Source organism: Jaculus jaculus, chromosome 13 (genome assembly GCF_020740685.1).
Source record: "Jaculus jaculus isolate mJacJac1 chromosome 13, mJacJac1.mat.Y.cur, whole genome shotgun sequence".
Taxonomy (NCBI): domain Eukaryota; kingdom Metazoa; phylum Chordata; class Mammalia; order Rodentia; family Dipodidae; genus Jaculus; species Jaculus jaculus.
This window is the reverse complement of record NC_059114.1, coordinates 66,729,119-66,858,824: the sequence shown is the minus strand read 5'-3', so window position 1 is coordinate 66,858,824 and position 129,706 is coordinate 66,729,119. Positions and strand designations below refer to the sequence as shown.

The 129,706-nt window shown below is 40.8% G+C and overlaps 1 protein-coding gene across 2 annotated transcripts; it reads left to right on the top strand.

Moving 5' to 3' along the window:
- The first annotated feature begins 19,897 nt into the window (after positions 1-19,897).
- On the top strand, positions 19,898-111,394 carry C7 (complement C7). Of its 2 annotated transcripts, none has more exons than XM_045132640.1 (18): positions 19,898-20,122; positions 36,206-36,261; positions 38,848-38,923; positions 44,980-45,121; positions 48,444-48,591; positions 49,862-50,000; positions 59,279-59,449; positions 67,254-67,497; positions 72,746-72,862; positions 75,229-75,395; positions 80,826-81,054; positions 81,861-82,032; positions 85,185-85,272; positions 86,125-86,257; positions 97,008-97,199; positions 100,797-100,887; positions 103,799-103,887; positions 110,281-111,394. In XM_045132640.1, the coding sequence occupies exons 1-18, from the start codon at positions 20,117-20,119 to the stop codon at positions 110,514-110,516; spliced, it is 2,496 nt and encodes an 831-aa protein (XP_044988575.1). In that variant the 5' UTR covers positions 19,898-20,116; the 3' UTR covers positions 110,517-111,394. The 2 variants fall into 2 exon arrangements, with proteins under 2 accessions (XP_044988575.1, XP_044988574.1); XM_045132639.1 differs by having other exon boundaries at positions 19,900-20,122; positions 103,799-103,983.
- The last annotated feature ends 18,312 nt before the right edge of the window (positions 111,395-129,706 follow it).

Here is a 129,706-nt window from a genome sequence, read left to right as displayed (position 1 = left end):
AAATGCCCTGGCTCCCGAAGGCTAAGATGGCTACATTCCCTTGGGTCTTTCCATTAGAGAGCTCTAGTAAAGACAGTCTGGGAGACAGGAGATGCAGCTTGGTTGTACGGCACATGCTTAGCATGTGTCAGGCCTGGGTTCAAATCCCAGCACCAAACAAACAAAAGAGATGAACATCCAGGTCAACTTAAGAGGACAGAGAAATACAAGCTTGATTTCATCTTGTAATTGTAGAGATAATACAGTAGAGTGAAGATGGAATGAACTCACATTCCATTTCACAATGAAAAAGAAAAGCACACATATAAGGAACCTGGAAAAAACAAGCAATACTCAAATGCTAATTAACACAAGAGAGCAAAGGTAGAACTGGAACCACAAAAAATATAGCAAACATAAATACACACCTTTCAATAATATCATTTATATCAATGGCCTCAATGCCCCAACCAAAAGAAATAGGTTTGCAGACAGGGTTAAAAAGCAGGATCCTACAATTTGTTGTCTCCAAGAAACTCACCTTTCTACAAAGGATAGACATTATCTTAGGGTGAAAGGTTGGAAAACGGTGTTTCAAGAAAATGGGCCTAGAAAACAAGCAGGGGTTGCTATCCTAATATCTGACAAGGTAGACTTCAGTCCAATGTTAGTCAAGAAAGGCAAGGAAGGTCACTTTATATTGATTAAGGGCACACTCCAACAGGAGGACATTACAATCCTAAACATATATGCGCCTAACATGGGGGCACCCAAATTCATCAAAAAACCCCTATTAGAACTAAGGTCACAGATAACACCAAAAACAGTGGTGGTAGGTGACTTCAACACCCTACTCTCATCAATTGACAGGTCATCCTGGGAAAAAATAAACAGAGAGGCATCTGGAATAAATGAGGTCATAGAAGGAATGGACCTAACAGATATATACAGGACATTTCATCCAAATGCTGCAGAATATTATGCATTCTTTTTAGCAGCACATGGAACATTCTCTAAAATAGACCATATATTAGGACACAAAGCAAATCTTAACAAATACAGGAAAAGTGAAATAATTCCTAGCATTCTCTCTAACTACAATGGAGTCAAACTACAAATCAATAGCAAGAAAGGCTATAGAGCATACACAAAATCATGGAAACTAAACAATACACTAGTAAATGAAGAATGGGTCAATGAAGAAATCAAGAAGGAAATCAAAAAATTTATAGAGTCAAATGATAATGAGAACACAACATACCAAAATCTCTGGGACACAATGAAGGCAGTTCTAAGAGGCAAATTTATAGCTTTAAGTGCCTATATTAAGAAATTAGAAAGGTCACAAGTAAATGACCTAATGCTTCACCTTAAAGCCTTGGAAAAAGAAGAACAACTCAAACCAAAAATCAGTAGATGGGAAGAAATAATAAAGATTAGGGCAGAAATTAATGAAATAGAAACAAAAAAAACCAACCCAAAGAATTAATGAAACAAAGAGTTGGTTCTTTGAAAGGATAAACAAGATTGATAAACCCTTGGCAAATCTGACCAAAAGAAAGAGAGAAGAGACACAAATTAATAAAATTAGAGATGAAAAAGGTAACATCACAACAGGTGCCAGAGAAATTTAAAAAATTATAGGGACATAATATAAAAGCGTATATTCCACAAAGTATGAAAATCTGAAAGAAATGAATGATTTCCTTGACTTATATGACCTACATACATTAAATCAAGATGAGATTAATCACTTAAATAGACCTATAACAAGCATGGAGATTCGAACAGTTAGCAAAAATCTCCCAACTAAAAATAGCCCAGGCCCAGATGGATACACTGCTGAATTTTATGAGACTTTCAAGGAAGAGCTAACACCATTGCTTCTTAAGGTTTTCCAGGAAATAGAAAAAGAAGGAATTCTACCGAATTCCTTCTATGAAGCCAGTATCACCCTAATACTAAAACCAGACAAAGATAGAGCAAAAAAAGAAAATTATAGACCAATCTCCCTCATGAACATAGATGCAAAAATTATCAGCAAAATATTGGCAAACAGAATACAAGAATATATCAGAAAGATCATTCACCCTGACCAAGTAGGCTTTATCCCAGAGATGCAGGGATGGTTCAATATATGCAAATCTATAAATGTAATACATCATATAAATGGATTGAAGGACAAAAATCACATGATCATCTCATTGGACGCAGAGAAAGCGTTTGACAAAATCCAATGTTCCTTCATGATGAAAGTCCTACAGAGACTGGGAATAGAAGGAACATATCTCAATATAATAAAGGCTATTTATGACAAGCCTACAGCCAACATATTACTAAATGGAAAAAAACTGGAAGCTTTTCAACTAAAATCAGAAACAAGACAAGGATGTCCACTGTCCCCACTTTTATTTAATATAGTTCTGGAAGTCTTAGCCATAGCAATACAGCAAGAGACACACATAAAAGGGACACAAATTGGAAAAGAAGAGATCAAGTTATCATTATTTGCAGATGACATGATTCTATATATAAAGGACCTTAAAGGCACTACCAGCAAACTGTTAGAGCTGATAAAAACTTACAACCACTTAGCAGGATACATAATAAATACACAGAAATCAGTAGCTTTCATATATGCTAACAACAAACACACAGAGGATGAAATCAGAGACTCACTCCCATTCACAATTGCATCAAAAAAAATAAAGTACCTTGGAATAAACCTAATGAAGGAAATAAAGAATCTCTACAATGAGAACTTTAAAACACTCAAGGGAGAAGTGGCAGAAGACACTAGGAAGTGGGAAAACATATCCATTGTTCCTGGATTGGAAGAATCAATATTGTGAAAATGGCAATCTTACCAAAAGCAATCTACATTTAATGCAATCCCCATTAAAATTCCAAAGGCATTCTTCATGGAAATAGAAAAAACAATCCAAAAATTCATTTGGAATCACAAAAAAACCTCGAATATCTAAAATAATACTGAGCAACAAAAATAAGTTGGGAGGTATCACCATACCTGATTTTAACCTATACTACAAAGCCATAGTAACAAAAACAGTGTGGTCCTGGCACAAAAGCAGATATGTAGATCAATGGAACAGAATAGAGGACCCAGATATAAGTCCAGGTAGCTACAGCTACCTGATATTCGATAAAAATGCCAAAAATACTCATTGGGAAAAGACAGCCTCTTCAGCAAATAGTGTTGGGAAAACTGGATATGTATCTGTAGAAGGATGAAAATAGATCCTTCTATTTCTCCATGAACAAGAATTAAGTCCAAACGGATTAAAGACCTTAACATCAGACCAGAAACTCTAAAACTGCTAGAGGAAAAAGTAGGGGAAACCCTTCAACATGTTGGTCTTGGTAAAGACTTTCTGAATACATCCCCAATTGTTCAGGCAATAAAACCACAGGTAAATCACTGGCACCTCATGAAATTACAAAGATTTTGCACTGCAAAGGACACTGTGAGTAAAGCAAAGAGGCAACCTACAGAATGGGAAAAAATCTTCACCAGCTATACATCTGATAGAGGATTAATATCTAGGACATACAAAGAACTCAAAAAGTTAAATAATAAGGAATCAAGCATGCCAATCAAAAAATGGGCCTTGGGCCGGGCGTAGTGGCGCACACCTTTAATCCCAGCACTCGGGAGGCAGAGGTAGGAGGATCGCCGAGAGTTCGAGGCCATCCTGAGACTACATAGTGAATTCCAGGTCAGCCTGAGCCAGAGTGAGACCCTACCTCGAAAAACCAAAAAAAAAAAAAAAAAAAAAAAAAAGGGCCTTGGAGCTAAATAGAGAGTTCTCAAAGGAAGAAATACGAATGGCATATAAGCATCTAAAAAATGTTCTACATCACTAGTTATCAGGGAAATGCAGATTAAAACTACATTAAGATTCCATCTCACTCCTGTCAGATTGGCTACCATCATGAAAACAAATGATCATAAATGTTGGTGGGGATGTGGAAAAAGAGTGACCCTTCTACACTGTTGGTGGGAATGCAATCTGGTCCAGTCATTGTGGAAATCAGTGTGGAAGTTCCTAAAACAGCTAAAGATTGATGTTTCATATGACCCAGCTATAGCACTAATAGGCATATATCCGAAGGACTCATCTCATTACCTTAGAAGTAGGTGCTCAATCATGTTTATTGCCGCTCAATTTATAATAGCTGGGAAATGGACCCAGCCTAGATGTCCCTCAACAGATGAGTGGATAATGAAGATATGGCACATTTATACAATGGAGTTCTACTCAGTGGTAAAGAAAAATGAAGTTATGAAATTTGCAGAAAAATGGATGGCTCTGGAAAGGATAATACTAAGTGAGGTAATCCAGGCCCAGAATGCCAAGTGCCAAATGCTCTACTTCATATGTGGATCCTAGCTGCAGATGATTGGGCTTCTGTGTGAGAAGGAAAAAACTCAGTAGCAGAGGCCAGTAAGTTAAAAAGGAGATATAAAGGGAAGAAAAAGGAAGGGAGGAGGGTATTTAATAGGTTGGTATTGTATATATGTAACTAGACTGATTGATTGAGAAGTTATTTATAAACATTTTCCATGATTATAAAAAATATCCCATGGTAATACCCTCCCTCCCCCCCCCACTTTCCCCTTTGAAACTCCATTCTCCATCATCTGCCCTCCCCTTCTCAATCAGTCTCTCTTTTATTTTGATGTCATGATCTATTCCTCCTCTTATGATGGTCTTGTGTAGATATTGTTGGGCACTGTGAGGTCATGGATATCCAGGCCATTTTGTGCCTGGGGGAGCACGTTGTAAGGAGTCCTTCCCTTCCTTTGTCTCTTACATTTTTTCTGCCACCTCTTCTTCATTAGACCTTGAGCCTTGGAAATTGTGATAGAGATATTACAGTACTAAGCACTCCAGTCACTTCTTTTCAGCACCATGATGCCTTCTGAGCCATCCCAAGGCCACTGCCATCTGAAAAGAGAAGATTCTCTACCAAAAGTGAGAGTAGCATTAATATAAGGGTATGAACATTAAGAGAAGTGTTTACTGGGCACTTTGATAAGCATAGTATATACATTTAGCCAGATTGCAGCAGACGTTACACCCCTAGGGGTCATGACTACCCCTGTTTTAAATTTTCAGTATCAGGGATGTATTCCCTCCCATGGAGCGGGCCTCCAGTCCAATTAGAGGGCAGCTGGTTTCCACCATAGCAGATGTGCCACTATTGCACCTGTGGCTCTTATGGCCTCGCTGTCCAAATATAAGGCTTGCAGTGTCCACTGTTGAGTATCTTCACTGGTGATTTCTCTTTCTCCCATTGAACTGCATACAGAATGGCTTCTTCTAGCTTTCTGTCAGCTATTCTACATGGAGGAGGTTATCATCTCAGTTCCAACAGGATTTCTCAGTGTCCTTGCAGCCCAAGTATGTGGAGTCTTCAGCAATAGGGTCTTAACATCTACTCATGGTGGGAAACCAAGGGCCTCAGCAATGACTTATAATGTTTTGGGGGCATCAGGGACCTCCCTGGCCAAAAACTCACTGGAAGGTATCCCATCCCTGGCACTGAAAATTTTCTAGCAACAATATATGGCTCCTGAGTGTTCCATTCTCCAAAAACATAGGATTCCATATGATTTATTTATATCCTCTTAGATCTTGATTAGCCCTCCCTCTACCTTTCCTTTACTCAATCTCTTCCCCTGACCTCACTTTGGGCCTTTTAATCCCCATTAATCTATTCTTCTGCTTACATATATACAATACCATCCTATTAAGTACTCCCCTCCCTTCTTTTCTCTTCCCTTTATATCTCTTTTCTAGTTTACTGGCCTTTGCTACTGTGTTTTCTTCCCACTGGCACGGAAGTCCAATTATCTGTAGCTAGGATCCACATATGAGAGATAACATGTGATGCTTGGCTTTCTGGGCCTGGGTTCTCTCACTTAGTACAATCATTTCCAGAGCCATCCATTTTTCTGCAAATTTCATAACTTCATTTTTCTTTACTGCTGAGTAGAACTCCATTGTATAAATGTGCCATATCTTCATTATCCACTCATCAGTTGAGGGACATCTAGGCTGGGTCCATTTCCCAGCTATTGTGAATTGAGTGGCAATAAGCATGGTTGAGCAAGTATTTCTAAGGCAATGAGATGAGTCCTTAGGATATATGCCTAGGAGTGCTATAGCTGGGTCATATGGTAGATCAATTTTTAGCTGTCTTAGGAACCTCCACATTGATTTCCACAATAGCTGGACCAGATTGCATTCCCACCAACAGTGTAGAAGGGTCACTGTTTTTCCACATCCTTGCCAGCATTTATGATCATTTGTTTTCATGATGGTAGCCAATCTGACAGGAGTGAGATAGAATCTCAACATAGTTTGAATTTGCATTTTCCTGATTACTAGGGATGAGGAACATTTTTTCAGATGCTTATATGCCATCCATATTTCTTCTTTTGAGAACTCTCTATAAAGTTCTGTAGTCCTTTTTTAAAAATTGGTTTGTTTGATTTCTTATTATTTAATTTTTTGAGTTCTTTGTATATCCTAGATATTAATCCTCTATCAGATGTATAGCTGGCAAAGATTTTTTCCCGTTCTGTAGGTTGCCTCTTTGCTTTATTCACAGTGTCCTTTGCTGTACAAAATCTTTGTAATTTCATGAGGTCACAGCAGTTAATCTGTGGTTTTATTGCCTGAGCAATTGTGGTTTTATTCAGAAAGTCTTTGCCAAGACAAATATGTTGAGGGGTTTCCTGTAGCAGTTTCAGAGTTTCAGGTCTGATATTAAGGTATTTAATCCATTTGGACTTTATTCTTGTGCATGGAGAAGAATCTATTTTCATCCTTCTACAGATACATATCCAGTTTTCCCAGCACCATTTGCTGAAGAGGCTGTCTTTCCTCCAAGAAATATTTTTGGCATTTTTATCAAGTATTGGGTGGCTATAGCTAACTGGACTTACATCTAAAATTATTTTTATTTTCATTTACTTATTTATTATTAGATGTGGATATATTTTGTATGTAAGCATCGATGTTGGTACCACCCTTCCCCTCCTCCCTGCCCTTTTTCTTTTTTTTCTTTTCTTTTCTTTTCTTTTTTTTTTTTGGTTTTTCGAGGTAGGGTCTCACTCTGGTCCAAGCTGACCTGGAATTAACTCTGTCATCTCAGGGTGGTCTTGAACTCACGGCAATCCTCCTACCTCTGCCTCCCAAGTGCTGGGATTAAAGGCGTGTGCCACCATGCCTGGCTCTGCCCTTTTTCTTAAGAGGCCTTTCTCACTGGGGATGCAGGTGTTAACTCCACGGGTATTGTGGGTCATGCATTATTGTGCAGGAACCAGTTATGGGGGAGAGGCAGTGTCTCTGTGCAAAATGTCCAAACTTGTGGCTCTAACAACCTTTCTGCCCCCTTCCTCAATTAGACTATTTTTATTTATTTTTAAATTTTTTAAATTTATTTAAGAGAGAGAGATAGAAAGAGGCAGAGAGAGGAGAGGATGGGCATATCAGGGCCTCTACCCACTACAAACTCCAGAAGCATGTGCCACCTTGTGCATTAGGCTTATGTGGGTCCCAAGGAATCAAACCTGTTTCCTTTGGCTTTGTAGGCAAGTGCTTCAACTGCTCAGCCATCCCTCCAGCCCACAATTTTTTAATTAAAAAATTTTTTATGTATTAAGTTGAGAAGGAGAGAAAGAAGGAGGGAGGGAGAGAGAGAGAGAGAGAGAGAGAGAGAGAGAGAGAGAGAGAGAGAGAGGCAGGGAGATTGTAAGCCATCTCTCCAGTTCTTCCCGTTTTGAGGGGAAGTGTTCATCATGGTAGGGAAAGCATGGTTGGAGCAGATAGCTGGGTGTCACATCTCCACAGCAGCAGGGAGAAAGCAAAGAGGGAGAAAGCTCTGTGCAGCAAGAAGGCTGGGCTCTAACACCCCAAGGCCTGCCCCCAGTGACACACCTCCTCCAGCAAGGCTCCACTTCCTAAATGGTCCACCCACTTCCCAAGCAGCACCACTGACTAGGCATTAAGTATGCAAACATTTGAGTCTATGGGGGACATTTTACATTGAAACCACCACAGCTGGCTTACTCTTTAAGTTGCATTACTATATAGTAAGGGGTAAACTGAGTATCAGGATACAAAAATCAGTCTCTGACACAATTACTATTAATTTAGAACAGCGTCAATTATTTTATATATAGCTTATTCTTTCAAGTCTGAGTGCTCTAAAGCTTGCTGGTGTTTTTACTAACTTACTAGTTACATGTTCCACAGCTCCACAAGTAGGCCAGGAGGTAAAGCTTCATGGGAAAGAAAAAGAAGCAAAAAAAATTTTTTTTCTGGCAATGTGTCAGGCATGTTTCCCCCACTTTGTACACCTGGTTTTTCATGGATTCTGGGGAACCAAACCTGGGCCAGCAGGCTTTGCATGCAGGTGCTTTTAACCATTGAAACATCTCCTCAGTCTCCTATAGTCAATAATATTTTCAGGTGAAATACTTTTTAAGTTTCTCAACTTGGAGGTGAATCATTTGAGGAAAAGAATACTTGTTCAGGCTTTAATTTCAGGCCTCATGAGAGAAACAGTTGAATGAGGAGTATCTGGAAAATATACCTGAAAGGGCATGGAATATGAAGTTTTTTTTTTTTTTTTTGAAAGTAACAGTTAGAAAAGCTCCTTTCAATGAAATAGTGTTGTCACTAACTCTGAGAAACAGCTTAATGTATCCTGAGACAGTCCGGTTCAGTAGCACCTTTCAGTGCCTGGCAGCGTAATTCATCTGTGTTGTTCCTCCCATATTTCCTTGAAGGCTTCTCTCTGATGGACTGTAAAATGCTTTAGAAACCCAGTTATAGCTATGGACAGCATCATAGTTTTATATTCATGCCAAAGGGACTTTGAGTGAATATAGGGTCAGTTTTAATGCTTTGTATTAGAAGGGCACCAGACAGTTTCTTATCAAAGGACACTGATGACCACCACTGGTGAAAAAAGCCCTGCATAAGGTACAGGGGGACAACTGGATTAGAAAGTGTAATAAGCTTTTTTTCTTGGATGGTCCTCATTGGTATGCTTCATAGTTCTTTACTTGGGCACTCATCAATGATACCTTGAATTGAGGAAAAGATATTTCTGCATGAAACTGGCTTGGATTAAAGGTGTGCACCACCACGCCCCGAACCACAAGTTTTAAGTATAGATGAAGCAAATGACCTTGTGCTTTGAAGTCACTATTCCCTTGCAGGACTTTCTGTAGTGTCCTTACACAGGCACTGACTGGTCTTTGCATGTTATATCTTCCTCCTCAGAGCTGCTTCACTTAGTTCAAGTTTAAAGCAAATAAAATGTATCCTGGACTTGCAGGCTATTGCCACACTGTACATTGCAGATAACCAAAAGAAAAAAAAAACACAAAACCAAACACAAAAAACCTGGTGACAAAACAAAACAAAACAAAAACAAATCCAAGCACCCAAGCTTTCTCCTCAATGTAGCAAGTGCTGGTCACTATGGGATACCATCAGGACGAAATGTCTTACTGCCTCCTGATTGTAATTTGATCTCAGCTGTAGACAGCCATCGGGGAAACCAGGGCCACAACCTGTCTATTGTGGTCAAGGGCATGGCTTCTGTCCTAAAGAGAAGTGTGAGTCCCTGTAAATATTTCTTAAAATATTTAAACTTCAGCTGGGCGTGGTGGCTCGCAGGAGGCAGAGGTAGGAAAATCACCTTGAGTTCAAAGCCACTCTGAGACTACATAGTGAAAAAAAAAAAACAAACTTCATACAATAGTCTTTTAAAAATATAGCTTAAAAATTAATTTGGAGTGAAAGACGAGGGTGAGGTGAGGGGAGAGAATGGGGAGAGAATGGGCGTAGTTGGGCCTCTTACCCCTACAAGTGAACTCCAGATAAATGCACCACTTTGTGCATCTGGATTTACATGAGTACTGGAGAATCAAATTCAGGCTGTCAAGCTTTCAAGTCAGCACCTTTAACCCTTGAGCCATCTCTCCAGTCCTCCTAAACAGTATTTTTTTTGGTTTTTGGAGGTAGGGTCTTGCTGTAATCCAGGCTGACCTGGAATTGATCCTGCTACTTTGGCTTCCTGAGTGCTGGGATTAAATGCGTGCATGCCAGGCCTCTCAAGCAGTATTCTTATGAAAAACAAGATGCTAAGAGTTCACCTCCATGACCTCACTTAATGCACACATCACCCATGTAGCGCTGCCAGCAAAAATGAGCAACATCTTATTAGCTATGAAGAGGAAACATTTAACAACCATCAGCTTGCTGGAACCTTTCTTTGGCTAAAGCTTGCTTGGAAGCCATTTTTAATTCTCAAACGACCTGGAGTATTTACTAGATTAACATGCTTATGCCTCAGAGCTCAAAATTCACTGGTTTAACTCGATTTAGTTCTTTTATTTCTGGCCATTAGAGGGTGCTATTGCTTCTTTGCTCCAATTCTTGGCAAATTCAGGTCTGACCTGTCCCCATGCAAAATAAAGTTTCACCCTTCTCAATTGACTTTGTTCCTCTTTAACTCTGAGATTCAGCTGAATATGTTTTAACTAAATTCTTCCAAATTGGCTCTGAACTGAAAAGAGAAAATGACTATTAAATGAAATAGTCATATCAAAATCTTCAAATAGAATCTATATACCTACCTCTTATCTCTCTCTAGCATCTATCATCTATTTATCTATCATCTACCTCGCTACCTATCATCCATCTATTTCCTCTCTCACTCATTCTCATTCTCTCGAATGTATGGAGAATTTTTTTTTTTTTTTTTGAGGTAGGGTCTCACTGTAGCCCATGCTGACCTGGAACTCACTCTGTAGTACCAGGCTGGCCTCAAACTCACAGTTATCCTCCTACCTCTGCTTTCTGAGTGCTGGGATTAAAAGTGTGCCATGATCCAGCATGCCCAGCTGGAGACATTTTTTCATAGTTTTTAAAAAATATTTAGTTATTTAAGAGAGAGCAGATATATAGAGAGAATGGGTGTACCAGTGCCTCTAGCCACTGCAAAAAAACTCCAGATGCATGTGCCAACTTTGTGCATCTGGCTTTATGTGGGTACTGGGGAATTGAACCTGGGTTCTTTGGCTTTGCAGGCAAGCACTTTAACTGCTAAGCCATCTCTCCAGAGACTTTTTAAAAAAACATTTATTTTTATTAGCTATGGACATACTTAGTATGTAAACAACACATGTTGGTACAATCCTTTCCCTCCTCCCTGTCCCTTTCCTGAAAAGGCCTTCATCGTTGGGGATGCAGGTCAACCCCATGGGGATTGTGGGGGTAGCAGTCAGTTATTGGGGTGAGGCAATGTCTCTGTGCGTAATGTCCCAACTTGTGGCTCTAACAATCTTTCCGCCCCCTCTTCTGTCAAATTCCCTGAGACTTGTTGGGTACATTTTAAGTCTACTTTAGTGATGATGGGCACTTAGGAGCCTCTGGATCTCTGCTTTGGTAGTAGTTGTGTGTCCTCAGTGTCTGTCTCCTTCACCCTTGTACTGATATCAAGTTCACTAAGAAAGCAGCACTCTTGCTCATTTCCCCAATTCTCCTGTGGTTTCAGCTGGGCCTGGGGTGGAGTGCGCTGGGTCATTTATCTCCTCAGGTCCAGCTCCCATCTGAAAAAGAGAAGCAGATTCTCCAGCAGAGAGTGAAGTCAGCACTGGTTAAATGGGAAAACCATTATTAATTTACAGAGAATTTAAAGGGTGTAGACCCTCTTATAGCCCAAGATTAGTGGGAGCTTGACATTGGAAAGCAAAATTATTATCTGGATGTGATTCTGACTTATTTCCCAGTTCCAGATATGGTTTCCTTTCTACTGAGCAGATATGTTATCCAGTCCAAGAGCAGTTGGCTACCCACCATGGCTGTGTGCGACTGTTGCACTTGTGTGAGCATCACGTCAGGTCGTTTGCTTCTGAGTCGCTTAGACTTTGAGTTGCTTAGATGTTGGCCACTTTCCCCTGGTAGCTCATGTAGCACCTTCCAGCAGCACTAGATGGGCTGTCTGGGGACTGCTGTCTTCTAGATTCCAATCAGATCTCTCCATGGTCTGTGCCGAAAGCACATGGTATCCTCAGCAGTAGGGTAGAAGAGACAACTTTTTTTTTTTTTTTTTTTTTGGTTTTCTAAGGTAGGGTCTTATTCTAGCTCAGGCTGACCTGGAATTCATTATGTAGTCTCAGGGTGTGCTCAAACTCATGGTGATTCTCCTACCTCTGCCTCCCGAGTGCTGGGATTAAAGGCATGTGCCACTACACCAGGTCAGTTTTTTTTTTTTAAGTGAAAACTTTTTATGAAAAAAGACACTTTGGGGCTGGAGAGATGGCTTAGCGATTAAACGCTTGCCTGTGAAGCCTAAGGACCCCGGTTCGAGGCTCGGTTCCCCACGTTAGCCAGATGCACAAGGGGGCGCACGCGTCTGGAGTTCGTTTGCAGAGGCTGGAAGCCCTGGCGCGCCCATTCTCTCTCTCTCTCCTCTATCTGTCCTTCTCTCTGTGTCTGTCACTCTCAAATAAATAAATAAAAAATTAAAAAAAAAAAAGACACTTTGTATGGGCACACCATGTGTTGGTGTTGGGAGCTATGAACCAAACCTCGACCATGTTAATAGAAACTGCCATATAGCAAGTTAAGTTTCTACCCCCTCACCTAATATTCAACTACCAGAAACAAAGACTGCCATGTAACAAGTTAAGTTTCTGCTTCCTCACCTAATATTCAACTACCAGAAACAAAGGGATCGTACGCTTGGCTGATTACTCCCCTGCTGCTGGTAGCTGATGAGGAAACAAAGGCATTGCGACTTAACCAGTAACTCTGTGATCTTTGGCCTGATTACGTCCCCTTCCCCCTACAACCTTATATAAGCCTACATATAAGAATAAAATCTTGAGGCCTTGACAAACACCTAGCATGGTCTCCTTCTTGTGTCCGTTTGCCTTTTCCCACTCAGGTTAACTTCTCCTCAGGTCCTTGTTCAACTCCCTGCTGGCCGGGGAATGTTGGTACCATCATTTCTCATTCTCTGCCCCCATTCTGTGGAGGGCCCTCCTCAGTGGGATTTCTGGTACTTCCCCTGGGTTGGAGGGTTATGAGATGTGAGAGCAACGGTCAGTCATTGTAAAGTGAGGGCACAATGTCTCTGGACATCTTGCCAATTTCCTTGATCTTGCTACCTTCTGAAAAAGCAAAACAGATTCCCCACTGGAGAATGAGCTCAGCATAGGTTCAATGGAAAAAGCAGTATTAATTAAGAGAGATCCCTCCCCCCTTTTTGGATTAGGTTGAAAGTTTTGGGCTGGAGAGATGGCTTAGTGGTTAAGGTGCTTGCCTGTGAAGGCTATGGACTCAGATTCAATTCCCGGTACTCACATAAGCCAGCGCATCTGGAGTTCATTTTCAGTGGCTACAGGCCCTGGTGTGCCCATTCTCTCTCTTTCTTTCTCAAATAAATAAAAATAAAAAGAAAGTTGTATGGACATATCGTATGTTAGTACCATCATTTCCCTCCTCCCTGCCCCATTCTTCTAGGCACCCTCCTCGGTGGGATTGCTGGTCTTCCCCCTTGATTTGTGAGTTATGAGATGTGAGACCAGCAGTCATTGTGTGAATGTGTGTGTGGGGGAGCAATCCCTGTGGACCTTCCATTCCACTCTGTGACTCTTACATTCTTTCTACCCTCTCTTCCACAGAATTCCCTAAGCTGTGGTGGGTGTGTTTTAAGTCTACCTTAGCGTTGACTCTCAGCAGCTTCTGGATTTCTGCTCTGGTGCATTTTGAGTGTCCTCTGTGTCTGTCTCCATCACCCTGGCACTGGTTAGCAGGCTCGCTATTGAGGCAGCATTCTTGCCCATTTCACCAACTCCTCTGTGGTTTCACCTGGGCCCTGGCAGACGTGTGAGGAGTGGTTTATCTCCTTAGTTCTTGCTGCCTTCTGAAAAAGAAAAACAGATTCTCCAAAGGAGATTGAGGCCAGCATAGGTTCAATGGGATAAGCATTATAATTCAGAGGTGGGTGTAGCCTCTGTTTTGGCTAAAGGCTAGTGGGAGCTTCTTGTTGGAGTCCATGATTTTGGTCTCCATAGGATTCTGACTTTCTGCATCTATTATGAAGGATATTTTCACTGGCTACAGTAGTCTGTGTTGGAAGCCATAGATTTTTAGGCTTTGAAGTACTCCATCCCCAGCTTTCATGGTTTTCACTGAAAAGTCTGAGGTAACTATGATGGGGTTGCCTTTGTATGTGATGAATTGTTTCTCTCTTGCTGCTTTTAGCACTCTCTCATTTTTTCCATTGTCTTGTTTTAACTACTATGTGCCTTGGAGAGTTTCTTCTTTGGTCCTTATGAGTGTTCTGTGGGCTTCTTATATCTGGATGGGCTTTTCTTTTGGGAGGGTGGGAAAGTTTTCTAATTTTGTTGCATATGTTCTCTATGCCTTTGGACTGGATTTCTTCCCCTTCTGGTACACCCATGATCTGGATGTTTTATTGTTTTACAGTATTCCGTAATTCTCTCACATTCTGTTCACATGATGTTCACATGACCGTATCAAAGTTTTTAGACTTCTGATCAGTTTCTTCTGTCTTGTCTTCCAGCTCAGAGGTTCTGTTCTCCACTTGACTGACTTTGTTAGTGAGGGTTTCTAGAGAAGCTTTTGAAAGCTCTATTTGATGGGTTGGAGAGATGGCTTTGTGGTTAAAGCGCTTGCCTGTAAAGCCAAAGGACCCAGGTTCAATTCCCCAGGACCCATGTAAGCCAGATGCACAAGGTGGTACATGCATCTGAATTCGTTTGAAGTGGCTAGGGGCTCTGATACACACATTTTTTCTCTCTCTCTCAAAAAAAAATTTTTTTTAAAGTCCTGTTAGATTTCTGTTTTCCACTGTTTTTCTGCATGTGTCTATCTCTTTTATGAGGTCCAATTTTGGGTCAAGGTTTGTTTTTCTAATGCTTTCTGGAATTTACTTTTGCACTAGATTGTGCCTTCATTCACTTTAATCAGCTTTGGAGACACTTTTGATTGCCACTATGGGGGAATGAATTACTGACATCTAGTGGGTAGAGGGCAAGGTTGTTGCCAAGTGTCTTATTGTGTAGAATGGCCTCTCTTCCTCAGACAATAATCACAAGTCCAAAAGTTCAGTATCTGGAGAAGTTGACAAACTCTGCTTTTATTATCTAGTCACAAATTTATTTTTCTTTAAATGTCATGTAATATTAGAATCCTGTGGTAAAAAGTTGGAAAATGCTATTCTAAATTTATCAACAATGGTTCAATTGTTGAGTGGTTTGGTCTTTCCTTAAGTAGTTTGGCCTTCCCTTAGCACTCATTCATTCTCTTTGACCTCCATCCATCTTTGGCAACTGGCTTCTTGAACTTCTCCTGAGTTGACTTCAGACTGCTTCCTTCAGTTTTCCTTTCATGGTGATCTGTTTCTTTTTTGCTGTTTCTATACTTGCTCTCAGAATGGGGTGTTTCTTGTGGTTTCATGCTTCATCATGTCAGTGTCTAGAAGACTCTTCCACTTCTATGATTTCATTGTGTGCCTCTGTGTGTGAGTCCACCTGCATACTCTGGAAGGACCTCTGTCTTTCTAATGGTGTCCACATTTGCAATACTATGTTGGACGCTTTCCCTAAAGTAAAAATGTCCTCTCTCTAAAACTCGCTTCCTCTTCCTCTTTCTATTTCTCTTCTCTTTCAGTTTGTTCTAAATTATCCTGCTTCTCTTGATCCATCAGACTTGAAATACTGTTTAATCAAAGTCTTTAGTAGCCTTCTGACCTTCCTGTCTAGTCTTAAATGAAGCCTTGGTTACCCCTATTCTGAATTGCTGAAAAATTCCAAGGTGTGCTTCCTTCATCCCTTTTCTGCATGTACTTACTCTACTATGTCAGTTATCTTTTTGCTCATGTAGCCTCATTGGCCTCAAACTTGCTATCTAGCACAGGATGACCTTGAACTCTTAGTGCTCCTGCCTCTACCTCCTCAGTCCTGGGATTACAAGCATGTATCACCCACCATGCCTGCCTTTCATTCATCTTTTTGATATTTCTTAAAAACTTTCAGGGACTGGAGATATGGCTTAGTGGTTAACATTCTTGCCTGTGAAGCCTAAGGACCCAGGTTCGATTCTGCAGAACCCATGTAAGCCAGATGTACATGTGATATATGCATCTGGAATTTGTTTGCAATGGATGGAGGCCCTGGTGTGCCCATTCTCTCTCTCTTTCTCTCTAATAAATAAAATAAAAAAATTTTAATAAGTAAGTTTCCATGGACCTTTGAGTAAAATCCACACAGCTTTGCTGGCAGTTAAACTTCCCATTGTGTGCACCCCAGCTATACTTAAAACCTTTGTTGAAATGGCTTCTCTGCTGGAATTCAGGCTGAGGAAATGTGACATCAGGGGCATGGAGATGGAGAAGTGGGAGAGGAGTGGAGGGTTGTAAGCCTTTCAGAGCGGATATCTCTGAGCCATCAGAACTGATCAAATGAAGTTTTAAATTATCATGGATATGCCAAGTTATTCTCTAGGTTAAGGGTAATCTATAAATGGGCTAATATGAGCTTTTACACTTTTAAGCATGAAAGGAAGGACATAGCTCAATACTCCTGCCTGTCAGAGCTCTTAGCCTATTGAACATCTTCAGTAAATATTTGCTGAATGTGGCATAGTTCAATTTGTGTGCATGAACGAAGAACTGCGGAGGCAGAGCTTTTGATGCAAATATTCTCGTCGGCGCTCCTACATGACCACGGCACACGCTGCAAGCTGGCAACTCTTTACTTTTTTTTTTTTTTTTTTTTTGGCTACAAGTGCATGCTCACCCCTCAGCCCTCAAGCCTGGGCAAATCGGAAATGCCAGAGAATTGGAGAGTTTGGAAGTCACATCATATGTAGCAGATAGACTATTGGACTAATGGCCCTTGATTGGACTAGCCCTGTGGCGCACTCTGCATTGTGTCCAGGGCTCCTCACTGGGACTGAGCGCTGACTGAGTGTAGTAGTCTCTTGCCTGATGAGGTTCCTTTTGTTGACTTCCCACTCCCCACTCCTAGCAGTGCTTTCCAAGGGCCCCTCTCAAAACAGAACATAAAAACGACTTGAGGGCTGGAAAGATGGTTAGTGGCTAAGGTGCTTGCCTGCAAAACAAAATGACCCAGGTTCGATTCCCCAGGACCCATGTAAGGCTAGATGCACACAAGATGGCACAAGTGTCTGGAGTTTGTTTGTAGTGGCTAGAGGTCCTGGTGCACCCATTCATATTCATATTCTCTCTCTTTCTCTGCATACAAGTAAATAAAAATATTAAAAAAAAACCTACTTGAAAGCTATGCACAGTGGCTCACATCTATAAGCCTGACACTTGGGAGGCTGATGTAAAAGGATTGCTATGGGTTCAAGACCAGGCTAGGCTTCAGCGACTTTCAGATCAGCCTGGGCTTGATTGAGACCCTGCCTCAAAAAACCAAACCTCTGCTCCGCTGGCACTCCTTACATCCAGCTGTCCTGACAGAATTTGACCTCGATATCCAAGACCTTACAGTGCCTAGCAATGCCCACACAAGACCCTCATAATAGGAGAAAAAGATGATGACATCAAATTAAAAGAGAGACTAATGGACAGAGGGAGGGGATATGACGGAAAGCAGAGCTATGAAGGAGAAAGTGGGGGAGGGGAGGGGAGGAAAATACCATGGTTTGTTGTCTGTAAGTATAGAAGTTGTCAATAAAGATATATTTAAAACAAAAAACAAACCAAACCAACTAACTAAATAATAACAAAAATACTTGGAATTGAATTTATTTCTCTGAATCTACCTCTGAGGGTATCTGAACTAAGAATTGTGAATGTTGAATTGCAAGTTAAGTACCTAAGAAGTTGCTATGGAATTTGGAATTGATAGTTGAACATAAAATTGGAGTTGATTCCATGTAGGCCAGATGCACAAAGGTGAGGCAAACATAAGGTCGCATATGCCCACTAGGTGGCGCAAGCGCCTGGAGTTTGATTTCAGTGATTGAAACCCTGGCTGTCAATTCTGTCTCCCTTGCTTTTTTCTAAAAAATAATTAAAAAAAATTCAAATGGCAAAAACTACCTTCTCTGTAGTAAATTTCCTCTCCACAAATCATTGATCATTTGAAACTAAAATATATAAAAATTTTGTCTCCAGACTCCCCCTCTTAATAATAGTAAGCAGGCTTGCTTCTTTATTTATTTATTTTTTTATTACGTAAGTGCTTCATGAAGAAACAGTCATTATAATTGAAAAGCATTTGCTGATGGGATATTTACCTACAAAAATATTCTTCACTTAAATTTCCTTTCTCACTTAACAGTTGCCCATCTTAGACACAGGCCCTGTTAGTCTGCATATATGACCATGCACATTTGGCCAAACAATGCAAATAAAATGTAGCTGAATTTCAATAAGAAAACTGAGATACCGCAAAAAGGACAGCATTTCACAAAATCTATGGAAGTTCTGTTGGAGAACTGTAAGATTCATGTGAAGCTATGGACACGTGAAGATCTGCTGGAAGACCAGGTGACAAATGACGCTGAAAAGATAGGCGCAGATGATGATGGCCTCGATGCCTTTCCAAGAGAGGCATCCAAAGGGTTGAGGGATGTTCTCAAGAAAACTAGTGATGCCCTCAAGTAGGTTTGCAGACTATGATGCTCTAAGTTGTGCCTGGTGGCACATGCTTAGAACCGCATCACTTGAGTGAGGAAGGCAGGAGTATCAGGAGTTCAAGGCTAGCTTCCTCTACATAGTGAGTTCAAGTCCAACCCGGTCTATGTGAAACCCTGTCTAAGACCCACCTGCCCAAATTGTATCTATGACTCATTGTGGAAGGTAAAGACAAAGGGATCGATATTGCATGATGTTAGGCTATATTTTGTTACAGAGAAAAGTTAATTTCACAATATTCCATCTAGATTTTGAGTTACAGAACAATTTAGATCTACTATGGCTTGAATTCATCCTCTAAAATTTATATGCTATAAACTTACTTCCCAGGGTCATGTGTTAATGACACTTCAAGGCAGGGCATTTGGGGGTCATTAGGGCTAGAGGAAGCCAAGAGAGTAAGGCTTTCATTTAACCATTAGTGTTTCTATATAATGAGGAAAAGAGACTTGAACTACTACACTTGTGCTGTCTCACTCCGTGTTTCCGTCTTCCATGTTATGATGCAGAAGCAGCCTTAACCAGATGCCCAGAGGATGTTGACACTTAGCTCCTGGACTTCCCAGTCTCCAGAAATGTGAGCCAAATACACTTAAAAAAAAAACAACTTTATTTTTATTTATTTATTTGAGAGAAAGCAAGAAAGAGGTAGGGAGAGGGAGAGAGAGAATGGGCATGCCAGGGCCTCCAGCCACTACAAACGAACTACAGAACCATGTGCCCCCTTGTGTATCTGTGGAATCAAACCAAGGTCTTTTGGCCTTGCAGGCAAACACCTTAACCACTAATCCATCTCTCCAGCCCCCCAAATGCACTTTCATTCATTATAAATGATCTGATCTCAGGCATTTTGTTACAGAAACAGAAAATAGGAAGTCAAAGTAAGATTGGTCTTTTCTTTTTCACAAACTATTTAATTTCACAGTCTGGTTTATATCATCCTTTCAAGAGAATCATGAAATTGTGTGCTCGGTTTAGTAGACGAAACCGGAAGGAGGCTTATCCCTGTCTTCTTTGCTTAGAAATCACTTAAAGGCTGAACTGAGAACATTGGCTGTCTTTCCAGATAACAAGATACATTTTTCAGAAATTTATCTGCAACGTCCAGACGGTCCCAGCTGGCTGTAGCTAGGGCTTGAGTAACAGATAGAATGCATCTGGCCTCAGGGCACATATCAAGTACACAAGCAGGCTGTTCTCGTCCCTTGAGAATCTGCTGGGGGTAGGAGCTAAGCCACAGTACGATTTGCTCTATAAATGAGCAGAAAAGCGATCCAGGACAGGGCAGCAGAGGAGGAAACAGCCTGCGGGGCTTTTCTGGTGGCATACACCCCCCCTTATTGAGAAAGTATTGCTGCTCTCTTCTACCTGGGATGTTTTTCTAGACATGAAGGTAAGATGATAATTTATCACATTTGTAAATGAATTTTTTTTTTTTTAAGAGGAAGTTAATACTTAACTGAAAGAAGTAAGGTGAAGGACATAGGAAAATACAGATGGAAAAGGTCTGGGGATGACTTTAAAAATCCTAATGTGGGTATATTTTTAATAATTCCATGAAAGTGAATACATTTTCTTGCTTTGCACTTAGGTTATAGGTGGAGAGAGCTGGGAAAAGGGAACTGAACAGTTTATGAAAGTCCTGAGAAAGCCACAAGAAAATGAAATAAAATTATTGTTAAGCCTAAAGGAAAATTTTTCTTGGGTGCAAATGTTTATTTTTATTTATTTATTTTTTTTCCTTTGGTTTTTTTTGAGGTAGGGTCTCACTCTAGCCCAGGCTGACCTGGAATTCACTAAGGAGTCTCAGGGTGGCCTCGAACTCATGGCAATCCTCCTACCTCTGCCTCCCGAGTGCTAGGATTAAAGGCGTGCGCCACCACGCCCGGCAGAAATGTTTATTTTTATTTGGAGTCATGCAATGAGACCCTGATTGGACCCTAGAGGAGCTTTGTAGAAAAGAGAATTTGTAGCTTTGGAACTCAAGTTTGGAATACTGGATGGAAGGGAAAGGCCTGTGAAGGAAGACAACATAATTATTTGGGACAAAGCAAAAGTTTACCAAAAACACATGCTGGAGCAATGTGAAAGGGCAAAAAAATTTTTTTTAAAAACATTACTATGCAACCACAGTCAGAAATAACTTACCATAGATTGAATTTCTAGGATTGAAAATACCTTCAAGTTACTATTATAAATTTATTGTTGCAGGTTTGATACTTTAAAATTGTTGCATTGTGATAGTGGAACAACGATTTTGCAGCCATGCCGCTGTGGGGCGGTGTTCACAGTCATGATGCTGGCCACTGCTATGGAGAACCCAAGCTCACTCACCAGTGGGGCTGGAGAAAGAGCAATATATAGGGCTCCAATAGCCCTTTCATTAAATACTTAAAAACTAAGTGCAAATTGTAAGGTTGATGTGTTTAATGCTATAATATGAAACCACTGAGAAACTTTATAACGTTAGAATTCTAATTAATCTACTCTTCATCACTCTTGTTTTGAAGAACATCTGTTATTAGTTCATAAGGGAATAAGACATACCTACTAAAGTCTCCTAGCTAAAGACTCCCTGCTCTTTGTATTAACTGGCAATCAACTCCCTTACTTATAATTGTGCTGTGCTTAAGGTGTGCTGCATAGTCATTGATTATTATGAGTTTGTTTTTATCAAGTAGAAACTTTGTATGGACACATTTTTTATTGGTACAACCATTTCCCTCCTCCCTGCCCCATTTCACTGAGGGCCCTCAGTGGGATTGCTGGTATTCCCGCTGGGTTTGTGGGTTATGACTTGTGAGAGCAGCAGTTAGCCATTGTGGCCGGGTGAGGGGGTGGAGGGGGCAATGCCTCTGAATATTCTTCCCACCCTGTAGCTCTTACAATCAGTCTACACCCGCCCCCCACCGGCTTCTGCAAAATTCCCCACGCCATGCTGGGCATGTTTTAAGTTTTTAGTGTTGACCTTTCAGCAACTTCTGGATTTCTGCCTTGTTACTTAAGATCTCCATCACCCTGGTGCAGGTTGTCAGGCATGCCACAGAAGCAGCACTCTTGCTCACCAAGGGCTTTGGCAGAAGCCTGTCTTGCGTGGGGGACCTGGAAGGCCTCTCTGATCAACAGCTCAATGTGGGTTGTAGCCAATTTCTGGTACTGGGAGTTAGTTACAAGCCAGCTCGCAGAGTTGCCATCTGTACTTCTAGTAGATTCAGCTTGTTCTAACCCATGAACAGAATTGTCTTGCCACACATAGACCCTGATGGGTTAAGTAGGGGGCATCTGTATAGGGAAAGTCGTGGCAAAGACACTAGTGATAAACAGTGTCTTTTGCAAAACTTGGCTGACATTACATGGAACAGGATTAAAACATTTTTTTTTAGTTCATTTTTTATTTATCTATTTGAGAGTGACAGACACACAGAGAAAGGCAGAGATTGAGAGAGAGAAAGAATGGGCATGCCAGGGCCTCCAGCCATTGCAAATGAACTCCAGACGCGTGCGCCCCCTTGTGCAGCTGGCTAACGTGGGTCCTGGGGAATGGAGCCTCCAACCGGGGTCCTTAGACTTCACAGGCAAGCGCTTAACTGCTACGCCATCTCTCCAGCCCATCGAACAGGATTTTAAGATGACTTGTTTTTGGTAGTGCTGAGGATCCAGCAGAAGGCTTTGTCTTTGCCAGGTAAAAGCTCTGTGCCATTGAGACACATCACCAGCACACAAATGATCACTTTCCTGACTCTTATTTTGACTTGGTTCAGATGCCAAAGCCAAACATGAAGTTCCAGCGTCAGGATTCGCACATGAAGGTGAGATGCTGGCCGCCTCATGCGGCATTGCAGTGTCTGCTGACTGACCCTCAGGTCACATCCATCCTCAACTGTGTGCAAGGTTGTCTTTCCTATGACAATCTTTGCACATCTGGGAGATTTACAGGCACAGGCCTTCATTTAGCAGAGTATACCAACTCAACAATGACAGACACAGCCCAGGCATTTCAAGTTTGACAGTACAAGGATGTGTGCACACATCGCTGGGACCCGAGGTAGACTTGGAAAGGCGCTAAGACAAAAAGAAACCCCTGTAATGACATCAGTATGGAAAGAACTTCTGAGAGGCAGATAATGGTGAGTCAAAAGGGATAAATGAGGTTTGAGTCCCCTTGTGCCTGGGACCTATGCATAGAGATCCCCTTAAAGAGTTTGCCAAGAGCTCTGAAATCACTGGCAAGAGACAAAGAACCAGCACAGAAACTCTTACGTCCACCGAATTAACGTCTGAGACTCCATGACAACAGTCAAAGAAGCCCTGTTCTGCATCTTGGTCCTGCTGCCTTGACATTGAAGAACACAGGGAGTGTGGGGAGGTGGGGAAGAGGTGGGAAGTAGAGGAATTTGAGGTGGGCCCCACCTGTCCCCCATCATTAGCCCCTAGCAATAGGGAGTAGTTAAATTTAAAATTAGTGATAAATCAAGTTTGAGTATTAGACTGTCTTCCATTTTTTTTAAATTAAGCCTGCATTTTCTTTTATATTTATATTTTAATTTTTTATTTGTAAGCAGAGAGATGGAAAGGGGAATGGATGGAGAGGGAGAGAGGGAAGGAGGGAGGGAAGGAGAGAGAGAGAGAGAGAAAGAGGGAGGGAGGGAGAGAGAGAAGGAGAGAAAGTAGGTATGGATATGCCAGGACCTCTTGTTGCTGCAAACTACTGATGCTTGTGCCTCTTTGTGTGGGTATTAGGGAATTGACCCTGAGCTGGCAGGCTTGGCAGGCAAGCACTTTAACTGCTGATCCATTTCCCAAGAATACCTCTTGCCACTGCAAATAAACTCCAGATGCATGCTCCACATTGTGCATCTGGTTTTATGTGGGTACAGGGGAATCAAACCTGGATCATTGGGTCATTTGCAAGCAAGCAACTTTAACTCCTGAGCCATATCTCCAATCCTGTCCTCTAATCTTTCTTTCTTTCTTTTTTTTTTTTTTGAGATAGGGTCTCACTGTAGCCCAGGCTAATCAGGAATTCACTATGTAATCTCAGGATGGCCTTGGACTCACAGCAAGCCTCCTGAGTGTTGGGATTAAAAGTGTGCATCGCCACACCCAGCTTCATCTTTTTAAAATATTCTTTTGTTTATTTTTATTTATTTATTTGAGAGCAACAGACAGAAAAAGAAAGAGGCAGTTAGAGAGAGAGAGACAGAATGGGTGTGCCAAGACCTCCAGCCACTGCAAATGAACTACAGATGCATGTGCCCCCTTGTGCATCTGGCTTATGTGGGTCCTGGAGAATAGGGCCTCAAACTGGGGTCCTTAGCCTTCACAGGCAAGTGCCTAACTGCTAAGCTATTTCTACAGTCTTTTTTTTTTTTTGAGGTAGGGTCTAAATCTAGCTCAGGCTGACCTGGAATTCACTGTGCAGTCTCAGGGTGGCCTTGAACTCATGGTGATCTTCCTATCTCTGCTTCCTGAGTGCTGTGATTAAAAGCGTGTGCCACCACACCCAGCTCTTTTTTTTTTTTTTTTTTTTTTTTTGAGGTAGGGTTTGCTCTAGCCCAGGCTGATCTGGAATTCACTACCAAGGCTCAGGGTGGTCTTGAACTCACAGCAATCCTTCTGCTTCTGACTCTCAAGTGCTGGGATTAAAGGCATGTGCCACCACACCTGGCCTGGCTTAATCTTTATTTTCTAAAAATATAACTATTTGTTAATTCTCAAAGGTGATGAATAAGTCTATGACATATAATTTCCCATGGATAGGTAAGAAGACATTATGATAGAAGAAAGGCAGATTCTCCAAAAAGAAAAAAAGTCTACACAGGTTACAATTACAAGAAATCCTATAAAAATATATACTTCATGTGTTTGTTGAAAAGTCAGAAAAGATCCAGGCCTGGTGACACTGAGAGGCTGAGGCAATAGGGAAGGGTCACAAGTTCAAGGCCAGCCTGGGCAACTTAGTAAGACTTTGACTTCAACCAAACAAAAGCAACCAACCAGCCAACCAACCAACCAAACAAACAAAAAGCCCTAAATAAAAACAGCGGGAAATGTAGGTCAGTGGTAGAGTACCTACCTATCATGTATAAGGCCCTAGGTACAATGCCCAACAAGGGGAAAAAAAGAAAAGTCAGAAAAAATTACTCATAGCCTGTCCCATCCCTGTCTCCCTTTCTCCAAGTTGCACACAACTCTTGGATGTGGGCGTGTCCAGCAGTGGTAGTTTGAATGGATGTCCCCCAACAGATTCAGTTTTGTTCAAGCTTGTAACTTGGTGTCACCATGGGTGGATCCTAGGGTTTAGCCCTGAGGTGTGGGGACCGGTCTGGAATTCTAGACTAACAATCTGCAGAGTGCTGGAGCTCTGCCTGGGGTTCCCCAAGTGGGCTTCCTTTGGCTGGGCAGGGGGTGGTTGACTCTCTCTGTGTGGACTTGTGAAAGGGAGTCAGCCTCTTCCACCATTAGGGAACTTCCCATGGACCAATACGCTTCAATAAATCCCATTTCTCCCATAAACTTGTGCCTGGTTTGGAGGTTCATCTCAGCACTGTGAAACTGACTGACACCCCCCTTCTGGACATGTCCTGCAGGACAAAGGACTTAAAGATGTTTAGGAATGTAAGAGCCAGATGTTGGTTCGTCAGACTGTGGGTTATTTGGAAGGCAAGTGGAAGGGCATGGAAAAGTAACTGTTGGGAAGATGTTCCACAGGTATATGGAGGAAAAAGCCTGGAGGTAAGACGGAAGGCGAAGAATCCTGGCTCCTAGAAATGTGGGGTGTAGCTTTTTTTTATACCAAGTTACAGACTGAATATTTAAAAAATATTTTATTTATTTATTATTTGAGAGAGAGAGGAGAGAGAGGGAGAGAGGCAGAGAGTGAAAGAATGGGTGCACCAGGGCCTCTAGCCACTGTGAACAAACTCCAGATGCATGTGACACCTTGTGCGTCTGGCTTATGTGGGTCCTGGGGAATCAAACCTGGGTGCTTAGGCTTCACAGGCAAGTGCCCTAACTGCTAAGAAATCTCTGTAGTCCCAAACTCATGCTTTTGATATACCTAGGAGGTCATTGGTAAAGATTTGAATTATATTTATTTATTTGTTTTTCAAGGTAGGGTCTCATTCTAGCCCAGGCTGACCTAGAATTCACTATGGAGTCTCAGGGTAGCCTCGAACTCACGGTGATCCTCCTACCTCTGCCTCCTGAGTGCTGGGATTAAAGGCATGCGCCACCACACCCGGCCCTTGAATTATATTTATGACCCCCACTTTCACTTCCCTCGCTTTTAATTGTCAGTACAATCAGAACTTATAGAAATGTAAAAATAACACAATATAATTTTATAACCAGAAATAAACTATTATCTATTGTTATTACTTCTTTCCAGATTAGTTTTAATACATATTTGAGTTTTCAAATGAAATCTACATTCATTTTTGTAACCTGGCTTGTGGTATCAATAAAGATGATTATAAAAGGTCTTGGGGTGTTTTTAACATGGAGGGCACTGCCTACAGAACTGAGGAATAAGATGAGAGTTCCTGGGCCTAGCCTATGGCTTTTCTTTTCTTTTTCTTTTTCTTTTTTTTTTTTTTTTTTGGCAGGGGGTGGTTTGAGGTAGAGTCCTAATCTAGCCCAAATTGACCTGTAATTCACTATGTAGTCTCAGGCTGTCCTCAAACTCATGGCGATCCTCTTACCTCTGCCTCCCAAGACCTGGGATTAGAGGTGTGTGCCGTGACATAGAGCCCGTTTTCTTTTAATTTCTCACACAGCAGCCCCAGTGCATCTTCCTAACTTCCTCTCTGTTGGTGTTTCCATGGTGCTGAAGTTAGGGAGAGGGATGTGGAGAAAGGAATTAAGATTTTGGGACCCTAATACAATGCTTGAGGCCATTCAACTCCATCAAAACTTTTCAATTTGTCTATGGCAAATCCTAAACCCCAGTAGTATTTTTGGAAATAAACAATGGGAGATGTAGTTCATAGAATGGTATCGATTTTTATCTTACTTAAAAAATTATTTTGTAAATTAACAAGTAAGGGTGGTATATATTTATGCACATTATGTTTTTTTAAATTTATTTTTATTTGAGAAAGAAAGAGAGAGAGAGAGAGAGAGAGAGAAAGGGAGGGAACAGGTACATCAGGGCCTCTATCTATTGACTGCAAACGAACTCCAGATACATGCTCCACCTTGTGCATCTGGCTTATGTGGGACCTAGAGAACCAAACCTGGGTCTTTAGGTTTTGCAGGCAAGTGCCTTAACCGCTAAGCCATCTCTACAGCCCTATATTATATTTTAAAATATGTACCTGTAGGAGTTACCTTCTCATTGCTGGGCAAAGCACCCACCCAAAGCAGCTGGTTGGAGGAAAGGGTTATTTTGGCTTACAGTCTCCAGGTGAAGCTTCATGCTAGCAGGGGAAAGCATGGCACAAGCAGAGGCTGGACATCACCTCTACCACAGCAGGCAGAAAACAGCAGCAGCAGAGTGAGATGAATTCTGGCAAGAGGGAGCTGCCTATAACTCCTATAAGCCTGCCCCCGACAACACACCTCCTCCAGAAAGCTTCACCTCCCGAATTGCCATTAGCTTGGGATCAAGCTTTTAAAATACATGACTTTGTAGGGAACATCTGATTTAAACCATGGCAGTACACTTTGTGGAAAGGCTCAATTGAGCTAATGACATATCTATTGTCTCATAGACTTACATTTGTGGTGAGAACACTTAAAATCTATTCTTAGCATTTTCAAGACACAACATAGAGTTTATTAACTATAGCCACCATGTTGTACAATAGAAATCTTGAAATTGTTATTATTATTATTATTTTTGTTTTTCAAGGTAAGGTCTCACTCTAGTCCAGGCTGACCTGGAATTCACTATGGAGTCTCAGGGTGGCCTCAAACTCAAGGCGATCCTCCTACCTCTGCCTCCCGAGTGCTGGGATTAAAGGTGTGCACCATCATGCCTGGCTTTGAACTTATTTCCATCTGAATTAGTTACTTTCTGTTGTCTATGAATAGAGAAGCTTCGTGTGTGTGTGTGTGTGTGTGTGTGTTTGTGTGTGTGTGGTTTTTTTTTTTTTTTTTAAATTTTTATTAACATTTTCCATGATTATAAAATATATCCCATGGTAATTCCCTCCCTCCCCACCCCCACACTTTCCCGTTTGAAATTCCATTCTCAATCATATTACCTCCCCATTACAATCATTGTAATTACATATATACAATATCAACCTATTAAGTATCCTCCTCCCTTCCTTTCTCCACCCTTTATGTCTCCTTTTCAACTTACTGGCCTCTGCTACTAAGTATTTTCATTCTCACACAGAAGCCCAGTCATCTGTAGCTAGGATCCCCATATGAGGGAGAACATGTGGCGCTTGGCTTTCTGGGCCTGGGTTACCTGACTTAGTATAATACTTTCCAGGTCCATCCATTTTTCTGCAAATTTCATAACTTCATTTTTCTTTACCGCTGAGTAGAACTCCATTGTATAAATGTACCACATCTTCATTATCCACTCATCTGTTGAGGGACATCTAGGTTGGTTCCATTTCCCAGCTATTATAAATTGAGCAGCAATAAACATGGTTGAGCATGTACTTCTAAGGAAATGAGATGAGTCCTTTGGATATATGCCTAGGAGTGCTATAGCTGGGTCATATGGTAGATCAATCTCTAGCTGCTTTAGGAACCTCCACACTGTTTTCCACAATGGCTGGACCAGATTGCATTCCCACCAGCAGTGCAGAAGGGTTCCTTTTTTTCCACATCCCCGCCAACATTTATGATCATTTGTTTTCATGATGGTGGCCAATCTGACAGGAGTGAGATGGAATCTCAATGTAGTTTTAATCTGCATTTCCCTGATGACTAGTGACGTAGAACATTTTTTTAGGTGCTTATATGCCATTCGTATTTCTTCCTTTGAGAACTCTCTATTTAGCTCCTTAGCCCATTTTTTGATTGGCTTGTTTGATTCCTTATTAGTTAACTTTTTGAGTTCTTTGTATATCCTAGATATTAATCCTCTATCAGATATATAGCTGGCAAAGATTTTTTTTTCCCATTCTGTAGGTTGCCTCTTTGCTTTTTTCACTGTGTCCTTTGCGGTGCAAAATCTTTGTAATTTCATTAGGTCCCAGTGGTTAATCTGTGGTTTTATTGCCTGAGCAATTGGGGTTGTATTCAGAAAGTCTTTGCCAAGACCAATATGTTGAAGGGTTTCCCCTACTTTTTCCTCTAGCAGTTTCAAAGTTTCCGGTCTGATGTTAAGGTCTTTAATCCATTTGGACTTAATTCTTGTGCATGGCGAGAGAGAAGAATCTATTTTCATCCTTCTGCAGATATTTATCCAGTTTTCAAAACACCATTTGCTGAAGAGGCTGTCTCTTCTCCAATGAGTATTTTTGGCATTTTTATCGAATATCAGGTGGCTATAGCTACTTGGGCTTACATCTGGGTCCTCTATTCTGTTCCACTGATCTACATGTCTGTTTTTGTGCCAGTACCATGCTGTTTTTGTTACTATGGCTCTGTAGTATAGGTTAAAATCAGGTATGGTGATACCACCAGCCTCCTTTTTGTTGCTCAGTATTATTTTAGATATTCGAGGTTTTTTATGATTCCAAATGAATTTTTGGATTGTTTTTTCTATTTCCATGAAGAAAGCCTTTGGAATTTTGATAGGGATTGCATTAAATGTGTAGATTGCTTTAGGTAAGATTGCCATTTTCACGATATTGATTCTTCCAAGCCAGGAACAAGGGATGTTTCTCCACTTTCTAGTGTCTTCTGCAATTTCTCGCTTGAGTGTCTTAAAGTTCTCATTGTATAGATTCTTTACTTCCTTAGTTAGGTTTATTCCAAGGTATTTTATTTTTTTTTGATGCAATTGTGAATGGGAGTGATTCTCTGATTTCATCCTCTGTGTGTTTGTTGTTAGCATATACGAAGGCTACTGATTTCTGTGTATTTATTTTGTATCCTGCTACATTGCTGTAGGTTTTGATCAGCTCTAACAGCTTGCTAGTAGAGTCTTTAGGGTACTTTATGTATAGAATCATGTCATCTGCAAATAATGATAACTTGATTTCTTCCTTTCCAATTTGTATCCCTTTTATGTGTGTCTCTTGCCTTATTGCTATGGCTAAGACTTCCAAAACTATATTAAATAGAAGTGGAGACAGTGGACACCCTTGTCTTGTTCCTGATTTTAGTGGAAAAGCTTCCAGTTTTTCCCCATTTAGTAATATGTTGGCTGTAGGCTTGTCATAAATAGCCTTTATTATATTGAGATATGTTCCTTCTATTCCCAGTCTCTGTAGGACTTTTATCATGAAGGGATGTTGAATTTTGTCAAATGCTTTCTCTGCATCTAATGAGATGATCATGTGATTTTTGTCCTTCAACCCATTTATGTAATGTATTACATTTATAGATTTGCGTATGTTGAACCATCCCTGCATCTCTGGGATAAAGCCTACTTGGTCAGGGTGAATGATCTTTTTGATATACTCTTGTATTCTGTTTGCCAATATTTTGTTGAGAATTTTTGCATCTATGTTCATGAGGGAGATTGGTCTGTAATTTTCTTTTTTTGTTCTATCTTTGCCTGGTTTTGGTATCAGGGTGATGCTGGCCTCATAGAAGGAGTTTGGTATGATTCCTTCTTTTTATATTTCCTGGAAAAGCTTAAGAAGCAATGGTGTTAGCTCTTCCTTAAAAGTCTGGTAAAATTCAGCAGTGAATCCATCCGGGCCTGGGCTTTTTTTAGTTGGGAGATTATTGATAACTGCTCGGATCTCCATGTTTGTTATAGGTCTATTTAAGTGATTAATCTCATTTTGATTTAATTTAGGTAGGTCATATAGATCAAGGAAATCATCCATTTCTTTCAGATTTTCATACTTTGTGGAGTATATGCTTTTATAGTATGTCCCTATAATTTTTTGAATTTCTCTGGAATCTGTTGTGATGTTACCTTGTTCATCTCTGATTTTATTAATTTGTGTCTCTTCTCTCTTTCTTTTGGTCAGATTTGCTAAGGGTTTATCAATCTTGTTTATCCTTTCAAAGAACCAACTCTTTGTTTCATTAATTCTTTGGATTGTTCTTTTTGTTTCTATTTCATTAATTTCTGCCCTAATCTTTATTATTTCTTCCCGTCTACTACTTTTTGGTTTGCCTTGTTCTTCTTTTTCCAAGGCTTTAAGGCGAAGCATTAGGTCGTTTACTTGAGACCTTTCTAATTTCTTAATATAGGCACTTAAGGCTATAAATTTACCTCTTAGAACTGCCTTCATTGTGTCCCAGAGATTTTGGTATGTTGTGTTCTCATTATCATTTGACTCTATAAATTTTTTGATTTCCTTTTTGATTTCTTCATTGACCCACTCATCATTTAGTAGTGTATTGTTTAGTTTCCATGATTTTGTGTATGCTCTATAGCCTTTCTTGCTACTGATTTGTAGTTTAATTCCATTGTGGTCAGATAGAATGCAAGGAATTATTTCAATTTTCCTGAATTTGTTACGATTTGCTTTGTGTCCTAATATATGGTCTATTTTAGAGAATGTTCCATGTGCTGCTGAAAAGAATGTATATTCTGCAGCCTTTGGATGAAATGTCCTGTATATATCTGTTAGGTCCATCCCTTCTATGACCTCATTTAGTCCAGATGCCTCTCTGTTTATTCTTTCCCTGGATGACCTGTCAATTGATGAGAGTGGGGTGTTAAAGTCACCCACCACCACTGTGTTTGGTGTTATCTGTGACCTTAGTTCTAATAGTGTTTGTTTGACGAATTTGGGAGCCCCCATGTTAGGTGCATATATGTTTAGGATTGTAATGTCCTCCTGTTGTAGTGTGCCCTTAATAAATATAAAGTGACCTTCCTTATCTTTTTTGACTAACTTCGGACTAAAGTCCACCCTGTCTGATATTAGGATAGCAACCCCTGCTTGTTTTCTAGGCCCATTTGCTTGAAACACCGTCTTCCAACCTTTCACCCTAAGATAATGTCTATCCTTTGTAGAAAGGTGAGTTTCTTGGAGACAACAAATTGTAGGATCCTGCTTTTTAACCCAGTCTGCAAATCTATGTCTTTTCGTTGGGGCATTGAGACCGTTGATATTAAGAGATATTATTGAAAGGTGTGTATTTATGTTTGCCATTTGTCTGTGTGTGTGTGTTACTTGTTCTACCTGTGCTCTCTTCTGTTAACTGGTATTTGAGTATGGCTGGTTTTTTCTAGGTTCCTTATATGTGTGCTTTTCCTTTTGTTCAGCATGGAGGATTCTATCAAGTATTTTCTGTAGAGCTGGTTTTGTCTTCAGATACTCCTTTAACCTGCTTTTGTCATGGAATGTCTTTATTTCTCCATCTATTTGGATGGATAACTTTGCAGGATAAAGTAACCTTGGTTGACAGTTGTTATCTTTCAGAACTTGGAATATATCACTCCAAGCCCTTCTGGCTTTAAAAGTTTGTGTTGAATAATCTGCTGTAATCCTGATGGGCTTGCTTTTGTAGGTAACTTGATTTTTCTCTCTAACTGCTTTCAATATTTTTTCTTTGGTTTGTGTGTTTGGAAGTTTGAGTATAATGTGGCGAGGAGAGTTTCTTTCTGGGTTTTGTCTGGCTGGGGTTCTAAAGGCTTCCTGTATCTGTATTGGCACCTCTTTCCCAATTTGGGGAAAATTTTCCTCTATGATTTTGTTGAAGATGCCTACTATGCCTCTGGAGTGGAGTTCTTCTCCTTCTACTATGCCCTGAATTCTTATATTGGATCTTTTCATAGTGTCCCGAATATCTTGAAATTCCCACTCATACTTTTCTATAAGTTTGTCTTTCTCTTTGTTGGACTGCATTAGGTCTGCCACCTGATCTTCTAGCTTAGATATTCTGTCCTCTCCCTCATCCATCCTACTGGTGAGATTTTCTACAGAGTTTTTTATTTCATTAACTGTGTTCTTCATTGCTAGTAATTCTGACTGGTTTTTCTTTATTATTTCTATTTCCTTATTTATGTCTTGTATTGCCTTCTTTATTTCATGAAATTGGTGTCCTGCCTCTTCTTTGATCCCTTTGATTTCCTCTTTGATTTCCTCTTTGATTTCTTCTTTGATTGTTTTCATGTGTTCTTTGACCTCTTTGAACATATTTATAATTATTCTTTTGAACTCTTTCTCAGGCATTTCCTCTAACTCTTTCTCACTGGAGGACATTTCTGATGCATTAATACTTTTAGGTGGATTTATATCGTCTTGCTTTTTAGTGTTTCTTGTGTTATAATGTATATATTTTTGCATCTTGGATTAAGTTAATGCTTGGATTTTCTAGCTAGCTGTGTATTCTTAGCTGTATCAATTGATTTGATGTAATATATTTTCAGGGTAGGACCTTAAGGTATTAGGTGTGGCTCTTAAGACTCTCAGAGTATCTACAAAGATGTTCTTAGGGGTTGAGTTTCCCTGCTATAGGAGTATTCAAGCAGGCTGTGTGGAATAAAATACTGGTAGATTCTAAAATTTAACTAAACACTGTACACATTCCATCAAAAACAGCCCCGCGTATGTATGCAAGAGTAGTTATTATAATGACCAGATCCTCTATCAACAAAGAGGTTTAGATTTCTGGTCTGTTGAGGTATCCATGTCAGCTTGTGACCAAGTGAGACCCTTCCCTGGTGCAATCCCAGTTACCTTGGATGATTTTGGTCTCAGTCAAGTTGCTGCCTGGGTCGTCGGGCTGCTGTTCTGATTTCTGGAGCTGGGCACTGGCTTTTCCTGCGGGGCAAACTGAGCCGCTGCTGCCGCCTCTGCTGCTGTTGTAGCTGCCACCCCCGGAGCCACCACCGCTGCTGAAGCTGCCGTTGCCGTGTCCACCGCCGCTGCTCCCCCTGAAGCCGCTGCTGCGGGATCTGCCACCGCTGCCGCTCCTGGGTCCGCTGCTGCTGGGGCCACTGGTACCGGTGCTGGAGCCGCTGAAGTTGCTGCCGAATTCTGCTCCTGCTTGGGTCCCGCCATCAGCCCAAGTTGGCGTGGCCGGTCCCGGGCCGCTGCTGTGTTCGCTGGAGCTGGGTTCAGGCGGCGGGGGAGGGGAGGGAGCCGCGGCTGCTCTGGTTGTATCGCTTCTCCACGTGTGCTTTTACCTCGCGGTCTGCTCCTCCCTCCGTTGCTCGCTGCCGCTCTCCCCTCACGTTTCCCGAGTTGTGGAGAGCGCGGTGTGAGGGGAAAATCCCACACCTGGCTTGTCCTGCGGCTCGAGCCGAGAGTCCGGCGGTTTTCTGCCGCTCCGCGGCTGCAGCGGGTGGCCGAGCTGTCCCGGAGCCGCTGTTCCCGATTGTGCGGGCTCTGGCTGCTCTATAACTCTTCCACTTCTCCGCTGCCGCCTCAATTTCCTATACACCTCACTTTTTAGTAAAAGTGTGTATTTTGCTGAGTTTTTTTTGGTCTTTTTCCCCCCTAGGCTGCTTTGGCGTGGTACCTACGCCGCCATCTTAACCTGAAGTCGTGTGTGTGGTTTTTGAGGTAGGGTCTTACTCTGGCTCAGGCTGACCTGGAATTTACTATGTAATCTCAGTGTAGCTTTGAACCTACAGCGATCCCACCTCTTGCTGTCTATAAATAAATGCCTGGCCAGAAACTATTTCAGTTCTGGGTTATTGTTCTGAGGCTGTGCATTCTATCATGGCAGGGGGAGCTTGACACATATGACAACTACAACCAGAAAGCAGAAAAGAGAATAGAAAGCGGGATGCGCCTATAAAACCTTAAGGCCCATCCCCACTACCCTCTTCTTCCAACAAGGCTCTACCCTCTTAGCCTTCCCAAACAGTGCCAGGCCAAGTGTTGAAAGCCGGGAGCCTCTGGGGGGCATTTCACATTCAAACCACACCACAACCTAACTGCAAATTCATGTCTTTTTTTTTTCTCTTCCTTTTTCAAGGTAGAGTCTCACTCTGGCCCAGGCTGTCTTGGATTCACTATGTAGTCTCAGGCTGGCCTTGAACTCATGGTGATCTTTCTGTTTACCAATTTTAGATTCCATTTATAAGTGAGGTAGCCTGTGGTATCTGTCTTTGTGCTTGGATTATTTCATTTAACATACTACTTTCTAAGTTTATCTGTGTTGTTGCAAAGGGCAGGCTTTTCTTTTTTAAGGTTCAGTAGTATTCCATTGTGTATGCATTTCCTCCACTCCCTCTTTCCTCCCTCCCCATTCTCTCTCTCTAGGCGCTCATGAAAAATAGGCAAGTACCATTAAGCTACACTTGTAATCTCCTCTTCTTACATTTTATTAATTCTTCTATCCAATTATGGACACTTTAGCTGTTTCCTACCTTAGCTATCATAACTAATATTGCAATAAAACGGGAGTGCAGGCACATTTTTAGCATACTGATTTCATTTCCTTGAGACATATAGTTGGTAATAGGATTGCTAAATAATATGGTAGTTCTCTTATTTTTTTATTTCTTATTTTTTATTTAGTTGAGGGAGGGAGGAAGGGAAATAGAGACAGAGAAAGAGGGGCAGGGGAGAAAGAAGTACACCAGGGCCTTAGCCACTGCCAACAAACACCAGATGCATTCACTACCTTGGGCATATGGCTTACATGGGTACTGGAGAATCAAACGTGTGTCCTTAGGCTTCATAGGCAAGTACCTTAACCAGTAAGCCATCTCTCCAGCCCCACCTTTTTTGAGATAGGGTCTCACCACTTGAAATCCCAGGCTGGCCTTGAAGTGATCCTCCTACTATGGCTCCTGGGTGCTGGTATTAAAGACATGTGCCACTCCTGGCTGTAGCTTTTTTATTTAATTTATTTTATTTAAAATTTTTATTTATTTATTTGGGAGAGTGAGAAAGAAAGGGGGGGGGGAGAGAGAAAGAAAGAGAGAGAGAAGGAGAGAGAAAGAATGAGAGAATGGGCACGATAGGGCCTCCAGCCACTGTAAATGAACTCCAGATGCATGTGCCACTTTGTGCATCTGGCTTATGTGGGTCCTGGGGACTTGAACCAAAGTCCTTTGGCTTTGCAGGCAAACGCCTTAACCACTAAGCCATGACTCTGGCCTGTCTTTTATTCATTTATTTTATTATTTTTTATTTTTTGGTTTTTTGAGGTAGGGTCTCACTCTGGTCCAGGCTGACCTGGAATTAACTCTGTCGTCTCAAGGTGGCCTTGAACTCATGGCAATCCTCCTACCTCTGCCTCTCGAGTGCTGGGATTAAAGGCGTGTGCCACCACACCCAGCTATTCATTTATTTTAAAAAGAACTTCCAAGCTTCTATTTAAAACACAATCTTAAGAAAAAAGCAGAGTAATTTATCCTTCTACATGGGGTTTTCCACTCTTTTTACTCTGAACTGACAAATCTAGACCTGTATTGGTTTTCAATTCATTAAGGAAAAGAAAGCTAAATTATTATTATTTTATTTTTGCTTTGCAGGCAACAAGCTTATTCCTTTTGGTAGGATTTATAAGAGAGTTTCAAGTTTTTGCAAGGTAAGAATTTTCAGATTTGTGTGGAAATTTAAAACCTGTAAGAAATTAGCAAATTCTTTCGAATGCTCTCATTTTTATTTTGTAGCTTGAGTGTTTATGTTTTGTCTCTATTTTTAGAAAAATCATAATAAAATGTTTATTATTCTTTTCCTCGTAAGAAAGAAATATGAAAGCTCAAACTACCTCAAGGTTTTGTCACAGTGCTGTGGTCTTACCTGTAGTTCAGCGAGGAACAGCATGCCTGCATCAGTGTTTAACTTTTAGATATAATCCTTGCAAAATACTCTCTGGCCTTTAAAGATTGAGAGTTCTGACTTTGGCTTTTGAGATCTGGGTGAAAGCCAGCATCATTGAGTCGTGACCTTGTTTTGTTCCTTCTGTTGGACTGACGAGGACAGGTCAGGTCACTTGAATAGGTGTCAGTAGCTATGCTTAGGACCTGGGGACCCAAGGAACAGTGCGATGGCCTGAAGTTCCTGTGGGGCGGCTCAGCTCCTGAGACTGTTCCTTGCAATGTGAGTGCTGTAAGGTTTCTGCACAGGTGATGAAGGTGACAGCGGAGGGAAGCTTCATGTTTGGGGTGGGCTTCTGCTTTTTCCTGGGTTACAATGTAGGCAAGTAAAAGTAAGCTTAGATTGTTTAGGGGTTAAAAATACCCAGACATTTGGGTCACTGACGCCATATAGAAAAGTTGTAAAGCAAAAAAAAAAAAAAAAAAAAAAAAAAAAAAAAAGATTTAAAGAAAAAAGGGCTGGAGAGATGGCTTAGTGGTTAAAGTGTTTACCTGTGAAACCAAAGGACCCAGGTTCAATTTCCAAGTACCCATGTAAACCATATGCACAAGGTGGCTCATGTGTCTGGAGTTCATGTACAGCAGCTGAAGGTCCTGGTGTGCCCATTCTCTCTCTCTCTCTCTTTCTATTGGCCCTTTTCTTTCTTTCTCTATCATCATCTTTCTCTCTTTCTCCCAAATAAATAAAAAATTAAAAAAAAAAGAAAAATTGCAAAGCACATGAGGCATATGCACACTCCAGAGTGGGATTCCTAACTTTGTCATTGACAGTTTTAGGATGCAACAGTCATCTTGATCCAGGATGCCTTCCAGCCTAAGAATGTGATGAGAGTCCTCACATCAGGAGCTTAGGATCTTCTCGGAAGTGTCCTCTAGCTAGTGATCATGATCCCTTTCAGGCTAGCCCAGGGATCCTCCTTCACACTTAATTGTGAACATCATGTGGGAGGCAATTCTACTTTCCACACGCACCTCATATGAGTACAATTATTTGCACTCATTTTGCCCCACCTGACTATGTACTTGCGATGTAGCCTTTGTGAACATCATGGATATTTAAATATAAAATGCTGTCCATTTGGCCTCTGCTTGTGTTTATAATTTCTACTCCTTGTAGGGTCTTAGAGCCACTTGTCTGTCATGTGTCTGGATTATGCCTCAGCTTGTCACTCAATTTCTTCACAGATATGATACCTTCCTCCTGTAGGTTCTCACTTACCCTCTATATTTTCATAACACATTCTATTGCAACATCTGTTATGAATTATATCAAATTAGATAAATTGTATTGTGTTTGTTTGTCTCTTTCTCTGTATCAAATCTATAGTGTGTATTATGTGAACAACTAGGTGAAATGACACTACTTTGTACATCAAAGACATTTAAGGGATAGAGGGATGATTTAGTGATTGAGGCGTTTGCTTGCAAAGCCAAATGACCAAGGTGCAGATAGAGCAGAGGGAAAGAGTCAGAGAGAGAATGAGTGTGCCAGGGCCTCCAGCTGCTACAAATGAACTCTAGATGCATGTGCCACTTTGTACATCTGGCTTTATGTGGTTACTGGGGAACTGAACCCAGGCCATCAGGCTTTCAAGTAAGTTCCTTAACCACTGAGCAATCTCTTCAGCCCCCAATTCCTTTTTTCTTGAAGCATTTCTCTCTTTCTTTTTTATTTTTTTTTAAATTTGAGACAGGGTCTCAGGAAGCCCAGACTCACTGTGAGCTTACTATGTAGTTGAATTTGACCTTGAACTCCTGATCCTCCTGCCTCCATCCCCTAAGTGCTGAGATTACAGATGTGTACCACGGAAGCACCTTTTGACTACCTTTGTCTATTCTTTTTTTTTTTTTTTGAGATAGGGTCTCACTCTAGCCCAGATTGTCCTGGAATTCACTCTGTATTCTCAGGGTGGGCTTGAACTCATGGTGATCCTCCTACCTCTGCCTCCCACATGCTAGGATTAAAGGTGTATGCCACTATGCCTGACTATTCTTTTTTTTTTTCTAAATATTTTATTTAGTTATTTTTACTTATTTGAGAGAGAGTTAAGTAGATAGAGAGAGAAAATGGGTATGCCAGAGCCTTTAGCCACTGCAAAAGAACTCCAGATGCATCTGTCACCTTGTGTATCTGGCTTATGTGGGTATTCGGGAATTGAACCTGCATCCTTAGGCCTCACAGGCAAGTGATTTAACCATTAAGCCACATCTCTAGCCTTGTCTTTGTATATTCTTTGTGTCCCAGTTCTTATATGACCACCTGATTTCTCATGGACAATTTGGTTTTATGACAGCAATGTCTCTCCAGTCAACTGCCGGTGGGACTCTTATGGCCCTTGGTCAGAGTGCAGTGGCTGTACCAAGACTCAGGTAGGCTCCCATAGTTTATTTTTTTTTAAATTGCATACACATTATATTTATAATTTAAAAAAAAATATTTATTTGCCTGAGGGAGGGGGGGGGCACTGAGCGAACATGAATATATGGCCAGGGCCACTTGCTGCTGCGAATGACCTCCAGAAAAATGAACTACTTTGTAGGTCTGGCTTTATGTGGATGCTGGGGAATTGAACTTGAGCAAATAAGCTATGTAAGCAAACATCTTAACCTAACTTTATAGCATAAGCATGAGCTTGTAACAGGTGCAGCATGTTCTGTTGTGAATATATCCATTCTAATTACCTGTTTTCCAATTATATAATTGTTTTCACTTTTTCTTTCTTTGCTCTGGAGCAGGGGCTCCTTATGTGGCTCAGGCTGGACTCAAATTCATGATCCTTTACTTCCTGAGTGCTGGGTCCAAGTTTGTCAATTATGAATTAAACAAATTTTAGAATTATTTTTTTACTTTAATTAATTTTTATTTAATTATTTTCAAGGAGAAAGAGAGAGAGCAAGAGAAAGGGAGAGAGAGAGAGAGAGAGAGAGAGGAGATTGAATTAATGGGCCTCTTGTTACTATAAACGAACTCCAGACACATGTACTACTTTGTGCATCTGGCTTTACATGGGCACTGGGGAATTGAACCTGGTCTGTTAGACTTTGCAAGCAAAGCCTTTAAATGCTGAGCCATCTCTCTAGCACAATTTATATTGAATGGTAAAATATGTTAAACGGCTCAGTTTGGGTAGAATATATTAAAATCATCTTACACTATTAAAACAGCAATACCATCCCTTGGTCTTTAAGCTAGATCAAGTGTAAACTAACAGAATCATAAGATAAATAAAAGTTCTGTTTAGAAGAATCATTATAATTGCTTTTTTCCCCTTTCTTCTTTGCAGTTTTAATGGTCATTTCTAGAGCCTTGAGCATACTAGATAAGCACTCTAACCATCAAGCTATTTCCCAGTCTTATCCTTGTCTTTTTGTGTGCTTGCTTTTTTTTTTTTGAACTACAGTGTCACTTTATGGTTGGCCTTGAACTTGTGGCATTCTCTCTTTAGAGCTGGGATTACAAGTGTGAACCATCATTTTTTTTTTTTTTTTTTGGTTTTTCGAGGTAGGGTCTCACTCTGGTCCAGGCTGACCTGGAATTAACTCTGTAGTCTCAGGGTGGCCTTGAACTCATGGCAATCCTCCTACCTCTGCCTCCCAAGTGCTGGGATTAAAGGCGTGCGCCACCACGCCCGGCTGAACCATCATTTTTATTACTTATTTATTTAATGACAACTGCATACATGAATATAATACATTTTTCTTATTTTGGTTTTTCTTTTATTCTCAATTTTTATTTTATTTATTTATTTATTTATTTATTTATTTATTTATTTATTTATTTATTTTGGTTTTTCGAGGTAGGGTCTCCCTCTGGTCCAGGCTGACCTGGAATTAACTCTGTCATCTCAGGGTGGCCTTGAACTCATGGCAATCCTCCAACCTCTGCCTCCTGAGTGCTGGGATTAAAGGCGTGCGCCACCACGCCCGGCTCAATTTTTATTAACATTTTCCATGATTATAAAAAAATATCCCATGGTAATACCCTCCCTCCCCACCCCCACTTTCCCCTTTGAATTTCCATTCTCCATCATATCCCCTCCCCATCTCAATCAGTCTCTCTTTTATTTTGATGTCATGATCTTTTCTCCTCTTATGATGGTCTTGTGTAGGTAGAGTCAGGCACTAAGAGGTCATGAATATCCAGGCCATTTTATGTCTGGGGGGAGCACGTTGTAAGGAGTCCTACCCTTCCTTTGGCTCTTACATTCTTTCTGCCACCACTTCCGCATTAGACCCTGAGCCCTGGAAGGAGTGATCGAGATGTTACTCAGTACTCCAGTCACTTCTTTCCAGCAATATGATACCTTCTGAGTCATCCCAAGGTCACTGCCACCTGAAAAGAGAAGATTCTCTACCCAAAGTGAGAGTAGCATTAACATAAGGGTATAAATATTAAGAGAAGTGCTTACTGCGAAGTTTGATAAGCATAGTATATACATTTTCCAGACATCAGCAGATGTTACACCCCTAGGGCTCAACTACCCCTGTTTTAAGTTTTCAGTATCAGGGATGTGTTCCCCCCCATGGAGTGGGCCTCCAGTCCAGTTGGAGGGCTGTTGGTTTCTACCACGACAGACCTGCCACTATTGCACCTGTTGGCTCATTTGGCCTGGCTGGCCAATTATAAGGCTTGCAGTGTCCACTGTTGAGTATCTTCACTGGTGGTATCTCTTTCTCCCGTTGAACTGCATGTAGAATGGCTTTTTCCAGCTTTCTGTCCACTGGTCTACATGGAGGAGGTTATCAGCTCAGTTCCAGCAGGATTTCTCAGTGGCCTTGCAGCCCAAATATGTGGAGTCTTCAGCAATAGGGCCTTACCATCTATTCCTGGTGGGAAATGAAGGGCCTTGGCAATGGCCTATAATGTTTTGGGGGCATCAGGGACCTCCCTGGCCAACAACTCACTGGAGGTATCCCATCCCTGGCATGGAAAACTTTCTAACAATGATCTATGGCTCCTGAGTGTTCCATTGTCTGAAACTGGAGGGTTCCATGTGATTTATGTGCAACCTCTTAGATTTTGTTAGCCCTCTCTCCACCTTTCCTTTACTCAATCTCTTCCCCTGACCTCACTTTGGGCCTTTTCACCCCACTAATCTATTCTTCTACTTACATATATACAATGCCAACCTATTAAGTACCCTCCTCCCTTCCTTTCTATTCCTTTTATATCTCCTTTTTAATTTACTGGTAACCCAGGCCCAGAAAGCCAAGTGCCGCATGTTCTCCCTCATATGTGGATCCTAGCTACAGATGATTGGGCTTCTGTGTGAGAAGAAAAAAAACTCAGCAGCAGAGGCCAGTAAGTTATTTTGGTTTTTCAAGGTAGGGTCTTGCTAGGCTGACCTGGAATTCGCTATGTAGTCTCAGGGTGGTGATCCTCCTACCTCTGTCTCCCAAGTGCTGGGATTAAAGGCATGTGCCACCGTTCCAGTCTATGTATAATACATTTGCTCCCACTACCCCACAACTACCTCTATCTTCTCTCTTCCCCTCCCACTAAACCCCTTCTCCCCATTGTATCCTCATCCTACTTCTAGGCCTTGCTATTTATTTATTTTGACTCCTTGAGTTAAATGAGGGTTGCTGGCATAATCATGGGTAGAAGGTTGTTTACTGGAGACTGGGCAGTGGCCATACCTCTAAAGGACATGACTTCCCCTATCTCAGCAGTCATCACTTCCATTAGTTACTCTGGGAGGTATGTGGTCTCATCTACGGTGAGATGTTGGCATGATTAGTAATGTGCAGGAAACTCCATTTGCTGTGAGTCCACGAGGGCAGCTGACTCGTCACATCCAGAAACAGCACTCTGGAGCCCCACTTCCCACCCTCCTGCTCCTGCGTTCTCTCTGCTTCTTCTCTGAGGTTTCCTGAGCCTTGGACGGTGTGGTTTAAGTGTCACGTTTGGAACTGAGCCCAACCTAGTTGCTTATTCTTGGTAACTTTTCCATCTATATTAGCTATCATTTTCTTTCTTTCTTTTTTTTTTTTTTTGGTTAAGTAGAAACTTTGTATGGACATCTCATGTGTTGGTGCCATCATTTCCCTCCTACACTGAAGCCCTCCACAGTGGGATTGCTGGTATCCACCATAGGGCTGTGGGTTGTGAGTTGTGACACTCAGTCTTTCTTATGGGGTGGGAAATGCCTCAGGAGATCCTCTCCTACCCTGTGGCTCTTATAATCTTTCCACCCCGTTAGCTATAATTTTATTTATCAGGTATTTACTTATTATCTACACGAATTCTATTTTATTTTTATCTATTTATTTTGAGAAAGAGAAATGAGAGAGAATGGGTGCAAGAGGGCCTCTAGCTACTGCAAATGAACTCCAGATACATGTGCCACCTTGTGTATATGGCTTACCCATGTCCTCGGGATTTGAACCTGGGTCCTTTGGCTTTGCAGGCAAGTGCCTTAACCACTAAGCAATCTCTCCAACCCGAGTTCTATTTTACAGATAAATTACACAAGTGAAGAATTTGGTATGTACTAAATGTCATAGGTCACAATGCTGATTTACAACAAAGTACATGAATAATAAGGTAGAAGTAAAAGAGGCATTATGCATAGAAACAACTCATAATTTTTAATCAAGATGAATTCTAAGTAGAATAAGGGTATTTTCTATATCAGTAATTATTTTCTTTGGTAAAGGCCTTCATGCAGTGGATACATCCCAGATAATAAATCAACAAATGTATTCAGAAAGAGACAGGTGAAAATGAAAAAAAGGAATCACAGGATCAGAATATGAAAGGTGAGAATGAGTCTGTGGAGAATGGGCAGTCATCAGGGGCGGGCTGAGAACAGAGAGAGGGAAAACATCCCCTGTGCAAATGACATGACATATGCTGAGAACCTCAGCAAAGTACTAGTTGATAAGTCTCCACAAGTTAAAAAGAGAAAATAAGGGCTGGAGAGATGGCTCAGAGCTTAAAGTTCTTTCAAAGCCCAGGTTCGATTCCCTAGCCATCCACATAAAGCTGGACAGGCATTCGTTTGTAGCAGCAAGAAATCCTGACGTGCCCACTCCATACACATGTACAAATTAGTAAAATACCTTTTTTTTTTTAAATTTTTTTTTTTATGTAGGGTCTCACTGTGGTCCAGGCTGACCTGGAATTAACTCTGTTATCTCAGGGTGGCCTTGAACTCGTGGTGATTCTCCTACCTCTGCCTCCTGAGTGCTGGGATTAAAGGCGTGCACCACCACGCCCAGCTAAAATACTTTTTTAAAAAAGAGAAATTAAAAGCATATCAAGAAACATTACTGGTTCTGCCCTTCACTTACAACCCTTCTGCTTAAGCACAATGAAAGTTGCCAGAGTGAGGCTGAGGTGCATGCAAACTTCCTGAGTTCAGATTTCACTGTGTGACAGCTTGTCTCGAGGAATTCCCCACTTCTCTCCCAATTTAGGATGGATGAGGACATTCAAAGTTGGTTTATATACTAACTCTTTCCTCCTGATCTTCACCCAAAGTGGTTTGTATTAGTGGAGAAGGGGTAAGTACAAGAAGAAGCCTAAAAGTACTATGAGGTCATGGATATCCAGGTCATTTTGTGTCTGGAAGAGCACGTTGTAAGGAGTCCTACCCTTCCTTTGGCTCTTATATTCTTTCCGCCACCTCTTCCGCAATGGACCCTGAGCCTTGGAAGGTATGATAGAGATATTGCAGTGCTGAGCACTCCTCTGTCACTTCTTCTCAGCATCATGGTGCCTTCTGAGTCATCCCAAGGTCACTGTCATTTCAAAAGAGAAGCTACAAGCATGTTTATAACGTGTCTCAAGGAATACCCTTCTTGGTCATCTAGTCGAATCCATTGTGAATGTAGTTTTCTTTTTGAATTGCCAGGCTTCTCCTGTTTTGTGCAGACTTGGCCTCCATGTCAGTACACTTCTTTCTGAGTTCTTTTTCCTTGCCCACCGTCTTTGAGGAGGCCTAAGGGTCAGATCAATCACCACTATATTTGTTAATGGCCCTATTCACTTACCAATAACCTTATTTCCCTTTCACCCAAATGCATTTCACCTTTTCTAATTCACTTTTGGAATGCAACTTTGTTCAAAACATTCATCATTCTATATTGCATTATATTTGCTTAATGTGTCTGTCCTATTAAACTTTATTAGTTCAAAGGTTCACTAAAAAGTTTTCCCCACTCAACACTGAAAGCAAATATATAGCTGGAATCTCTCTATCTGTAGTAATCTGTCACCAAACTCAAAGATAAGAAGGCCTGTAACTTCACTGAGTTTATGGGTTTTATTTCTGTAAAAAACCAGAACACATTCCTAGATGTTGTTTTAAAATTGTACTTCTTAGATTTTATTACTAAAAACAAAACAAAACAAAAACAAGAAAAAAGAGAAACAACTGAAAACTAGAGTGAGATAAAAACAGACTTTGTTTGGTATGTAGACTCGCAGGCGGGTAGTGGCTGTTTATGGGCAATACGGAGGCCAGCCATGTGTTGGAAGTGCTTTTGAAACCCAGTCCTGTGAACCTACGCGAGGGTGTCCATCCGAAGAGGGCTGTGGAGAACGATTCAGGTGTTTTTCAGGTAATTTGTTTTCCATGGGCTCAGAATGCATATTATAAATTTAAATGCAGTTTGTTAACTTGCTCAGTATATACTTGTTGAATTTATATTGGCCTGTAAATTGATTTTTCTCCAAATATTAGAAACATGTATATATATATATATATATATATATATATATGGTTTTTTTGAGGTAGGGTCTCACTGTAGTCCAGGCTGACCTGGAATTCACTATGGAGTCTCAGGGTGGCCTCAAACTCATGACAATCCTCCTACCTCTGCCTCCCGAGTGCTGGGATTAAAGGTGTTTGCCACCACACCTGGATTAGCAATGTTTTTTAAAAAATAATATTTTATTTATTTGCAAGCAGAGAGATATAGAGGGAGGGAGGGATGGAGAGACAGAGAGAGAGAGAGAGAGAGAGAGAGAGAGAGAGAGAGAGAGAGAGAGGGAGAGAGACAGAGAGAGTGAGCATGGGCTCTCTAGAACATCTAGCCACTGCAAATAAACTCCAGATGCATGTGCTACTTTGTGCTGTTGTACTGGGTAATTGAACCCAGGTTGTTAGCCTTTTCAAGCAAGTGCTTTAACCTTTGAGCCATCTCTCCAGCCCAGCAATATGTTTTTATTGGTATATTACTCACATGCTGAGATATAATTCTTTTAAATGTAAGAGAGACTGCTGTCTTTTTAATAGGATTATAGCTATTAACAGGACCCAACAGTTCTTCTTTATATAATTTATTTATTTGGGGGGGGAGGGAGAGAGGAGGGGGCCAGATGCATGTATCACTTTGTGCGACTGGCTTTACTTGGGTACTGAGAAGTGAACCTCTAACAGCTGAGACATCTTCCCAGTCCCCAAACAGTTCTTAACAGTGTATTTTTGTTGAAGATGAAGAGGGATTTTGCTTTACACACAAATTGGTCAAAAACAATGTCCCTGCCCAACTTATTATACTTACATGAAAAGCAGCACTAACCAGCTAACACAGGAGCAAGACAATTCTCCCTTATGTGAGGAGTGATAGACACGGCTCTGGCTTTGAATAGAATTGCTTTATTTTTTATGCTGCATGTGCACACTCAGATAGCTTCAGCAGCTCTCTTGCTATGATTCTAATATAGTGATAGAAATACTCTTCTCTCAAAAATATCAGAGTTTTACAGGCAGAATAGTCTGTAAAAATTATCTGTGTTAGAACTGTTTTTTTTTTTTTTTTTTTTTTTTAAAAAACACATGCTGCTAGACATGATGGTGCACGCTTTTAATCGTAACACTCATGAGGCAGAGGCTGGAGGATTGCTTTGAGTTTGAGGCTAGCCTGGGATTGCAGAGTGACTTAAAGGTCAGCCTGGGCTAGAGGGAGACCCCCACCTTAAAAACAAACAAACAAAAAAAAAAACACCCCCCCCCCCCACATTCCAAGCTCCTACATTAGGTTGAAAAATCCCAATCAGACGACAGCTGCTTTTAGAGGCCTTTCCTAAACTCCTCGCTAGCTGACAGGATTAACAAATCCCTTCTTGTACCGTGTACTCTCTGTATCCAGACTATTTGTTGGTGTGAAGATTTCTCTTGATAGACTCCAACTTCCTTGATGACATAGGCTTTATTTGAATTTCTTTTTATGTGGAGCTCCTGGTACACAGGTAGACTCCCCAAAATATTTGCTGCATTGCTTTGAGTGACAATATAGTGGGCTACCATGCTACACTTGAGAACATTTGTGCCAAAGCATCCTATGAATATCCAGAAAATGAGCATCCTTCTTTGTCTGTGGGATAGGGGTGGTTTTCTAAGAGGAATTGATTCTTTTTTTTTTTAAATTAAACTTATTTATTTATGAGAGAGAGAGAGAGAGAGAGATTTGTCACATGAGGACCTCCAGCCTCTGCAATTGAACTGCAGACACGTGCACCACTTTGTGCACATGTGCCGCCTTGTGCATCTGGCTTGTGTGGGTTCTAGCACCTTAACCGCTAAGCCATCTGAAAGTCATGTAACTTGAATCTTAAAGGGCAGGTAGGAGAAGGGTAGAAAAGACATTTGTAGACTGAGAGAATGATGTGTTAGATCACGAGAGATGACAAATGCAAATGATTAAGAGGGCTTACTTAGGAAACTGTTTGGAGAAAGGCTTGGATGATGGTTGGGAGGAGGAAAGGGCTGTATCATCTGCTATCCTCCAGTATTTTTGTAGCACTCCGAGCATATGGCTGCTATAAAGGTTATATTGCTGACATATTCATGCCTTCATAATCATTCCTAGGAGGTTGGGCAGCATATGAAGAGTCAGGCAAAGACCGTTTTTATTCACGTTGGTGCCTCAGTACCTGCATGTGGGTCTTGCATGGACTAGATGCTGGGGAAGTGCTCAGTGTCAAGCTTGTGATTCAATTTTCATGCTTGCAAGGACTGCAAATCTAAATCACCGAGAATAGCACAAGTTTGGCATCATGCTTAATGATAACAGAAACAAGATCAAAAGTTGAAGGGCAGGGCATCAATTTACCTGACTGGTAATCAGTACTGTATGGATTTTGGAAGACTGAGATAAAAAAAAAATGTTTGATGATAATTGGAGAAAGTCTAGAATTTTGAGTTCAGTTCCCGTTTTCAAATTTGTCTGTCAGAGGTAAGGATCAATTCTGTGCTTTGCAAAAAGAGAGACCAAGGGGCTGAGAGATGTCTCAGCGGTTAAGGTACTTGCCTGCAAAGTCTAATGACCTGGGTTCAATTCCCCAGTATCCATGTAAAGCCAGATGCATGAAGTGGTGCATTTATCTGGAGTTTGTTTCCAGTGCATAGAGGCTCTGGTGAACCCATATTCATTCAGTCTCTCTGTTTGCAAATATATATGTATGGAGAGAAAAAAAGAGAGAGAGAGAGAGAGAGAGAGAGAAGAATAAGAATAAGAATAATAATAAGAAGAAGAAGCAGCAGCAGCAGCAGAGAAGAGAAGAGAAGAGAAGAGAAGAGAAGAGAGAGAGAGAGAGAGAGAGAGAGAGAGAGAGAGAGAGAGAGAGAGACACCAAGCTGGGCGTGGTGGCACACACCTTTAATCCTAGCACTTGGGAGACAGAGGTAGGAGGATTACTGTGAGTTCAAGGCCACCCTGAGACTTCATAGTGAATTCCAGGTCAGCCTGGGCTCAAGCAAGATCTTACCTTGAAAAGAACCAAAAAATAAAAAAATAGATAAACAAGAGATCCAAATCATCACTAGTCATTTCCTAGACACCCCGAGGGTGTACTGAAGCCTACGGCCGGAGGTGACCTCAGCTCGCGCTTGCCTGCTCCCCTCTTTTGGGTCTGCCTGCGGGGCTTTCTCTTGTCCAGGTCAGTGCATCAGCAAATCGCTGGTCTGCAACGGGGATGCGGACTGTGAGGAGGACGGCGCTGATGAAGACAGATGCGAGGACTCCGAAGGCAGACCCTCCTGTGACGTCCTCAAACCTCCTCCCAACGTGGAACTTACCGGCAGCGGGTAAGGTGCTCAGTGGACTTTGGGGTGTATTCATGGGTTGTGGGTTTTACTTTTGTTTTGTTTTGGGGCTTGGCAAGTCCAGTCATATATCACCCAATAGCCAAGGCTTTTTGCTGGCTCAGAATTCTTTGCCACAGCTTGACAAACTTTAAAGAATTCGTACTTAAATACGTGTAGTAAGATAAAGTGGGCTGTTACTGCAGCTAGGCTTGGTTTTAGCAGTTGAAGTCCTACATCCCGGGAAACCTCTCAGAAATCTGTAGGAAAAGGAAAGAGGTGAGGGAATAAGAGCGAGGGAGAGCTGGAAGTGAGAGTAAGAGTGAGATTCTTTTGTTTTGTTTACTTTACTTTACTTTTTTTTTTTTAAATTTTTTTAAAAGGTAGGGTCTTGCTCTAGCCCAGGCTGACCTGGAATTCACTATGCAGTCTCAGGCTGGCCTGGAACTTAGGACAATCCTCCCACCTCTGCCTCCCGAGTGCTGGCATTCAAGGCATACACCACCACACCTGGAGGAGAGTGAGATTCATCAACACAAGGCTCCTCAAGAAAATGAAGATAATAGACTGAGAGAGGGGAAAAAGACAAGACAGAGCAATAATACCCAGGCTGAAAAGCGATTGCCTGCATTAGCCAGGAACATTCATTTCCAGAGAGCCTGAGAAACTCTCAGGTTTGCTATTAAAAGAGAATTCTGAGGAATTTTTAAGGGTCATTGTATCCATAAGCTAAGGCTTTAAGAAATTTAGGATTAAGTTAAATTTAAGCTGCTATCTTTAAGATAATTGAGTTTTGAGGGATAGATGAGGTTTTCCTATAATGTTCAAAATTTGTTAGCAGGAAAAAAGGACGAAGTTACTTTAAGGAGTCTTCTGCCCACTAAGAGAATCAGTTGCAAATTCATTATAAAAAGCACTGTCTCCTCCTAGTTACCTTAATTGTATTGATTTTATCCAAAGATTCAATTTAAAAGCAGCTGTTGCTGTAGATACGACAGGCCTGCATTTCTCAAACACGTTCTTAGGCTGAGAGGAGGTTAGATTTCCCACCCATCAGTGTTAACTATTTTACCGCAAGGGGAAGCTGGAGAAGGAGTGGCAGGAAGAAGGGTGCTGTTCTCGTTATTTGCGTTTTTCTCAAGTGTGGAACTGTGGCTTGCTTAAGACTTTCTGGAGGCCAATCATTCTTTTTTTTTTCAGCAGTACTGTTTCTGATTTTTAACTGTATTTCTCCTCCCCTTCCTTCTCCATATCCTTTTTCTTCTTCTCACAGTTACAATGCACTCACCGGCCAGTTTAGGAACAAAGTCATCAACACCAAAAGCTTTGGTGGCTACTGCAGAAAAGTATTCAGTGGGGATGGAAGTGATTACTACAGACTGAGTGGAAACATCCTCTCCTACACCTTTCAGGTACTTAATTACATCAATTTCGTTGACTTTTAATCCATTTCTTGTCTGAGTTCATCATACGACAAGAGTTTTTTTTATTTTTTATTTTATTTTTATTTATTTATTTGAGAGGAGAGAGAGAGAGAGAGAGAGAGAGAGATATTGGGTGCACCAGGGCTTCCAGCCTATGCAAATGAACTCCAGACATGTGTGCCCCCTTGTGCATCTGGCTAACATGGGCCCTGGGGAATCGAACCTCGAGCTGGGGTCCTTAGGCTTCACAGGTAAGCGCTTAACCACTAAGCCATCTCTCCAGCCCAAGAGTTTTTAGTATATGTTGAGAATTTAGTTATGGCCTAATACATGGTTAGTTTACATAAATTTTTAAAGTGTACTTAAAGAGAATCTATATTCCTTAACTCTTAGGCACAGGGCAATGATAGTTTTAGTTTATGCCATCAAGCTGATACCTTATTTTTGGTGCCCCACGTGAGCCCAGAACCATTATAATCTGTCCCTCATATGTGTGGTAAAAGTTAGGACCCTGACTAAGAATATCTACAATGCTTTCCTTACTGTCTCACAGTGACAGTTATTTTAAAATGTTTTATTAATCAGAAGAAGATCAATAAAACAAATATGCATATATATCCTCCTACTGCAAGTGTGATGTAGCCAGGGTATGAGCTATTTTCTCATTGCTGTGAATAAATGCCTGACAAGAAGCAGCTTAGAGAAGGGAAGAGTTTGTTTTGGCTTACAGTTCCACAGGATGGAGTCCACTACGGTAGAGAAGGCGTGGCGGAAGCAGGAAGCTGGTGGTCACATGGTCAGGTGGGAAGCAGAGAGAAAGAACAGCCAGTGTGTGGGGGGACGTTTACAAAACTTCAAGGTTTCCTCCACCTGCTTCCTCTAGCAAGGCTCTGCCTGCTGAGGGTTCCTAAACAGCATCGCTGACAGGGAGCCGTGTGTTCAAACACATGTGCCTGTGGCGAATGTCATATATTCAAACTAAAGCGAGTGACTTGAAGGCTCATGCACACATAATAACTGTCACATGTTGTGTATTAATAAGCTATAATTAATTAACACATTAATAGGCAACAATAAGTTTTCTATAAGTGTTTATTATATATGTACCTAGATGTACAGATATATCTGTGTCTTAGTAATTTTCTCATTGTTGTGACCAAATACCTAACACAGAGCAATTTAAGGAAAGAAAAGATCTATTTTGGGTTACAGTTCCAGAGGTACAGCCCATCATGGTGAGGAAGGCATGGTGGCAGTAACTTGAGGCAACTGGTCACACTGAGCGCAGTGAGGAAACAGCCATGAATATTGGTTCAGCCAGCTCTCTCCTTTTTATACAGCCCGGCCCATCGCATGGTGTGGCAGAGTTAAGGCATGTCTGCTCTGCTTTAGGCCGTTGGTTTAGATTTAATCCTTACAGTATTATTGAAGGTGATATTTTACTGTATGATATGTATGTACAAACTCGAGATTTGGAGACCTGCGACTGTCTTACTCCACATCACCAAATTAAAAGGCATCACAGCTCGGATCTAGCAAACCAGATGCCACAGCCCTTTATTTTTTCTATTACGTTTTTACTCTCCCTATTTCTTTCTTTTAATTTGCTTTTCATTTCTAAAGTCTATGTGAATCATCTATATTATAATTTAACCTTTGGCTACAAGGGAGAATTGAGATAGGTATATGTATATAATTGCAGTTGCTCTTCTCTTCCTGGGAGGATGTGTTGCTAATTCTGTTATAATTATATGGAGGGAGGGATTGCACATATATTTTCTGAAGGGTCCAATGTAGAAAGTTGCCGGCAAGAGGAAATAATGAGGGAGAGCCTTTGCGATTTAGCTGGAAGGTAGACATGCGAATAGCTGGCAGCTTCTGAAGGGAAAAATTTAGCAACAGCACAATCCAGTCCTGACATTCGTTTTCGTTGGTGGGGCTTGGCTTGGGGATTGAAATCTGAAATCCCTTTCCAGTCACTGAAAGTGAAGGTGTTTGTGTGAAGCAGAGAGAGACCGCAGCCTGCTGTTGAGCGGTCATTTGAGGATCCAGCCCGAGGTGAGTGAGGTGGAGACAGCAGGTAGTGAGGCAGTCATCCAAGTGCTGAACCCAGATATGGATAGAATCAGGTTGTGTCCCCAGAAGTTCAAATACATCCACCCAGGGCTCACTGAGTATCCAATTCTCTGCAAGGTGGAAGAGGACTTCTGGCTTACTAGAATGTTAGTATTAATAAGCAAGCATAAAACATAATGAATCAATCTCACTTATGATCTTTATTATAGCTGTCAGCCATATGAGTTTTCTAGGACAAACCTGCTTTTTCTTGGCTAAGCCATTTACTTTGCCATGAATACTCTGTTTATTCATACTTAAAAAACATTTTCATATTCTATTTATTTATTTAAAAGGCAGATAGAGAGAAAGAGAATGGGCGCACTAGAGCCTCCAGCTGCTGCACATGACCTCCAGACACATGTGCCATCCTGTGTGTCTAGTCTATGTGGGTCCTGGGGAATTGAACCTGGGTCCTTTGGCTTTACAGGCAAGTGCCTTAACTGCTAAGCCATCTCTCCAGCCCTGTTTATTCATACTCTTATACAAAGGAAAGGTCTTCAGAACCCAAGCATGTTCCTGCTCCACAGTTGCTTAGAAAAGCACTGTTTTGCTTTGTCCCACCTGGGAGAACACGTGGAAGACGTATGTTCCCTTTCAGCCTGTGCTGACGGTGAGTTATGGGCCAAGCAGGAGACGCGTCATGAAGGAGTTTCACCATGTTTTCAGAAGAAAGATCATAGGAACATATTAAGTGAATAACTACAATAAAACAGGCAGTTTTTAAAAGTCTGTATGATTTCTGATATTTATTTATTTACTTTTTTTTTGTTTTGTTTTTGCAAGGTTGGATCTTGTAGCCCAGGCTAACCTGGAATTCACTATGTAGTCTCAGGGTGGCTTTGAACTCACAGCAATCCTCCTTCCTCTGCCCTCTGAGTGCTGGGATTAAAGGCATGCGCCAATATGCTTAGCTTTATTTTTTTGGTTTATTTTTATATATTTCTTTGAGGGTGACAGAGAGAAAGAGACAGATAGAGATAGATAGAGAGAGAGAGAACAGGTGTGCCAGGGCCTCCAGCCACTGCAAATGAACTCCAGATGAATGCGCTGCCTTGTGCATCTGGCTTATTTGGGTCCTGGGGAATCAAACCTCAAATTGGGGTCCTTAGGTTTCACAGACAAGTGCTTAACTGCTAAGCCATCTCTCCAGCCCCTCGGCTTACTTTTCAATGTTTATTTACTTGTGTGTGAGAAAGAGACAGAGAAAGAACATGGGTGCCCCAGGGACACTTACCACTGCAAACTCCAAATGCATGCTCCACTTTGTGTATCTGGCTCTATGCAAATCCTAAGGAATTTAATCCTGGGCCAGCAGGCTTTGCAGCATGCACCTCTAATCGCTGAGCCATCTCCCCAATCCCAGGCAGTTTTAATTAGTGCCAAATTTTCTCACTCATTGATATGAAGATGATACCTGAGATTCCTCCACCTACCTTTTAACCAGTAATAGTTTGGGTGATGATCAAAACACTTCACACAGAAGAACATTTGTAGTAGTCTAAGCCCTGTTTCAAGAGCTTCACATGGATCTTTTCTTCCTTATACACATTGAGCACCCTTAATCTGAGAAATCTTTGATTCAAAATGTTACCAAGTCTGCAATTTCTTGAGTACTGATACTAAGCCACAGAGAAAAATTCAGTACTCTGAAAGTAGGTCTTAAGTGCAAAATTGTTAAAAAGTATTGTGAAACATTATCTTTAGGCTATGTATGTAAGGTGTATATGAAACAAATTTTGTGCTCAGGTATGTCCCATCCCAAACATTATACCGATATCTATGTCTGTCTATGTCCATGGGAGAAAACCTCTGCCAGATATAACTGACCAATGCATAATACCTAGAATCTATAAAGATCTTAAAAAACTAAGCAACAAATTTGGAGAGATTGCTTAGTGGTTAAGGCACTTGTCTGCAAAGCCAGAGGAATCAGGTCCCCTTCCCCAGAACCAGCTAGGCCATCTGGATGCATAAGGCAATGTGTGTACCTGGAGTTCATTTGTAGCGGTGTGGAGGTCCAGACATATCCATTCTCTCTTTCTCTATCTGCCTCTCTCTCTCAAATAAAAAAATGAAAATAAAACAAAAATCTAAGCAACAACAGCAACAAAAAATCAAACAATCCACTAAAAGGCCAGAGAACTGAATAGTGAATCCTCAAAAGAGGAAATACAAATAACCAATACTCATTTAAAGATATGCTTAACATCTCTAGTCATCATTATCAAAATTCATATGCAACTACAGAAAGCCTAGGACATTAAAACTATCCCTGCCAAAAGAAATATTGCAGGAAGTTAAATTAAAACAACTTTGAGATTCCATCTTATTCCCTACTCTCCCACCCCAATCATTTTAGAATTTCAGGTGTTATGTTGAGATCCTTAATCCATTTGGAGTTGACTTTTGTGCATGGTGAAAGTCGTGGGTCTAGTTTAATTTTTCTATGTGTGGTTATCCAATTCTCCAGTACCATTTGTCAAAAATCCTGTCTTTTCTCCAGTGTGTATTGTTGGCTCTTTTGTCAAAGATCAGGTAGCTGTGGTTACTTGAACTAAGGTCTGGGTCTTCCATTCTGTTCTACTGAACTATATGTCTGTTTTTGTGCCAGTACCATGCTGTTTTTTTTTTTTTCTGAGGTAGGGTCTCACTCTAGCCCAGGCTGACCTGATCTGGAATTCACTTTGTGTTCGCAGGGTGACCTTGAACTCACAGAGATCCTCCTACCCGTGTGCTGGGATTAAAGGTGTGCACCACCAAGCCCAGCCCCCACGCTCTTTGTTTAAAAATTTTATTTATTTATTTGAAAGCGACGAACACAGAGAGAGAAAAAGAGGCAGATAGAGGGAGGGAGAATGGGCATGCCAGGGCCTCCAGCCACCGCAAATGAACTCCAGACGCGTGCGCTCCCTTGTGCATCTGGCTAACGTGGGTCCTGGGGAATAGAGCCTTGAACTGGGGTCTTTAGGCTTCACAGGCAAGCACTTAACCGCTAAGCCATCTCTCCAGTCCCCCATGCTGTTTTTATTACTATGGCTTTGGAGTATAATTTGAAGTCAGGTATGGTGATACCTCCTGAAGTGTTCTTTCTTTCTTTCTTTCTTTCTTTCTTTCTTTCTTTCTTTCTTTCTTTCTTTCTTTCTTTCCTTCCTTCCTTCCTTCCTTCCTTCCTTCCTTCCTTCCTTCCTTCCTTCCTTCCTTCCTTCTTTCTTTCTTTCTTTCTTTCTTTCTTTCTTTCCCTCCCTTCCTTCCTTCCTTCCTTCCTTCCTTTTGACTGACCTGGAATAATTCACTCTGTAGTCTCAGGCTGGCCTTGATCTCATGGTGATCCTCCTACCTTTGTCCCAAGTCCTGGGATTAAAGGCATGCACTAACATGCCTGGCTCGTCCTTCCTTCCTTCCTTCTTTTTGTCTTTGTTTTTTAAAATATATATTTTATTTATTTGTGAGAAAGAGGTATAGAGTGAGTGAGAAGGGGCTTGCCAAGTCCTCCAGCCATTGCAAATGAACTCCAGATATATGCGCCACCTTGTGCAAGTGGCTTACATGGGTCCTGGGGAACTGAACCAGGGTCCTTTGGCTTTGCAGACAAATGTCTTAACTACTAAGCAATCTTATTTAGCCCCCTTCCTTTCTTTTTTCCTTCCTTTCTTCTCTCTCTTTCTTTTTTTGAAAATAGTCTTTCCTATTAAAGTGAGTGTTTTTAACTATTTTATTTATTAATTTGAAAGAGAGGAGAGAAAGAGGCAGGTAGAGACAGATATATATAGAGAAAGAATGTGTATGTTGGGGCCTCTAGCCACTGCTAGAACTCCAGACACATGGGCCACTTTGCACATCTGGCTTTACATGGGTGCTGGGGAAACAAACCCAGCAAGCACCATAACTGCTGAGCCATCTCTCCAGCCCTCTTATTAATTTTTACACGAGCATGCAAAACAATGGGTTTCATTATCTATATTCATGTGTAGGTCTATACCACATTTTCTTTTTTAAAAAATTAATATTTATTATTTATTTATTTATTTATTTATTTATTTATTTATTTATTTATTTATCTGAGGGAGGTGAAGAATGGGTATGCCAGGGCCTCTGGCTGCTGCAGATGAACTCCAGATGCATGCACCTCCATGTGCATCTGGCTTATGTGGGTTCTGGGGAATTGAACCAGGGTCCTTTGGCTTTGCACGCAAGCATCTTAACCGCTAAGCCATTTCTCCAGCCCTGTACCACATTTTCTTTACTTAGTCATCTGCTGATGGGCACTGAGGCTGACTCCACATCTTGGCAGTTGTGGATGGTGTCATGGGGAACATGGATGAGTGGGCATCATGGCAGTGACTTAGATTCTCTCAGAGGTGGTAGAGCTGGGTCATGTGGGAGTTCTACTTTTAGATGTTTTGGGGAAATTTCTGCTGATTTCCAATTTACATTCTCATAGCAGTTCTTGTAGGGGTGAGAGATGGAATCTCTATGTAGTTTTGGTTTACATTTCTCTTAGGACAAGGGGAGTTGAACATGTTTCCATGGTTTCTCCCCTTTTTGCACATTTTGTTTTTAGTTGTTGGATTAATTCACTTATCTATTTGTTGATAGGTTTTTTTTTTCTTGTTTAGTTTTGTTGAGTTCATTAAATACCATAGATGTCAGTCCTCCATCAGAGGTAGATGTGGCAGAGCTCCTCTCACCACCAAGGCTGTCTCCCCGTCTGTTGATTGTTTCCCTTGAGGCATGGCAGCATTTGACTATCAGTGTGTGCCTAATTTTCAACATATGGTAAAAGTCATATAATATTTCCTGCCCTTTTGGTCTGTTTTCTTCTAGTCTTTTAAAAATTTATTTATTTATTTATTTATTTGGAGGTATGGTTTTACTCTAGTCCAGGCTGACCTGAAATTCACTATGTAGTCTCAGGGTGGCCTCTAATTCAAGGTGATCCTCCTACCTCTGCCTCCAGAGTGCTGAGATTAAAGGCATGCACCACCACACCCAGCTTCTTCTAGTCTTTTAAAAAAATATTTATTTATTTGAGAGAGAGAGGACAAAAGAGAGGGAGAGAGAGAGTGAGTGAGAATGGGCATGACAGGGTCTATAGCCACTGCAAATGAACTCCAGATGCATGTATCACCTTGTGCATATGACTTACATGGATACTGGCAAATCTAACCTGGGTCTTTAGGCTTCACAGACAAGCACCTTAGCCACTAAGCCATCTCTCCTACTCCTCTACTAGTTTTTTTTAAACATGGCTATATACTTGCATAGTTATACTTATATCTTTCTCTTTCATTAAATCCAACAGCATGGATATTTTATCTTCACAAACATTATTTAGTATGGCTATATAATTTTCTGTCATCTTTCCTTTCAGTTTTGTTTTAAGGGTGCATAATTTCTATCATTTCTGTGTTTTCTGTGCTGATTTGTGTCTTGATCTGAAACACTGATGTATATACATAAAAACACAAATGTCTGTGGAAGGAGAGCTCCAAATTTGAATATTTATAGGAAATAGAGATTATGGAAGAGAGTCCCTTAACATGCTCTGTTTTACTCCATATGGACTGACACTTTTAGCAAATTCATTGCCTATAATTAAAAAAAAAAAGAAGACCAAGAGACTTTATAAAATGATTAATTTGAAAAAGAAGTATAAAAAAGTTCACCATTCTTTAATACTAGAGTTGTAAACATAGTGTGAATGTTGTCTGAATTTAATTGTTGGGTCCACCAGAGTTATCCAATGTTTATAGTCCCTGCTGGGCCCCCATGTCTCCCTGTGCAAATAAGGGTAAATGAATGATTATTTCTATGAAAGCTGAAAGCTGGAGTGCTCATTTCTCAGCCATATGTGACTAACCTGTTGTCTGCTTTAAAATTATTTTAGGATACCCCTTTCTTCTATTATTTACTGTAAGAAAAAATTAAATTTTGACATTAACCCAATAGAATTAAAAAGCTAAATCTAGTATCATACATATCACAAAGTGTACATGATCTAACTGCTCCCTATCCCCTGTTCTTTCCTTTCCTTTCCTTTCCTTTCCTTTCCTTTCCTTTCCTTTCCTTTCCTTTCCTTTCCTTTCCTTTCCTTTCCTTTCCCCTTTCCCCTTTCCCCTTTCCCCTTTCCCCTTTCCCCTTTCCCCTTTCCCCTTTCCCCTTTCCCCTTTCCCCTTTCCCCTTTCCCCTTTCCCCTTTCCCCTTTCCCCTTTCCCCTTTCCCCTTTCCCCTTTCCCCTTTCCCCTTTCCCCTTTCCCCTTTCCCCTTTCCCCTTTCCCCTTTCCCCTTTCCCCTTTCCCCTTTCCCCTTTCCCCTTTCCCCTTTCCCCTTTCCCCTTTCCCCTTTCCCCTTTCCCCTTTCCCCTTTCCCCTTTCCCCTTTCCCCTTTCCCCTTCTCTTCCCTTCCTTTCTTTCTGTTCTGGTCTTTTCTTTCTTGTTTTTTTGAGGTAGGGTCTCGCTCTAGCCCAGGCTGACCTGGAACTTACTCTGTAGTCTCAGGCTGGGCTCGAACTCACAGCAATCCTCCTACCTCTGCCTCCTGAGTGCTGGTATTAAAGACGTGTGCCACCACACCTAGCTGTTCTGATTTTTCTTTTCTTTGAGGCAGGGTCTCACTCTAACCCAAGATGCCTTGGAATTCATTCTGTATCTCACACTGGCCAGGAACACACAGTGATTCATCCTTATCTCAACTTCCCGAGAGCTGATATTAAAGGCATGTACCACCACACCTGGCTCCTATATCCTGTTTGTAACTCTGTTCTCATCATTATGTGGACAACCAGCAGCCAAATGCTTTATGATTCTCTGTCAGCATAGCTGAGTGAATTTGCTCTGTTCTAAGCTAACTGCCGACATTCAAGGAAAATGCAATTTGTGTACAAAATGTGTTTTATGAATCACCTGTGCTTGTGGCTATGCATCCCATGCCTTCTGCTTAACAAGGTGGTGGTTGTAGAAGCAGTGCTTCATTTCCATAGGCTGGCCCAACCTTCGCTGTGAGTCACAGCCATTTTATGTCAGTGCAGGTCTGTCTCCTGGGAAGACTGTGTGAACAAAGCACACATATTAAGGGTCCATAACAAAAATATCTCGGATGTATCCAAGAGCTTAACTTGGTCTTAGCAAAATATTTCATTTTCTTCGCAGGTCAAAGTAAATAATGATTTTAACTATGAGTTTTACAACAGTAGCTGGTCTTACTTAAAGCAGACGTCGACGGACTATACATCATCTAATCGGAGGAGAGGTTTTTTTAGTTCGTCGTCATCTCAGGAACACAGTCATACTTCAAACACCATTAAAAGCCATAAGAAAAAGGTTAGTATGAAACATGAGGTAACCTTTCTTTCTTTCTTTCTTTCTTTCTTTCTTTCTTTCTTTCTTTCTTTCTTTCTTTCTTTCTTTTTTTTACTGGTTTTAAGTGTTGCAAACATTAACAAAGGCATGTTTACCTTTTCTGTTTTTCATTTCTTATCTATGTATTTTTTTGAAGTACAGTCTTATTCTAGCACGAGCTGACCTGGAACTCACTCTGTAGCTCAGGCTAGCCTTGAACTCACAGAAATTATCCAACTTCTGCCTCCTGAGTGCTCAGATTAAAGGCTTGTGCCACCATTCCTGGCAGCTTTCCTATTTAAATTAAGTCAATAGTATATCCCTTAATACAATATGTTTCTATTTTTTAAAATTTGTTTATTTATTTATTTGAGAGTGATAGACAGACAGAGAAAGAGGCAGATAGAAACAGAGAGAAAGAATGGGCTCACCAGGACCTCCAGCCACTGCAAACGAACTCCAGATGTGTGTGCCCCCTTGTGCATCTGGCTAACGTGGGTTCTGGGGAGTCGAGCCTCGAACTGGGGTCACAGGCAAGTGCTTAACTGCTAAGCCATCTCACCAGCCCATATTTCCATTTTTCAATATTATTTATTTATTTGAGAGAGAGAGAGAGAGAGAGAGACAGTGAAAGAGACAGAGGGAGAGAGAATGGGTGCACCAGGGCTCTAGCCACTGCAAATAAACTCTAGAGGCATGTGCCATCTTGTGTATCAGGCTTATGTGGGTCCTGGGGAATTGAACCTGGGTCCTAAGACTTCAACAGCAATTGCCTTAACTGCTAAGCTATCTACTCAGCCCCTAATTCATTTTCTTAAATTAAGTTGTATACACACACACACACACACACACACACACACACTATAACAAGTTATACTTTTATCCCATCACCCCTGTTTCTGTTTCTATTTACTGTGAGGTCATGAAGGCCTATGTAAGTCCTTGTTGGGTGGTGGAGGGACTGTGCCTCAGGGTATTCCTATTTACTCTGTGTCTTTTACAATCTTTACCCCCGCCCCTCTTTTGCCATGTTCACAGGCCTGCTGGTAGTCTGATTTAGAGTTGAGTTCTCTGTAGCCTCTGGATTTATGCTTTCATGAGTTTTCATTGATCACTGTATCTGTCACCATAGCCCTGGAGCTGGTTGTCAGGCTAGCAGTAAGTGCAGTATTCATGTTGCTGCTGCTTCTGCAATTTTTCTGGACTGATTCCTCTTCAAACTATTGTGAATAGACCAGCAACAAACATGGTTGAGTAAGTGTCTCTGTAGCATAGTGCACTCTTCAGGGTACATGCCCAGGAGTGGTATAACTGGATTATATGGTAGGTCTATTTTCAGGAGTCTCCATAATGATATCCATGGTGGTTGTATAAGTTTGCACTTCTACCAGCAGTGGGCGAGGGTACCTCTTTTCCCACAGCCTTGCCTGCATTTGTTGTCATTCAATTTTTTGATGAATGCCATTCTGACTGGAGTGAGATGAAATCTCAAAGTTGTTTTGATTTGCATTTCTCTAATGACTAAAGATGCTAAACATTTCTTTAAGTGTGTAATGGCCATTTGTAGTTTTTCCTCTGAGAATTTTCTGTTCAATTCTCTATCCCATGTTTTGATTGGTATTCTTGATTTTTTTATTGTTTAGTTCAATTATTTTTAAATTTTGTTAGAGGTAATAGGTATTTATCTTTAATTGTAAGGTGGGCGTTTTGTAGACAGCAAATGGATGGATCCATATTTTTGATCCAGCCTATTAACCTGTGTCTTTTGATTGGGGATTTGAGTACGTTAATGTGCTGAGGTATAATTATGAGATGTGAGTTAATTCCTGTTGTGTTGAAGGTTTTGTGGAGTTTGGTCTTTTCTTAGTCTTTGCCTGCTTTTATGCTTATTCTAGTTTGGATTGTTTCTTTTTCTCTCCTAATGTACCTGTTGGTTTATCACCAACATGTGAGGTATTCCCTCCAGTGTTCTCTAATGGTTGGCTTGCTGCTCATGTAATCATAAAGCTGGTTTATATTGTGGTAGGTTTTCTTTCATCTTTTATTATGTGTGGTAATTTTTTTGAGTATAGTACTTTGGGCTGACAACCATGGTAAGTTAGCTTTTGAAAGACTCTGTTCCTAGCCCTTGTAGCTTTAAGAGTTTCAACTGAAAAATCTGAGGTAATTATGACAGGCTTGCCTCTGTATGTAATGGGCTGATTTTCTCTTACAGCTTTTAGTACTCTCTCCTTGTTTTCTGTGTTTAGTGTTTTGATTGTTAGGTGACATGGGGAATCAGTTCTCTGGTCCTTCTATTTTGTGTTTGGTGCACCTCCTGTACCTGGGTCAATTCCTGTTTTGTAAGGTTGGGAAAAATTTTTTCAACAATTTTGCTGAAGATGTTCTTTATGCCCTTGGCCTTTATTTCTCCCTCTCCTGTCTGCCTATGATCTGAATATTTGGTTTTCCTAAGGTGTCCCAACGGTTCCCTTATGTTCTTTTTACACATTTTTTGAACTTGTTTTTGGAGACCTGATCTAATTCTTCTGTCTTGTTCTTGAGTTCTGAAATCCTGTCCTCCACATGGCCAACAACACAATACACTTCCTTCAATGCACAAATTGTTGGGATGGAGAGATGACTCAGGGGTGGAGAGTACCTCTCTGTAAGCATAGCAATCTAGTGAAGCATGAGGGACTTCAGGAGCTCAATCTTAAGGACCCCCACACACTAGTAGCTGCAGTCTGCAGGAGAGCAAAGACTCTAGCATCACGAGAGTCCACAAAAACTGGCAATCTCTGTGACCAATATGAGACTCAGCCTCAAGTGAGAAAGGGAAGAAGGGCGATGGAGTGGGATGCCTGATACTCTATCCTGGCCATCCTGGGGTGGGGGGAACCACATGGGCACATATGTGTGCATTCATTACATACACATCACAACATTCACACTCATTGTCATGTTAATTCTCTTTGACAATATTTATTTACATTTTAATAACTTTTGTAACTTATACTTTTGTTTCTCAATCAAGTTCTCTTCTCACTCTTTATTATTATTATTATTTTGGTTTTTCGAGGTAGGGTCTTACTCTAGTCCAGGCTGACCTGGAATTCACTATGGAGTCTCAGGGTGGCCTCGAACTCATGGCTGTCCTCCTACCTCTACCTCCCGAGTGCTGGGATTAAAGGCGTGCGCCACCACGCCCGGCTTTTTATTTTATTTTTTGAGGCTAGCCCTTATGTAGCCCATGCTGGATTTGAACTTGCTGTTATTGAGCATGAATTTGCACCCCTCATCCTCCTGTCCCCACACTCCACATGCTGGGATAACAGACGTGCCATCATGTCTACTTAAAGGTTTTTGAGTTTTTTCATTTTTGAGACTGGGTCTCATGGACTTGAGGTTGCTCTGTGTCTGAAACTGACTGCACTGCTCCTTCTCTTGCTTCTGCCTCCCAGGTATGGGGCATCCAGGCACCATCGTGGTACCTGGCTGGCTTGAAAACCATGAAAGAGAACTTACCTTGAAATCTTCTATCTTAAATTATCCTATAATATCATTCATGATTACTAATGCTACTATTTTAAGATTTATATGCAATGTAAAAAGTCCATGATATATATGTGTGTGTGTGTGTGTGTGTGTATGTGTGTATGTATATATATATGTATATATATATATATATATATATATATAGTTTATTTACAACTTCCATAATTGTAAACAATATCACATCATCTCTTTCTCCTTCCTCCCACTTTCCCCTTTGCGACTCCACTCACTATCCTATCCCCTCCCCCTTTCAATCAGTCTCTCTTTTCTTTTGAGGTCATGATTTTTTCCTCCCATTATGATGATCTTGTGTAGGTTGTGTCAGGCACTGTGAGGCCATTTTGTGTCTGGAAGAGGGCATTGTAAGGAGTGGTACCCTTCCTTTGGCTCTTACATTCTTTGTGCCACCTCTTCCGCAATGGACCCTGAACCTTGGAAGCTGTGGTATTCAGTGCTGAGCACTCCTCTGTCACTTCTTCTTAACACCATGGTGCCTTCTGAGTCATCCCAATGTCGCTGCCATCTGAAAAGAGAATCTCCTCTAACCAAAAGTGAGAGTGGTATTAATATATGGGCATATATATATATATATACATATATATATATATGGGTATGAATATTAAGAGAAGTACTTACTGGGCAGTTTGGTGAGCAGAGTATATACATCTAGCCAGATAGCAGCAGATGTTACACCCCTAGGACTCATGACTACCCCTGTTGTAGTTTTTCAGTATTAGGGTTGTATTCCCTCCCACAGAGCAGGCCTCCAGTCCAATTAGAGAACAGTTGGTTTCCCCCATAACAGACATACCACTAATGCACCCATTGGCTCATTTGGAGTGGCTGGCCAAATTTAAGGCTTGCTGTGTCCACTGTTGAGTATCTTCACTGGTGATTTCTGTCTCTGCCATTGAACTGCATGCAATGTAGCTTTTTCCAGCTTTCTGTCAGCTAGTCTACATGGAGGAGGTTTTCAACTCAGCTCCAGAAGGATTTCTTAGTGACCTTACAGCCCAAGTATATGCAGCCTTCAGCAGTAGGGTCTTACCATCTATTCCTGTTGGGAAACCAAGGGCCTCAGCAATGGCCTGTAATGTTTTGCGCATATTAGAGACCTCTCTGGCCAACAACTCACTGAAAGGTATCACACCTCTGGCACTGAAAGTTTTCTAGTAACAATCTATGGCTTTTGAGTGTTCCATTGTCCAAAAAAAAAAAGAAAGTAGGTTTCCATATGACTTATTTATATACTCTTAGATTTTGATTAGCTCTCCCCCACCTTTCCTTTACTTAATTTCTTCCCGTGATCGGAGTTAGGCCTTTTAACCCCTGTTAATCTGTTCTTCTACTTACATATGTACAATACCATCCTATTAAGTCCCCCCTCCCTCCCTTTGTATCTCCTGTCTAGCTTATTGACCTTTGCTACTGAGTTTAAAAATCCATTCAATTTTGACATCTTTTAAGAGATACATGAAGTGAAAAGATTTTTTAAAACACCAATTACTTGGAAATACCAAATATTTCTTTTTTCCTCAATTTTTATTAACATTTTCCATGATTATAAAACATATCCCATGGTAATACCCTCCCTTCCCCCACCCCTGCTTTCCCCTTTGAAATTCCATTCTCCATCATATCCCCTCCCCATCTCAATCATTCTACTTACATATATAAAATACCAACAAGTACCCTCCTCCCTTCCTTTCTCTTCCCTTTATATCTCCTTTTTAACTTACTGGCCTCTGCTACTGAGTTTTTTCCTTCTCATGCAGAAGCCCAATCATCTGTACCTAGGATCCACGTATGAGGGAGAACATATGGAGCTTGGCTTTCTGGGCCTGGGTTATCTCACTTAGTATAATCCTTTCCAGATCCATCCATTTTCCTGCAAATTTCATAACTTCATTTTTCTTTACCACTGAGTAGAACTCCATTGTATAAATGTGCCATATCTTCATTATCCACTCATCAGTTGAGGGACATCTAGGCTGGTTTCATTTCCCAACTATTGTGAATTGAGCAGCAATAAACATGGCAGAGCATGTACTTCTAAGGAAATGAGATGAGTCCTTAGGATATATGCCTAGGAGTGCTATAGCTGGGTCATAAGGTAGATCAATCTTTAGCTGTTTTAGGAACCTCCACAATGATTTCCACAATGGCTGGACCAGATTGCAAATAAGGCTGGTGGTATCACCATACCTGATTTTAACCTATACTACAAAGCCATAGTAACAAAAACAGTGTGGTACTGGCACAAAAGCAGACATGTAGATCAATGGAACAGAATAGAGGACCCAGATGTAAGTACAGGTAGCTATAGCCACCTGATATTCGATAAAAATGCCAAAAATACTCATTGGAGAAAAGACAGCCTCTTCAGCAAATGGTGTTGGGGAAACTGGATATGTATCTGTAGAAGGATGAAAATAGATCCTTGTATCTCTCCATGCACAAGAATTAAGTCCAAATGGATTAAAGACCTTAACATCAGACAGGAAACTCTAAAACTGCTAGAGGAAAAAATAGGGGAAACCCTTCAACATATTGGTCTTGGCAAAGACTTTCTGAATACAACCACAATTGCTCAGGCAATAAAACCACAGATTAATCACTGGGACCTCATGAAATTACAAAGATTTTACACTGCAAATATTTCTTTTGAATAATTTCACACATTTAAAAAAATCTTTGTTGTTTTGATATACTAAAACTTTCACATTAGAAAACCAGAACACTTCATTTGGGTTATCTTAATTTGCATTATATATATATATATTTTTTTTTTTTGAGACTAGATCTCCCTACATGGTCTAGGCTGTCCTCAAACTCCTGACCCTCTTGCATCTGCATTTCAGTGCTTCTTGGCTGATTCTTTGTGTTAGTAGTTTGTCTAATCCTTAAGAAAGCCTGAAAGTATCTTGATTTTATTTATTTTATAATTTATAATTTATAAAAAAATATTTTGACTGTGTGAATGAGTTGTTAAAAATTTATCATCCCGACATTCAACACCTACCAAACTAGAGATCCAAAGGCTCCCATTGTTGAGCTAGACTTAAAATGCAGCCAACATGGGTCAGGGAATTTTGTGGTAGAGGGGGAGGAGAGATTGTTAGTGGTACAAGTTGGGACATTTTTCACAGAGACATTGTCTCTCCCCCATAACTGACTGCTGCCCCCATAATGCATGACCCACAATCCCTATGAGGTTGACCTGCATCCCCAATGAGGAAGGCCTCTTCAGAAAAGGGGCAGGAAGGAGGGAAAGGATGGTACCAACATGTGTTGTTTATATACTAAATATGTCCATATCTAATAAAAATAAATAAAATTATCATATTTCTGAGCAAGAGTGCTGCTTCTGGGGTGAGCCTGACAACCTGTGCCAGGGTGATGTAGACAGACACTGAGGATACTCAGAATGCACCAAAGCAGAAATCCAGAAGCTCCTGAGAGTCCAACACTAAAGTAGATTTAAAGCACTCTCACCAAGGCTCATTATGCAGAAGAGGGAGTGGAAAGAACATCGGAGCCACAGGGTGGGAGGGAATATCCGGAGGCATTGCTCATCCCTACAATGACTGACTGCTGCTCTCACAACTCCAAGGTGAATACCAGCAATCCCTCTAAGGGTCCCTCAGTGGAGAGGGGGCAGGGAGGATAAGAATGATGGTATCAACACTTGATGTATCCATATAAAGTTTCAACTTAACAAAAAAAGGAAAAAATATCTTTCAATTACATTGTTTACTTGGAGAAGATTTAGTAGAAGATCAGTCTTGAAGATTATTAAAACATGCGTAGGAAGTGTTGAAAAGATCTCACTTACACTGAGATCTTAACCTGTAAATATACAGTTTAGGAGATGAGTGATACAGTCTCATTATCTACACATTATAATTAAGATGTGACCCTTTTTTATATACTTACTTGTGAGTTTGTTTAGGAGCTAATGAACTTACTTTTATTTTTCTAGTTGAGGAAGTCATAGAAACTTGGCCCTGGGGCTTTAGGGTTCATGTATAAAAGAGACTACCATTTTATTGCTCATATGCTATTTCAAAGTGGGGCTCCAGAACCCCTCAGATTGTTTTGTGAGTTGTGACTAGAGAGCGCATCATGCAAACAAAGTTACGTAGTCAAGATGATCGGAAGTGGCACTTGACAGAGATGTTGGATAGGTAATATTTTTATTATTTTTTAATCATTTCTAAAACTGTTTTTATTATTTCTTTTCTCACAGAGTTATAAATTATTGGTTATTCAAAACATTGTTGAAGTGGCTCAGTTCATTAACAACAATCCAGAATTTTTACAGCTTTCTGAACCATTCTGGAAGGAACTATCGCTTCTTCCCTCTCTATATGACTTTAGTGCCTACCGAAGATTAATTGACCGGTATGGGACACATTATCTGCAGTCTGGCTCTTTAGGAGGAGAATATAGAGTTATATTTTATGTGGACTCAGGAAATACCAAACACAGTGGTACGTATTAATAAATTGATATTTTAAAAGCATTCCAAGAATTTTTTTTTGTTGTTGTTTTTTGAGGTAGGGTCTCACTCTGGTCCAGGCTGACCTGGAATTAACTCTGTCATCTCAGGGTGGCCTTGAACTCATGGCAATCCTCCTACCTCTGCCTCCCGAGTGCTGGGATTAAAGGTGTGCGCCACCACGCCCGGCTCATTCCAAGAATTTTGATCGATGAACCACATGTGGTTAACTTAAACTTTTAATCTTCAAAATTTATTTATTTATGTGTGTGTGTGTGTGTGTGTGTGTGTGTGTATTGGTGCACCAGGGTCTTGAGACCACTGCAAATGAACACCAGATGCATACGCCACTTTTTGTGTCTGTCTTTATGTGGGTGGCTAGGAGATTTGAAACTGGCTGGCAAACTTTGCAGGCAAGTGCCTTTAACTAAGACATCTCCCTAGCCCCTTAGGTTTTAAAATTTGATAGGGATTTAAACTGCAAATGATTCTGTTGTAGTTTCCTTCCTATTGCTGGGACAAACACCTGATCAGAAGTAGCTTATATTAGGAAAGGATTTATCTTAGGCTTGCGGTTTCCAGGGGAAGCTTCATCATGGAAAAGCTGGCTCCATTTGTCATTCACCCATAGCAGAGAGAATGAGAGAAGCCAATGAGAGCCAAGCTGGCTCAGAGCACCTTAGGGCTGGACTACAGATTTGATCCCAGTGACACACCTCCTACAACAAGGCTCCACCAGCTGGGGACTGAGTAGGCAGCTTAATGCCTGAGGCTATGAGGGACATTTACATTCAAACTATCATGGTGTCCAAAATCATAAGCATCTATTACACTCTACTCAAATTCTTCCATGGATTAAGAAAAGTCTGCCTTTTTTGAACAATATCCTGAGTTAAGCCATTATCATTATCAGCTGTCTTCAAAGGATATTGGGTTTTTAGACTATTTTATAATCTTTACCAGTTCAATGATTAAACAGTAGTTTTAAAATATTTTATTTATTCACTTGAGAGGCAGAGTGAGAGAGAAAATGGGCGGGCCAGGGCCTCCAGGCACTGCAAACAAACTCCAGATGCATGTGCCCCCTTGTGCATCTGGCTTATGTGGGTCCTGGGGAATCGAACTGGGATCCTTTGGCTTTGCAGGCAAATGCCTTAACCACTAAGCCATTTTTCTAGCCCCGAAACAGTAGTTTTTAATCTATTCTAAGTTAGCATACAAAATAATGTATTTCATTATGAATTTTCATAGTAATTTTGTTCTTATTTGCCCCTCCCCTTTTTCCAGCTCCCCTCTTGCTGGACCCTTTCTTTCCCCATAGTGTCCCTTCTGCTTTTTTCATGACATGTATCCCATCACTTCCTGTCCTCAAGATGTGTTCTCTTTTTATAGTCCCTGTTTTTGTTTTATGAGCTACACACATGCATGCACATGCGTGCACACACACACACACACTTAAATCCAGGTTCCATACATAAGAGGAAACATATGGTACTTATATGAGTTCCATTTGTTTTGTTTACCATAAAAATTTCCAGTTTTCAATTTCCCTGTAATGTCATGATTTCATTTTTTTCTTATGGCTGAATCAAATTCCATTGTTCATATCTACCACACTTTCTTTACTCATTCATCTGTTGATGAACATCTGTGTTGAGGCAGGGTCTCTCAGTTGAACTCCGAGCCCGAGGATTCAGCTAGTCAAGCTAGCTAGCTTGTTGTTGGGACTCAAGCTCACCTATCATTTACATTGGTGCTGGGGATCTGAACTCTTGCCCTCGTGATACAGGAATCTGGGATGTCTTTGAGAACGATGGACCTTTTTTCAGCTCCCGGTCGGGCTGTAACTCAGGAGTTAGGGTGCTGGATGCTAATGGTCACACAAAGCTTCCACCGAGTCAGTGACCTTCTTATGAATTTTGATGAATGAATGAAATTCATAGACCACAGAGGGTGAAGTTTAGAAAGGTTTTTATTGCAGCTTGTAAGAGAAGGGAAGCAGACAGAGCTCCCACTGTAAAGCACCAGTGGGGTTCCTGGAGTGGGAAAGCCTGCCTGGTGACCCTGACCGGGGGCTTTTATGGGAATTTCCTGGATGGCAGCTGAGCTGGTCATTCCAGCCCTCAGCTCACGTATCCAGGCACTGCCAGGTTTCTAGGAAAGGGAGTAATAGCATTTATATTCCCAGGGAAGGGAAGAATCTGTCTTAATTTTCTCTTTTAGGAAAGTAAGAGACAAGGAAAAATTGAATTCCTGCCTTATCTTTCTGGCCTCCAGCAAGGGGTGGCAGTGAGGACTCCTTTAGGGAGAAAGAGATCAGGAAAAAATCAGATTTTCCCCTTACAGGCTTAAGGGAATTTCTCACTTTGACTTTTGGAGGCCCTATTACCCCTAAACTACCTCACTCACACTTACTGGGGCCAACACTTTACCCACTGAGCTGTCCGTCTAGTTCAAATAATACTCCTTCCTAAAATTCACAGGGGATCTTGCTTTTCCTTATGAGGAACTATAATAAATATGATCCCACTGGGCTTTCTCTTTTTCATTTCTCTACCAGAGAAATGTAAAAGTTGCTTTAACTTTTCTAGTTTCATAAGTTGAAAGTGAATGTACAAACTCCCCACCCCCCCCCGCCCATCTCAGGCTTACCTGGAATTCACTTTTTATCTCAGGCTGGCCCAGAGCTCACAGCTTTCCTCACCAGTGCTGAGATTAAAGGCCTGAGCCACCATGCCCCCTTTTTTTTTGGTAAGAGACAGGCATAAAATCAATGCAGCAAGTGGCTTGATCTAAACTCAATTTCACTCCCATGCCCCCATTTTATAACATTTCAATGTAAATTAACCATACAGATTCCATCTCACCCCAGTCAGAATGGCAGTCATGAAGAAAACAGATAACAAATCCTGGTGAGGATATGGACAGAAGGGAACCTTTACACACTATGGGTGAGAATGTAAAGTAGTCTAGTCACCAATCATGGAAATAAGTACGGAGATTCCTCAAAAACAAAACAATACAAAAACAGAAACAAAAATGAACCACAAAATAGATCTATCATATAGCCCAACCAGAGCATGCCTGGGTGTTTATGCAGAAGAGTCCAAGTCAGCATATCACAGAGATACTTGCGCATTGGTGGCTAATGCAGCAGTATTATTGACAATAGCCAAGTTATGGAATCAACTAAGGTGCTCAAGAATCGAGGAATAGAAAAAGATTTTACATGGTTACATAAAAATTATATATGTAGGGCTGGAGAGATGGCACAGCAGTTAAAGTCGCTTGCTTGAAAAGTCAGACACCTGGGTTTGGTGCCTTCGTACACATATAAAGCCAGACGCACAGAAAGGCACATGTGTCTGGACTTTGCAGCAGCAGGAGAGTCTTTCTGACTGCCTCTCTTTCAAATAAATAAAAATCATGTATGTATGCATATGTGTATGTCATGAGAAAGAAGTGACATTGGGGAATGAAGGGTACTAATGGCAGGAGGAGCAATGAGAACAGGAAGGGTAGGAGAATATGTCCCAATTACTATAATGCTTATATATATATATATATATATATATATATATATATATATATATATATATATATATATATATGTTTTTTTTTTTTTTTTAAGGTAGTGTCTTGCTCTAGTCAAGTCTGACCTGGAATTCACTAAGTAGTCTCAGGTGGCTCACAGTGATCCTCCTACCTCTGCCTCCAGAGTGTTGGAGTTAAAGGCGTGCAACACCACCACTGGCTTACATTATATGTTTTTAGCAGATGTCCTCATGAAGACTAGTACTATTTTACAGTGAATACATATCAGTAAACAAAGAAATGCAGATGTATTTTTTAAATTTAATTTTTATTAACATTTTCCATGATTATAAAAAAAATCCCATGGCAATACCCTCCCCAGATGTATTTTTAAAAGAATTCAACTGGGTAAAATTTAAGTTTGAAGTAAAATTTTTACTCATGCAGAATATATTGTTCTTAAAATTCTAATTTAAATATAATGAAACTTTCTGGGATATAATTTATGATAGTTATTCTTAAAAGCCTTTAGACTAGTTGGGTGTAGTTGTACAAGCCTTTACCCCTAGCACTCAGGGGCTGAGATAGAAGGATTCTTGTGAGTTTGAAGCCAGCCTAGGACTACATAGTGAGTTCCAGGTTAGGCAGGACTAGAGTGAGACCTCAAAAACAAATAAAATAAATATTGAGACTGTTCTAGTATAGTTAGTAAAATTATATGAGAAAAATATGTTTTCACATTTTTTCCAGGGCTAGGGATTGTTCTACACATGTCAGCATTGAATCTGCACCAGCACATGTGATATTTTCTTTTTCAATTTTAATTTTAGTTTTATTAATTTATTTGAGAGAGAGAGAGAGAGAGAGAGAGAGAGAGAAAAGGCATGCCAGGACTTCCAGCCACTGCAAACGAACTCCAGATGCATGTGCCACCTTGTGTATCTGATTTATGTAGGTCCTGGAGAGTTGAACCTGGGTCCTTTGGCTTTGCAGGCAAATGCCTTAATCACTAAGCTCTCTCTCCAGCCCCACGTGTGTTATTTTCTATCCTACCTTAAAAATGTATTCATGCCGGGCGTGGTGGCGCACGCCTTTAATCCCAGCACTCAGGAGGCAGAGGTAGGAGGATCACCGAGAGTTCGAGGCCACCCTGAGACTCCATGGCGAATTCCAGGTCAGCCTGAGCCAGAGTGAGACCCTACCTCGGAAAAAAAAAAAAAAAAAGAAGAAATGTATTCATGAAACCTTTTTTAGTAATGAGGAGATACATATGTCATGGAAGGGAGGTGTTAGGAACTAGAGATATTGTTGGAGAGGCTGAATTAATGGGACTAGGACTGAAGAAGTTTATACAGAATCAGAACCAAAATTTGAGAATTAGTAAGTGGGCAGGAGACCACCATTCTCCCATGTTTATTTGTTTTATGCCTAAAAAATGACTGTGAGTAAGTAAGAGATATTCTTTGGGACAAGTGTTCAGTTTCTGCTCCTTCTGCTCATCTATGTGAAAATTAGTTGGGTTTCTTCCCCTTTCCAAAGTTGTTAGGAGGAAAATCACAAAATCCAAGCATCCCTTTTTATGAATTTGTACGCGTTGGAGCACTTGAAAATGTGCATAGCCTGTCATTCTTCATTAAGTGGCCATCCCATAGGAAGGCTTCCGTGAGTGTGGGAATTAAGCACACTGCCTTTGTATGTCTTCCCAGATGTTGGTTCAGAACAGAAGAAAGAATGCAAATCTTCGGATTTTCGGTTTTTCTTTGTATTATCATCATCAAAGCACAGGTGCAAAGAACTGGACGAGACTTTGAAAACAGCTTCAGGTAGATGAGAAAGGCACAATTTGCATTGCAAGTTTAACGTCTGTTACTCTTAGGGCATTCTTTATCTCCACAGACTTTTGAAGCATTAGCAGGTAGGTGTTTTATTCAAAGAATTGGCAATTTTTATGTTTTGGTGTATTCCTATTATTGAATTATTATTATTTTTTTCTTTTAAAAAAGTCAATCCTTCCTCCTATTTCTTTTAAGCTTCTGATTTTTAAAAATATTTATGTATTTGCAAGCAGAAAGAAGAGACAAAGAAAGACAGAGAGAGAGAGAGGGAGAGAGAGAGAGAGAGAGAGAATGAAAATGGGCACACTAGGGCCTCCAGCCATTGCAAATGAACTCCAGATGCATGTGTCACCTTGTGTGTCTGGCTGTGCATGGGTACTAGGGAATTGAATCCAGGCTCTCAGGCATTGAAAGCAAATGCCTTTAGCCATTGAGTCACCTCTCCAACACCTATTATCATTAATTATTATTATATTATTATTTTTTAAAGTATTTTATTTACTTGAGTATGAAAGAGAAAGAGGCAGATAGAGAGAATGGGTGTGCCAGGGTCTCTAGCCACTGCAAACAAACTCCAGACACATGTGCCATCTGGTGCATCTGGCTTTAAGTGGGCACTAGAAAATCAAACCTGGGTCCTTATGCTTTGCAAGCAAGCACCTTAACCACCAAGCCATCTCTCCATCCCTTGACTGTGCTTTAAATATAGAGCACCTTCCCTTTTTATAAAGGGCAGATAAGCATAGGACGGTGATCATTTCGAAGGCAACTTCCATTCTACTCTGTGGCAGAGATACTTGGGTCAGTTAAGGGTTTGGTGAATGCGGTGGTACTGGCGGGGGCGGGAGGGGGCTGAAAAGTACCTTCAGGCAGTGATGTAGACTGTGAGCACTATGTTACACAGCTAGCAAGAACCAGACACGAGATGCAAAGGCATGGAGTCCGGCTAGCCTGTCTTGGCTCTTGGCTGCTGCACTGAACAGTGTTTCTAGAGAAAAGAGCCTGAGCAGAAGGTCCGGGGTCCTGAAGAGGGGCCTCAGACTTAAAAACAACGCCAGTTTATCGGAATCTGCATATGCAGTGGGCTGGCTATGATTCAGAGGCTCAGGGCCTGGACTTTGTAATATATGCACTTAAAGGGCTACTATTTGCATATCAAAAACATAACTAACAATGAAGACAAGGAAGCACACAGGCAATTTATTAAAAATATCAGGCTTTTATAATTTTATCATTATAAAAGTACAGTGTGCTCATTTTATAAAAGAGCAAAATTTGGACAGTTATAAGAAAGGAAATGAAAATCACTCAAAATGTGATCTGTAAGATTCGAACTTTCTAGTCATGACCTTTGCAAGAACCAGTTATAAATGAAGATAAAAATAAGTCTGAGGCACATAAATGGAGAAAAAGAATTCAATTAGCATTCAAACATTTTAGAACACTTTCAGGTGTTAGGTAATGTACTCCTATTAATTAACAGCTTTAAAAAATTGTAACATATCAGATGCAAGGACCATTTTCAACATTCTCTTACAAAAAATTTCAAATACACAAAATTTCACAGAACATAGTAGTTAGTAACTTAACACCTATATACAACAATCACTACTTTGAGTTTTTGCTATATATACCTATGTGTAATGTTTATATTATTGGCTGTTTAACAGTGCCTAAATAATCATACATATAAAATGCTTATGATATTTGTGGGATTATTTGAAAGTCAGTTTCAGATTTCTTGATACTTCATCCTTAACTGCACATATCCTCTAAGAAGGACTTTCTTTGTGCAAAGCATGACTGATACTCATGTTGAACTAAGATTAATAACTAACAATTTTTCTAATACCTACTATTAGGCAATGAAAGTTTTCCTTTCTTTTTCTTTTCAACATTTTTTATAGCCACCTGAAATTCACAGCACAATTGAGAAGAAAATGTAAAGATCTGTCATATACTTCCTGTATTCCCCCACAAGCCTCTCCAACATGCCCAAGTGGAGAGAGACAGTTGTGAAAATTGGTGCCTCTCTGCGGACGTCCTTTCCTTCAGCTCTTGTTTACATTAGGGTTGGCTCTCAGTGTTGTGCTTCATCTGGGATGTGGTGAGCACGTAGTGGTGCGTATCTACCACTGTAGTGTTAGTCACAACACTGCTGGTGCCTGAACGTCCTGTGTGTTCTTCCTGTTCATCTTCCCACCCCGCTTTCATCGTCGCTCATCGCCATGCCTTCCTGGTTTGTTTCCTTAGAATGCTGTGGTTTGACGGAGTTTTAGAAACGCTTGACCTTTCACTTTTACATTTTCACTTAGAGTTTGTGCACTGACTTCTTTCACCGTCTTTCTCCGCAGGAACTCGGAGCAACGTGCTGCGAGGAGACCCATTTGTCAGAGGGGGAAGTCCGGGCTTCGCAGCCGGCCTCAGTTTCTTAGAGCTGGACAATCCTGCTGGGAACAAAGAGCGATATTCTGCCTGGGCAGAGTCTGTAACCAATCTTCCCCAAGTCATAAAACAAAAGGTATGTGATGCTCTGCTTGAAGCTGTGGGAAGAAGTCATATATATTTGCCATGGGAAAATGAAATGAAATCAAAGTGGTTAAACAGAATTGGCTTCAATTAGCATGTACTGTATCCCAATTATGTTTTATATAGTAAAATGAATGCATACATAATAATCAGAAACAAAAGGTGTGTTATCTGGGATGTTCATATTTCAGCAATACAGGTTAAATTTTTTGTAAATCTCAGGAGAAATTAATGATGTAATATCCATTTTTAACTTTTACCAAAATTTGATTCTATTTACCTTTGTTTCTAGTTTAGAGGAGTTTCAGATTTTTTTTTTTTTTTTTTTTTTTGCAAGAGGACGGCATTTAGACTTGCATGTTGTTACTTTTGTCAGATCACTTTTCCTTTGGCTATGTGTCATGTGCTCCTGAAGTCATGTAGATTATAGTGCATCAAATTGAATGGAAGAATTTAGGGTGCTTCATGGAAAAGTGCATAAGCCCAGAGATTTGATGGGAAAATTAGGTTAGGGTAACAACACTAATTTCAGCTATGATAGTGGTTTAAAAAATGTGGAGGATTGACAAGATGGCTTAGTGGTCAAAGGCACTTGCTTGCAAAACCAGTTGGCCTAGGTTCAATTTCCTAGCCACCCACATAAAGCCTGCTGTAAAAAGTGGTGTAATTCTCTCTCTCTCTGCCTCTTTCTCTGTCTGTCGCTCTCAAATAAATAAAATAAAATAAATGAATCTTAAATTTTTTTTAATAAAAAGGGCTGGAGAGATGGCTTAGCATTTAAGTGCTTGCCTGTGAAGCCCAAGGACCCCAGTTCAAGGCTCAATTCCCCAGGACCCACATAAGCCAGATGCACAAGGTGGCACATGCCCATTCTCTCTCTCTGCCTCTTTCTTTGTCTGTCACTCTCAAATAAATAAAATAAAATAGATAACTCTTTCAAAAAATGGTATAATTATCTGGCACTCTGTTGCAGTGATAACAGATCATTGTGAACATGCACACACATGTGCTTGCAAACATATTCAAATAAATAAATTTATTAAAAGGTAGACATTGATGTAGTAGCATTAGGTTGGGGAAATGGGTCAGTGGTTAAAGGAGCCTGTTTGCAAAGTCTTCTGGCCCAGGGTTCAATTTCCCAGTACCCACAAAGTGGCTCAGTGTTGTAGTCAGGTTCACATTGCTGGCAGAAATCACCCAACCAAGAGTAGCTTGTGGGAAAAAAAGGTTTATTTTGGCTTACAGACATGAAGGAAAGGTCCACGATGGCAGGGGAAAATGATGGCATGAACAGACGGTGGACATCAACCCCTGGCCAACATAAGGTGGACAATAGCAACAGGAGAGTATGCCAAACACTGGCAAGGGGGCACTGGGTATAACACCCATAAACCTGCCCCCAACAATACACTGCCTCCAGGAGGCATAAATTCCTAAAATTCCATCAGCTGGGGACCTAGCGTTCAGAACACCTAAGTTTATGAGGGACACCTGAATCACAGCACCACACTCAAGCATCTAGAGTTTATTTGTAGCAGCAAGAGGCAGGCCATATTCTCTTTTTCTCTTCTCACAAGTAGATAGATAAATACATTAACAAATAGTAGCAGGGTCTTATACATGTTAGATTATTAAGAAATGCACCTATGCTACAAAAGCGTTGCACATTGTGTAGAAGAAAAAGGCTTTAGGGTTTGGTGCTAGAAGAGTTCTGGTATCATCATAGAGTAAAAGACCAATCAGAAATCTGATGGGCAGTTCACTAGATGAATGAGTGTAGCTTATGATACAGGCAATGAACTGATGGATGCTCAAGGCCTGTGTGTGCTGGGTGTGCGTGCACACACCTGCATGTGTGTTGTGGTGTTGCTGTGTAGGATGGTTCAGCTGCGAGCAGGTCTCTGGGCTCCTGTTCTTGTGGACGGGGATGAAGAGTGTGCAGTGTACTCACGTTGCTCTCACGGATCAATGTCCGTGGAACAAATCTACACATCCAAAGCAAACGCGGTAGAAATGATCTCACTTCATGTTGTGATCCTACTCCCTGCCTTGGGCGTCAACAGTGTCCCAGGCAAAGTACAATTTTAGGAGACACATAAATGTGTGGCCGGTACTAGCAGACGAGCGTTGGTTTGGCGTGCCTGAAGCCCTGGCTTCCATTGCTAGCCCTGGATGAAGCTGGGCGTGGTGACTCTCCTCTCACCCCAGCAGAGGGAAGTGGAAGCAGGAGGCTCAGAAGCTTCTGCTAACTAGTCTGAGTTTGAAGACGGTCTGCCATGCTCGAGAATCTGTCTCAGGAGGAAGGGCAAGGAGAGAGATTTTATACACTTATAAACAAAAAGGAAAATCCTACAATAGCTACTCAAATGCCCTCCCCAGCTCTGTTTTTTTTTTGAGGTAGGGTCTTGCTCTAGCCCAGACTGACCTGGAATTCACTATGTAGTCTCACAGTGGCCTTGAACTGACAGTGATCCTATTGCCTCTGCCTCCTGAGTGATAGGATTAAAGGTGTTTACCATCATGCCTGGCACAAATACTCTCTCTTTTTTTTTTTTTAAATTTTATTTATTTATTTAAAAGTGACAGACACACAGAGAGAAAGAGACAGATAGAGAGAATGGGCCTGCCAGGGCCTCCAGCCACTGCAAACGAACTCCAGACGCGCACCCCCTTGTGCATTTGGCTAATGTGGGTCCTGGGGAATCGAGCCTTGAAGCGGGGTCCTTAGTCTTCACAGGCAAGCACTTAATCGCTAAGCCATCTCTCCAGCCCAAGCAAATACTCTCTTTTTTTAAAAAAATTATTTATTTGAGAGCGACAGACACAGAGAGAAAGACAGATAAGGGAGAGAGAGAGAATGGGCGCGCCAGGGCTTCCAGCCTCTGCAAACGAACTCCAGACACGTGCGCCCCCTTGTGCATCTGGCTAACGTGGGACCTGGGGAACCGAGCCTCGAACCGGGGTCCTTAGGCTTCACAGGCAAGCGCTTAACCGCTAAGCCATCTCTCCAGCCCGCAGATACTCTCTTAATACCATGTTGCATCCTTTCATCTCAGAAAGCCGAGGGTAGGTTTTTCTTGGAAACTTACCATCTTCAGTATGCAGAATGGTTCCAGTGTCCTATGTGGCACTTTCTTATTTAGTTAGTTATTTTTGAGTTTTAAAAATCTGTAGAGAGAGCTGGAGAGATGGCTTAGCAGTTAAGCGCTTGCCTGTGAAGCCTAAGGACCCCGGTTCGAGGCTCAATTCCCCAGGACCCACGTTAGCCAGATGCACAAGGGGGCGCACAATCTGGGGTTGGTTTGCAGAGGCTGGAGACACTGGCGTGCCCATTCTCTCTCTCTGCCTTTTTCTGTCTTTTTTGCTGTCAAATAAATAAATAAACAAAAAAATTTATAGAGGGAACTTTAATATATGAACAGATTGCAAATTTGTCACATTTCCATCAGTTTTTCTTTTTTAAGTTGGGTCTTGCTCTATCCCAGGCTGACCTTGAATTTACTATGTGCTCTCAGGTTGGCCTCGAACTCTTGGCGATCCTCCCCAGTGCTAGGATTAAAGGCGTGTGCTACTACACCCAGCCCCATCGGGTTTTATTTCCCCTTTTACTATGAGTTCGTTAGAAACCCTAAATTGTTGATTAGAGGAAATCATCCTTTTTACAGATTCAGCTATATACTTTTCCACAAGGGGCCAAAAACCGTCATAGTCTGCCTGCTTCCTAGTGGGCATGAAAAGAGCCACAGAAGAACAGACAGTACAGGCCACAGCCACTCAAGGCCAGTGTACTCAGAAGAGCCCGGCCCCCAAGGACGAATGATATGTGTCTCTTTCCAGTTTCATACTTGGTGACATTAAAAATGGTTGTGGGGGTGGGGAGGGAGGGAATTACCACGGGATATTTTTTTATAATCATGGAAAATGGTAATAAGAATTTTAAAAAAAGAAGTGACATTTTCCTCAAAAAAAAAAAAAAAAAAGTGGTCGTTTGAAATTGACCATGATGTAAGTATACTAGAGAAATTAGCAAATGCTACTAAGTGGACCCTTAGTGCTCTTGGGAGAGTGCACTGTCAGGGCTTTTCCAGGACACCTGGGATTTCAAGGTTGCCTTTTCTTCTAAGAAATGTAACACAAACTAAAATGTCTACCTGTTTTAAATTTCTTCAAGAGAGTCCATAGTCTCCACTTGAAAGATACTAAATCTCCCAGAGTCAGGAAGTCTCATCCTAAATTTAATTGCACTTGCTTTTTTTTTGGTGTAATTTGTGTGTGTTTTTCTTTTATCATCTATGGGGGTGGGGTAACATAGTGTCTTCAAAATTATCTTCCATTAACTAGAAATGAATATTCTATGCTTTCCTTTAAATTTTATGCATGCACACAGACATAAAGTTACATTTATTCTATCTGATTCTGATTTTACATAGGTTTGTCTTGATTTTGTTCCAAGAAAGTTAAATTGCTTCCTTTTTTCTTTTTCTTTTTTTTTTTTTTTTTTGTTTTTTTTGAGGTAGGGTCTCACTCTGGCTCAGGCTGACCTGGAATTCACTATGGAGTCTCAGGGTGGCCTCAAACTCACGGCGATCCTCCTACCTCTGCCTCCCGAGTGCTGGGATTAAAGGCGTGCGCCACCACGCCCGGCTCCTTGCTTCCTTTTTTCATGTAAGCAAGAAAAAAAAATTGTAGCCTGTCTCTCTTCATCAACAATTTAAATCTCCTCAGTTTTATATCAACCACGTTCTGAAGATATTATGTGGAAAATTCCAGAAATAATTCATAAATTTTAAGTGCGTTTTATTGTAGCAAATTGTTATACTTGCTTTATTATTAATTATTGTTTTTAATCTCTTATTGTGCCTAGTTTATAAATTAAACTTCATCAGAGGTACATATGAATAGGAAAAAAAAACCAGTATGTATAGGATTTTCTGGTCCTGAGTCTCTTTTTTCATTGTTGTTTGTTTTGGCATGTGCTAGGGGTTTTGAGACATTCTTGCGGGCTACGCAGGCTATTGTAACGAACATAAGTTATTTGTTTTAAACATTTATTTTATTTATTTATGTGTGCATGTGTGTTTGTGTGTGTGTGTGTGTGTGTGTGTGTGTGAAAGAGAGAGAGAGAGAGAGAGAGAGAGAGAGAGAGAGAGAGAGAGAGAGAGACTGAGGGAATAGGTATGCCAGGGCCTCTAGCCACTGCAGACTCCTGACAGGCACAACTGCGTACATCTGCCTTATGTGGTACTGGAGAATTGAACCTCGGTCTTTAGGCTTTCCAGAAAAGCGCCTTAACCACTAAGGCATCTCTCCAGCCTCAAGAGTGAATTTTGATTTTGTTTCATTGGGATTATGTCTACATGTGAAAGAAACGTGTTCTCGCCTAGAGCTCAGAGCTCTGACTGTGATGTCTCTAATTGTGTAGCTGACGCCCTTGCATGAGCTGGTAAAGGAAGTGCCTTGTGCCTCTGTGAAAAGACTGTATCTGAAACGGGCTCTTGAGGAGTATCTGGATGAATTCGACCCCTGCCACTGCAGGCCTTGCCGAAATGGTGGCATTGCCACTGTTGTGGGGACACAGTGTCAGTGCCACTGCAAACCGTACACATTTGGAGTGGCGTGTGAACAAGGCGTCCTTGTGGGGAATCAAGCAGGTCAGTGTGCTAAAGATTCACTAGCCGTGATGGGACACATAGAAAAGGGACTCGCCCTTTCTCCCGGGTCCTGGAGCGATGCTGCTTTGTGTATAAAGATCTAAAGCTGCATTTGACTTAGAAGTTTCTTCCCCCTTCCACCCCCAAATTATAGTACTAAGGTTAAGACCTTTTGCTGCCTCTCTTTTTACCCATTTGAACTAACAACCCCATTGTGGTGTTGACTCCCCATTCTCTGTCAGAATAGAATTAGGACTAAAATGCATCCCATCTTTTCATTGTCATCTCAGTAAATTTATTTTTAATTTTATTTAAAATTTTTTATTTATTTGCTTGAGATAGAGAAAGATCAAGGGTGGGGGGGGGGAGAGAAAGAGAGAGCATGGGCACACCAGGGCATCTAGCCACTGCAAATGAACTCTAGATGCATGCGCTACCTTGTGCATCTGGCTTATGTGGGTCCTGGGGAATCAAACCTGAGTTCTTAGGCTTTGCAGGCAAACCCCTTAACTGATGAGCCACCTCTCCAGCCCAAGTTTTGTTTGAATGCAGTTTTGTGGTGCTTGTATTTGTTCACTAGCATTTCTGACAACAAGCACTTTGAAACATCGCTACCATTTTATATTCCATGCCACTAACCAGATCTTCACAAATAGTTCTTAAACACCTATTGCTTGCAAAGTCTGCGGGTGCTGACTTTGGTTCCCCCACCCCACCCCAGTAAACACATGAGCAGGAAGAGAGGCACTAAGCTTCAAAGCTTCTTTCCCCAAAACTTAGTGAAGAGCCTCTTTCTTCCCTTACAGGAGGGGTGGATGGAGGTTGGAGTTGCTGGTCCTCTTGGGGCCCCTGTGTTCAAGGGAAGAAAACAAGGAGCCGAGAATGCAATAACCCAGCTCCCAGTAGGGGTGGAAAGTCCTGCGTTGGAGAAACAACTGAAAGCAGGCAGTGTGAAGACGAGGAGCTGGAGAGTTTGCGGTAATGGACGCCGTATCTGGGAGGTTATGTAGAGAATCTCACTTATACTAAGCAGGAGGCTGGTGATGGCTGCTGTTAAAAGATCTAGAAACTAAGTGGTAACTCTTGTAAAGTATTTTTTTTTTTATTTTTATTTAAGAGCTATGGGGGGTGGGGGGAGGCGGGAATGGGCTAGCCAGGGCCTCCAGCCACTGCAAACGAACTCCAGACGCGTGCGCCCCCTTGTGCATCTGGCTAACGTGGGTCCTGGGGAATCGAGCCTCGAACCAGGGTCATTAGGCTTCACAGGCAAGTGCTTAACCACTAAGCCATCTCTCCAGCCCCTAAGTGGTAACTTTTATTAAAGAGATTTTGTTTCCCCTTAGTATTGTGGCAAATGTAGAAGGGGGGGGTGTAGGTTGGCTTGACAGCAAGGTCACCCATGGATGGTAACTAGAGCAGCCTGGTTGAGGGCGTGGTGGTAGCAACTCTGGCATCAACTATGCAGCCCATGTGCTGCGTAGCCCTGGCCAGGGTCCTTGTCACAGCCCTAGCACTGCAGTCGCTGTAGTGGGTTACCAGTAGTAAAATCCTGTAAGAGTTGAGTGAGGTCGTCGGTGTAGATGGCACAGCACAATGCCTGGCACAGAGTGTGTATTCAGTAAAGTTTGTGTTCCTTTTCAGATACTCTGTTGCCTCCTACGTGCTTATTTTCTGAATTAAGCCTAAGTCCACATGCTTGAGGTGAATGATATGTTTCTTAGTTGGCTTGGTGAACATTTAGCACTAACTTCACATTTGTAAGGATTTTGTAAAAACTCTCAAAAATGCTGAGTTGACCCAATCATGTCCCTGTGTCTGAATTCTTCATGTGACATCCTAGTGTTTTATATTGTCCTTTATTAATTTTTTAAATTTGTATTTATTTGAGAGAGAGAAAGAGGCAGATGAGAAAGAGAGAGAGAGACAGAGACAGATAGAGAATGGGTATGCCAGGGCCTCTAGCCTGTGCAGAGGAACTCCAGACACATGCATCACCTTGTACATCTTGCTTAAGTGGGTCCTACAGAATTGTACCTGGGTTCTTTGGTTTTGCAGGCAAGTGCTTTCACCACTAAGCCATTGCTCCAGTCCTATTTTTATTTTTAAAATATTTAATTTATTTATTTATGGGAGAGAGAGAGAGAGAGACAGGGGCAGATAGAAAGAGAAAATGGGTGCTCCAGGGCTTCTAGCCACTACAAACAAACTCCAGGTGCATGCACTACCATGTGCATCAGACTTATGTGGGTCCTGAAGAATTGGATCTGGAGGGCTGGAGAGATGGCTTAGTGGTTAAGCGCTTGCCTGTGAAGCCTAAGGACCCCGGTTCGAGGCTTGGTTCCCCAGGTCCCACGTTAGCCAGATGCACAAGGGGGCGCACGCGTCTGGAGTTCGTTTGCAGAGGCTGGAAGCCCTGGCGCGCCCATTCTCTCTCTCCCTCTATCTCTCTGTATCTGTCGCTCTCAAATAAATAAATTAAAAAAAAATTAAAAAAAAAAAGACTTACACTAAAAAAAAAAAAAGAATTGGATCTGGATCCTTTGGCTTTGTCAGCAAGTGCTTTAACTGCTAAATCATCTCTCCAGCCCCTCCTTTAAAAACTATATTATTTCTGGGTGTGGTGGTGCACACCTTTAATCCCAGCACTTGAGAGGCAGAGGTAGAAGGATCGCTGTGAGTTCGAGGCCACCCTGACACTAGATAGTGAATTCCAGGACAGCCTGAGCTAGAGCGAGACCCTACCTTGATAATTTTGATTAACACTTCATATTTCCAAATGTCCTCAGGATGTTACAAAAGGAAAAGGAGTTCAGCTATCCCTGTCATCCCTCAGACTTCATGTTACTTGAGTGGAAATAATAGTGGTAGTATACTGACCTCAGAGGCACTATGGAAAATCACTGTGCAATGACAGATGTATCCATTGTCATTCTGGTTATTACAAGCTCCCCCAGAGGTGATCATGATGTTGTAAATATTCAGGACTGAGCCGGGTATGGTGGCGCACACCTTTAATCCCAGCACTTGGGAGGCAGAGGTAGGAGGATCACAGTGAGTTCGAGGCCACCCTGAGACTACATAGTGAGTTCCAGGTCAGCCTGAGCTAGAGTGAGACCCTACCTCAAAAAAACAAAACAAAACAAAACAAATATTCAGGACTGGTGTTGGTGATGGATATTAGGACCTCTGCTCCTCCAACTTCCTTTTAGGGCTAGGATTTCTCCCTTAAGCATTATGAAAATTTGCTTTCACCAAAGAATGTGATACCAGATATATAAATTTATATAAATATAAATATATAAATGTATAGATACCATGATTATTATTTATTGTTTTTTTGAGAGGTAGAAAGAGTTTGACAATAGGAACCCACCTGATTGGACAAGAATCCAGCCCTGGCATTTATTAGTTTATGATCTTGGGCAAGTTAGTCAAATTTCCTGTGTCTTTGTTACTCCCCAAGTGTCTTACAGTGTTGCTGTGAGTACTAAGTAAGTTAATGCACATGTGTAAAGCACATTAGAAAATGCTCAATATGAGATAGCTTGCATCACCTTGTGTTACTTCGCTTTAGGGCTCACCAATCCTAATTACATTATTTTCAATTTTAAGTTTTTAGAAACTGAGCTGGAGAGATAGCTTAGTAGTTAAGGTGCTTGCCTGTGAAGCCTAAACTTGATTCCCCAGTACCCATGTAAGCCAGATGTACAAGGTGGTGCATGCATCTGGAGTTTGTTTACAGTGGCTAAAGGCCCAGATGCATGAATTGTCTCTCTCTATCTGCCTTTTCCTCTTTCTTAAATAAATAAATACTTTAAAAAAGTTTTCAGAACTCAACAAGAGAAAAAGTAATTCTGAGGCAAGTGACATATAGAAATCATGTAATAAAGTTGGATTCAAAGACATGTATTTTTGCTTTTCATCTGACTGCTTTTGTAGATGTTAAAACCACTCTGAGAGTAATAATATATATTAGCTCTGAGAATGATAATAATATATAACAATGTACTTGTATTTTCTACTTACATACCTTCAGATGCAAAAAAAAAAAAATCAAGGTAATACAAAATATCTACTGAATGGTAGAAATCAGTCATAACAATTTCCTTTTGTTTCTGTTTTTCTTTCAGATTGCTAGAACCACATTGCTTTCCTTTGTCTTTGGTTCCAAGAGAATTCTGTCCATCACCTCCTGCCTTAAAGGATGGATTTGTTCAAGTTGGTTATAAAGACATTTGTTTCCTTTATAATACTCCAAGTTCTATCACTCCTCGTGGCCATGACCAATGACCTTTTTCAGTGGTGAAATAGTGCTAAAACATTTTATATGTGCATTTTAGTTTAGTAGTCAAATATTGAGTTTGTATCTCTTCTTCAGCCCAAGGTGATTCAAAATCTGCAGAAGGCAGGCAATATACCTTCTGTGCCATGGGAAATCAATGTCTCCACTTCCTGAATTAGAAATGTAATCATAACACAGTGCAGTTCAACATCACCTTTTATCAAAAGTGTAAGGGAAAAAGGTCACTTGAGCAGTGTCCACTTAAATAATTTTACTAAAATACCTATTATTACATCTTATATTTTGGGAGCAATCAATACATTACAGTTGGCTGCCATTAGTGCTTTTGTTAAAAAAATATTTTTGTTTATTTTATTTATTTATTTGAGAGCAACAGACAGAGAGAGAAAGAGGCAGATAGAGAGAGAATGGGTGTGCCAGGGCCTCCAGCCACTGCAAATGAACTCCAGATGCATGTGCCACCATGTGCATCTGGCTAACATGGGTCCTGAGGAATTGAGCCTCAAACCAGGGTCCTTAGGCTTCATAGGCAAGTGATTAACCACTAAGCCATCTCTCCAATCCCTCATTAATGCTTTTATTTATGTTAGTGGTAGTGCCAGTATTATTGAAAGTGTTGTAGGCAATTTTCTAAATTAGTTGTTTGAATGTAGGCTGCCTAATGATTAAAATAATCTATGATTTGTCGGCCAAATAAAACTAAAGAAATGTCTGATTAATGCAAAATGGACAAACTCAAGCCCTCTCCATGCTTTACTTCTATTTAGGGGGAAGATGCCATGTTTCCTGCTGGGAAAAATATAATATATACTTGTAATGAAGGGTACTCTCTTGTTGGAGATCCTGTTGCCAGATGTGGAGAAGACTTACAGTGGCTTGTTGGGAAAATGCATTGTCAGAGTGAGTGGCTTTAGTTATAACTGTGACTAAAGTGATAAGAGTTGTTGAGAGACAGAGGATAAAAATAAATAACAGCACATGCTAACCAGCGTCCTGCTCTCTCTCTTTCCGATTGGCTAGTATGACCCTAGTTTCATGAGTGACTCCAGTACATCCTCAGGCTTCTCCGGTTGCCAGTGCTCCATTAGTGAGTCCAGTTTTGTAGTTTCTTGTGCAACATAAAATATGGCAGGGAGGCTGGACATGTGGCTTAGTGGTTAAGGCACTTGCCTGTGAAGGCTAAGGACATAAGTTCAATTCCGCAGCACCCACATAAGCCAGATGTGCAAGGTGGTGTATGCATCTGGAGTTTGTTTGCAGTGGCTAGAGGCCCTGGCTTATCTATTCTTTTGTTTCTCTTTCTCCTTCTCTCTCCCTTCTCCTCCCTCTCCCTCTTTCTCTCTCAAATAATAAACAAATGAATAAAATATCTAAAGAAGTATGGCAGAGAGCTTTCAGGCAAACATAAGCAGCACATTCTGCCTGTCCTCCTATTCACCGTTGTCTTTCTGTCTCTGTCTCTCCTTGACTCCCCATCTTCAGGGCCTCTGAACCCCAAACTGATCTGGAACTCACTATGGTGGCCTTGACTGGCTTCAAACTCAAGCATCCATGACCAACATATCCATTATAATTTAAATACTAGGGTTACACTTCAACCAGTCTACTTCCTTAAATGCTGACATAACCATCCTGTTCAGATACATGAATGTAAGAATGTGGGCATGTTCTAAATCTATTCCTTGGTTTACATTTCAGTAGAAATATGTTTGTTCAGCATGTGGATAGCCAGAGCTATGAGGATACATTTTTCCCAAAATCAGTTTGTCTATTCTATATGAGGAAAACCCTAGTACACACCTATGTGTTTTTTTCACTTGGGAGTGCATCTATTAGCAATACTTCTGAGTCACTGGATTTACTGGGCAAACATGCATAAATTTAGTCAATCTTTCATCTTCTATGTAATTAAACAATGTATACCCTTAGTAGAATCTGTGAAATTATATATATATAATGCTTTCTATCTTATTTTCCTTTTTCACTCTAAATATTTTCAATTGATTTATCTTTCTTTCTTTATAATTTTAAGAATCCTATTATTCTGTTGACTTAATTTTTGAGCTCTACATATACTTTTCTGCTGTTTGATACTTCAGTTCTTTATTGAACTTGTATTTTTTAAAAATTTTTTTTTCGAGGTAAGATTTCACTCTAGTCTAGGCTGATCTAGAATTTACTCTGTATTCTCAGGGTGGCCTTGAACTCACCATGATCCCCCTACCTCTGCCTCCTGAGTGCTGGGATTAAAGGCATGTGCCACCACACCTGGCTTAATTTTTTTTTTTAATTGACAACTTCCATAATTATAGAGAATAACCCATGGTAATACCTTCCCTCCTCCCACTTTCCCCTTTGCAACTCCACTCTCCATCATATGTTTTCCCTTCTTAATCAGTCTCTCCTTTATTTTGACGTCATCATCTTTTCCTCTTACTATGATGGTCTTATGTAGGTAGTGTCAGGCACTGTGAGGTCATGGATATCCAGGCCATTTTGTGTCTGGAAGAGCACGTGGTAAGGAGTCCTACCTTGCCAGATATTAGGATAGTGACACTTGCTTTTTTTCTAGGCCCATTTGCTTGCAGCACTGTTGTCCAAATTTTTACCCTGAGATAGTGTTCATCTTTTGTGGATAGGTGAGTTTCTTGGAGGCAAGAAATTGAAAGATCCTACTTTTTATTCCCGGTTGCAAACCTTTGTCTTTTGGTTGGGGCATTGAGGTAGTTGATACTGGGTTATTATTGAAAGGTGTGTGTTTACTTTGGCCATTTAAAAATGTATTTTTATTAGATAAGGACATATTTAGTATGTGAACAACACATGCACCATCCTTTCTCTCATCCCTGCCCCTTTTCGGAAGAGGCCCTCCTTGTTGGGATAGTAGGTCAACCCCATGGGGATTGTGGTTTTTTTTTTTTTTTTTGGCATTTTTCTTGTTTATAGTTCTTCCAGTTTTCCTTTGCTGTCTTGTACTAACTAGCATTTGCATATAGTTTGTTTTTTACAGGTTTGTTATGTGTGTGCTTTTCTGTCTCTTTAGCATGGAGGATCTTCCAAGTATTTTATGTAGCACTGGTTTGATTTTCATATATTCCTTTAGCCTGCTTTTTTTTTTTTTGTGGAATGTCCATATTTCTTTGTCTATTTGAATGGATAGCTTTGAAGGATAAAATAATCTTGGTTGACAGTTGTTAACGTTCAGAACTTGGAATACATCATTCCAAGCCCTTCTGGCTTTAATAGTTTGTGTTGGGTAATGTGCTGTTATCCTGATGGGCTTGCTTTTGTATGTGAATTGATTTTTCTGTGTTATATATATATATTTTTAGCTGTGTGTTTTGTAGTCTAGTTATAATATGTCAATGAGAGATTCTTTCTTGATTTTGTCTGTTTGGCATTCTATAGGCTTCCTGTATCTCTATTGGTATCACTTTCCCTACTTGGGGGAAATTTTCTTCTATGATTTTGTTGAAAATACCTGTTATACCTTTGGAGTAAAATTCTTCTTCTTCTACAATGCCCTGAATTCTTATGTTTGATCTCTTTATAGTGACCAGGTTGTCTTGAAATTTCTATTCATGCCTTCCTATTAGTTTGTTTTTCTCTTTGTTGGACTGTATTAGATCTGCCACCTGGTCTTCTAGTTTATATATTCTGTCCTCTCCTTGATCCATTCTACTGGAGCAACTTTCTACAGAATTTTCTATTTGACTTACCCTGTTTTTCATTTCTAGTATTTCCTGTTGGTATTTTTTCATATTTCTATTTCCTTACTGATGTCTTATAATTACCTCCTTATTTCATTAAGTTGTTTTCCTATATTATCTTTCAGGAGTTCATTTTCTTCTTTGAGTCCATTGATGTCTTTGAACATAGATATGATCATTTTTTTTGGTAATCTTTGTCAGGCATTTCATCTAACGCAGTCTCACTGGGGGTCATTTCTGATGGATTTATAATTTTTGGTAGGATTTTACTGTCTTGGTATTTTTGTGTTTCTTTTATTATAATGTACAGATTTTTGCATCTTGAGTTAATTTTGTGCTTGTGTTTTGTAATTATCTATATTGTTCTTAGCAGTGTACGTCCGACTACCGACAGGTGTAGCTCTTATACTCCAAGAGAAAGAACAAGAGTGTCCCTAACTGTTGAATCTTCCAGATTCCAGTCATGTCATGTTCCCTACTGATAACATATGGCTGGCTGGCCAATCTTAAGGGTTGCAATGTCCACCGCCATTTACCACCATTAATGCCTTCTCTCTCTAATAGGGATGCATGCAGTGTAGCTTCTTCTAGCTTTCTGTCAGCTGGTCCACAGGGAGGGGATTTTCAGCTTGATTTCTCATTTACCTGCAGTCCATGCATGTGGAGTCTTCAGCAATAGAGTCTTACCATCTAGTTCTGGTGGGCAACCAAAAGCCTTGGTAACAGTCTGTTTAATGATTTATGTCATCTTGATTTAATTTTAGTAGGTCACATAAATCTAGAAAATCATCCCATTCTTTCAGATTTTCAAATTTAGTATTGTGTATATTCTTAAGGTATGCCCTTATGATTTTGTGAATTTCATTGGTATCTGTTGTAATGGTGCCTTTTGATCTCTAATTTTATTAATTTGTGTCTCTTCTCTTGTTTTTTTTTTTGTCAGATTTGCTAAGGGTTTATCATTATTGTTTATCCTTTCAAAGAGTCCACTCTGTTTTTTTTTTTTTGTTTTTGTTTCTATTTCATTAATTTCTGCCTTAATCTATATTGTTTCTTCCTGGCTACTATTTTTTTTTCTTCAAGGTAGGGTCTTACTTTAGCTCAGGCTGATCTGGAATTCACTCTGTAGTCTCAGGGTGGCCTTGAACTCATGGTGATTCTCCTACCTCTGCCTCCCAAGTGCTAGGATTAAAGGTGCGCACCATCATACCCAGCCCTGTCTACTAATTTTTACTTTGTCTTGTTCTTCTTTTTCCAAGGCTTTGAGGTGAAGCATTAAGTTGTTTACTTGTGAACTTTCTTATATTATAATATAGGCACTTAAAGTTATAAATCCCCTTGTCAGACTTTCATTGTGTCTCATAGGTTTTGGTGTATTGTTTTATCATTATCATTTGATTCAATCAAATTTCTGATTTTTTTCTTTATTTCTTTAGTGACTTATTCATCTTTCAGTAGTGTACTGCTTAGTTTCCATGATTTTGTGTATTCTTTATGGTTTTTCTTGCTGTTGGTTCATAGTTTAATCCCATTGTGATCTGATAGAGTACAAGGAATTATTTTAATTTTCCTGTATTTGTTAATATTTGCTTTGTGTCCCAATATATGATCCATTTTAGAGAATGTTCCATATGCTACTGAAAAGCATTTGGATGGAATGTTCTGTAGATATGTTAAGTCCATTTGTTCTATGACATCATTTAATCCAGGTGTCTCTTCTTAATTTTTGGTGGCATGACCTGTGAATTGATGAGAGTGAGGTACTGAAGTCACTCACTAGAATTGTGCTTGGTGTTACCTGTGTTCTTAAGTCTACTAGTGTTTCATTTAATTAAAGTGGGAGCCCCCATGTTAGGTGCATATGTTTTTATTTGCAATAGCCTCCTGTTGAATTGTTATTTTGATCAATATAAAGTGATTTTCTTTATCTTTCCTAACTAAAGTTGGTTTGAAATTTATCCTGTCAGATACTAGGATAGCAACACCTGCTTGTTTCCTAGGCCCATTTTCTTGAAATACCATTTTTCATTCTTTCACCCTAAGATAGTATCTATCTTTTATGGAGAGGTGAGTTTCTTGGAGGCAACAAAGAGAAGGATCCTGCCTTTTAATCCAGTCTGCAAACCTGTGTCTTTTGGTTGGGGCATGGAGGCCACTGATATTAAGAGTTATTATTGAAATGTGTATATTTAGTCTTGTCATTCTTCTTGCTTTGTAGTGCTACTTGTTTTTCCTTTACTCTGTTGTAGTAACTATTATTTGAATATGTTTTTTTTTCCTGCTTTCTCATATATGTGCTTTTCCTTCTCTTCATTGTGAAAGATCCCTTTAAGTATTTTCTGTAGAGCTGGCATAGTGATAATATATTCCTTTAGCCATTTTCTGTTTTGGAGTGTCCTTATTTCTCCATCAATTAGGATTGATAGCTTTGCTGAATATAGTAATCTTGGTTGACAGTTATTATCTTTCAGAAGAACTTGGAATACTTCATTCCAAACCCTTCTGGCTTTTAAAGTTTGTGTTTAGTAATCTGCTGTTATTCTGGTGGGTTTTCCTTCGTAGGTTACTTGATACTTCTGTCTTACTGTTTTCAATATATTTTCTTCAGTTTGTGTGTTTAGTAGTTTAATTATAATATGGTGAGGACAGGTTCTTTCTTGGTTTTGTCTGTTTGGTGTTCTAAATGCTTCATGTATCTGCATTGAAATATCTTTCCCTATGTGGGGGTATTTTCTTTTGTGATTTTGTTGAAAATACCTACTATGCCTTTGGAGTGAAATCTTCTCCTTCTATGATACCCTGAATTCTTACGTTTGATCTCTTCATAGAGTCTTGAATGTCATGAAATTCCCATCCATACCTTTCTAAATCTCTCTCTTTTTTTTAATTTAATTTATTAGTTTTCTTTTCAGTAAATACAGGCAGTTTGGTACCATTATTTAGGCTCATCTATGATCTACCCCCTCCCATTAGACCCTCCTTGTTAATGAAAATGGGTCTTGCATTGTGGAGTTAGCCCCCAGTTATTGGTATAAATGTCTCTGCAAATCATGACCCAACATGTGACTCTGACATTCTTTCTGCCCCCTCTTCTGCAAAATTTCCTTGAGCCATGTTGGGTTCATTTTTGGTCTGCTTCAGTGCTGAGGTGTTGGGGGCCTCTGAGGCTCTGGCTCTCTGATTTGGTAGGAGTTGATTTTTCTCTGCATTGATCTCCTTCCCCTTGTGCTGGTATCCGGTTCACAGGAAAACATCACCCTTGCTTATTTTGCCAGTTGTCCTTAGTTTCAGTTGGGCCCCTTTTGAGGTATGTTGGGGCAGCTCTCTTCTTAGGATCTGCATCTATCTGGAAAAGAGAAGCAGATTCTCCAACGGAGAGTAAGGTAGCACCCGGAAAATTGAGATAACACTTACTTTTTTGATAGACAGTATGATAGGTTTAGGCCCTCTTATACCCCGTGATTGATGGTAGCTTGATATTGTAGAGTGGGCTTGTGTTTGGGTATGGTTCTGACTAGTTTCCTAGCTCTAGCTATGGGTCTAGTACCACTGAGTGGATCAGTTAGCCAAATCAAGAGCAATTGATTCCTCACCATGGCTGTGTACCACTATTGCACTTGTGTGGGCATCACATCCGGTTATTTGTTGCTAATTAGGTTAAACAATGTGTTGCTTGGACAGATCTTGGTCATTTCCCCCAGTCGCCTATGTAGCGCCTTCTGGCACTAGACACAGTGACTGTTCTAAATCTCTGAGTTGGACTGTTCATCCTTGTCTTCTAGTTTATATGCTCTGTCCTCTCCTTGCTCCATTCTATTGGTGAGGCTTTCTACAGGGGGTTTTATTTGATTTACTGTGTTTTTCATTTTTTTTTAAATATTTTTAAAAATTATTTATTTATTTATTTGAGAACGACAGACACAGAGAGAAAGACAGATAGAGGGAGAGAGAGAGAATGGGCGCGCCAGGACTTCCAGCCTCTGCAAACGAACTCCAGACGCGTGCGCCCCCTTGTGCATCTGGCTAACGTGGGACCTGGGGAACCGAACCTCGAACCGGGGTCCTTAGGCTTCACAGGCAAGCGCTTAACCGCCAAGCTATCTCTCCAGCCCCTGTTTTTCATTTTTTATGTTTCTGATTGGTATTTCTTTAGTATTTCCATTTCCTTACTCATGTCTTGTATTGACCTCCTTACTCCATTAAGATGGGGTCCTGTGTTCTCTCAGGATTCCTTCAGGAGTTTGTTTTCTTGATTTCTTTGAACATACTTATAATCATTCTTTTGAATATTTGTCAGGCATTTCATCTAAATCAGTCTCACTGGAGGTAATCTGATAGTTATATAATTTTCAGTGGAATTATATTGTCTTGATTTTTTTTGTGTTTGTTGTATCATAATGTAGAGATTTTTGCATCTTGAGTTAATTTGATGCTTGGTTATTTGATTATCGGCTGTATCCTTAGACATGCAAATCAGAAGTTATACATCTTCAGGATGGGCATCTCAGGTGCCAGGTTCAGCTCTTATATTTACTTCCAGAGTAACAGCAGAAGTGACTGTATATGTTGGATTTACCTGCTATTCAGATATCCTAGTAGGCTGTGTGGACCAAAATGCAGGTGAATTCTACTTATTTATTTATTTATTTATTTTTGTTTTTTTGAGGTAGGGTGTTACTCTAGCCCAGGATGACCTGGAATTCACTATGTAGTCTCAGGGTGGCCTTGAATGCTTGGTGATCCTCCTACCTCTGCCTCCCAAGGCTGGGATTAAAGGTGTGAGCCACCACACCCAGCTTCAGGTGAACTCTAAAATCCAACTGAGCAATATATACTCTCAATCAAAATCAGCACAGAGAGTTTATGCAAGAATGGGATTAAAACAGATAATCTAAGAAAGCCAAAATCCCTAAGGGTGTTGACTCACCCCCTTGTTGACTGAAATTCTTTGTCTGTAATGGGCTCCAGGTCAGCCTAGGCCTGTGAGAATCTTACCTCAAGAAAGACAGAAGAAAAAGACTAAAAAGGCACTCTAAAGCAGGAAATATCAAAAACAACAAAAGTCAACCCCCAAACACAGTTTATTTAAGAATGGCATGGCCAATCAAAGTACATCAACCTAATCTAACACATAACTTGCCCTGACAAGGAAGGTGCAATTAGCACTTCCAGGGCCTCTATACCTGGCTTTGGGGCAGGTGTTGACCTATTGTTAGTAGGTCCTATTATCTTTTGTGATGGTTTCTGGTTTCACCTATACTGAGTGCCTGCCTGGTTCCCTCTTTGTTGAGCTGTGGGCTTGTCTAGGCTGGTTTTGTCGCTGGATCAGCTGTTCTGATCAGCCTTACTGGATGCTGTGTGGCTGAGGGGTGTCTGTGATCTTTTCAGGATCTCCAGTGATCCCTGGTACTGGCGGCTGGGGGAGGGAAGGCTGGGAAGAGTGCCTGGAGTTGTTCTGGAGCTGCTCAGCTGGTTCCTGTTGACTCTCCTTCAGAAGCTACTCAGCTGTTCCTATCATTTTATCCTTCAGCGTTTCTTACTTTGTGAGTCTGGTGTGAGTGGAGAATCCCTTCATCATAGTTTTGCTCTTGCTGGTTTAGTCAGGTGAGTAGCTCGTCCCGGTAAACCACTGAAGTTGATTCTGGCTAGTTGTGTGGTTTCTAGAAGCTCTGGGCCTCTCCTGCTTCTCTGCTGGGGTTAATAATTCCTTATACACCTCCACTTTTTGGTAGAAGAGTGTATTGTGCCGTTTTTCTGTCCCCCCCCCCCCCCCAGATTGATTTGGATGGGCTGCTATGCTGCCATCTTAACAGAAAGTCTGTTGATGGGTTTTGGATTTTGAATATATATATATATATATATATATATATATATATATATATGTAAATTTAAAATATTTTAGGACTGGAGCAGTGACTTAGTGGTTAAGTGCTTGCCTGTGAAACCTAAGGATCCCGGTTCGAGGCTGGTCTTCCCTAGGACCCATGTAAGCCAGATGCACAAGGTGGCACATGCATCTGGAGTTTGTTTGCAGAGTCTGGAGACCCTGGCATGCTCCTTCTCACTATCTGCCTCTCTCTCTCTATTGCCCTCAAATAAATAAATACAATAATTTATTAATGTATTTATTTGAGAGAGAGAATGGGGTGCACCGGGGCCTCAAGACACTGCACATAAAGTGCAGAAACATGTGCATTTGGCTTTATGTGGATATTGGAGAATCAAACCTGGTCCTTAGGCTTTACAGGCAAGTGCCTTAACTGCTGAGCCATCTCTCCAGGCCTATTCTTATATTTTTGAATGTTAGCTTACTTTTGGTTAAATTTAAGACTCCCACATATGAAAATTAAAGCAATAATTTGAGGCTTTGATGATGCTATATTTAGCAGATGAGGTTTGTCTCTGGTAAGCAATGAAGCTGGTTTATAACTTGTTAACCTTTTTTTTGTTGTTGTTGTTGTTTTGTTTTGTTTTTCGAGGTAGAGTCTCACTCTGGTCCAGGCTGACTTAACTATGTAGTCTCAGGGTGGCCTTGAACTCATGGCGATCCTCCTACCTCTGTCTCCCGAGTGCTGGGATTAAAGGTGTGTGCCACCAGACCTGGCTGTATAACTTGTTAACCTTTATTCTAAATGTGTATCTAGTCAATAAGGGATTCCAATCAAAAGTATGGGCTTTCTATGTTCATCTCTCTTTTTTGACAGGACTGCAATCCAAGTTTGATCCCCTAGACCTGTGCCACTGTTATAAACTATGCGAACTCTTCAGCTTCTGAGCTGAATTTCTAAGTTTAGCCACTTTTAGCTATGTTTTTTTTTCTCTCTATTTCTTCAAGGAGAAAAGCATTGACAAGTATTATAATTACTACCTTAGATTTCTCTTCTCTCTGGCATCTTGGGCTATCAAACTTGTACTATTTTGACAGTTCTTTGTGTCTCAAAATTTTTCTTTTGAATTTATTTATTTGAGAGATTGAGAGAGAATGGATGCTCCAGGGCGTCTAGCCACTACAAAGGAACTCCAGATGCATGCACCACCCTGTGCATCTGGCTTACATGGGTTCTAGGGAAGTGATCTTGGGTTCTTAAGATCTGTAGGCAAGTGCCTTAACCACTAATCCATCTCTGGAGAGTGCTTGTAAAGTAGTCTCACAGTAGATTTGCCAAATCAATCACGTTATAAAAACAATACCAGATTACTAGTATTTTGAAGACACAATGTGTGACTTGTACCTTGCTTTTTCTCTACCAGCACACAGCATATATGGCAAAATACTGGCACCCAATAAATGATAAACTCTATTTTTGAGTAAGTGAATGAATGGTTTGCCTGACAACAGTGCAGAAATAGAGCAATGTTTTGTGTGGTATTATCCAAAGTCTATGAGGGATATTGAAAAGCTTTTTGTTTTAAGTCATGGATTCTCATCTGTTCTCTATAATTATGTGTATTTCTCTTTTTATAAACTTTTAAAAAATAGTCAGTGAATGCCATTGAGTAAGAAAAGAATGAAATGGTAAGCCAAAGAACATTTAATACTTTTATAGTTTCATGGTTAAAGGTGGTGCTTAAAATTTTTAGATAAGAACATATCTAATTGGAGCTAATGATATTCAGCTCTTGGGAAAATTCTGGTGGCTCATCTCCATACTGTAGATATAAGTGGCAGCTGTGAAGCGTGATTTTCACAGTAGCCTGGGCTTTGGGACTTTTATTTGTAGGCTTGTTCATTTCAGTTTGTCACATTGCTTTGAGGGCCAGGGAGGGCGAGGGCAGCTGCTTTGTCTTCAGTTACTCATTGACTCTCCTTTTCCTGCCTGTTGTGTGATGTGAGACAGTGCAGCAAGCATATTAGCACAATCTGAGGCTGTTTTTTTTTTTTTTTTAAGGTGTTTGGGAAAGCAATGACCCTTGTATGTTGCTATCTTTTTTTGCCTTAGAAATTGCCTGCATTCTACCTTCACTGATGAATGGCTTGCAGAGTCATCCCCGGAAATCGTTCTACACCGTTGGCGAGAAGGTGACACTTTCTTGTCCAGAAGGCATGTCCTTAGAGGGTCCTTCAGCATTTCTTTGTGGCTCCAGCCTTAAATGGAGTCCTGACATGGAGACTGCCCAGTGTGTGCAGAAAGGTGAGAGCTTTCTGGTTCTCTTCAAGGTCACCTGTGCTCAGCAGGTGAGAGCAGCTTCACGGCCTTGGGTCACTGTGCATCATTCTCTCCATCCTGCATCCAGGAGAAGTAGGCTAGCACGTAGACCATGAAACAGTGATTTATGTGGCACAATAGAGTCATGAAATGTGGGGACAGTTAAGGATGGCCTTGGTTATAATGAAACATTGACCTTAAGTACTCCATGTGAAGGAGTAGCTTTATGTAGGTTAGAGTGCCAAGAAAACGAAGAGTCTTTAATAGCTGGCTTTTTGTTTGCTACTGATTTATTGTGGAACATGGTTTAAGATAATAACTTTCAAAAATTCTATGCTTTATTTCTGGACTCCCAGAGTTTACTGATGTTATTGAAAGTGAAAATTTATAAAGCAATTACATTTAACTTTGCAGAGTAGATATTATGAGAAGAAAAGAAACATGGTTTGCCAAGTTTTTAGTAGTAGAAACTCAACCATCCAGTATCTTAAACACCAGGCAAATTAAAATATTCTTGAGAGCTTGATTAGAAGTTCTAGCAGGGGAGCTCAGCTACTGTGTATCCTCAACAGAAGACCAGTCCTCATTTATCTGTGAAAGACTGTCTTCTACACACACCAGACATGCAGCTTTGGGAGCTGCAATGGCAATGTGAGAGGAAGGGAACAGCTGCCTAGCAATCCTCATTAGCCGAATCAACCCTGGAAATTAATGGGTGACAGATATCACAGCTAGATCACTCTCACACCCAAATGTCCCTTGAAGAACCCAGATAGGGTCTGCGCATGTAGCTCCATTGGTAGACTGCTTGCCTTGAATGTGGGAAGCCAGCATCCAGGAAGCAGAGCTAGGAGGATCCAGTGAGTTCCAGGTCAGCCTGGGACTATAGAGTGAGTTCCAGGTCAGCCTGGGCTTGAGTGAGACCTTACCCTGAAGAAACAAACAAAAACAAACAAACAAACAAACAAATGAGATGAAACTAGAAACTAGAAAGGCTATAGGTGGGAGAGAAAGATGTACAGCAGGAGGGAGGATGGTAGAAGAGAGAGTAATGAAGGTTGTTAACATGGGTAAAGTACTAGGATTTACATGCATAAAATGTCATAATGAATCCCGTTATTTATACTAATCACAAAGTAAAAGCATTTTATTTTGAATAATTTTAGATTTAAGAGACTTTGCAAATATAGTTTCCATGTCCCCTTCACTTTCCTTTCCTTTTGCATGCATTGACATAATGTAATTAAAGAAAGCTAAGGAACTTCCTGGTGTGGTGGTGCATGCATGATCCCAGCACTTGACATACTAAGGCAGGAGGAGCTCAAGTTCATTGCCAGAATGGGCTAGACAGTAAGACCCTGTGTCAAAATGCAAAGAAGGTGGGCATGGAGAGATGGCTTAGCAGTTAAGGCACTGGCCTGTGAAGACTAAGGACCCAGGTTCCAATTCCCCAGGACCTACGTAAGCCGGATACACAAGGTGGCACATAAGTCTGGGCATTTGCAGTGGCTAGTAGCCCTGGTGTGTCCATTCTTTCTCTCTCTCTGCCTCTTTCTCACCCTCAAATAAATGAATAAATAATATTTTTAAGAAAAGCCAAGAAGGGCTAGGAAGATGGTTCAGTGGTTAATGATGCTTATTTGCAAAGCCTGTCAGCCTAAGTTCACTTTCTAAGCCATGCCCTCTCCCTTATACACACAGCCAGACACAAAAAGTGGTGCGAGCATCTCACATTTCTTTGCAGTGGTAAGAGGCTCTGGTGTACATGTGCAAGCGTGTGCACACACACACGTGTGTAAGTAAACTTTTTTTTTTTTTTGGTTTTTTGAGTTAGGGTTTCACTTTAGCCCAGGCTGACCTGGAATTCACTCTGTAGTCTCAGGGTGGCCTCGAACTCATGGCAATCCTCCTACCTCTGCCTCCCGAGTGCTGGGATTAAAGGTGTGTGCCACCACGCCTGGATCTAAACAGTTTTAAAGAACTAAGAAAGTACTGCTCACCAGACTATATTCTTTATTCAGATATCATGTATTTTCCTTAGGGTTCTGTGATGTTCTAAGTTGCAGCTAAGCTTCTGCCTTGTATTTTGGGTGATGCTGTTTCAAACTGAATAATATAGAGAATGAGAGAGTGTGTGTGTGTTATTGAAATTCCTCACCATGGAAGGCATGCTTCATATTCCTGCCAATTTTATGAATTTTTTATAAGATTATACTGTCTCTTTTAAATCTTTCACACTTTTCAAAGTAAGGAAGTATTCTACAATTTTTACATTCATAAAGCTATACTTATTACGTATTAAATCAGTTTTATGTTTCAAAGTGTATGCTAATGATTTCCATCACAATGAAGCTGATAGAAGGAGGGGAAAATGAGTGCATTTTAGAATGTTCATATCACAGTCTATCATAGTCAAGACAATGGATTATATCAGCTGGACTCAGATGCTTTCTGTGTTAGTTATTTCCTCACTGATATGAAACAATACCTGACCAGAAGCAAATTAGGGAAGGAAAAGAATTTATTTTGTAAGGTAAAGTTCACTGTGGCAGGGAAGGCATGGCAGGAGCAGGAAGCCTGCATTACATCTTTACACCAGCAGTCAGGCAGGAGAGAGAGAGAGAAAGAGAGAAAGAGAAAGAAAGAGAGAAAGAGAAAGAAAGAGAGAAAGAGTGCACAAATGGGGCCTGTCTATAATCCCTCAAGACTTGGTCCCACTCCCCCCACCCATCTGTGAAAATTCAAGAAGTCTGTACCTCCCAAAGGTTTATCAATCTTTCAAACAGCTGGGGACCAAGTGTTCAAACACATTAGCCTATGAGGGAAGTTTTACATTCAAGCCATTACATATCCCATCAAAACTCAAATAATAGTTTTCTTTCCTAAAAAAACCTCATTTATAGAAAGCACAAAGTAATGTGGAGAATTTTATTAATATAACTATTTCCTAGCATTGGCATGCTGTTGAGTGAAGATGACTTGGAACTTTACTTGTGATAGGTTATAGATCTCCTTGAAGAGAATGCTGTAGTGTAATCTCTACCCCCCTGTCCCCAAGGTAGGGTCTCACTCTGGCTCAGGCTGACCTGGAATTCACTATGTAGTCTCAGGGTAGCCTTGAACTCATGGCGATCCTCCTACCTCTGCCTCCTCAGTGCTGGGATTAAAGGTGTGTGCCACCACACCTGGCTTTGCTGTAGTATAATCTTATCACAACTTTTTGTCCCGTGATAAGCTCAGTGGGAAACATGCAATACAAATCACACACAGTTTGTAGCCTTTACCTTCTTCAAAGGGAGCATGATTTACTAGCCTTGGATTCAGACAATGTGGATTTAATCCCACTCGGACAGATTTGTATATTTGTGAACTGGCACTCATTTCCAAATTTTTCTGATCCTTAGATTTTTCAGCTCTTAAATGGGCATTTGCTAGTAAGGATTAACTATCACAATATATAAATATGCATGACCAATTGCAAATGCTTAATAAATGGGTAAATAGTTGTAACAATACCTTTATTTTGTTGTGAAGAAATGCTCCATCGTTTACTGATTGCATCTCCCTGTGCTGTGCTTTTAGACGTTCCTTTATCACCAGCAGTGCCTGTATGTCAGCGCTGGGAGAAATTACAGAATTCAAGATGTGTTTGTAAAATGCCCTATGAATGTGGGTAAGTTCTGTCTTTGATCACCTCTCTGTTTTATTCTATCCAAGGCAGACAGAACAGCCCCTTAGATATCCTAGTGTCTGTTGAATTGAAGGTGTAGCTTCCTCAGAGTTAAGGACTTCCTCACTTTGGTCTGACCCAATTGCTGTCTTTGGCTGACAGCCATGGCGTTACGTAGGATTCTAATCTGGCTGGGGAGAAAAGCTGAAGGCGTCCTTGAGCAATGGGTATTCTACATACAAAGTGGAGCAGAATGACAAAACGGTACCTGAGAATTTAGGTATCAGAAGATTAAACTGAAATTCCCTTCAGACACAAACATTTACATGAAAAGAATAGCTACCTTTCTGATTCTTGGCACACCTTCCCTAGAGCTGCATTGTAACACTGCTACCAACTTCACATCTGTTCTTGTAGGAGGATATCTGTTACCAGCTTCACATCTGTTCTTGTGGGAGGATATCCATTAGCAACTTCAGATGTCTTCTTGCAGGAGGATATCTGAAGTAGCTATTAGATGTCGGTATCATGATCCCAGTAGGGGACAGGTATTGTAACTCAATCAGGACAAGAAACACTTCACTAGTATGACACTTTACAAAAGTGTAGGCATAGTAAAGGAAACAACAGCTTGCCCATATATCCACATCCACTCTTGAAAGTGGGGATAGGAGCATTATGAGACTTAGAGACCGAGAGGGCTATGTGAGGATGGCTGCTGAGGAAGAGCTGACTTTCCTTATAGGGTTTTCTGAGATCCCACAGGAGTGATCCAGGGGCATAGGTCCTCCATTTCACTGTGCCCTACTAAAATCTCCTACCAGCGCTCCTCACTGATCCAAGCCTCTCTAAAGATAGAGGACAAGGGTATCCTGATAGCATCCTTCCATGCCTACCTCCCAGAAACATGGCGAGAAGGGAGAGAGGTGGGGGGAGTGTGTTCTGAGAAGAAATAAAAGATAATCCAACTTTTGAGCTTATGTGTGTTCCATCTTTAAGAATCAAAACAGGGCCTGGAGAGATGGGTCAGTACATAAAGCACTTGCCATGCAAACTTGAGTAGGTGAGTTGGGTCCCCAGAATCGTAAAAAGCTGGAGATGCCGTAATGTGAGCATCTTTTTTTCCAGGGCATCTTGGGCAAGAAGTCAGGTAGAGCCAGGAGAGTTGTCTGGAGGCTTATAAGTCAGACAGCTTAGAGAACACAGGATGAACAACAGAGACCCTGCCTCAGGTAAGGTGGCAGGCAGGGACTGACATTTTCAGTTGTCTTATCACCTCCACATGGGCAGTGTGGCACACACACATGGCTGCACACACACACACACACACACACACACACACACACACACACACACCAAAAAAGAAGTAAGTTATTGAGTAATTTCTTTGTTTGCAATTGTTATGGTCATCAAAACTACATCCAACTTCATAATCCTGTAGAGCAGGTGATGGTGATTTTGAATCCTAACTCCTGGTCTGCAGAAAATAAATAACCAGTGTAAATAGAAGTCATGGTCAGCCCAGGTAATGCTTTTTTAAAAAAATTGTTTTATTTATTTATTTTTTATTTGGTAAAGAGGCAGATAGAGAAAGAGTAGACATGCAAGGGCCTCTAGATACTGCAGATGAACTCCAGATGCATGCACTACCTTGCACATCTGGCTTACATGGCTACTGGGGAATTGAACATGGATCCTTAGGCTTCACAGGCAAGCACGTTAACTACTAAGCCATCTCTCCAGGCCAGCCCAGGTAATTCTGATTCTTGTGTTCCCAACTCTGCTGATGCTCTTTCTTAGTCATTATTTGCTTTGAATCACTTTCCTCTGTCATTGGCTTAACTTCTCCAGCTCTTTTTTACTATATCTTGAAGCTGTCCTTTTATAGGCATTACATGAGTTTTAATATCATTTCACAGTGTTGGGTCCTGATAATACATGACACATGAAATATGTGCTCTTGCAGTTCTGAACAGTTCTACTGAAAATTTAATAGAGCAAAAGATGTCCACAAAACAAAACTTGTTATATAAATAATTCCAGGTAAATTTAACTATTGGCCAAAGACAAAAATATTAGAGCTAAATAAAATAAGAGAATTTAAAGTCTTTCTGACACCATCTGGCATGTAAAAATGCTTTATTGTCTAATTATTTACTTACAGTTCTCAGAAATGGAGGGTTTTGGAGAGTATTGGGTTGAGAGGGCCTCATGTGTCTGAGGCTGGCCTCAAACTCGCTTTGCAAGTAAGGCTGGCTTTGAACTACTGATCCTCCACTCTCTGCCTTGCAAGTGCTGGGATTATAGGTGTATGCTACCATTCCTGGTTTATGGAGGATGGATGTGTGGGTGTGTGTGCCACTTGTAAATAGCTACCGTCTGCTATTTTAGTACTAATGCTTAAGACAAATGTAGCCTATTTGGTAGAAACATTGCTAAAGTACTTTGTAAACAGAAACTTTTGAAAAGAGCATTAAGAAACAGTTTCATTTTCACTTGATTATTCAAGATTGTTAATTAGTGGGCAGTGCTGATTTATGAACTCCCATGGCTGCTACACTAGAGCCGTGGTTTCTCTTTGAGTGTTTGATTTTGCTGCTCTTCTATCTCCTTAGTGATCTGCAGTTGCCAGCAGACTTCACCTCATCTGGTTTTCTGTATCTGGTCTGTCCTGGAGGAGATAAATCAGCATGGGGTATCTAGCCTTATAAAATCTATGGACTCACAGAATAAAAATTCTTTTTGGAAATTTTAGGAATTTGGTTACTAGGGATGAAAGGGATTTAAGTTAATGTTCTCTATTTTATTGCTGCTGTTAAGATTGGGCATCATTTTCCCCTTCTCTTCCTGTGCTCTTAACGAAAAAAAAAACAAAACCTCTTATAAGTAATGTAATTAAAACATTCTTTTTCAGATCTTCCTTGGACGTTTGTGCTCGAGATGAGAGAAGCAAAAGGACTCTGTCTCTGACAGTTTGCAAGATGCATGTTCTTCAGTGTCAGGGTAGGAATTACACTCTTTTGGATAAGGGCAGCTGCACGTTGTCTGCCTCTGCTGAGAAGGCTTGTGGTGCCTGTCCACTGTGGCAAAAATGTGACGGTAAGGAGTAGGTCTTTATAACAGTCATAGTGCTACAGTAATAATACTGAGCCTTCAAGAGAGGTTGTTTCTAGTTTAGCAGTGGATCAAAGCAGATACCTTAGGATGCCAAAGCTTCAGACTGGTTTAAGAGTAAACTACTCCACAGCTTCCCTTCTTGATGAGGGGTGAGTACCGTGTGCTTACCAGGACATAACAACAATAATTCTTATCCCACCTGAAGATTTTTGCTCTGTTTGTATTATCCATGTTGAATATACTATTTTTCCTAAGCACGGTCTCACTGTAGGCTAAGCTTCCCTGGACCTCACTCTGTAGTCCAGGATGGCATTGAACTCATTGTGATCATTGTACTTTAGCCTCCCAAGTGCTGAGATTATAGGTAATTAATTATATACATATAATATATCATAGGTAATTAACTATAAATACTTATAAACTGACTCATGAAAAATAAATTTCTAAAATTAGAACCTTAATATTGCATACTTAAAAAGAAATATCACTAATCATATGTATAAGGTATCCTTAAAAATATATATGGAAAAAAATCAAAGTTGAAGATTTGAACAAGATGCTGCACAGAAATTGACAATGATCTCTGGAGTTTAAAAAAATCTTATTATTTATTTTTAGTTTTAATTTTATTTTTTTATTTGAGAGCGACAGACAGAGAGAGAAAGAGGCAGATAGAGAGGGAGAATGGGTGCAACAGGGCCTCCAGCCACTGAAAACGAACTTCAGATGCATGCGCCACCTTGCCCATCTGGCTAACATGGGTACTGGGGAATTGAGCCTCAAACCAGGGTCCTTAGGCTTCACAGGCAAGTGCTTAACTGCCAAGCCCTCTCTCCAGCCCTTATTTATTTATTTTTATTTATGAGAGAGAGAGAGAGGCAGAGAGAGAGAGACAGAGGGAGAGAGGCCGATAGAGAGACAATTAGTGCCACTGCAGACAAACTCCAGATGCATGCTCCACCTTGTGTATGTGGCTTATGTGGGTCCTGGGAAATTGAACCTGGGTCCTTTGGCTTTGCAGGCAAGCACCTTAACTGCTAAGCCATCTCTCCAGCCCTGAATTTTTTTTTTAAAGGTATGGTCTCACTCTAGGCCAGGCTGGCCTGGAATTCACTATGTAGTCTCAGGCTGGCCTCAAACTCAGGGCGATCCTCCTAACTCTGCCTCCTGAGTGCTGTGATTACAGGCATGCACTACCGTGCCCCACTTTTCTTTTATTAAGTAGATGGACATATCGTGTGTTGGTACCATCATTTCCCTCCTCCCTGCCCCCATTCCACTGCGGCCCCTCCTCAATGAGGTTGCTGGTATTCACCACGGGGCTGTGGGTTATTTGTTGTGAGAGGAGCAGTCAGGCATGGTTGGGGGACAATGCTTCTGGATATTCTCTCCCGCCTGTGGCTCTTACCATCTTTCCACCCCTTTTTCTGCAAAATTCCTTGAGCTTTGGTGGGTGTGCTTTAAGTTTACTTTAGTATTGAACTCTCAGAAACTTCTAGCTTTCTGCTGTGGTATGTTTTGAGTATCCTCAGTGTCGCTTTGAGCACAGGCTGTCAGGCTCACTGTAGATGCCACACTATTGCTCAGCTCACCAGTTCCTCTGTGGTCTCACCTGGGCCCTAGCTGATGTGGGAGGAGTGACTCATCTAATGATGGGGAGTGAGCTATCTTTTCTTGTCTTGTTGGTATATTTTGGCTGTCCTTGTTTTTCACAGCCTTCTGTAAGAGAAAAACAAAAAAAAAAATTTTGGGTGAGTTAAGCACAGGTTAAAGGGGTAAGCAGTGTTAATTTAGAGAGATTTTGATGGGGGCAGCTCTCCTTTGGCCAAAGCCTAGTGGGAGCTTCTCACTGGAGTCTGTCACCCTGGTCTTCATAGGGTTCTGGCTTGGTTCCCAGTACCAGCTCTGGGTTCCTTTCTACTGAGCCAGCCTCTTACCTGTCACCTAGGCTGGGTGCCACTACCGCACAGGCGTGTATGCCACGTCAGGCTGGCTGCTATTGTATAGCAGTGTCCCCTGCTTGCTCACAGTGCTGTTGGCCATTTCCCCCCAGCAGCTCATGTAGCACTTTCCAGCACTCTATGGGCTAACCATCTGGCCACCAGCTTCCTTCCAGATGCCACTTGGATCCTTGGATGTTCTCTGTTGGCAGTATGCTGTGTCTCCGACAATAAGATCTTCCCTTTTACCTTAGTCAAGTTAGTTAAGTGTCTTGATAGAAACCTGTCTTGTATTGGGGACCTCATAAATCTCTGTGACCAACAGCTCAATGTGGCTTATATCCAATTCCTAGTACTTGGAGTTCTAAGATAGAACCAGTTGCTTTAGGATTAGGCTTTGTCCCACCCTCTCCAGAGCCCTTCTTACCAGAGGATGCCCCATACTCCTGTTGAGAGCTATATCTTTTAGTCTGTTGTCTAGAAGGAAGATTTCTATGACACCAATTCATTTTGGCTTAGTTTTGTGTATATCTCCCCCTGCCCTTCCATTTCTCTCCCCCAAACCCTTCCATCCCTATTATCTGTCCCTTGAGTTGCTTGCTGGGTATGCCTGAGACTCAAGCTGCTCCAGATTAGGAACCACATAAATGGGAGAACATGTGGCATTTGTCTTTCTGTGCTTGTATGAGTTCACTTAGTATGATCTGTTCCAAGCCTGTCTGTTTTCCTACAAATTTCATGATTTCATCTTTCCTTACTGCTGAGTAGAATTCAATTGTGTATATATACCATACTTAATTATTCATTCGTCAAATGATAGGCTTCTGAGTTAATTCTAATTCTTAGCTATTGAGAATAAAGCAGCAATAAACACTATAAACATAGTTGAGCGAACATCTCTGCAGTAAAGAGTGGAGCCTTTATGGATAGATGTCTAATAGAGGAATAGCTGGGTCAGTTGGTAGCTCCATTTTCACCTTCCCCCCGCCCCCCAGGAGTCTTCATATTGATTTCCATAGTGGTTGTAGAAGTTTGCACTCCTGTCAGCACTGAATGAGGGTTCCTCTTTCCTCACATCCTTGCCAACAATTATTGTTGATTGATTTTTTTTTTTAATGATTGCCATTCTTTCTGGAGTAAGGTGGAATCTCATAGTTGTTTTAATGTTTATATCCCTGATAGTTAAGTATGTCAGACATTTTTTAATGTCCGTATTGGCCAATTGAATTTCTCCCTTTGAGAATACTCTATTTAGTTCTCTGCCCCATTTTTTTGAGTGGATTATTTGATTTTTTTATTGCATAGTTTTTTAGCTCATTGTAGATTCTGGATATTAGGTCTCTCTCAGTGGTATAGCTGGTAAATATTTTCTTCCATTCTGTGGGTAGACTATTGACTCTGTTTATGGCATATTTGTCTCTACAAAAGCTTTTTAGTGTCTTGGCATTCTACTGGTTGAGTGATTGTTTAATTTCTTTGGCTCCTGGGATATTATTTGGGAAGTCTTTCCCCACTCTTATATTGTGGAGGTTTCTCCATATTTTTCTTATAGTCATTTAAGATTTTCAGGTCTTATTTGTTGAGTTCCGATTTCAGGTTGAGGTTTGATTTTCTTGATGCTTCTTAGAATTTGTTCTTGAATTTGATCATGTCTTTATTAGGCTTAATCCTCTGGTTATTGAGATCCTCTATTTGTTATCCAATTATTTTATCTCTCTTTTGAGATCTGTCTGGTTCTTCTCAATTACGTGAAGCCAAGTGATGACAGCTGTTGCTGCAATAGGTGGTTCTTTTGCTTTTTATTCATGTGGTTGTTGTTTTCTTGATGATTTGCTTCTAGTTCAGCCATCCACTTGGTCATGGTCTCATTGAGTTTATTTAATAAGCTTCGTGTGCTTTCATTTTGGGATTCTATTTCTGTTGACTCCTATATGGTTTCATTAGAGACTTCTATTATGGGATTAGGCAATCTTTGTGGAGATTTCTCAGTTTGTTGTCTTGCATTTTTTTTTTTTTTTTACATTGGGTTTACTTATGGTAAAAGTCTTGTTTTATTAAGGACCAATCAAATAGTGCCCTTTGCAGGGTCTTCAGTGAGTGTTGTGTTTTGGCCTTACTCTGGAGTGGGATTGGGTTACAGCCTCAGATGCACAGGTTGCACATGTGCCAGCAGCTCTGGATTTGTGGCTCATGCAAAAGAGCTGCATTTGAGCTCGAGAATCTCTCCAGCCTGTGATCATAGCCTGGCTTGCCTGTGGGGCTCAGGAGCAGCAGCACTTGCCCCTGTCCCCCTCTGTACTCAACTGAGAAGGTTGTGAAGGTTGCACTGGTGTCCCTTGGCTGGCACTTGATGGATATTCCTGTGCTCTCTGTCTATGACTGGTGTCGTGCCCCAGGCTGGGCACTGGTCAGTGGATGTGGGTGGTGACGGGGGAGGTGTTGATTGAGAACACTGAGTTCTGAGGGGACTGGGGCTGGATCGTGGGTCCATGGAGGTGACTGTGCACCAACCTGCAGAGGTGACTGGGGCCAGAATGCAGGAATGCAGAGGCAGTGGAGGCCAGAAAGTGTGTTTAGATTCACCAGAGGTGGTGGTGGGGAAGTATGGGGCTTTGCTCCTGAACTCTATGTGTCTACCTTATTCTGTCCCAGCATGTGCAACCCACTAACCCTAACCCTATCGGAGTGTGGAGGATGGCCAGTCACCCACCTGTCCTGCCTGCCTGAACTCAGCTGGTATGAGCTAGGAAGGCACTATCCCTCCTCAGTGTGAGAGGCTAGTATTGTTCCTGCAGTTGTGCCATAGCTGTGACAGAGACAGGGAAGAGACAGATTCCCAAATGTGTACCCCACTCCCACCCAGCGGGGCTCTGCTAGGACCTGCTAATGCTGGCGCTCCACAATTCCTGCCTGATTTCACCCCCAGAGCTCTCGTGTGGCTACAAGTCTGACATCTTTTGATCTCAGTTTTAAGGGAGTTTAGCAAGTATTAGACAGGTGTTGCAAGCATACTAGTGCCAAACTGATACTTCCTTTAAAAAGCAATCGGTAGTTTTTAAAGAGAATACAAAAAGTAGTTAACTTTTCTGAATTTGTGATTCAGGATTTTCTAAAGGCACATCCAAGTAGCACTTAAAAATGATCTTGAATACCATGAAGGACATGACGCATCTCCTGGAACCAAGCCTGTGCTGTGGGTTTCTTTATCTGTAAAACTGGAAGATGGATTGTGTGATCTTTGAGGTCTCTGCCAACTCTTTGCTCCTTCTCATTCCTGGACTTTGCCTGATGGCCACGTTTCTCCTGTTTTTAGGAGGATGATGACATATGTCCTGTCTAGTTCTGTCTGGCTGTTTGGTGGTCAGCATCAGTTCCTGGATGATATTGTTACTCCTTTTCTGGAGATACCTGGGTGGTGTGTTCTAGCCGTAGCCCTCTCGCACATTTCCTCGTCATCTGATTTTGTTTTTATAGGAGGTATAGCTCCTCTTCCTCCTTGCCTCTCTCTCTGTACATGTATGTGTGTGTGCCTGTGTGTGTGGTATGCATATGTATGTGGCGCTCACTGTACACATGCCTGTGGGTGGTTGGAAAGGATCATTGCATGCCCTGCTCCATCATTCTTCCATCTAGAGTCAGAATCTCTTACTGATGCCCAAACATGTGTGTGTGTGTGTGTGTGGGTGTGTGTGTGTGTGTATGTGGTGTGTGTGTGTGTGTGTGTGTGTCTGTGTTTGGTGACAGAGCCCTAGCAATTCTCCAGTCCCTGCTCCTCACAGGAGCAAGGTTGCAGACATGTGTGGCCATGACTCGCTGTTTATATGGATCCTGCAAATTGAACTTGAGTGATGTCTTTGGCCTCTTTGGGCCCCCATGCTTATACAGGAAGTGCTCTTAACACCTTAGCAATCTCTCCAGCTCAGAGGTAATGCTTTCTCTCTCAAAATAAGTTTAATTCTTTTCTTTCTATGTGTCTGAGCCTGACTCTCCACTCTCTGCTGAAGTTTTCTCATTTTGTTTTGTGGATGATTTATAGATCGCATTGATGGCAACAAGTATGATGAAACACCTGAAGAGTTGTTGACTGGGATAGAACAGCCTCATGTGGCTCTAACCTGTAGAAAGCCTGGCATTTATTTCAAAGCCCATTTATTCTGGGTAGAGCAAAATGGCTCAGTTTCCTGGTCCTACTGTTCTTCCAGGGGACAGTTTATTGTATTGCTGAAGATAGGAGTTCTCTAATCACTACATGATTACTATGGAGGTAGTGTGCTCTGGCATTCCTTCTTGTATGATTCACCGCTAAGCCTCTCGCACTTATTTTTTTTTTCTTTTCCAGCTCAGAGCAACAAATGTGTCTGCAGAGAAGCATCGGAGTGCCAGGAGGAAGGGTTCAGCATCTGTGTGGAAGTGAATGGCGAGGAACACACAATGTCCGAGTGTGAGGCAGGAACCCTGAGATGCAAGGGACAGAACGTCTCCATAATCGGCACGGAGCCCTGTGTTGCAGAAACCCTGAGGACTCCAGGCAGCCTTGAGCATCATGTTCACCGCACAGAGGGCATCTGGGGCTGAGTGAAAATAACGGTGTAACGAGGCACTCAGACTGCCTTCCCGCCGTTCTTTCCTTCTCCTTCCCCTTCAGTGTATGCTTCTCCCCCTGTGTTCAGCCACCTTGTAAACCCTTTCTTTTCAAGATCTGATTCTGCATACTTTCACTTCTTTTTCTTTGTTAAATGTATAAAGAATACTCATGAATTATTACATCAACTAATTGTGTGTTTTTGGAAAAAAATTTATGGGCTCACTTTTTTTGCCTATAAAATTACAGAACTGCACTACAGACATTTCCATACTCCATGCGTACCTGTGATTTTATTAAGTATGATTCATGTAGACCAGGGGCCAGAACGTCCTCTCTGAATTGATTAGGAAAGCAGAAAGAACACAATTTCCTCATTAGAGACGTTATCTTTCCACAGTGAAATCAAACACAAAAAGGATATGGGATGAAAAGAGACAGATACAATTATTTCTATCCTGAGTTGTAATGTCATGTTTCACCCTACTGAGTCAACCCCCCCACATAAAGATCTCTATCTTGTCAGGAGATTGAACCACTTAAATGTCAAAGCAGAATCCATCATTCTGTGGGCATAGGGCACTGTCTGCTTTCTTGTCTGAGAACAAATATGATTCAGCTTCCTGTTTTGCTTTTCAGTATGTATCAAAATTAAGACCTACAAAACATTCTATTTTTTTAAAAAAAGTATCATTAGTTTATGCACAAACTATTGAGTGATGCATTTATGAGAACAATCTTCCCTACTCTGGATGTACACCTAGATTTTTTTCCAGAAGTATACAATTTGAAGCATTGCCTTCTATTTATTTCTTATTCGTCTTTCATCACAATAAAAGTGGGCTTTAAAAAAAAGAAAAATATTGGCTTGAATAAAATTTAAAATGTGCTTTATATACAAATACTATCTGTATTTTTCTGAGGTTCATAAATATATTTCAAATAAGCTTTATGATGATAACGTTTAGAAAGCTCATTCAAGATAATGTTCTTTAGACTTTTTGATCCATTCGATAGTGTTTGATTTGGTTTTAGTAAATATTTCTGTGAAGAAAGGTTAATGTGTTCTTGCCTGAAATTTTATGTCTGATCCCAGTTTAGCCTTTTATATCAAAGTATCCCTTGAGGGTAGATGTAGATGTCCAATATGGAAGCAAATTTGAATTTATTGAAAATAATAATATTTAGAGATGTTAACTACACTTCTTGGAGGTTATTATGTGTTGAATTTATACCCTGGCCATTGGGATAGATTTGAAAATGTCAGGCCAGAGTGTGCACTCTGATATAAAGATCAAAACTAGGAATTCATTTGGAAGAAGCTATCTTAATATCTTTCCAATAGTATGTTCTATTTACTTAAACTAATATAGAATTGGATTTGTATTGATTATGAATGTTTAAAATCTGCAAATCCAAAATATGAATGGTTTGAAATCTATAACTTTTGAATGCTGGAATGATGCTACCAGTGGAAAATTTTACACCCGACCTCATGTAATAGGTTGTAGTTAAAAGACAGGGGCACTAAACATTGTATAAAATTACCTTCAGGCTACATACATAAAGTATATATCAAACAAATGAATTTTGTGTTTAGGTTTGGGTTCTATTTTCAAATATCTCACTATATATACATAAATACTATAAAACCCAAAGATATTTGAAATTGGAAAGTTATGATCTGAGCATTCTGAATATTAGACACTCTACCTGTAGCAAATTTAATGCCAAGAGATTTGAGAAGGAGATCGCAGCAGAATTATTAAAGGAGACATCAGTTTCATGAATCACTGTGAAGGAGGTTGAGAAGTAAATGTGGTTTTAGAGTGATACTATTTTTAGTTACTGTGTTTTGTTTCTTTCTTTTTGAAGATTTTCATACATCCCTATCTCAAAGTCAGACAAGAACATTCACAATTACCTATAGAAAGTAGAAGAAAAAAAGTCATTCATCATATTGAGTCTTTTAAAATTTCAAAATTTTCTCTATAAACAAGGCTATGAGGAAAACCCAGGGAACTATTCAAGTCCAAAAAATAAACTTCAAGAAGAATTGAATTGAGGGAATGTGAGGATCCCCTCTGCCTACCTCAGACCAGCCTTGGACCACGTGATGGCCACCTGGGCGAAGGCTGAAGCAGTACTGAGATTAAGGGCACCTGGAGCTGGGAGAAAACTGGTGGATTAGCTGTCACTAGTTCTAGGGGGCACCTGGGAGGAAGGCATACCTTCCATACCATTACTTATCATTGGCAGAGACACTGCAAGTTACTGAACAGAAAGGCTTCCTTGAAAGCCCTTGATGACACTGAGTATTGCCTAACTGCAACATTTTCTCACCCAGTTTCTATTAACTGGTCAACAGAGGTGTTACTCATTAATGCCCTGAGGTTTTCTGAAGCCCTCATTAACCTCTCACCCATGCATCTATTCACCTTGAAACACAGAGAGAGATCACACTGAGGTGTGGGAGGGTGTGGAGCAGGAAACAGCAAAAGCTGGGCACCTGGATCCATTGATGGAGGGATCTCCTGTCAGCTGGGAAGGTCATGCCGGGTTCAGCTTCATTAGAGAATTGCGAGCTCTTCTAATCATGGAGAGATGATCATGGTGTAGGTGTCAGACAGCTGCTTTGCCTAGCAGACCCCAAGATGGCTTATTATGTGTTCTACATACACCAGCCAATTTTCCTCTTAATTAAACAAAATAATCAATATATTTGGGCCCCATGGTTTGTTGTTTGTTCCATATTTTCTTTCTATTTCAACATGACTTTTCTCTTTTTTCTTTTGTCGATTCTCTTGCATTTTATGCAGGTTTGTGCTTATGTTGTCTTTAAGTTTGTTGTATCTAATTTGCACATTCATGTTGTGTGGTATTTCCTTGAAATGGTTCTCATTGGATGCTTCAACTATGGGACTAGGTATATTGATGGGGATATCTTGCCTTGGTTTCTCCTGTTACTGATGTTGGATGATTCTACCTGCAGACAAAGTCCCTTTGTCTTGCTGAGAATGTAGCAACACTGCATCTAGTGGAGGATACAGAGTAGGCTGGGCTTGAGATTCATCTGCTAATAGACACATGCCTGGACAGAAATATCACTGGGCCGAGGCTCCCTGGCTACCTGTCCAGTCTAGAGTCGGGGGAAGGATTGTGCTGATTGGGAGCTCACTGGGGGTGAGGGGGCAGGGACCCACTGGTTGGCAAGCAACCCACTTCTGGGGCCTGGGCCTGTTTTCAGCCTGGTGCTTTCCTTGTGGCTCCTTGGCTAGCAACTTACCCTCATCTCAGAGCTCAGTGAGCTGCCTGGAGTTTTCTGCTGACTGGTGATACTAACGTTCTTACATACAAACAATACGTAGGTATCAACCTTCTCGATTAGCTACTTGCCCATTATTGTAAAATATTTATGGGCTGGAGAGATGGCTTAGCGGTTAAGCACTTGCCTGTGAAGCCTAAGGACCCTGGTTCAAGGCTCAGTTCCCCAGGTCCCACGTTAGCCAGATGCACAAGTGGGTGCACACATGTGGAGTTCGTTTGCAGAGGCTGGAAGCCCTGGCGTGCCCATTTTCTCTCTCTTCTTTTATCTGTCTTTCTCTCTGTGTCTGTCACTCTCAAATAAATAAATAAAAAATTAAAAAAATATTTGTGATAGTCAGTTATAAAATCAAAAAGATTCGTTATGGTTTTTGGGCTCCATTCCAATGTTGACTGGCTCCATGGATTTGAATCTCTGGCAAGGGTGTTACCTCGTGGAAGCATATGTGGCAGAACAAAACACTTCAAGAGCTTAAACACAAAGAGAAGAGAGGAGAAGACTGGGATTGCACATTTTCCTTTCAGGATATGCCTCCAGTGCACTTTCCATCAGGCCCCACTTACTGAAGCACCAGCCTGGGAATCAAGCCTTTGTCACATGGATCTTTAGAAAACACTCACCCAAACCATAGCCACCACTATACACAGGTGGGTTATTTGTGAAGACAGTGTGAAAGCTAATGGATGATCATGATGTGATGTACTCGACGCGTCCTCTGAACACAGGATGAAGTGGATGTCCAGTCTCCTTACTGTTCTCTCACCCTCTGAAGTAGGAAGGTAGGTAATCACCTCCACAATGCTTGGAAGAAACTCCAAAGCAGACACAGTTTATAGGAGGAGTGGAATTTACTTTAGGCTTACAGGTCCAGGGCGAGTTCCATAGTGGCAGAAGAAGCTTTCACAGGTCCACACAGAGAGAAAAAGCACCACCAGCACCACAGAAACAACAGCAACAGACAGCCAAACAGCAGGGACCCAGGCAGAACTCTACATACCATAGGCTGGAAACAAATCAACTCCTGGTGACACCTTAGGGCTGGACCCCACGATCTGTCCACAGTGACACCTCTTCCAGTCAGGTGGCTGGGAATCCAAGTTACAGTTTTAATAAAACAATTGAGTCTACTGGGGGGACATCAACTCAAACTACCACAGAAGGGACAGACAAAAAATGGACAATAGAGGATGGGGGAGAGTGAAGGAGAGGAATTAGACGAACTGAACAACTATCTTAACCACGCTCCACTCCGCTGAGATTTTTCTTCAGTGATGGACTGGTTAAAGCGTGCTTGATACTTGTGTTGGAAACAGAGCAGCCACTTTCCCTCGAGAATACCAAGCTAGAAAGCAACCTCAGTAGGAGGCAATTTCCTTTAATATCTTAGAAACCAAAGAGGCATAAGCCTGCCTTTCAATTACAAGGTCTTTCAGGCAGTTTGTGCGTTTTGAGACAAGAACGCTGATGGCAAGATAGGAGTCCCTGCTGTGACAATGAAAGACCTGCCGTTTGTCTTTTTATTTATTCCTGTTGGGCTCCGAAGGCAGAGCTCTAGATTTATCCTCAAAGCATCAATTCCACAGAAAAACTTGCTTCCCTTGCCAAAGGTAGACAAGACCAGATGGAAAGGCTGTCTTTGTTTCTGAGGGCATGGGCTAGAAGTAAGAAGGTGGCCAGAAGAAGAAAGAATCTTTCATTCACAGGCAGAGGACAGTTTCCTACGAAGGGTCAATTTACGGAACTGCAGTGCTTCCCTATCACTTGTGACTTCCCTGCTTCATGTTGAGAGACTTGTTACTGAATCCCAATCATCTAGCGGCCTTAGATACATAATGAAGGAAGGAGTTTCCTGGAAAAATGAAGTTTATGTGAAGTATGCTTGAAGGTCTATTACTGAAGCTGATCAAGTGATCTGGGAACACTCAGAGATCATGAACATTTTTTTTTTTGTTGTTGTTCATTTTTATTTATTTATCTGAGAGTGACAGACAGAGTGAAAAAGGCAGATAGAGAGATAGAATGGGCACACCAGGGCCTCCAGCCACTGCAACCGAACTCCAGATGCATGTGCCCCCATGTGCATCTGGCTATGGTGGGTCTTGGGGAATTGAGCCTCGAACCTGGGCCCTCAGGCTTCACAGGCAAACGCTTAACTGCTAGGCCATCTCTTCAGCCGGAACATTTTTGGCAGTAGTGAAATAGGATTCCGCCATCAAAAAATTTCTTAAGAGAAAGTGCTTAACATGAAAGGGTCAGGCTTAGTTTATTATCAGATCATACATAACCTAACACATTATGATAATATTTAGTACGTGACCCAAACTGAGCTTAATGTCCAGAGTTCTAGGTATTCTCTGCCCAGATGATTCTGTCAGCAATCTTTGAAGCCAGGTTTGATATCAGATCATGATTAAACGGCTCATCAATCTCTTCTGGCCATACAGGGTTAATTATTGTTGATATGATAGTAAGCCATCCAAAGAATCCCAAGTTTCTTGTTGTAACTTTTTATTGTTAACCTCTGTACATGTAGACATTATCCCCTTTCCTCCTCCCAAGCCTCCCTGCTCCAATCCATTCTTCTTTCAAACTAGTTTCTCTTTTATCTTGATGTCATAATTTTCCACCTCCAATTGAGCAGGTCTTGAGTAGGAAACATCAGCCACTGTGAAATCATCAATATCTAGACCACTCTGTGCATGAAAGACAGTTAATGCAAAGCACTTCTCCCCATCCTTTGGCCCTTACATTTTTTTCTGCCACCTCTTCTGCCATAGTCCCTGAGCCTTGGAGGGTGCCATAAAGATGTCTCACTTAATGGTGAACACTCACTCCACTGTCATTTCTTCTCAGTACTTTGATAAATTTTGAGTCACCCTAGTGGTCACCACCATCTGAAAAGAGAAGCTTCTCTAACCAAATGTTAATATATGGATATAAGCATTGTTTATCTCATGGACCATTGCAGAAGTGGTGGTGGAAAGAATGTAAGAGCCAAAGGAAGGGACAGATGCTTACAATGCTCTCTTCCAGACACAAAGAGGCCTTGATATTCATGACTTCACAGTGGTTTACACTACCTACTCAAGACCTGTATAATAGGAAGCCACTGCAAATGAACTACAGTTGCATGTGCTGAAAGGCCCAAGAATTCAGAAGCTCAGAAATACTATCACGCTCCAAGGGGAGCTTAAGCGGGCTCCCTGCATACCTCAAACTCCAGGCTTTACTCTCTGTTGGAAGCAAGTAAAGAATCCCTCTTCTCATTATATCAGAGCCCGCTCCTAATATAAAACTAGGTAAAAGGGCATGAGATAGCCCTCAAGGATGGGAAATGAGTAATGAAGTGAACCACTTATTTGGTTTCTGTAAATAGCCTGCACTATAAGCCTTATACTATAAGCCTTAATAGCCCACACTGTTAGCCTTAGTAGCTCACACCATAAGCTGTAGCAGCCTGCCTCAGACCACCAAGGTCATAGGAGGCTGATACCATACTCTGCCACTCCCACCTAAGGAATTACACAAGTGCTGACCTCCAAGGTCATAGGAGACTGGAACCACACTCTGCTACTCCCACCCAAGGACCTGCACAAATGCTGACCACCAAGGTCATAAACTAATTGGCTTAGAAACTATGGGGTGGCACAAACTGACTGGCTAACACCCTGCGGGGCTCCTAATAGTAGACAATGATTGGTCTAAGGCACAGGCTTTGTTAGAAACCCTATAAAAACTGTCCTGTTCCTGCATTCGGGGCTCTGCAGTCCTCTACCCCTGTGAGGTGTACGACTGTGGGCCCCAGCGCGCTTGGAATAAAATCCTCTTGCAGTTTGCATTAAGACCGCTTCTCGTGAGTGATTTGGGGTGTCGCCTTATCCGGGCAGAGCGTGGGGGCCCCCTGCGGGGTTTTTTTCCTACAGTGCCACCTTGTGCATCTGGCTTACATAAGTCCTGGGGAATCGAACCTGGGTCCTTAGGCTTCACAGGCAAGTACCTTAATCCCTAAGCCATTTATCTAGCCTCTAGATTTTTTTTTTTTTTTGAGGTAGGGTCTCACTTTAGCCCAGGCTGACCTGGAAATCACTATGTAGTCTTGGGGTGGCCTCAAACTCATGCAGATCTCTCCTATCTCTGCCTCCTGAGTGCTGAGTGCTGGTATTAAAGGCATGAGCCACCACGCCTGATGCTTCTAGATTTTTAGTTCCTTTTCCTGGGGTGAGGTGATATCTTATTGTTGTTTTGATTTGTAATACCCCTGAATCATCCTTACCTCTTAACCTTCCTGCTGTCTTCAGATTGGACTTCAGTCTACCCTCTCGACAGAGGTAGCAGGCTGGAAAGTTGTCCCCTAGATCTTCCCAGAAGGCCTATCTGTTTCATCCATAGACATGGCACACTCTCATGATTTTATCCCTAAGTATGGACTCTGAGAATGGGATATGAATGAGGGTTTTCTCACGATTCCCCTGGAAACAGGATAAAGCTTGATCCCAAATTTTCCTTACTTCTCTGTGGAGTTAAAAATCCCCCAATAAACTGGTTCTGAAGTCAGAGCATCCCCTTTCCCCTGTTCTTCATCTCCCAAATACAGCCTCTCTTTGACTCTTTTGCAGCTCAGAATTGATTCTGGGAACTGGTTAATTTAATCCTCAGGACTTGCCTCTGAGAATTTTTAGAGGAAGTGACAGATAATGTAGAAGGATTTCTTATCTAGTATTTTTCGTTGCTTTAAAATTGAAAAGGAAATATGAGTCACATGTTTTTGGAATATTATTTTCTCCAAATTTATCTTGCCTTCAAGATAACCTACATCATTTAATGAATAAAATCCAAGACACTTTGTCTAGGAGGAATACAAGAAGTCAGAATGATTTGTTCCACAAAGTTTGACATAGTGGAGTATGAAGGGATGCCAGCTTTTGGAGTGACCACAAATGCTTTGTAAAGAATTTCACCATACTTTCCTCATGTTCCTCTTGATTCTGTCATGTTTTCCGACATTACTATGAAAAAAAAAGATGTCTGTTAGTAATACCTGTTAGGAAGTTGATTTCTGTTAAGGGCTTCTGATTAGCTTCCAGGCTACTATCATGTCTGATTGACCATATTTTTCTAATTCCTCATTAAGGTGATTTAAAAGATAATGGAGGGGTTAAAGAGTACATCATGCAGAAAAATAATTTTAGAAAACACACCTAAAAACACAAGATAAGAAATCCTTCCTTCTACATTGAAGAATCTATGAAGGACATCAGAAGGAATGCTTCTCTTTGTATTATCATTTGAAAGTATGGCAGTGGACAGAAATTTCCAGTTAAGCAATTTCTCTAGCTTATTTTTACTAGAAATCTATTTATTTCTTCCCATCTGTAAATTATGTTCTTGTTTCTGGTAAAAGTGCCTTCATAGCTGTGTCAGCCAAGCTAAACATCTTTAATTTATCAGCAGAACACTGGATTTCACTGTTGGGTTCCAGGGCAATGGACAGAGTTCAAAATAACATGACCCTAGCCTTCCAAAACAGTGCTAGCCCCTTGGGCAGTCAATTTCCAGCCTACAATAAATATAAATTGAAAAATGATTACATGTGCTGATAATATAAAGCAAAGAACAAGAGTGAGACCAAAAGTGATCAGTAGTTTCTTCAGAGGAACTTCAACACCTTTTCCTCTGTGTATCTGATTCCCTGAGACTTGCAAGGGTCTTCCTGTGTTTCAACTATCCAGAGGGCTTTTGGAAGATTGACTGGGAAGATGGATGGTGACTCCCTGGGGCAATTACAGTGGTTGGGAGGGATTAATGGAAGTCATTGTTGTGGAAAGAAGGGTGATCTAAGCTCTACTGGCTTATTCTGTGAATTAGTCTATGAGAAATGATTTTTATTGGATGCAAACATAGGTGGAAAATACTGTATGGATATATTAAAAAAGTATCAGATGGACCCAGGTGTGGTGGTGCATGCCTTAAATCCCAGCACTCCAGAGGCACAGGTAGAAGGGTTACTGTGAGTTCAAGGCCACCCTGAGAATACACAGTGAATTTCAGGTCAGCCTGGGCTAGAGCAAGACTACCTCAAAAAAACAAATAATAGTAATAATAATAATAATAATAAAATAAATAGACAAAAAGTATCAGATGAAGTGCTATGTCAAATTTGTGTTACACTTGTAGATTGCCTTGTGTGGCAAATCAAATTCTGCTTTTGTTTTTAAATTTTAAGACAGGGTCTCATGCATTTCAAGGCTGGCCTTGAACTTGCTATGTAGCTGTGGATGACCTTGAATTTCTGATCTTGCTATTTCTACTTTCTGACTTTTGGGATTACAAGCATGCTTTGCCATACTCTGCTCAAAGCAAATTCTTTTTCATCTATCTATCTATCTATCTATCTATCTATCTATCTATCTATCTATCTATCTATCTTATCTATCTATTTATTTTAGTAGACATGGACATATTTTGCATGTAAACATTACATGTTGGTACCATCCTTTCCCTCTTTCCTGCCTTTTTTCTGAAGAGGACTTCTTCATTGGGGATGTCAACCCCATGGGGATTGTGAGCTGTGCATTATGGGGGCAGCAGTCAGTTATGGGGGAGAGGCAATGTCTATGTGCAAAATGTTCCACCTTGTGGCTCTGACAATCTTTCCACCCCCTCTTCTGCAAATTTCCCTGAGCCATTCTGGAAACATTTTAAGTGTACTTCAGAGATGGGCACATAGGAGCATCAAGATCTCTGGTTTGGTAGGTATTGAGTGTTCTCAGTATCTTTTTCCATCTCCCTTGTGCTAATATCAGCTTAACTAAGAGAGCAGCACTCTTGCTCATTTCCCCAATTCCTCTCAGGTTTCAGCTGGGGCCAGGGTAGAGTACACTGGGTCATTTATCTCCCCAAGTCCACATCCTATCTGAAAAAGAGAATCAGATTATCCAATGGAGAGTGAAGTCACCATCAGTTAAATGGGATAGCCATTATTAGTTTAGAGAGAATTTTAAGGGTTTAGATACTTTTATAGTCTAAGGTTAGTGGGAGCTTGACAATGGAAAGCAGAATCTTTATCTGGATATGATTGTGACTTGTTTCCCAGTTCCAGATATGGTTTCCTTTCCACTGAGCAGATATGTTAGCCAGTCCAAGAGCAGGTGGTTACCTGCTGTGTGCCACTATTGCACTTGTGTGAATATCTCGTCAGGTTGTTTGTTTCTGAGTCACTTAGACTTAAGTTTGCTTGGACAGATGTTGGCCACTTTACCCTGGTAGCTCATATAGCACCTTCCAGCAGCAGATGGGCTAATTATCTGAGGACTGGCTCTCCTCCAGATTCCAACCAGGTCTCTCTGCCATCTGTGCCAACAGCATTTGGTGTCTTCAGCCATAGAGTCTTAGCATTAACCTCTGGTCAAGTGCTCTCACAGAAGTCTGTCTTGTTTGTTTTGGGAGATCTAGTAGGTGTCTCTGATTAACAGCTCATTGTGGATGTAGACTACATCCTGGTACAGGGAATTACAGGCCATCACCAATGGAGAAGAAAAAAGAAAAATCCAGAGAAGAAAGAGAAACAGGAGAAATTCGAGGTTAGGTTTTGCCTTACCCTCTCTAGGGCTCTTTGATTCAGGTACTCCTTCAAAGTTTGCTTGATGGTTCCACCTTTTAGTCTGATTTCCAGGATATAGGATTCAATGGCACCATTTCAATTTGGGTTCGGATTTTGTGTCTTCCCTCCCTTTCCTGTCCTCCAAGCCCTACCCTCCCTATTGTCCAAGCCTCAAGATACTATTCAGTTATGTCAGCAACTTGGGCTGATCCAGGTTAGGAACTGCAGATGAATGAGATCATGTGACTATTGTCTTTCTATGATTGTGTGAGATCACTTAAAAGGATTTGTTCCAAGACTGACCATTTTTCTACAAATTTCAATATGTCACTTTTTTTTTTTTTTTTTTAAAACTACTGAGTAGAACTCCATCGTGTAGATATACCACATCTTGGTTATCCATTCATCCAATGATGGTCACTTGGGTTGATTCCAGTTTTTAGATATAATGAACTGAGCATCTATAAATATGGTTGAACAAATATTTCTGAACTGAGATGTGGAGCTTTCAGGGTAAATGCCCAGTAAGGGAATAACAAGGTCTGCAGGTAACTCTATATTCATCCTTTTCATTAGTCTCCAAATTGATTTCCACAGTGGTTGTATGTGCTTACATTCCCACCAACAGTGAATGAGGGTTCCTAATTTTCCATAGCTTTGCCAAAATTTGTTTTCCTTTGAGTTTTTAGTGTTTTCTATCCTTAGTTGGGTAACATGGATTCTCATAGTTGTTTTAATTTGCATTTTGTTAATGGTTAGGGATGTTGAACATATTCTTAAGTGTTTACTAGCTATTTGCAATTCTTCTTCTGAGAACTCCCTATTTAGTTCTCTGCCCCACTTTTGGAGTGGGTTGATTTTTTTTATTATTGAGCTTTTTGAGTTTTTTTTTTAGTAGATTCTATATATTAGGCTTCTGTCAGTGGTATAGCTGGCAAAGATTTTCTCCCATTCCGTGGGTAATCTATTGGTTCTAGTTATGGTATGTTTGTCTGTGAAAAAGCTTTTTAGCTTTATGAGATCCCATTGGTTGAATGTTTGTTTAACTTCCTTGGTTACTGGGGTTGTGTTCAGGATGTCTTTTCCCAGTCCTATATCATGGAGAGTGGTTCCTATTTTTTCTTCCAGTAATTGAAGAGTTTCAGGTATTATGTTGAGGTCTATAATCCATTTGGACTTGATTTTTGTGTATGGGTAAATGAGTGGGTCTAATTTCATCTTTCTACATATGGTCATTCAATTTGTCCAACACCATTTGTTGAAGATGCTGTCTTTTCTCCAGTCTACATTATTGGTATCTTTGTCAAAGGTCAAGCAGGTTTAGTTGCTTGACCTAAAGTCTGGGTCTTCAATTCTGGTCCATTGGTCTATGTTTCTGTTTTTATTCCAGTAACATACTGTTTTTGTCACTATAGCTTTGTAATATAGCTTTAGATCAGGTATGGTGATACCACCAGAGTTGTTTCTTTTGCTGTGGACACGTTTGGATATCTGAGGTCTTCTGCTATCCCATATAAATTTTGAGATCATTTTTTCAGTCTCAGTGAAGAATGATGCTGGTATATTTATTGGTATTGCATTAAATCTGTATATTGCTTTGAGTAGAACTGTCATTTTTACAATCTTATTTCTACCTATCCAGGAACATGGCAAATCCTTCCATTTTCTTAAGTGCTCATCTATTTCTTTCTTGATTGTTTTTATGTTTTCATTATATAGTTCCTTCACTGCCTTTGTTAGTGTTATTCCAAGATATTTAATTTTTTTATTGCTATTGAAAATGGGACAGTCTAGCTGATTTCTTTCTCTGTATATTTGTCCTTTGCATATAGAAAAGCTACTGGTTTTTGTGCATTGATTTTGTGTCATGTTACTTTGCTAAAGGAATTTATCACCTTTAGAAGTTTTGGGATGGAGACTTTTGGGTCACTTATATATAGGGTCATGCCATTTGTAAATAGGGCTAACTTGACTTCTTCCTTTCCAATTTGAATCCCTTTTTATTCCTTTCTCCTGTCTTATTGTTTGGGCTAGTATTTCTAGTACTATGTTGAGGAGCAGTGGTGAGTATGGCATCCCTGTCTTGTTCCCAATCTCAGTGGGAACTCCTTGAGTTTTTCCTCATTATATCTTTGCATCTAAGTTCATTAGGGAGATAGGCTTACAATTTTCTTTCTTTGTTGAATTTCTGTCTGGTTTTGGTATTAGGGTAATGCTAGCTTCATAGAAGTCTGGGAGCTCTGGTCTCTGATTATGTGGAACAGTTTGAGAAAACTTTGTTTTAATTCTTCTATGAAGGTTTGATAGAAGTCAGCTGAGAAGCTATCTGGTCCTGTACTTTTCTTTTTGGGGAGGTTTTGATTATCTTTTCAGTCTCCATGGATGGGATAGGTTTGTTTAGGAGATCTGTCTGCTCTGAGTTTAGTTTTGGTAAATGGTGTCTAGGAATTCATCCATTTCTTCCAGGTTATTTAATTTTGTGGAGTAGAGGTGTTGAAAGTATGCCCTGATGATTCTTCCAATTTCATTAATGTCTATAGTGATCTCTCCTTTTTCATTTCTGATTTTGTTAATTTGAGACTTCTCTTTTTTGTGCTCGATTACTTTGGCCAGCTATTTGTCAATCTTATTTGCTTTCAAAGGACCAGCTCTTCATTTCATTGATTTTTAAAAATTGTTTTCTTATTTTCCAACTCACTAATTTCTACTCTAATCTTAATTATTTCTTTCTATCTGGTGCCTTTTGGGTTGGATACTTCTTATTTTACCAGCACCTTTATGTGAACAGTCAGGTGATTGATTTGTGATCTGTCTTTATAATGAAGGCATTTAGTGCATGAATTTCCCCCTTTTGACTGCTTTCATTGAGTCCCATGAGTTTTGGTAGGTTGTGTTTTCATTACCATTTAATTCTAGGAATTTTACAATTTCCTTTTTGAGTTCTTCCATGTCCCATTCATTGTTTAAAAGTGTGTTGTTTAGTCTGCAAGCATTGGTGGAGTTCTTGATGTGTCTCTTATTAATTTCTAGCTTTAAAGCATTGTGATCTAACATGATGCAGGAAGTTACTTCAATTTTTATGACTTTGTGAAGACATGCTTTATGTCCTAATATATGGTCAATTTTGGGGAGAGCTCCATGGGCTGCTGAGAAGAATGTGTATTCTGTGGAGTTGGGGTATAAAGTTCTGTAGATATCCATTAGGTCTAGTTGATCTACAGTGTTGTTAAACTCTATTATTTCCCTGTTGATTTTCTGCTTTGATGATCTGTCTATTGATGATAGTGGAGTACTGATGTTTCCAACTATGAGGGTATTGGTATGTATTTCTGTTTTTTTTAAATATTTTTGTTAATTTTTATTTATTTATTTGAAAATGACAGATAAAATGGGAGAGAGAGAGAGAGAGAGAGAGAAAGAGAGAGAGGGAGAGGGAGAGGGAGAGGGAGAGGGAGAGAGGGAGAGAGAATGGGTGCGCCAGGGCCTCCAGCCACTGGAAACAAACTCCAGATGCATGCATCCCCTTGTGCATCTTGGTAACTTGGGTCATGGGGAATCGAGCCTCAAACCAGGGTCCTTAGGTTTCGCAGGCAAGTGCTTAACTGCTAAGTCATCTCTCCAGCCTTGTATTTCTGTTTTATGGTCAAATAGATTTTGTTTTATAAATTGTGGTGCCCCTGTGTTTGGGTCATATTTATTTGTGGTTTTGATGTGCTCATGTTGGATTATTCCCTTGATGAGTAAGAACTGGCCTTCTTTGTCCTTTTGATTACTTTTGGTTTGAAGTATATTTTATCAGACATTAATATAGCAATACCCACTTTAAAAAATTTTCCATTTGCTTGGAATATCATTTTCCAACCTTTCACTGTGAGGAGGTGTCTGTCTTTAGTGGTGAGGTATTTTTTCTTGAAGACAGCAGATAGAATGATCCAGTTTTTTTGATCCATCCTGATAGCCTGTGTCCTTTGATGGGTGAGTTAAGACCATTGATATTTAAGATTATTACTGTGAGGTTTGAATTAGTTCCTGCCATGATGAGATGTTTTATGGGGTTGGGTGCTTACTTGTGTTATATATTTTTGAGCCTTGTTTATTTTGGTTACTGTGATCTTCTTTTTGTTGGCCCCTGAGATTGGTTGTTTGACTGTTCTGTGTGGAGCAGTCCTTCAAGTATTCTTTGTAGGTTTGGCTTTGTATTCATAAAATTATAGAGTTGATGTTTTTCATGCAAAGGTTTCCTTTCACCATCTATTATGAGGGTGACTTTTGCTGGGTAAAGTAGCTTGGGTTGGAAGCCATAGTTTTTCATACTTTGAAGTGTTCCATTCCAGCCCTTTCTGGCTTTCAGGGTTTCCACTGAGAAATCTGATGCTATTCTAATGGGATTGCCTTTGTATGTTGTGAATTGCTTCTCTCTTGCTGCTTTTAACACTCTCTCTTTGATTTCATTGTTAAGGGTTTTAACTATGATGTGTCTTGGAGAGTTACTTCTTTGGTCCTTCCTGTTTGGTGTTCTGTGGTCTTCTTGTATCTGGATGGGCCTCTCTTTTGCAAGATTCAGAAAATTTTCTTCAATAATTTTGTTGAGTATGATTTCTATGCCTCTAGTCTAGATTTCCTCTCCTTCTGGTATACCTATGATCTGGATGTTTGGTTGTTTTAGAGTGTCCCACAGTTCTCTGGTATTCTGTTCACTTGATTTTTTTGACCTTAGCAAAATTTTTGGCCTCCTGAACAATTTCTTCTGTCCTATCTTCTAGGTCAGCTGTTCTGTCTTCCACATGAGTAACTGTATTGGTGAGGGGTTCTAGAAAGGTCTTCATAAATTCTATTTGATTTTTCTTCTCTGTTGTGTTGTTTTGCATAATGTCCATCTCTTTTTTGAGGTATAATTTCAATTCCAATTCTAATTTTCTTGATGCTTCTTGTAGTTTGTTTATTTTTACATTTGATTAAGTCTTCATTAAGCTTAATCAACTGGTTGTTGAGGTTTTCTATTTCTTGAATTACCTTCAATTTATTCATATTTCTTTAGAGGGTTCTCGTGTTTCCTTCCATCAAGTTAAGCCTACTGTCAAAAGTTTAAAGCTCTAGGAGATGATTCTGTTAAATTTCTTTGATATGACTATTGATTCTTTGATAGTTTGCTTCAAGTTCAGCAATTTTCTTAATCAGGGTCTCATTGGCTGCTGTGTTTTCATTTTGGGAATGAATTTCTGTTGATTTTTCTATGATTTCACTGGAGGCTTCCATCATAGGACTAGGCATCCTAGTGGAGATCCCTCAGTTTCCTGAGTTTCATTGGATTTTTTCCATTGTTGTTTACCATTTTAGGAAGACTCTTTATTTTATTGAGGAGGACGCAAGTTTTTGTCCTTTGGCCTGTTGACCCTCTTACTCAGGTGTACAGGGGTGTTGGTACTTAGTAGCCAGTCAAGATACCAGAGCAAAAGGCCTAATTCCACAGCTCACACAAGGGCCAGGCTTCTCCAAGCAAGGCACAATGGGACCTACCAGGACCAGGGGACAAGGAGGAGTAAGGGAACAGGGATCTGGCCTACTTTGTGGTGTGTCCTCCATGACATAGACCAGTGCAGGCAACCTCGACTGGGGAGGTGGGAGGAGCCCATATACAGAGGTCTGGTCCACTCACTCCAGAGCTCTGTGATCATCCACACACTGATATTCAAGGAACTCAGACCCGGGCAGCGGGAACAGACCAGAAGAGGGTCTGGCCTACTCACTGCAGACTGCTGTGCCTGTCCATGCACTGACCATGCAAGGAACTCAGACCCAGGAGGAGGTGGGAGGAGCCCAGATATGGGTCCGGCCTACTCACTGCAGACAACCATGCCTGCCCACATACTGACTATGCAAGGAACTCAGACCTGGCCCATTAGATGGGACCAGAAACAGGCTTAACCTACTCACTCCAGACCGCTGTGCCCACATACACACTGATCTTGCAAGGAACTCAGACCCTGGAGCTGCTCAAAGCAAATTCTGTTAAAAGTATTTTATTTGTCTCACATCCTGAAGCTATCCAGTGCATTGTTATAATGACAAGCTATACATGGATATTCAATTAACATTGAGACCAGATAAAATTAAAGTTTATATTCTCACATTTCACAAACCACCTTCCAGTGCTCAGTGCATTGCTTCATCGCTACCATATCAGTCAATGTAGAAAGAAAAAATATTCTCCATCATTGAAGAAAGTTCCTTTAGACAGTGCTATGTTGCAAAGTTATTTGACTTAAAATTAGCTGCCAAAAGAGGTCAGTTAAGTCCATATTCCTATCTTCTTTTTCTTACTCTGCTTCATATATATATATATATATATATATATATATATATATATATATATATGTATGTATGTATATGTATATATATATAATGCTTGGGAATAGACTCTGACTTCATAAAGAATTTAATGAAGGCCACTACCCAGAAAACCCACCTATGCAATTATGCACAGGAATTTGCATCCAATTTTGGTGGGATCATGGACCCTCTGCAATAGTTATCTAGTGGTGAAGAACAAGTTACCTCAAAACTTAATGGCTTAAAACACCAAAGATTTATCTCACATGGTTTTGTGGCTCAGGAGTTTGGGAGTAATTTAGCTTACTTCTGGCTTAAAACTCTCATAAGATTGCACTATTTTCTGTCATTGATTTTGGAGAGTACAATGTCTTTTACAACCTTGTCTGAGAAGTCATATTACATCATTTCTGAAATATTCTATTGATTTTCAGTCTTATTCATTGTGGGAAGTTACTCCACAGGGGCATGGATACCAGTAAACCAGAAGCTAGTTTCATCCTCTGGAATGTATTGAGAGATTCCATAGAGTTATATGAGGGATATGAGGCTCTGCATAGTGGATGGAAATTCATGCTTGGCACTGAGAAGCCATAGGCTTGGAAGGTATAGACTATAGATAGAAGCTTCTACTGTTATTTGGCTAAATTTAGAGGTTATTTTTGTCAAAAAGTCTTAGAAATACCTGTGTTTATACCCTTAGATCCATACTTCCTTTCTCTTGGTTAGAGAACATGCTGTTTACAGATGGTGGTAAATACCAAGGGGATCCAAGTACTTACACAGGATGAGTGGTCTCTATCATACCCACTAGAACTCAGGAAAACACTATAGAGGAAGTGATTGATGAAACATGAGTGCTGTTCTCATGGCTAGCTTGAGAACCTCCTCCAGAGAGATGGTGGTAGACATTGAGGAAACTCAAAATTCATCAAAACACAGTATCAGAGGATGTAAAGATTTCAACACTAAAGGAGACTTTTAACACTCCCATCAAGGCTCAGGGAGCATTGCTGAAAAGAGAGCAGAAATATTTTAAGAGCCATAGGGTGAGAAGGAATATCCTGAGGAATTACCCTCGCCCCCATGATGACTGGTGTATTCATGACCTCACAGTGATTATTTATAAACCCACTGAAGAGGTCCTTCACTGGAATGGGGGTGAGGGCAAGGAAACATGAGAATTGATGGGATGATGACCGATTTGCAATATGTTCATATATTATAAAGGACTTGAAAGATGGCTTGGCCATTAAGGCACTTGCCTGCAAAGCCAAGGGACCCAGGTTCAATTCCCCAGTAAACTGTAAAGCCAGATGCATAAGGTAGCACATGTGCCTGGAGTCCATTTGCAGTGTCTAGAGGCCTTGGTGAGCCCATTCTCTCTCTCTATCCATGTCTCTACTTCTCTCAAATAAATAAAATAATTTTTAAAAGTTCTCAATAAACATTTTTAAAATGTGAGTGCTTGGTGGGGGAGAGAGGCCTCCTGCTGCTACAAATGAACGCCAGGTGCTGTATGAAACTTTGTGCATCTGTCTATAAGTAGGTAGTGGGGAGTTAAACCTGAGCTGTCAGGCTTTGGCATCAAGTGCCTTTAGCTGCTGAGCCATCTCCCCAGTTCACTCAATGAATATATAAGTGAATAGACAAAAGGATATAAGTCCAGGATTTTTGACCCCCCCCCCCAAACTGCATTGGTCTCTAAGTTTTGTAGGAGCAAAAGATGTCTCCTCAAGGACTTTGAGGATAAAGAGATAGTGTAAATAAATAATAGGAATTTTCAGGAACATTCTAGAGAGTTATATTATATAATATTCCTGATAAATGGTTGTATAGGATGGCATTGTTAAATGACTCTAAGGTTTATGTTAGAAACTTCTTTTTATGAACCTAATTTTATAATTATAACCTTTCATTTGAACATT

What these genes read in the sequence shown, in the direction of transcription:
- C7 (XM_045132639.1), top strand. An exon ending in GTGGAACTTACCGGCAGCGG is followed by an intron (nt 48,592 to 49,861) that starts GTAAGGTGCTCA and finishes TTCTTCTCACAG; the next exon opens with TTACAATGCACTCACCGGCC. An exon ending in TAAAGGATGGATTTGTTCAA is followed by an intron (nt 85,273 to 86,124) that starts GTTGGTTATAAA and finishes ACTTCTATTTAG; the next exon opens with GGGGAAGATGCCATGTTTCC.